Source organism: Mobula birostris, chromosome 15 (assembly GCF_030028105.1).
Source record: "Mobula birostris isolate sMobBir1 chromosome 15, sMobBir1.hap1, whole genome shotgun sequence".
In the NCBI taxonomy this organism is placed as follows: domain Eukaryota; kingdom Metazoa; phylum Chordata; class Chondrichthyes; order Myliobatiformes; family Myliobatidae; genus Mobula; species Mobula birostris.
In genome coordinates, this window is record NC_092384.1 from 61,332,891 (window position 1) to 61,454,786 (window position 121,896).

The 121,896-nt window shown below is 40.4% G+C and overlaps 1 protein-coding gene across 1 annotated transcript; it reads left to right on the forward strand.

Moving 5' to 3' along the window:
* The first annotated feature begins 61,125 nt into the window (after positions 1-61,125).
* LOC140210316 (hepatocyte nuclear factor 4-beta-like) lies at positions 61,126-120,480 on the forward strand. Its single transcript, XM_072279189.1, has 10 exons — positions 61,126-61,240; positions 82,584-82,758; positions 93,559-93,653; positions 101,523-101,629; positions 104,614-104,769; positions 107,915-108,002; positions 111,325-111,477; positions 112,691-112,927; positions 117,846-117,968; positions 118,261-120,480. Exons 1-10 carry the CDS (start codon positions 61,126-61,128, stop codon positions 118,398-118,400), a joined length of 1,389 nt encoding a protein of 462 aa, XP_072135290.1. The 3' UTR covers positions 118,401-120,480.
* Positions 120,481-121,896: the final 1,416 nt, after the last annotated feature.

The window sequence follows — 121,896 nt, forward strand, 5'->3', positions numbered from 1 at the left end:
CTATCGTGCTCTGGAGTTAAACCACTCATGTATGCAGTGATGGCTGGCTCCGGACTGAATCCCTGTGCTCAGCTGGGATTCCTGCAGCAACATTCGGTGTGCAGAGGCTGACCAGAAGAACTGGCGTTGGGCGGGTGGAACAGGGTCAGCACTAAATTAGACCACAAGGCCATAAGACACAGAAGCAGAATTAGGCCATTTGACCCATCAAGTCTGCTCTGCCATTCAATCATGGCTGATCCTTTTTCCTCTCCTCAGCCCCATTCTTCGGCCTTCTCCCCATAACCTTTGATGCTCTGCCTTAAATACACCCAACGACCTGCGACCTGTCCTCCAGAGCTGCCTATGGTAACAAACTCCATAAATTCACCACCCTCTGTCTGAAGAAATTTCTCTGCATCTCTGTTTTAAATGGATGCCCCATTATGCCGAGGCCATGCCTTCATGTCCTAGACTCCACCCCCCCATCCCCACCATGGAAAACATCGTTTCCACATTCACTCTGTCAAAACGTTTCAATGAGATCCCCCTCATCCTTCTAAATTCCAGCAAGTACTGACTTAGAACTATCAAACGTCCCTCATACGATAACCCTTTCATTCCTGGAATCATCCTTGTGAATTGTGGGTCACTTGAGTAGTGTGTGTCCTTGTTGTCTCTCATTATTTTTTGGACCTAACGAAAGCTGCTCTCTTACCTTCTTCTAGCCCAGAGACTTCTCTGAGGTATTAAGCCTAATGGCCAGCCACAGCCATATTAATTAGCAAGAAGAAATAGTGAGAGACACTGTAGGATCTGGGCAGTGATCAACACATGCAACAACCATTGCCCTCTTCAACAACGTTGGATGTGGTGTTAATGTTTGTCCGGATACCAGGCAAAGTCAAAGTTCAAAAAGTTCAAAGTCTATTAACAAAGTATGTATAGTACATAAAACCTTGTAATTCATCTCCTTACAGGCAGCCACAAAACAAAGAAACCCAGTAGAACCCATTTTAGAAAAAGACTGTCAAACATCCAATGTGCAGACCAAAAAACAAATTGTGCAAACAATAAAACTAAGCAAATAACATTTAGAACTGAAGTTCATGGAAGTGGGTCCACAGAACACAAAGCCAGTCACAGCCGATCCAGGAGCCCATATTTGCAGGCCGCAGCCTCAGTTCAGCACAGAGACAAGTAAACCTCGTGGAACAGTGAGATGAACACTAGCCCATCCCTCGCCTCCAGCCCCGACACCCTGACCTTTCAATCCAGCCCAGCGCTTAAACTGGCCAAACAGCAGGTTGTTCCTCACTCTCGGACCTGGGCCCTACCAGTTTTATACACTCATAGGCCCTGGTCCCACTACCTTGATTTGGCCCATACATGAGCTTTCCAGTTTGGCCTGGCGCTTAAATCGGTCAAACCTCAGCTTATTCCTTGCTCTCAGATTCAAACAGCTCTTCTTCAAAAAGTAGTATCATGGTATCTTCTACACTTACTGTTGAGAATAGGTGGGCCTCTGTTTAATCTATCAGCTCATGGCTAATTGATATTTTATAATTTTAACACAAAATACAGTACTTTGTGTTAAAACGATCTAATATCAATTAGCCATGAGCTGTAGTTTGTGGCCCAGTTGCATTACAGGAATTTCATCACAAAAATCTAAGCTAATAAATCTGTGCAAGCTCCTAAGGAAGTAGAGATGCTGCCATGCTTTCTTTGTAATTGAACTTACATGCTGGGCCCAGTGCAGGTTCTCCGAAATAATAGCACCGAGGACTTTAAAGTTGCTGACCCTCTCCACCTTCAACCCTCTGGTTCATGGACCTCTGGTTGCATCCTTGTGAAGTCAATAATCAGCTCCTAATACAGGGTTTCTACCCAAAATGTCAATTTACACCTTTTGCCTTTATAGATACTGCTTGGCCTGCTTAGTGTACTGTTTATGCTCTAGGTTATAGTAAGTCTGTTCTCTTTTGTCTTCAGCATGGACAAATTGTCCTGTACCAGCTGCTTACAAAAGTAATTGAAAACATGTTTTAAACAACAGCTACGGGTTGCTAGGCTCTTGCTGGGAAAAGAATATATGACTGGCTGGTTTTGAACTCAAAATGTTGGAGGCAGGTTGGTGAGGGAGTCATGGGTTCACATCATAACAGAAAGGTAGCAGATGGGAAGGTTGTATGCCGGGCTTGCTGTAGAGCTGGAGACATGGGTGATGTTGTATTATAAAATGTTCACATTTCTGATTTGATTAGAGTTGAATAATGTTCTATAAAACATGGAGTTCTTCCTCACTGCACTGGATGACAGATTTGCCCACACAATGAGATCTACAGGAAGATGTTTCCTGCTTGGCTTTGCTGCCTGCCGCACCTCCTGCAGTGCCCTTAGGTCAGCTGCAGGGTCATCAGCCAGGGGCCACCATTCATTGATGGTTTGCTCCCTTAGCTCTGGTACATCTCCTGGTGAAGGAGCAGAGGTAGGGACATCTCCCTGTAGGGTTACCAACTTTCTCACTCCCAAATAAGGGACAAAAGTACGGGATGTCCCAGCTAATACGGGACAATTGGCAACCCTATCTCCCTGCCACCTCCTGCAGCTTCCAATGGGGTTAGTTGGTCCCCAATTTCAGTCCATCCTCTATAGCCACAGCCTCGCTCCAGTCACTGCCATATCACGGAGTAACCTTGTCATCAGTGAACCAATGGAGTGCCACTGTCCCACCTCTACAGGGTAGATGATGGTCTTCCAGCCAGCATCCTTACACTCAGCTGCCAGGTTTGAGTACTTCAGCCTCGTCTGCACATGGGCAGCCTCCACTCCTTCCACCCATGGGGTGGTTAACTCAGTGAGGAGGACTGCCTTGGTGGCCGTGGAACACAGTACTATGTCTGGACTGAGAGATGTGCTGGTGATTTCTGTGGGGATCTGTCGCTATCTGCCAAGATCTGCCCTCATGTTCCACTCCTTGCCTGTGGAGAGGAGCCCTGAAGGAGCTCTTGGGCGGATGCATTCAGCACTCTTACCAAATAGGATGAGTTGTTGTTCCACTGGGGAACGGCCGCTTCTCGCATTCTACCCACAGGTCTTGAGGATCTCCGCCAGCTTCTTGAGTACCTGGTCACGTTACCATCTGTAGTGCCCCTGGGACAGTGCTGTCTTGCATCCTGCCAGGATGTATTAGAGATTGGCACCGGTGGTTTCACACAGGGGTCAACTATCCTCACTGGTGAAGATTTCAGGGGCAGGGCAAGGTGTCATAGGTTGCCCTGATGAGGAAGCTGAGTCTGGCTTGTGGGACCTTCTGCAGGTCAGACCATCTGAATGACCTGTTGATGAAGCCCACCCATGTTGTCCAGCTTCCCTCATGGCCCTGTGCCACTATCTTCACCCTGTAGCGCTCCTGCTCTGTCTTTATCACCTCCTCCACTACCATGGCTTTCCTCTCTTTGTCTGAAGCCTTGGACCAGAAATATGCTGCCTTCCCTCAGCCAAGTCCTGTGTGTGCAGCCTGGACTCTGCCGACAATCCCTTGGTCCTACAGCCTAGTCAACTTCAGCTTGAGTTCTCCATTTTTGGCTGGTATAGATTGGGGCATTGGCACTCCTCACCAGTGGGCCAGTGGACTCCCTCAGCTCAACAACCAGCTGGGTTTTCTCATGATTGTACCTTAAGCTGATGGATCTCAGTGGCAGTGGCAACATGTTCTTTCCAAAGAGGCCAGTGTCCGAGAAACACTGAGGCAGCCATGGCCATTTCCAGATTGACAAAGCCCCAGTCATTAATCGAATTTGATGAAGTGGCTATCTGGAGAACTGGCAGCACATGTTAGGGTCATGACAGTTCACACAGACTGATCATGAACAGGAGCACTGCCTGTATTTCCTGGAGAGTGACCGGTGATTGGCAATGAGTCACAGTTCTCTTGGGCATCCACAACAGATACCCACTACTGTGCCACTTAGAGTCAAAAAGGAACATACACCAGGTAGCTAATATCTATCAAACGCTTTGTAAATTTGTATTTGCAGCTAGTTCAGAACAATTTGTCAACCCTGAACTGCAATTTCCATGCATATAGTAACTTTAACGTACCAAAAAATTCATTGGAGTGTTAGCAAACCAAAAGTTGATGTCAAGTTACCCATGGAGAAATAAAGGCAGGTGACCAAAAGTAGAATTTAAGGAGTGTCTTAAAGGAGAAGAAAAATGAGAAGATTCAGGAGAAGGCAGTCAGATCTTAGCAATATAAAAAAAACGGAAATGCTGGAAATATTTCGCAAGTCAGGTAGCACGGTGTGTTACAATGTAAGTGTGATAAATAAATCTGAATCTAAAACCTATGCAAAAAGTTAGTAATTTTTTTCTGATCAATGATCCTCATTAGTTCTAAGTGATCAGCTAAGTTCCAAGCTAATTCCTGTACTTGAACACCATTTCAGATGTGCTGCTGCTGTGCTCGATGGTGTCACAGCTGTTTTGCTGAAGAACAATGTACCGACTAACTGTTCTGCTGACACACCAGGGCAAATACTCTGGAGGGGCACAGAGGAGCTTCACACAGTGTTGCTTGTGATGGAGTGTCTCACTTATGAGGAAGGACTGTATGGGCTGGGTTTGTTTCTGCTGGATTGCAGAAGGCTGAGGCAGAATCTGATAAAGGAGAAAAGGAATTATGAGGGTCATAGAGAGGGTAAACAATAACTAGAGGCAAACAAGTGGGAATCTGCAGACGCTGGAATCTGAGCAACACACACAAAATGCTGGAGGAACTCAGCAGGCCAGGCAGCGCCTGTGGAAAAGAGTACAGTCAACATTTCGGGCCGAAACCCTTCAGACTAGAGACGTACGTTCCATGTGAGAGGTAAGAGTACAGAGAGGATATAAGAAAGAACTTTTTTGCCCTAAAGCTTGTTTGGAATGCACTACATGAAGGAGTGGTGGAGACAGGTGCTCCTACAACATTTAAGAAGTGTCTGGTTGAATATTTGATTCACTAAAGCATGGGAGGCTAGATACCAGGTGCTGGTAATGGAATTATTATAGATGGGTCAGCACGGATGGGTGGGCTGAATGGCTTAATACTGTGTTGTCTGATTCTATAACTAGAATCGCTTTACTGAATGATGACGCCTACTCAAACCCCTGAATGGCCAACTGCTTCTCCTTATTTATTTGTTTATTTACAGATACAGTGTGAGGTAGGCCCTTCCGGCCTTTCCAGCCAAGTTGCCCCAGCAACCCCTGACATACCTGATTAATTATCCCTAATCACGGAACAATTTACAATGACCAATTAACCTACTTGGTACTTCTTTGGACTGTGGGAGGAAACTGGAGCACCATACATTCCATGGGGAGTGGTAGAGAGACTCCTAACAGGACGGCACTGGAATTGAACCCCAGGCTCCTGAATGCCCCGAGCTGCAATAGCACCTTGCTAACCACTACCCTGCCTCTGGTTGGTTAATTTATTGCAATAGGTCAGGATATTATAAGTCAGTCTATCCGAACCAGAAAACTTGGATCAAAAGTTCCGTGTGTGCTGCACTCATCACGTGAGACAGAGCTTTCGCCACCGGTAACCACCAGGAACTCAAGAAATACAGCTACAATCAACACACAGTCACCAAGGCAACGAAACAACAGTAGAGGGACAAGATCCAGCAAAACTCTCCACCAACAACACATGCAGCTTATGGCAAGGTCTGCACACCATCGCGGACTTCAAAGCTAATCGCAGTGGTGCTGCCAACATCACTGCCTCTCTTCCAGGTGAGCTAAGTCCTTTTTTACGCTGGATTCGATGTCACCAAAACTGAGCCCCCGAGGACAGCCGCTGAAGCAACCAACATCTTGGTCATCTCTGAGGATGAAGTACGCAGGTGTTCCCAACGAGTGAACAGCCACAAGGTTGTGGCACCAGACGGCATCCCAGAGCAGGCATTCAGGATGTGCGCAGCACAACTGGCTGGTGCGTTTGCAGACATTTTTAATCTCTCCCTCTCCCAGTGTAGAGTGTCCTCCTGCTTCAAGACATCCACCATTGTCCCTGTATCTAAAAAGACCAAGGTAACATGTCTGAATGACTGGTGTCCTATTGCACTCACCTCAATAATAAGCAAATGCTTTGAGAGGCTGGTCAAGGAGTACTGCATAAAAAGGGCCCCAAAGAATCATCGGGGACCTAAGTCTCCCCGACCACAAACTGTTCCAGCTGTTACCATCCAGGAAATGATATTGCAACACAAAAGCCAGGATCAACAGGCTCCGGGACAACTTCTTCCACCAGGCCATCAGACTGATTAATTCATGCTGACACAATTGTATTTCTAAGCTATATTGACTCTTCTGTTGTTTATCTTACAGTACGTACTATTTATTACAAATTACTATAATTTGTACATTGCACATTGAGACGTAACGTGAAGACTTTAACTCCTACATATGTGAAAGGTGCAAGAAATAAAGTCAATTCAATTCATTTCAGTTCCTTATTTGCTACATGACTTATCTGGTTAAAGCTCAGCTTATCTGAAAGCCTTTAAAAAACTCAATATACATCAGCTGGGCCACCTTATCAATTCAATTTCCAGCCACTTCAAAACATGGAGTCAAGATGTGGGAGCATGCATATGCTTTGTTGAGATTTTCTGATTGTCCCTTCACTGTTTTAGAGATTATACAGAAAGTTTCTACTGATCCATTCTTGCATGGACTCAATGCCGACATCACACGTAGATGCATTTTTATTTCCATGGAAAGGCGTTTTGATATTGACATTAGTGAGACAATTTTAACCACTTTAATTGCACATTGTATTATATATCTGTCCAGACATTTGAAAGTTCTGTCTTACACTGAGGCTTTATATGAATTTTCCCCTTGGGTTCCTTTAGATTTTGTTCTAATCTGTTCTAAATGATACCACAGAACAAAACAATTTTACTGTTGTTATCACCATTATCCATTACCACTACCTGCATTCTAAGATCACTGAGGACAGACAAAGAATTCAGTAAAGGAAATATGAATATACTGCTCCTTTTACCAAGTCTAAAGTTGAAATGCATGGTGAAGAAAGAAATTAACTGCTATATTTTTGGAAGAAATTTTCTTTTGCAGTTTGAATTTACTGTTCTAATAGTTTATTGACCCAAAACATCAATTCTATTTGCGTAAGGTTCTCTGGCCTTCTGAATATGTGCAGTATTTTTTTGTTTTGAATTTACTATTGCTGGTAACTACACCAACAGCAAACATGTGTTTATTGTTTGGTTTGCAGCTCCGAGACACTTGGCCTTTCCTTGGATAATCCCCAAGGCTCTAATATTTATGTTTGTGATGTGATTCCAGGACAATGCACAAAAATCCAGCTGAGACTGAAGAGATGTCTTGGACAAATTTGGCTTTGCTTTTGTGACTTCATTGCCCCTTCTTGACCTATTGATGTCCCATATTTCCTGAGATATTATTCTTACAATTGTTCCTGAATTGGGCATTAAACAAGTATCAAAGAACTCATCTTTCAAAAAGAATCATTGCTGATAAACAAAACAAAAGGAGTTAGATTTGAATGCTTTTAATAATATAGTATTGTGTTCTCATTTAATGCTTTAAATTCTTGAAAAATGTCATTGAACACTTGTTATGTGCCTGTTGCGAAAGGTTCTGGGACTTCCTCAAAGAAACTTTCTGGTGATGCAAGGAGTCATTTGTTTTGAGACGCAGCCTGCTGTCTGGATCTAATACTCGGTCTGGCAGTTCTTAGGCATCCAATCAATTTTCATCAATCTTAATGTCGAGGTGACTCTATTTTGGTTTTAGTTCTTGGCTTAAATTGCTTGAGTATATTTGCTTCCACATAAATCACCTTCCCATTGTGGATATGAAATGAGTAGAGTGAATGCGTCCTCCCAACTAACCATTCATTATTCACTGAACCTCTTGTCACCCGCATGAACACCCCTTTGGGCAATTAGTCTCACTTGCTTTCCACTCTGTCACAGACATTCCCTTCATCTTCTCCTTTCTGCCTCCACTTCGCCCTCTCCCAAACATTTGTGCATCTTAAAACCCACACTTCTCCAAATTTCTCCAGTTCTGATGGAAATTCATTATTTTTTTGTTTCTTGTTTCTTGCCAGATATTGCCACTGTCATTCCCAGTGATCTCACATTTTGTATAATAAAATGGATATCTAGCATATCTTACTAGCAGAACCCAGAGACAAACAGCTGGGCTGCTAGTACTGAGACATATCATTCACTTTGTTTTGATTTCTGACATTGTCCATTGGCATCTTTCTTTGTGATGCCAAAAAATGAGGAAATAAGATTTTTGTAGGTTGGGAAAAAAACCCGAGCTACAGAAACCTAAATTCAACAGAATCATCAATGGAACAAAATAGCACCCAGTATATGAAAAAAAAACTACAAATGCTGGAAATGAGGAATAAAAATGTTGGAAAACAGAGAAATAAGATAATCTAGATAGTAGAGAATGTGGGTGAAGGTGATGTGTGAATAAAGGCATTTTTCTGATAGGGACGATAAATGGGAGTTATGATTAAGTGCTTTTCTTTCTCAATTCTCATGAAGAGTCCAGACCTGAAGTGTTAATTCTTTCTCTTTCCTCAGATGCTGACTAACGTGTGCAGCATTTTCCGTTTGAAGAAAACATTAATCTGGATCCCACACTTTGAAGAAAACAATCTATACAAATCTTGTCATTTCACAAATATACAATTTGCAAACAAGATTCAGAGCTTCAAAAGAATTAATTTGTTTTTCAATATGTGTGCCAGCAATGAAAACAATTGTTTGTTTCATAATTTACTGCTGTTACAATAAGTCTGATTTATTTGCCCTTTTAGTGAATAATGTTGTACATAGGCAAACAAGAATGGCAGGATATTTACTGACTCTCTGCCTGGAGTCATAGAGTCATAGAACACTGAAGCACAGAAAAAGGCCCTTTGGCCCATCTAGTCTGTGCTGAACTATCAATCTGCCTAGTCCCATCAACCTGCACCTGGACCATAGCCCTCCATTCTCCTCCCGTCACTGTCCCTATCCAAATTTCTTTTAAATTTTGAGATCAAACCCACATCCACCTCTTCCACTGGCAGCTCATTCCAGTCTCTTTCAGTTAGTCTGCATTAATCAGTGGGAGTACAGCAAGACAGCGTCCAAAATATTTGGGGTTGGAGCATCTGCTTGCATTTTACAGAATCAGGTTCATTATCACTCTCTTGTGGTACAGTGCAAATGTCTAAGGCACATCTCTATAGATGGGGTGTCTAAGACTTCTGCACAGTACTGTAGTAATTTTATGTATTACACTGTACTACTACCGCAAAAAACCCCACAAATTTCATGATGTGAGTGATGATAAACCTGATTGTGATATAGGTCTCTATTGTAACTGAAAGTGGAAAGGAAGCAGGGAGAGGGGGATCATGGTTGGGAAAAGGGGAAGGGAGAAGGGAGGAAGCAGGAAGCACCAGAGAGCCATTCTGTAATTATCAATAAATCAATTGTTTACAATCAAGTAACCTTGCCTGGTGTCAGAGCTGGGTGTGTCTGCACCCACACCACCCGCCCCTGGCACTCTTTCTCTGCCACCTGTCACATAACCCTCCCCTGGAGCTCCATCCTCACCATTCCTAACATCCTTTGCTCCTGCCAGATTTACAAACTTGCTCTCTGCTTCGCATTGACAAATACCGTATTTTGCAAAAGTCTTAGGTATCCTAGCTATATATATGCACCTAAGGCATTTGCACAGTTCTGCATATAACAAGAAATATGTTGTTTTGCAGCAGTAGTAGAGTTAAAATACTAAATTTCTAAATATTAGGAAGTAGTACAAAGAAACCCACAAAGTTAATCCATAATTTTGCTGAAGAATAAAAAAAACAAATCTGCAATATGGGAAGTTGTTGCATAACTCTTACATTTTTGACAGTTTCTATATCATTGCTAAATTTGCGGTTTGTGTTTTTTAATTTGCTAACACAAATTACATAGGTTATGAAAATTTGACCAAATGAAAGTGCTTGTTACATTTGGAAAGACTTTATTCACTCATAAAGCACAGTAGTCCAGATGATTTAGATTTACTCCAGAATCGGAAAAACATCAGATTCAATTTATTTTGACTGTCTTATATAACATGAAATTTGTTGTTTTGCTGCAGAAGTTCAGTGAAAAGACATAAAAATACTATAAATTACAAAATAAATAACGCAATAAATGAAATTAAAAGGAATAATGAAGTATTCTTCATGGGTTCATGGACCATTCAAAAATCTAATGATGGAGAGGAAGGAGCTGTCTTGAATTATTGAGTTTGAGTCTTCGGTCTCCTGTACCTCCTCTTTGAATGTAGAAAACTGTAGGACGTGCCCTGGATGGTGAGGACCCTCAATGATGGATGCTGCACTCTTGAGGTACTGCCTCTTGTAGATGGTTTTGATGGTGGGAAGCTCTGCAACGCTCTGCAGCCTCTTGCAATTGTGTGCACTGGAATTACCACATCAGATTGTGTTGCAACCACTCAGAAAGCGCTCCATCTGTAGAAATTTACAGGAGTCTGCTATGTTTTGTGGCTTCAAAATATTAAACTAATTCAAAGAAAGTTATGAGAGTCCAAAATGTAGGTCCAACTTTGAGTTTATTTTAGGTGAGGTGCACACGTGGTATTGTGATGGCATATGTAATTAACGTATCTTTACATATAACCTGTAATTAATTATTTAAACGAGCAAGAATGCTTAATCAACCAATATAGGCGCAAGATTACTCAACTATTACTTAAATATTACATACACAATATCCTTAGCAACCTACCAAACGTCCTCAAGATCTTAACAACGCAGAGCCATTCGCATGTCTTCTTCATTATTGAATTTATGTGTTGAGCCCAAGACAGATCGTCTGTAATGTTGAAATCAAGGAACTTAGAGCTGTTCAACCTTTCCACTGCTGACACCTCAATGAGGACTGGTTTGTCTTCTTAAGTCCTCATTCAATTCCTCCGTCCTGCTGATGCTGAGTGCGAGGTTTTTGTTGCAACACCACTCAACCAGCTGATCTATCTTGCTCTTGTATGCCTCCTTTTCACCATCTGAGATCTTACCAACAACAGTGGTGTTGTCTGCTAATTTATAAATGGTGATTGAGCTATATTTGGCTACACAGTCATGAGTGTTGAGAGTACAGCAGTGAGAGTAGGGGAACAATTTAATGTAATTTAGCTTGACCTTTTATGTTCTGTTTCTGGCAAAGATTGTACGCATTTTATAATAAAAATCAATGTTAAAAGTTTTGCCATACACGGAAACAATGTAAATGTAAAAATGATAGCAGGAAGCAGTAGTGAACTCAAAACAATATATCTCAGTTAGGTAATTTAGGATTTTTGCAAGCCACTAACGTGTTAAACTATTAATGAGGCATGCAGTTTCAAAGAACAGAATGTAAGTATTTTTAATTACTGAAAACCTTTTTAGAGTATGCATCATTTATATCAAAATGGGGTAGGAGTGGGCCTGTTTCTTCAATTTTAACCCTTTTGTTCCTTTCTTATGCTCTGTGGTGTCTAATTTGCATCAGCCAACATTCCACATATGAGGCCAGTAACAGGGCAACTCAATCCAGTGTGAATCGGGAGGAAGGTTGCATGGGCTTCAAGCAGCAGGGAATCTTCAGTCATTGCCAGTTCCAGTTCATCTGCCATGAACACTTGAATATTTGACTTCAACTCAAAGGAATTAAGAACAGCGTTCTTATTTGGGCTGTAATTAATGAACTGTCACAAACCTTGCAATTCTTCGTAATATTTAGAAACCTGATCATATGACAATTCCATAACCTTATTTATCAAATACATGAAAGTATAAGGCACTAGGATTTTTTGATTTTTACTCTACTATTGGCATATTAACACTGTCATGGGGTAGTACACTCATCTCTGGATCAAAAGATTTAGGTTCTACCAGGTCCATTCAATGTATATAAACATTGAGTAAACAGCACTAAAAGTTCAGGAACATTTCACCATGTTATACATCTGTGCCCCAGGCAATTTTATTCCTTTGTGGTCATACAGCCACTAGGGAGAACTAATTCGCAGTATCAAAATATCTCCTAGGGTCTCTTAAAGCCTCTTTCAGCATACCATATTTTTTCCTATTTAATCTGGATGAAAACTTACATAATATAATGCAGCAAAGTGTTTGGCTGCTTCATGTCGACTCTACCACCAAGAAAGAACACCAATGCCTTTACTTACTCAGATGGCTAAGGAAATTTGGCCTGTCCCTGATGACTCTTACCAATTTTTATGAGTGCGCTTAAGAAAGCATCCCATCTGGAAGAATTGCAGCTTGGTAGAGCAACTGCTCTGCCCAAGCCAGGAAGAAATTGTAGAGTTGGGAACACAGCCCAGTCCATCACTCAAAACAACCTCCCCTCCATTGACCCTGCCTACAATTCCTCCTGCATATGAAAACCAGATAATATATTCAAGTACCTTTCCCACCCTAGCTGTTCTCTCTTCTCCCCTTTCTCATCAGGCAGAAAGCACAAAAGTCTGAGAGCTTGAGCCACCAGAGGGTCTCTTGTGTACTATAAGATGAACTGAACTCTTGATTTCCAAATAAATGTGAGATCAGAGATAATCCTTCTCTTGATTTCTACCTCACCCTGGGCCTTGTGGGAAAAGGTTATGGGGAGAAGGCAGGAGAATGGGGTTGAGAGAGAAAATGAATCAGCCATGATGAAATGGCAGAGCTGACTCCTTGGGCCAAATGGCCTAATTCTGCTCCTATCTCTTATGGTTTTAAGGTCTTATGGTCTTGCACTTTTACACCTTATGTGTCACTATGCAATGCACTTTCTCTGCAACACAGCTCTATATTCTGCTTTCAGTTTTCTTTTCTGCTGGATCAATGTAATGATCTATGGCATGCTGTCTGGAGGGCATAGAAAACAAAAGGTTTCTCATCTGAGTTCAGTACATATGAAAATAATAAACCAACACCAAATGCCACAACAGCATCTGTTAAGGCTGGAGTATCCTCAGTAGATGGTATCTCTATGTGAGGTGTGTTCTGCTTCATTTTCAGTAACAGGAAAGGAAACTCACTGATTCTGGCAAATCCCACATACTCTTGATCAAGATTTGTTCAGACAAGACCAGGAAGTGAGAGAAGATATCAGTACCAGTAAAGCACATCCATAGGGAATGAATGCATGATCTTGCACTCATTTCCTTTTGGAATGGAGACTTACTTGAGTGCATAAAATAATGAGTGTTCTAGATAAAGTGAAAAGAAAAGGTCTGTTAAAAACCAAGTGGCAGATCATTAAACGAATTGGTAACAGTAATAATAGGAGGTGAAGACAGAATTTTGTTTTGAATAGAGGGTGGTAGGAGTGTGTACTACTGCCTGAAAAAGCTATAGAAGCAGGGACCAATCAAAGTTCAAAGTAAGTTTATTATTAAAGTACATATACGCCACCATATACAACCTTGAGTATCATTTTCTAGAGGCATGCTCAATAAATCCACAATAATAACCATAAAAGAATTAATGAAAGACCACACAAACTTGGATGCTCAACCAGTGTGCAAACGACAACAAACTGCAAATACAAAAAGAAATAAATAATAATAACAATAAATATTGAGAACATGAGATGAAGAGTCCTTGAAAGTAAGTCCATAGGCTGTGGGAATACTTCAGTGACGGGGCAAGTGGGGCCTTTGGTTCAAGAGCCTGATGGTTGAGGGGTAATAACTATTCCTGAACCTGGTGGTGTGAGCCCTGAGGCTCCTAGACCTGATGGCACTAGCAAGAAGTGAGCATGATCTGGGTGGTGGGGTCCCTGATTACCGATACTGCCTTCTTTCGACAAAGCTTAGAGTAGATGTGTTCAATGATGGAGAAGGTTTTACCCATGATGGACCGGGCCACATCCACTATTTTTTGTGGGATTTTCCAATCAAGGGCATTGGTGTTCCCATACTAGGCTATGATGCAGCCAGTCAATATACTCTCCACCATGCATCTATAGAAGTTTGACAAAGTTTCAGATATCACGCCAAATCTTTGCAAACTCCTAAGGAAGTAGAGGTGTTGCCGTGCTTTCTTTGTAATTGCACTTACGTACTGGGCCAGGACAGTTCTTCTGAAATTATAACGCTGCAGAATTTAAAACTGTTCCACCTCTGATTCTTTGATGAGACTGGTTCATGCATCTCTGCTTTCCTCCTCTTGAAATCAATAATCAGCTCTCGAATTTGTTGACATTGAATAAGAGGTTGTTGTAGCACCATTCAACCAAATTTTCAAATCTTCTTCTATATGCTGATTCATTACCACCTTTGATTTGGCCTATGACAATAGTGTCATTAGCAAACTTGACTATGGCATTGGAGCTGTGCTTAGCCACACAGTCATAGGTGTAAAGTGAGTAGAGTAGGGGAATAAGCACAAGCCTTGTGGTGCACTGGTGCTGATGAAGATTGTGAAGGAGACGTTGTTGCCAATCCAAACTGACTGGGGTCTTCAAGTGAGGAAATTGAGGATCTAATTTCACAAGGAGGTATAGAGGCTAGGCCCTTGAAGCTTATTGATTAGTTTTTAAGGGATGATGGTATTGAAAGCTGAGTTGTAGTCAATAAAGAGCATCTTGATGTATGCACCTTTGCTGTCCAGATATTCCAGGGTTGAGTGAAGAGCTAATGAAATAGCATCTGCTGTGGTCCTATTGCTCTGGTCAACTCTGATCCAAGTTGCTTCTCAGGCAGGAGTTGATGTGCTTCATCACAGTGGATGTAAGTGCCACTGGATGATAGTCATTGAGGCAGGTTACCCTGTTCTTCTCAATAAATGAAGTCTGCTTAAGCAGATTGGTACTTCAGTCTGCCGAGGTGGGAGGTTAAAGATCTTCGTCAACACTCTAGCCAGTTGATCCACATAGGTCTTTAGGATTTCGCCAGGTACCCCATCTGGAACAATTGCTTTTTGTGGGTTCACCCCCTTGAAGGCTGCTCGCACATTGGCCTTAGAGACAAAAATCAAAGGATCATCGGGAGCTGTGAGAGTTTGTGATTGTTCCTCCATGTTTTGTTGGTCAATCTGAGTATAGAAGTCATTCAGCTCATCTGGAAGTGAAGCCCTGTTGTCACCTAAAAATCACTTGATTTTTATTTTATAAGAGGTGATAGCATTCAAGCCCTGCCACAACTGTTGAGCATCCTTCATTGATTCAAGTTTGAATTGCCACTTTGCCCGATAGCTTTCTGGAGATCGTACCTGGACCTCGTGTAAATTTCTTGGTCACTGGACTTGAATACCTCTGACCTGGACATCAGCAGATTGTGGATCTGATGGTTTATCCAGGGCTTCTGATTGTGAAAGACTGAATGATTTTATTGGGATGCATTAACCTACAACTGTTTTAATAAAGTTTGTGACAACTGTGGTGTATTCATTCAGTTAATACATGTAAAGCATATTTGAATGTGCTTTGGAAGATCTAAGACCTACAGGGGTATAGAACTAGGGCTGGAAGGTAAGCATTAATTTGGTTTACCATTTCTTGACTGATACAGTCACAAAGGGCCAAGTGACGACCTCTTTTGTAATAGAACTTCTATGATTCTTCAAAAAAAAATGATAGCACATTTCAATAGAAGGATAGGGAGGTCACAATACTTGGAAGGTTCAAGTCTACTTAGATGAGTTAGATAAAGGAATGTCTGAATGCCAATCCATTAATCATCACTAATCTATAGGGCAGTAATGATTCTTGCTCTCCTTTGAGACTTAGTGTAGCTAAAGCTAGCATGTTGAGGAACTGGAAAAATGCCGGCAAATGCTGCCTCTGCAACAATTCTACAAATTCATCAGAAGATAAAACAAACCATTGTCTGTGTCTTCTCCCAGGCCAAAGCCTCCCGCATTGAGGCCCTTGTTGCATATAGTTGGCAACATTTGGTAAGTCACACCATTTGCAAGCTTGACACTAGGTTCTCTAAGTGCTGGAATGTTCCTGAAGCAAGAAGGTTGAGGGTGAAGTTGACCTTTCTTGCCCTGTGTACATGAGTGAACTTGAACTTAAGATTTCATGTTGTCCCCATTTTTATTCCTGTTGATGCATATTCTGAGCAGGTACGATCCTAGTGATATTGAAAGATGCAGCATAGAAACAAGCCCTTTGGCCAAATGAGTCCATGCTGTCTAACAAAGTTCAAAGTACATTTATTATCAAAGTATGTATACATTATATGACCTTGAGACTTGTCTCCTTACACACAGCAACAAAGATACCTAAAAAAAAATTAAAAAAAGACTTTCAAAGAAATAATAAAAAATAATGTGAGCAAACAAAAAAAAAGTAGGCAAACAACATTCGGAATGAATGTGAGTTTGCAGACACAAAGCGAGGCATCACTGCAGCCAGAATGGGCCATGCTCTCAGTTCAGCACAGGGCAGTGCTGAGTAAATGTCACGGAGCAGCAAGCAGAACAGGCCCGGCCCTTACCTTTGGTCCTGACACCCTGACCTTTTCAATCCGACCTGGTAATTAAATCATCCAAACCTCGGATCTTTCCTCTCTCTTGGGGAGCAGGCTTCGGCTTCACTACGACTCTGTCTCACCTCCACTCTACACTAATCCATTTTATTCACCTCACAACACATTCCCTCAGAGAACCATAGAACCATAGAACATTACAGCACAGAAACAGGCCTTTTGGCCCTTCTTGGCTGTGCCGAACCATTTTTCTGCCAACTCCCACTGACCTGCACCTGGACCATATCCTTCCATACACCCCTCATCCATGTACCTGTCCAAGTTTTTCTTAAATGTTAAAAGTGAGCCCGCATTTACCACTTCATCTGGCAGCTCATTCCACACTCCCACCACTCTCAGTGTGAAGAAGCCCCCCCGCAATGTTCCCTTTAAACTTTTCCCCCTTCATCCTTAAGCCATGTCCTCTGTTTTTTTTTCTGTGAAGTTTTTTCTGTGTGTTTTTAAAGTGTAAATAAAAATAGTTTTCTCTGAAGTGTGAGTGGATAAGCTGTTGGGTGCTATGCTCTTGTATGACTCCTGAAAGATAATCCTTTTGGCATAATCCTTTGGCAATTTGGGGACATCTGTTGTTCACTCACGCTTTCTAGTGCAACAAGCAAAAAGTGGATGTAGTAAACTAATTTTGTTTGCAGTAGAATATCTGAGGCTATAAAGAATATACCTCAATTTGAGCAGATAGCAGAGTACTCCGTTAGTAAGAAAAGCGGTGAATAGCAGGTTTCAGATCGGGTGTGGTTGGCCCTTTAGATCACAGAATATAGAACATTACAGCACAACACAGGCCCTTCAGCTCACGATGTTGTGCCAGCCTTATAACGTACTCGAAGATCGATTTAACTCTTCTCTCATAGATAGCCGTGCACTATTCTGATTTGATGGAGGCAGACGTAAGAGCACGGAGGAACATCTGGTGAAACTTCTGAAATGCCTGTTTCACTGCCGCTGCTACTGTGTGATCCAAAATCCCTGGAGGGGAAGGCCCCGAGTCCTCAACTTTGCTTGTTGCTCGGCGGCCGGGGCAGGGTCGAAGCGCTCGGCAGAGATGGTGCTCGGTGTTGGAGGGCTGGTCGGAGGCTCGACGTTTTTGGACGAACTCAGAGTCGGCTGTGGTCAGGAGCTTCTAATCTAATCTAATCTAATCTAATTTTTCTATCATTCTTGTGGCTATCTAAACAGTTCTTAAACATTCCTAATGCATCTAGCTTTACCACCACCCCTGACTGGATGACAATAAATTCGAACTTGAACTTGAGTTCATAAGACATGCTCTCTAATCCAGGCAACATCCTGGTAAAGCTCCTCTGCACCCTCCTTCAAGCTTCCATATCTTTCCTATAATGAGGTAACAAAAACCAAACACACTAAGTAACTCTTTGAGAAGCAGAATGAGTAAAAGTTCATTCTACTGTGGCTGAACAGCCATTGTTTTCAGTCCAATGTGTTCAAAACTTTCACGGGTGATAAATTTTGAGCATTTCAGTACAGTTGACATCATCTGGATGGATTAGAACAATTTTATTGCCAGCATATGAACAGACTAGAACTGATTATAGTTCAGAGCCAAACACAAAACACAGGACAATATCGTAACAGACAACACAATAGCAACAAACAAATTATATGATAATAATGTAAACAGCCATGAGCAATCAACAATTTGCATAATGGTCACATGTGCAAACGTCAATAATTAAACTTAAATAAATGTGAACATATGAACAGGTTAAATAATTATCAACAGAACAAGGAGAGCAGAAAAGACCATTTAATGGATGCTGTGTAGGGACATGTAAGGTATTACGCCTGAGTGAGTTTTATTGAGAAGATGGATAGCTACAGGAAAGAAGCTTAGACGATAACATGTACTCCCGATAGTGATGGACTTGTAGCATCTCCCTAATGGCAATTTGGCGAATAGGTGACTGCTAGGGAGGGTGGAGTCAGCAGTAACTTTCCCAGCAACCCACACAAAATGCTGGTGGAACGCAGCAGGCCAGGCAGCATCTATAGGAAGAAGTATAGTCGACGTTTCGGGCCGAGACCCTTCGTCAGGACTTTCTGAAAGAAGAGATAGTAAGAGATTTGAAAGTGGGAGGGGGAGGGGGAGATCTGAAATGATAGGAGAAGACAGAAGGGGGAGGGATGGAGCCAAGAGCTGGAAAGTTGATTGGCAAAAGGGATACAAGGCTGGAGAAGGGACAGGATCATGGGACGGAAGGCCTAGGGAGAAAGAAAAGGGGAGGGGAGCGCCAGAGGAAGATGAAGAGCAGGCAAGGAGATATTGTGAGAGGGACAGAGGGAGAGAAAAAAGGAAAAAGTAATAAATAAACAAACAAACAAATAAATAAGAGGTGGGGTAAGAAGGGGAGAAGGGCCATTAATGGAAGTTAGAAAAATCAATGTTCATGCCATCAGGTTAGAGGTTACCCAGACGGAATATAAGGTGTTGTTCCTCCAACCTGAGTGTGGCTTCATCTTGACAGTAGAGGAGGCCATGGATAGACATATCAGAATGGGAATGGGACATGGGATTAAAATGTGTGGCCACTGGGAGATCCTGCTTTCTCTGGCAGACAGAGCGTAGGTGTTCAGTGAAACGGTCTCCCAGTCTGTGTCGGGTCTCACCAATATGTAGAAGGCCGCACCGGGAGCACGGACACAGTATATCATACCAGCTGACTTACAGGTGAGGTGTTGCCTCACCTGGAAGGACTGTCTGGGGCCCTGAATGGTGGTGAGGGAGGAAGTGTAAGGGCATATGTAGCACTTTTTCCGCTTACAAGGATAAGTGCTGGGAGGGAAATCGGTGGGAAGGGAAGACAAATGGACAAGGGAGTCGTGTAGGGAGTGATCCCTGCGGAAAGCAGAAAGGGGGGAGGGAAAGATGTACACTTCAGAAACTGTCTTCCCCTATCATTTCGGAACTCCTTCTTACCCCATCATTCATTCATTCATTCATTCATTCATTTATTCATTCCTTTTTGTTCTCTCTCTGTCCCTCTCACAATAACTCCTTGCCTGCTCTCCATCTTCCTCTGGTGCTCCACTCCCCCTTTCTTTCTCCTACCAGCATTTGGTGTGTGTCGCTTGGATTTCCAGCATCCGCAGATTTCCTCATGTTTGAGTAACTTTCCCAGCTCTTTTCTTTGCTCTGGCAATGAACAGGTCTCTTAATGTCGGCAGGTGGCAGCCAATGATTTTCTCTACTGAGTGGACTACTCACTGCAACCTAGACTCAGAGAGGGAGGAGGTGATGGGAAACCAAATGGCGATAGAGGTGGTCACAGCACTCAGTGATGGCTGAGTAAAAATTCATCAGGATACGCCCTGAGATTTTAAGTTTCCTAACCTGGTATAGGAAGAATAAACTCTGCTGGGCTTTCTGAGTGATGAGCATACCATGCTTGTCCTACTTCAAAGTATTGGTAATGGTAGTCCCCAGAAATTTGAATGACTCGACCATAGACACAGCCTGACTATTAATTTTCAAAGGTGGGCACATAAGGGTTGTTGGCGGAAGTCAATATTCATTTCCACTGTCTTGATAGCATTAAGCTTCAAGTTGTTACAAGCACACCATGCTGCAAGATGGTCTACCTCTCTTTGATAGCACATAATTATTAGAGATGAGACCAACTACAGTTGTGTCATCTGCGAACTTTAGGATTTTAATGCATTCGCTTATGGAGGTACTGTCATATCTAGAAAACGCAGCCCTGGGGAGACCCTGTGCTTTATGACATTGGACTGGATCATAGAGATTGATCTGGTAAAACATCTGCAGTGAAAACAAAAGTCTGATTAAAAAATGAAGATACAATATTAGTAGTGGAATTGAAGAAACCGATGAATGTGCATGAAATGGCTTCACTATTGCAATTTCCAACATCACTGGACTTTTTAATTTGGCATTCAACAAACTAATTTCTGCACCCCAGACTGCTTTCACAGGTAAAGAAAGCTCATCTTGTTATTATCACACTGCTGTTTGTGGGAGCCTATTCTATGTAAAATAATAGTGTCGCGATGTGTGCTAGCTATATTGAAACCCAACTGCAGAGGAAAGACTGACTCTGACGTAGGGGTGGCGAAGAGAGGCTATTCATAATAATTTCAAAAGGGCATCAGTGACTCTGCTGAGTGACAGCATGAGAAGGAACATTCACAAAACTAGGACCCTGCAATTAGCGCTAACCAGGCATCTACTCAAATAATAAAAGTAACACAGAATCACCGAGCTATCAAAAAAAACTTAATCAAACTTAAATAGAAGGCAGCGGGAGACTGTATTACAAAGAGCAAGTCGCTCGAGAAAAACACAAGGAAACCTAAATGATTAATGATGGTCATTAACTAACAATTAACCATTTCAGCTGCCCTAAAAACCTTGGTGCCCCATGCTCTCCAGCGCCCTCACAGACCTGAAGAACTTATCACTAAGAGTCACACTTCCGATATTTCTACAGCAGTTTAACTGGAAAAGCAATCTGTTGATTGCAGAGTGTTTTGAAACGTACTGAAATTGTGGAAGGTCCTAAATAAATGCACATATTTTTCTTTATTACTGTGACATAATCCACATCTTGACTTACTCAAGAGTCATACTACACAGAAATAGTCCTATCAGTTCACTAAGCCAATGCTGACAATCAAGTACCCATTTATACCCATCCTAAACTTGATCCCCATTTTGTGTTCTTATCCACTCACTCTATATTTTAGGACTCACCCACACACTAGTGACAACTTACAATAGCTAATTAAACTAGTCATTTTAGTACTATTTGTATATATTGTTTACAAATGTTATTACAATATTGTCTTTTATATGCTACTCTACCCAAAGCCTAATGAAATTAGAGCCTTCTATAAATTTTGGAGTTGGTTAGTATTAAATACTTGATTTTAAAAAAGCATTATTGTGCAAATTTAACTTCAGACTTTCAAAAATTCCATTCTATCATGCAAACTGCAAAACTTACGTTAACACAGAATTTCCTGTATTTTTTATGATTGTTACCATGATTTCATTTCAAGTATAAAGAAAGTTCTGGAACGTGGAAAAAATCTGGGAATGTGCGGTCCCTGCTGAACAGAAACTCCCAGCTGGCTGAGAGTGGGTGAGAGAAGTTCATCCTAGCCCTGGCAGGGTCAAGTACTGTACACACAATGCCATCATCATCACTATGTGCTCTCTGTTAGGACACAGGCAGTCACAGTGTTTGACCATGATTGTTCTTGGCAATTTTTTCTACAGAAGTTGTTTGCCATTGCCTTCTTCTGGTCAATGTCATCACAAGATGGATGACCACAGCCATTCACACAATGTACCAGACCCTTTCATGGCCCTTACCAAACCTACAAAGCAAGTTTGCTGACAAGATGAGCTTTATCAGTTTTCAAAAGTCCAGATCAGGAAGGCAACCTGACCCTCAGATACAAGTATAATCAAAATAAGGTGCAGAAGCCTGAAGTCCCACACCATCAGATTCAGCAACAGCTAATTTCCTACAGCTATCAGGTTCTTGAACTAACCTGTACAACCCTAAAAGTACCTCAGCAAGGGAACACTATGGACCATCCCTCGCACTACTATGGGCACGTCTATGAAATTTTTTGCACTAATGTCTTGATTTGCAGTTTTTTCCTTTGCCTTCTTGTATAATTTATTTCTTATGTTTTGCCTGAACTTACATGGCTGTGATACTGTTGCAAGCAAGATTTTTATTGTACCTGTCCCTTGCTATTCCTAGGCACAGGATAATAAACTATTGACATATCATCATATTCAGATTTACCTTTGGTAAACTGAACAGTCTAACACGGTCAGGTGAAACCAGGTTTATGAAAAGTTTTGAAAAAGTGGCAAGGTAAAAAGAAAAGCTTGAGATTGAGAAAAGGTGGTTAAATCTATTGACTGCATGAGTGGTGAACAGTAAATAAGGAACAGGGAGAAACCTTGTGTTAAAAAAAGTGCTAGGATTATGAAGCAGGAGGATTTAAATAGACAGAAATCACAAGGAAATTTGAAAATGAAGTTCTTGAAATTAACATATGCAAGGACAAGGATTATTGGAGTGTGGAGTAGAGTGAGTGAGGTCATGGAGTGAAATATTTTGGACAAACTAAAACTCATATGGTGTTACTGGAATGAAAATACTTAAGGAGACTGGAACTACAAGGAAAGCTAACAGAAGGGGATGGACATAATGGGAAAGATGATTTCTGTTCAGTTCAGTCCTTAAAATAAAGTCTGTAGGATCTCATACAACTGCCGAATTTTAACATTAGCATTTTATTTAAAAAGAAACAGATTGGATGCTCCAAAGACAATATGACAATGCTCAATCCAATTAACAGAAGAATAATTCTTTTACTTATTACAGTTAATCACTTATCAGTTCTTTAAAGCCTAATGTAACTGCCTTTGACATTTGTAACTTTTCCTTAGATACCTTGCTCTGTGATCAGTTCACAAAACCTCAGGAGAAAAGGTAAACAACTATTACCACACTAATCAATGACATAATGCTAAGGCTTTGTAAGGCAATGGTCAAACTGCACTTGGAGTTTTGTGAGCAGCTTTGGGCCCCTTATCTAAGAAAGGATGTGCTGGTGTTGGAGAGGGTCCAGAGGAGGTTCACAAGAATGAACATGGGAATAAAAGAGTTAACGTATGATTGCTCTGGCCTGTACTCACTGGAGTTTAGAAGAATGAGGGGGATCTCATTCAAACCTAGCAAATACTGAAAAGCCTAGATTGGTCGTGGAGTGGATGTTTCCTATAGTGGGGGAGTCTAGGACCAGAGGGCTCAGGTCTAAATAGAAGGATATCCCCTTAGAACAGAAATGAGGAAGAATTTGTTTAGCCAGAGGGTATGAAATCTGTAGAATTTATTGCCACAGACAATAAGTCACTGGGTATATTTAAAGCAGAGGTTGGTATGTTCTTGATTAGTAAGGGTGTCAAATGTTACATGGAGGAGACAAGAGAATAAGTTTGAGAGAGATCATAAATTAGCCATGATGGAATAGTGGAGAATACTCGATGGGCCAAATTGCCTAATTCTGCTCCTATGTCTAATGAACTTATAATCCTTCAACATTAAAATGGTTGCCATAATTAATATTTTCACGAATGCCCAGTTTGGATTTCACTTGGAATATCATCCCCAAACCTCAATAGACCCCTGGCCCAATCATGGAGTAAAGAGCTGAATTTCAGAGGTGAAGTGTACATGATTGCTCTTGGCATCAAGATTTTATTTGTCCAAGTATGGCATCAAGAAGTTCTGGCAAAACTGGTCAGTGGACAGTAAAGAAAAAACTCTCCAGTGGTTGGAGACATATCTCAGATTGTAGGAGATCAAAAAGCCAAACCCCAGGATATAAATGCAATGAATACCAGAATATATACTTACTCCTTGCAATATATCACCACTTTAATTTGTTGAAAATTACTTCAGACAGACAGTTGAATTTACTATTGTTGGGCTGGTCTATGTCCAAATTAATTTCAATTACCACACCAAATTAAACCCTAATAAAAATCCACAGAGCTTACAAGCTGCCATACATCACCCTGCAGACACGGATATATTTCCCTCTCAACAATACATTTACTTATTAGCATTGACTTGGCTTTGTGCTTCTGTGTGAGACATTTTCCTGTCCTCATCTGTGGCCTGAAAGCACTTTGGCACAGACCTATTCTTGCCTCTTCCGTCCTTCTCCCAACCCTAACTGGCAAATTTTGTTTTTATTATAGTGAGCTCTGTGAATCTTTGTTTCGTGAAGTGCCCTACCTATAAAGTTTAAACAGGGCAATGACCATAAAATGAATTCTTTGTGTATAAGATGCAATCAAAGAAATATATTCATAATTGTTTTATATATACTGGTAACTAAATACAGGCTATATAAAATAATAGCAATATAACTCTATTTATCAGTATGCGGTATAAATTGATCGTTTATGTAACAATTAGTAATAACAGTTGTGGTAAAGTCATTTTCACCATAAAGACTAACAAAATGCGATGTTACATTTCCAAGATACATAAGAGGAAAAGTACAACTTTAAGTGCTAAGAGAGTTAGTAATAGAAATAAATCACTATCTCATTAACTTAATGACAGTACTTCTTGGCAATGATAACAGAAACATAGTACAATCAGAACAAAAACATGCAGGAGTAGATGAATCATAGAAGTAAGAAAGGGGGATCTGGTGCAAGATATCAGTCACTGGAACCTACAACTATGAGGATAATTGAGATACAAGTCGATGCATACTTCGCTTGCCACAGGCTTTTAAGACTTTGAGTTGGGTTAATGATCTCATTTCAGTTTGGCCAGACAAAGATGAACTGGAAAATATTTTCTTTTATTGAACTTTAGAGGTCACCATATTGCCTGAACCTTAATAGAGTGTGAAGAATTTAAGTACAATTTCCTATAGGAACCGAACCACTCATGGGTCCACTAGTGTCAGGCTTCTACAAAGTGCCCGCCTCATATTAATGTCAAGCCCCTCAGTTTTAATAGGACATGAATCATAGGGAAAAGCTGAATAGGTTAGGATTTTATTCCCTAGGGCATAAGAGAATGAGGGGAGATTTGACAGAGGTATACAAAATTGTGAGGGGTTTAAATAGGGTAAATGCAAGCAGGCTTTTTTCCACTGAAGTTGGATGAGACTAGAACTAGAGGTCGTGTGTTAAGGGTCAAAGGTGAAATCTTTAAGGGGAACGTGAGGGGGATCTTCTTCATTCAGAGAGTGGTGAGAGTGTGGAACGAGCTGCCAGTGGAAGTGATGGAGGTGGATTCAATTTCAACATTGAAGAGATATTTGGATAGGTACATGGTTTAGGCGCAGATTGACGGCACAGGCAAAGTAAGAGTTTTCCCGGACTAGATGGGCAGAAGGACAGTTTTAGTGCTGCAGTGTTCTATTACTCTATGATTCATTAGTGTGACCTTGCTGTATAAATGCCTTGACAATAGGGTTTGGGTTGGAAAATGCCTTGACAATAGGGTTTGGGCTAGAACAATCTTTGCTCGCAAAACAGCTAACAAATCCAGAAAAGTATGAACTGATTCTTTGTGGAAGGTCAAATGCAAAGGTAGAATACAGGATTAATGCCAGGATTCTTGGCAGTGTGGAGGAACAGAGGAATATTGGGGTCCGCATCCATAGTTCCCTCACAGTGCTAAGTAAGTTAATAGGATTTTTAAGAAAGTGTATGGTGTGTTGGCCTTTGTTAATTGGAGGATTGAGTTTAAGATCCTCAAGGTACTGTTGCAGCTCTCTAAAGCCCAGGTTAGGCCACACAGTGCATTGCGTTCAGTTTTGGTCGCCTCATTATAGGCGATATAGAAGCTTTAGAGAGGGTGCAGAGGAAATTTATCAGCATGCTGCTTGGACTGGAAGGCATGACTTTTCAAGACAGGTTGAGCAAGCTAGGGCTTTTCTCTTTGGTGCAAAGGAGGATAAGAGTTGACTTGATTGAGGTGTACAAGATAATAAAAGGTGTAGTTAGAGTGGACGGCCAGCAACTTACTATAAATTACAAGAAGAAATATATATATTATTAAATAAGTAGTGCAAAAATAGTGCAGTAGTGTTCATGGGTTCTTTGTCCATTCAGAAACCTGATGGCGAAGGGGAAGAAGCTGTCTCTCAGATGCTGAGTGTGTGTCTTCAGGCTCCTGTACCTCCTCATTGATGGCAGTAATGAGAAGAGGGCACGTCTTGGATCATGGGGGTTCTTAATAATGGACGCCACCTTCTTGAGCCATTACCTTTTGAAGATGTCCTTGATGGTGGGGAAGCTACTGCCCATGATGAAACTGGATGAGCTTATAATTTTCTGAAGCTTTTCCGATTCTGTGCATTGATTCTGTGTACCCCATGGGAATGCAACCAGTTAGAATGGTCTCCATGCTACATCTGTAGAAATGTGCTAGAGTCCTTAGTGACATACCAAATCTCCTTCAGCTCCGAATGAAATATCACTGCAGGTGTTCCATTTTCATAATTTCATCAATATGTTGGGCCCAAGATAAACCTTCAGAGATGTTGACGCCCAGTAACTTGAAGATGCTCACCCTTTACGTTGCTGACCCTTTGATGAGAACTGGTATGTGCTCTCCTGGCATCCCCTTCCTGAAGTCTATAATCAATTCCTTTTGGTTCTACAAACATCTGGTTCTGTGAAAGTTTGGTTCTGAAATGCAGACTTATGACATATCAGTGAGGAGGAGGTTATGCAACCCTTTGCTGCAGCAAACAACCTGGGATGAAATACTTCAGAATAGACAGGTGGTCAGTTATAGAAGGGTATGACTGTGTGATGCACGCCCCAGAATCCAGAAAGTGGTGTTATATGACACATGGTTCCTGCACTTGTCCAATGGATGTAATGTTCTTGCAGAGCATGGGAACCAATGTGAGGACTGAGGGGAGAACAAACAATCTGACTACAATATGGTGCTTCAGGATGCTATTTGTGTCAAGAGAGTCAAAAGGAAGGTGATTGTATAAGGAGATAGTATTGCCAGGGAATTGCATGAGGTATTGGAGCAGAATTAGGCTATTTAGCCCACTAAGTCTGATCTGCAATTCATTCATGGCTCATTTATTTTTCTTTTCTCAACCCCGTTCTACTGCCTTCTCACCAGTACTCTGAAGCCTACTTATCAAACAAGAAACTATCACTTTACACCTTAAATACAGTGCCAGGCATTGTAACCAAATCCAATGTATAATTGCCAGACATCTTCCTGGAGCTGGAGAGGAACGTGGAGTGGGTGAGGGAGTATCCAGTGGCCATGATCCACGTAGGCACCAAGAGCATAGGTAAGATTTTTCTGCTGTATGTGTTTGAGTAGCCAGATACCACCACCAAGTTAATCATTTCTAGATTATTACCTGAGTCAAGTACAAACTGATACAGTTTTATTGAGATCAGGCAGATGAATGTGTTGCATAAAGTCTGATGTGTGAGAAGTGGGTTTCTAGTCATGAGTCACCAGAATCTGTACCAGGGAAAGAGAAAGCTGTTGTTCTAGATCAGACTACACAGAGGCCAAGCTGGCTAAATAACATCTATTGAAAGAGAAACACTTAATGTTCTAGATCTGGGACCCTTCGTCAGAACCAGAACTCTGAGACAAAATTCTGTGGAATCAATTACCTAGGGAGGTAGATGGGATTTTAAACAAAAGATGATAGGGAGGAGTCCAGTGCAGAGAAATTTGAAACACTAAAAAGTAAAAAAAAGGAGGCATAAACATGAGAAAATCTACAGATGCTGGAAATCCAAGCAACGCACACAAAGTGCTGGAGGACCTCAGCAGGTCAGGCAACATCTATGGAAAAGGAATAAACAGTCGACATTTCAGTTCCTGAAGAAGGGTCTTGGCCTGAATGGTTGACCGTTTACTCTTTTCCACAGGTGCGGCCTGACCTACTGAGTTCCTCCAGCATTTTGTGTGTGTAGCTTGAGTGGATAGAGGACAGCCAAATTATGCCAGGAAGGGAAAAGGTTTACAAACAAAATATTCCACTAACATAAAGTGGTAGGAAGATTACTAGGGCCTCAATACAAATCAATATGCACAGTACCACTGTGGAGATATGGCTGCAGGATGTGAGCTCAACACCTGAGGGTGTTCAATATTTAGAATGGAGAAAAACAAAGGAAAAATGAGGTGAATGGTTTTATTAGTAAATCAAAAGTAACAAGAAAGATATTGATTCAAAAATTCAAAAGTCGTGTTGGTCATGCTAAAAAACACCAAGGGGCAGAAAAACATTATCTATAACGGGCACCCGACCTTCTTTATGCCATGGACACCTACCATTAATCGAGGGGTCTGTGGACCCTAGGTTGGGAACCCTGTTCTGTAGGATTCCAAACAGCACTGGCAATACAGGGGAAGACATCAAACAGGAAATTATAAATGTTTGTAATAAAGGTCCAAAAGTCCAGATCATGCGTGACTTCAATCTATTTATAGAATTTATAGAATTAACAATAATATTTGGAGCGTGAACCTTTGGAGTGTGTACGGAATGGCATTTTGGACTGTCCTTGGAGGAATCAATTTGCAAACAGGCTATCCTAAATTGAGTACTATGCAACAAGAAAGGGTTATTTAATATTCTTCTCTGTAGGATATTTAAAGGAAGATAACAAAGTTCTGTTTTAAAATAGATAGTTCAATTTAAAACTAGTAGTAGGTAAGTGTAGATGGCACATGAGGAGTGAGTTGACTATGATAGATGAGAAAGACATGACAGTGGATAAGCAATTGCTAATATTTAATAAGCGCTAATGCAGGAACTACAAATTATATATTCCCTTCAGGATCAAAAACACAAAATTAAAAGTTACCAAGTCATAGCTCACAAAAAGAAGCTATTAATAGTATTGCATCCGAGGTGCTCGAGGAATATAAAGAATGTAAAAAGAATCTTAAGAAAGAAATTAGAAAAGTTAAAAGAAGATATGAGGTTGCTTTGGCAAGTAAGGAGAAAATAGATCCCAAGGGTTTCTATCATTATATTGATAGCAAAAGGATAGTGAGGGATAAAATTGGTCCCTTAGAGAATCAGATTGGACAGCTATGTGTGGAGCCAAAAGAGATGGGGGAGATTCTGAACAATTTCTTTTCTTCGGTATTCACTAAGGAGAAGGATATTGAATTGTGTAAGATAAGGGAAACAGGTAGGGGAGTTATGGAAACTATGATGATTAAAGAAGAGGAAGTACTGGAGCTTCTAAAGAATATAAAAGTGGATAAGTCTCCGGGTCCTGACAGGATATTCCCTAGGACCTTGAGGGAAGTTAGTGTGGAAATGGCAGGGGCTCTGACAGAAATATTTCAAATGTCATTAGAAACGGGGATGGTGCCGGAGGATTGGCATATTGCTCATGTTGTTCCATTATTTTAAAAGGGTTCTAAGAGTAAACCTAGCAATTATCGGCCTGTGAGTTTTACGTCAGTGGTGGGTAAATTGATGGAAAGTATTCTTAGAGATGGTATAGAAAATTATCTGGATAGACAGGGTATGATTAGGAACAGTCAACATGGACTTGTGCATGGAAGGTCATGTTTGACAAATCTTATTGAATTTTTTGAAGAGGTTACTAGGAAGGTTGACGAGGGTAAAGTGGTGGATGTTGTCTACGTGGACTTCATTAAGGCCTTTGACAAGGTCCCACACAGAAGGTTGGTTAGGAAGGTTCTATCATTAGGTTTTAATATTGAAGTAGTCAAATGGATTCAGCAGTGGCCGGATGGGAGACGCCAGAGAGTGGTAGTGGATAACTGTTTGTCAGATTGGAGGCCGGTGACTAGTGGTGTGCCTCAGGGATCTGTACTGGGTCCAATGTTATTTGTCATATACGTTAATGATCTGGATGATGGAGTGGTAAATTGGATGAGTAAGTATGCAGATGATACTAAGATAGGTGGAGTTGTGGATAAAGAAGTAGGTTTTCAAAGCTTGCAGAGAGATTTAGGCCAGTTAGAAGAGTGGGCTGAAAGATGGCAGATGGAGTTTAATGTTGATAAATGTGAGGTGCTACATTTTGGTAGGACTAATCAAAATAGGACATACATGGTAAATGGTAGGGTGTTGAAGAATGCAGTAGAACAGAGGGATCTAGGAATAATGGTGCATAGTTCCCTGAAGGTGGAATCTCATGTGGATAGGGTGGTGAAGAAAGCTTTTGGTATGCTGGCCTTTATAAATCAGAGCATTGAGTATAGGAGTTGGGATGTAATGTTGAAATTGTACAAGGCATTGGTGAGGCCAGATTTGGAGTATTGTGTACAGTTTTGGTCACCAAATTATAGGAAAGATGTCAACAAAATAGTGAGAGTACAGTGAAGATTTGCTAGCATGTTATCTGGGTTTCATCACCTAAGTTACAGATAAAGGTTGAACAAGTTGGGTCTTTATTCTTTGGAATGTAGAAGGTTGAGGAGGGACTTGATAGAGGTATTTAAAATTATGAGGGGGATAGATAGAGTTGACGTGGATAGGCTTTTTCCATTGAGAGTGGGGGAGATTCAAACAAGAGGACATGAGTTGAGAGTTAAAGGGCAGAAGTTTAGAGGTAACATGAGGGGGAACTTCTTTACTCAGGGAGTGGTAGCTGTGTGGAATGAGCTTCCAGCAGAAGTGGTTGAGGCAGGTTCAATGTTGTTGTCGTTTAAAGTTAAATTGGACAGCTATATGGACAGGAAAGGAATGGAGGGTTCTGGGCTGAGTGCAGGTTGGTCGGACTAGGTGAGAGTAAGAGTTCGGCACGGACTAGAAGGGCCGAGGTGGCCTGTTTCCGTGCTGTAATTGTTATATGGTTTATATGGTAAAAGAAAGAAATAAAGTAGATAAGCATTAACAAGAAATTACTGCAGAAGAAATTATTGGGATTGACTGAAGCTAAATCCCAGGGTTTAGTTATTTTCATCCTTAAGTCCTAATAGATGTAACTATGGATTAACACACACAAAATACTGGAGGAACTCAGCTGGCCAGACAGGCATCTATGAAGAAGAGTAAATAGTTGATGCTTTGGGCCGAGTCCCTTCATCAAGACTGAAAAGAAAGATGAGATGTCAGAGGAAGAAGGGGGGGAGTGAGAGGGAAGGAAGAAGTACAGGGTGGCAGTTGATAGGTGAAACCAGGAGAGGGGGAATGGGCGATGTAAAGAGTTGGGAAGTTGATTGATGAAAGGGACAAAGGGCTGGAAAAGGGGGAATCGGATAGGAGAGGACAAAAGACCATGGAAGAATGAGAAAGGGAGCAGAACCAGAGGGAGGTGATGGGCAGGTAAGGAGAGAAGGTGAGAGAGGAAAACAGGAATGAGGAATGGTGAAGGAGAGATGGGGGGAGGGGGGAAATTACCAGAAATTTGAGAAATTGATGTTCATCCTACCAGGTGGAGGCTACGGAGACGGAATATAAGGTGTTTCTCCTCCAACCTGAGTGTGGCCTCATCGCGGCAGTAGATGAGGCCATGGACTGACATGTCAGATTGTTGAAACATTTCTTTGCCTTCCTCACTGACTTCCTTCAGCTGGGACTAAAGGATCTGTTTGGAGACTCATCAATTGGTATCTGGATGACATAACCTATTCATCGGTATTGCTTTATCATGGTGGAAATACTGTTTATATCTATGGATCAGTGGATGTATTAATGGTTAAAATTCTAGCTTGTGGATTCTTTCACATTGTACAATGGCAAATATAAGCCCACAATTAAAAAACAGGAAGTAGAGAGTCAACAGGACACTAAAGAATAGCTGGCCTGACATCAGTAAAATAAAGAATGTGGTAACAGGAGACATGGAAGATTAAGCGACACACATAAAAAATGCTGGTGAATGCAGCATCTCTAGGAAGAGGTACAGTCAACGTTTCGGGCCGAGACCCTTTGTCAGGACAGTTATTCACAATGTACTGTATATTAATGATTTGGACGAGAGAACTAAATGTGACGTATTTAAGCTTGTTTTACACCAGCCTACCGGCGGGGGCCAACCTGAGCAATATCTCCACCACGATAAAGCAAGACCAATTCCAATTAATAGGGCATGTCACCCAGGTGCCTAACTCATGTCTGTCCAAACAGATCTTTTACTCCCAGTGAGGAAGGCAAGGAAATGTTTCAACAATAACATCAAAATCAGCCTGAAGATATTCAACATTACATCTAAACACTGGGTAGATATTGCACTCATTAGATGCACCTAGAGGAAATCTGTTCAAGAGGGAGCCGTGCTACCTAGAACGACTTCTGTTGTGCCATCAAGAGGAGAGGCTGAACAACCAAAAGACCTAACCACTAACGACATCCACCACTTACTTGTGACCACACTACATCAGAATATGTGGATTCCAATCTGGCCTCTACAGTCACCTAAGGACCACCAATAGACAACCCCTTAGGAGAACATCATACTGTACCTGACTTCAGTGATTGTACTGCTACTGTCGCGTGAAACTGGGTGGGATTGTGAGATGAGGGGGGATGCAGAGAGGATTGAAGGTGATTTAGACAAGTTGAGTGAGTATGCAAATACTTGAGAGGTGGATATATGTGAAGTTATCCACCTTGGTAAGTAAAGCAGAAAGATGGTATTATTTAAGTGGTGATGGATTGGGAAAGTTTGCTCCTTGAACACTAGTCTCTGAAAGCAAACATGGAGGTTCAGCTAACATATAAGAAGGAAATCGTATATTGGCATTTATTGCAAGAGTTTTCAAGACACTATCAAAGATGTCTCATATAATTATACAGCCACTGAGTGACAGTGTACCTGGAGTACTGAGTGTAGCTTTTCCACTTACCTAAGAACGAATATACTTGCCATTGAAGAAGTTAGAGGTGAAGGTGTAACCGACCAATTCCCGGGATTGCTGTATGAGGAGAAATCAAGTTTACTAGGATTATATTTACTAGGGTTTAGGAGAATGTGAGGTGACCTTATTAAATTGTACACATTTCTGACAGGGCTTTGCAGGCTGAATACTGGGAAAATGCTTTCCTGGCTGAGAAGTATAGAATGCAAGTCTATAGTCTCAGAATATGGGGTAAGTAATTTAGCGCAGAAAAACGAGAAATTTCTTCACCTAGAGCATCATGAAACTATGAAGTTCTTCACTGGAGGACATGGAGGCCAAGGTATCGAATGTATTTAAGAAGATGATACCTTTCTGGACACAAATAGTATCAACAGATGAAGCAAGAGGTTAAGAATATAGCAATGGATGGAGAATTAGAAACAATTACAGTGAATGGCAGAGCAGACAGGAGAATCAAATACTCCTATTTTTCTATTTTTTAAATATTTCTGTGAAGCAGAAAGTTGTTTTGTGGAATATGTCCAGGAGGATTGGCAAAACTCCTGACTAGTTATTTGCTCAGCTGTGCATTTTTGCCTTGTGGAACCGACTAAAGTTCATGGAGGCGTTCATCAAATGAGGAAGCCATTACTTCCAGAACTAGGCCCCATTTCTTGGACACAGCTGGAACTAGGGTCGACCTGAACTAGGTTCTTAAGCGGAGGCAGGTTTCTTGTGGCTTCAGCCTGTGGTGGGCTGGCGCCACTGATATACAACAGCAGAAATTAGATTCTGTTCCTTTTACCAAGCTGGAATTCCAGAGGTGCATTCAGGTTATTGTGCTTATTCACAGACAATGCAAGTAGCATTCCATGAATATCTTGCCTGTGGTAAATGTGGCCCCTTCCTGTATGGGAAAATTATGTTATACTTTGCCATTTCCCAACAATTCTCAGAAGTTTACCATGTACTGTATGTGTGATTTGACAGGAAAAGGAAGATTGATTTGGAACATTTGATATGTTATTCTAATTTCTTAAGAATAAAGGAATATTGAATATAAATATGGTCTCTCTCTCCCTCTGTCTGTCAGGACTAAGATCTACAGACCAGGAGAAGTTAAATTGTGGGATTAAATCATCTTTTTAAATTCCATCTGATCTCCTCAGATCCACCAGAAACTGAGAGCTCAGACAAGCAGCAGTTATATTGTCTCCTGTGTCTGGAGTAGCACACTGCCTTGTTCCATCCTGCCTCAAGGAAAACAAAGAATAGGCAGGCAGGCAGGCATTAAATACTGGAGATTAAAGAAGATTTGCCATAGTTTGCCTCCTTTCTTCAAACACAAGACTGGAAGGTTTTGTGCCAAAAGATAAAAGAAAGATATAGAGCTAGGTCTTCTGCTCTATTAAAAAGTGATGGACAGTACTGGCACCACACAAAATGCTGGAGGAACTCAGCAGGCCCAGATTCATCTATGGAAAGGAGTACAGTTGACATTTCAGGCCAAGACCCTTCGGCAGGACCGTCCTTCTTCTCCATTCTATCCAATTGTGCTGTCATTTTTGTAGAGCTTGGGACCTGCACCCAAATTTCCTCTGTACCCTTAAGAGTCCCCATATACTTTCTTCCTGCATTTGACTTTCCAAAATACATCACCTCACATGTGTAAATTGAAGTCCATTTGCCATTTCTTCGAATTTGCAATGGATCTAAATCCTCCTGTACGCTTTGACAAACTTCCTCACTAACTACAACTTCACCAATTTTCATGATAGCTACAAACCTACTAATCAGGTCTCCTATACATTAGCTCAAAGGGTCTTTGATTCTTTCTGTCAGTTTTGTCATTTTCAGATTTGTTGTCTGAAATAAATAATTTTATTAATGGATTTTAATAAATGTTTTTTTTTCTCAGAGTCCTAGAGTAGTCATAGAGCACTACAGCACAGAAACAGGTCCTTCAACCCATTTAGTCTGTGCTGAACTATTAATCTGCCTAATCCTAATGACTGCACCTGGACCAGAGCCCTCCATACCCTTCACATCCATGTACCTATTGAAATTTCTCTTAAGAGCTGAAATCAAATCCACATCCATCACTTCCACTGGCAACTCATTCTGCACTCTCACCACCATCCGAGTGAAGAAATCCTAGGTGACCAGAACTGGACACAATCCTCCAAATTAGTGTAACCGGGTGACCGTCAGATCTTATTCAGTGTTGTTAAAAGAGTACTTAGGCATCCATCCGGGTAATGCTAGAATACGCAAACAACAGGAATTCTGCAGATGCTGGAAATTCAAGCAACACACATCAAAGTTGTTGGTGAACCCAGCAGGCCAGGCAGCACCTCTAGGAAGAGGTACAGTCGACATTTCGGGCCTGACGAAGGGTCTCGGCCTGAAACGTCGACTGTACCTCTTCCTAGAGATGCTGCCTGGCCTGCTGCATTCACCAGCAACTTTGATGTGTGTTGCTAATGCTAGAATAGTTGTCTGTGCCTTTAAGGGAGACAGTGATGTCATTACGCATGCGCGGGATAGTGGGGAGACCATTTTGTTTCTGCTGAAGACGCTGGTGGGGCGTTGAAATTGAGTTCATCCCGGAGACTGGGCATGGTGAGGAAAGGTGAGCATTAATTGACAATATCCATGTGAATTCATTTTTGCTTGTTGGCGGATCGAGAATATCGGTAATTTGACATGTTTTACAATGGATGCTTTAGATTTCCACTAGTGAAGAAATCCACACTGGGTAGCGTGGCTTGGGCAAAGTTCTTCACCATCGAAGTAGGTCAGTCTTCCTGTAATTTAACAACCAGCTATACCTTGTAAAAGTTGTGCCAAAGTGTACCTTTTGTCTAACTTTATTGTATCGGGACTGATTGTGCATGTAACCGCGTAGCGTGAATGTTTAGTCTCTGTTCGGAATTTCAGCATGTCTGTACGTCTTAGATGAGATGTACTCGCTTACATTTTTCGCTGTTATGTATAAGATGCAGGGTGGGTGGGATTCTAATGTTGTTTGTATTGTGTTCCTCCAGAATTGCCACTACCGTATTAGTACCGTATTGGTTCTGGTATTTTTATACTGCAAACGCAATTCTGTTCATACACGAGGGTGTGGATCGAAAGTCAAACTGAGATTGTAATGGCAAGAGCTGGTTGTAAATTCGTTCGTTTTGTTTCGCGACCCTCGTCTGGCATTTAAACATCTAAAACAGATAAAGGAATTAAAACCCGAAAAAGTATTTGTTGTCTTGTGTGTGTACTTTTCCCCAGGCTACATTAGTCCTCACCAACATCTTGTACAACTTCACGAAGGGCAATGTGCCAGAAGCTCTCTTTCCGATGCTATCTACTAGTGATGCCACTTTCAAGGAAAGTGTACTTGTTAGGGTTTGATGTATTGATATGGAATGATGGATTAATAGTTGCATATGATAAGATGGAGAAATGAATATATCACTCCATGGTGTCAGGACTGTAGGGTAGTCACATAAAGTTAGGCGAAGCTCCAGTGTGGTTCAAGGGTAAAATGACATGACCATCACAGCTTCATTGCTGACATAATGCCAGTTGGACCACAGAATCGTAGAATGACAAAGCACAGAAGCATACCATTTGATCATAGGACATAGAAACTGAATAGGTCCATTCTTTCCATTGAGTCTGCTCCACCATTCAATCATTTTAATTCCCAACCTCATTCTCCTGCCTTCTCCACATAACCTTTGATAACCTTTCCTATTGAAGAACCTATCAATCTCTGCTTTAATTGACTTGGAATTGGACTTGGACCCAATGACTTGGGTTTCAAAGCTGTTAGTGGCAATGAATTTCACAGATTCCAAGTAGTGTCGCGTTGGACAGAGGAAATGGATGAGGTCCTCCGTGACTGCTTTGAATCGGTGGACTGGTTATTATTCAAGGACTCGGCAGCTAACCTCGATGAGTATGCCTCAGCTGTCACGGACTTTATTTGGAAATGCACGGAGGACTGTGTGTCTCGCAAGACAATCCGGGTATTCCCCAACCGGAAACCTTGGATGAATTATGAAGTCAAGTCCCGTCTAAAGGCTAGAGCTGCGGCTTTTAGGTCCAGGGACACCAGTCGATACACAGAATCCAGGCGTGAACTCCAGAAAGCCATTAAGGGCGCCAAGAGGCAATATGGAGCCAAGTTGGAAGCCCAGGCTAACCAAAGGGATGCCAGTAGACTATGGCAGGGTCTAAATGAGATCACTGGGTACAAAGAAAAGGCTGGGAATATCAATAACTGTGGCGTTTCTCTTCCTGATGAACTTAACGTATTCTACGTAAGATTCGAACAGAAGAGGAGCGTCCCGCTCCCTCCGGATGAACCGGACCTGGTGGCATCGAGATTCATCGTCACCGAGGAGGACATTAGAAGGGCCTTCCTGAAGATAAATCCAAGGAAGATGACGGGCCCAGATGGCGTCTCGGGACGGGTTCTCCGGGCCTGTGCACGCGAGCTAGCTGGAGTGTTTGCTGACATTGTCAACTGCTCCTTGCTTCAGTCTAAGATCCCCTCGTGTTTTAAGAAGGCAATGATAATCCCAGTGTCAAAGAAGAGCAAGGCGGCATGCCTGAATGACCATCAACCTGTGGCTCTGACATCAATTGCTATGAAGTGCTTCGAGAGATTAGTTATGGCACACAACAACCACAGCCTACCAGTCAACCTCGACGCTTTGCAATGCGCCTACTGAAGCAACAGGTCAACGGCAGATGCCATCTCCCGGGCCCAACATTCCTCCTTAGAACACCTGGAAAATAAAGACGCATATGTAAGGCTCCTTTTCATTGACTACAGCTCTGTCTTTAATACCATCATTCCAAATAAACTGATTCTTAAGCTCTGGAACCTAGGCCTTAGCACTCAGATCTGCAGCTGGATCTTCAACCTCCTCACAGACAGGACCCAGGCTGTATAAATAGGGGACAAACTCTCCTCTACAATCACTCTGAGCACTGGTGCCCCACAAGGCTGTGTACTCAGCCCCCTGCTGTACTCACGGTACACCCATGATTGTGTAGCCAAGTTTCCATCGAGCTCAATATATAAGTTCACTGATGACACAACAACTGTAGGCCGTGTCTCGGGTAATGATGAGTTTGAGTACAGAGAGGAAATTAAGAACCTGGTGGCATGGTGTGAAGACAATAACCTATCCCTCAACGTCAGCAAGACGAAGGAATTGGTTGTTGACTTCAGAAGGAGTAGCGGACCGCATGACCCAATTTACATCGGTGGTGCGCAAGTAGAACAGGTCAAAAGGTTTAAGTTCCTCGGGGTCAATATCACAAATGACCTGACTTGCTCCAACCAAGCAGAATTCACTGCCAAGAAGGCCCAACAGTGCCTTTACTTCCTGAGAAAACTAAAGAAATTTGGCCTGTCCCCTAAAACCCTCACTAATTTTTATAGGTGCACTGTAGAAAGCATTCTTCTAGGGTGCATCACAACCTGGTATGGAAGTTATCCTGTCCAACACTGAAAGAAGCTGTAGAAGATCGTGAACACGGCGCAGAACATCACACAAACCAATCTTCCGTCTGTGGACTCACTTTACACCACACGCTGTCAGAGCAGTGCTGCCAGGATAATCAAGGACACGACCCACCCAGCCAAAACACTTTTCGTCCCTCTTCCCTCCAGGAGAAGGCTCAGGAGCTTGAAGACTCATATGGCCAGATTTGGGAACAGCTTCTTTCCAACTGTGATAAGACTGCTGAACGGATCCTGACCCGGATCTGGGCCGTACCCTCCAAATATCCGGACCTGCATCTCGGTTTTTTTGCATTACCCTACTTTCCATTTTTCTATTTTCTATTTATGATTTATAATTTAAGTTTTTAATATTTACTAATTTTTACTATTTTTAATATTTAATATTTGTAATCCAGGGAGTGGGAAGTGTAGAATCAAATATCGCTGTGATGATTGTACGTTCTAGTATCAATTGTTTGGTGACAATAAGGTATAAAGTAAGTAAGTAAGATTCACCATCATCCGACTAAAGAAATTCCTCCTCAGATCTGTTTTAAAGGAATGTCCTTCAATACTGAGCTGTGCCCTTAGTTCCTAGACTCTCCAATTATTGGAAACATCCTCTCAGAGTCCACTCTGTCTAAGTCCTTCAATGTTCAAAAGGTTTCGATGAGAGCCCCTCCCATTCTTCTAGACTCCAGCGATCAAACAGCTATCAAACCTTCCTCATATATTAACCCTTTCATTCCTGGGGTCGTCCTCCAGACCCTCTCCAAATCCTGCACCTCCTTTCTTAGATAATGGGCCCAGTTAGATTTGGCTCATCAGATCTGTGCCAACCATCAAGGGCACATTTACAGTATATTAAACATGGCGTTCCAGAGCATGGAAACAGACCCTGTGCCCTACTGAATCCATGCGAATCATTATGCAACTACTCCTGGAATAATTCCATTTCATTATCTCCACATTGCATGCAACTCTCTTCAAATTCTACCAACTCAGCCACACACTAGTGATAAGTTACAGCAGCCAAGTAACCTACCAAGAGGCGTCTCTTTGGAATGAGGGTGGAAATCGGAGCATCCAAGTAAAACCACTGCATACTATTCTTAAACAGAGTATTGAGGAAGAAAAATATTTAATGAGTCATTAACTTGAGCAGACATAATCAGAACATTAATATCAGTAGAAATTGAGTTCTTACACTAAATTTTATTGTACAAATTTTGTATTGCTACATTATTATCAGCAGCAATGCTTTTGAATACTGATTACTTCTTTCCTTCTAAAGCAGTGCTGACTTATAATTAATGTGTAACTGATTTTTGTTCACAGCGTAAGCAAAGATAAACATTTTTAATCTTGTTTTATCTATGCAGGTGACTCACCATTATCTGATACTGAAAATCAATACCAGTGCCAGCAGTTTGTTGACCTTTCTTCCAAATACAGTACATTATGGCATTGTTTTTCTGAAATTTCTGACAACATTTCATCAGTAATCAAACCACTCCTTCCCTAAAAACATGGGATTCATTTTCTTGGCTTTATTTTTAGAACCTCTAGCTGTTATAAGGGGAGAGAAATGGGATGCATTTCTTAAGGATGTCTAATCAGTTTCCTGGCACTCACTTCTCTCAGGAATCCAATCACGTAACCCCCCGTCATCATCTCAATTTTAATATAAACAGAAATTATTGGAAATGGCCATCAGGTCATGAAAGGTCTACAGAAAAGAGAGTTAGCGTTTCAGATCAATAAACTTTCATAACATAATGGCAACGTGCAACAAAAATCTGGCTGTCTATGTTGACAATCTGGAGAAAGGAGTTCAGAACTCATCGTAGTGGCTGTGAAATTTAAATTCAGTTAATAATCTGTTTTTTTAAGACATCTAGTCTTAATGATGCCAATCACAAAATCTTCTGTATTGTTGCAAACAATAAGCTATCACTCAGGAAACCTAGTCTGCCTTATAAGTGACACTGCACCTTCGTTTGTGTGGCTGATTCCGCAAAGACATCTGTTCAAGGGTAGTTAGGGATGAGCAATAAACGCAGGCCCTGATAATGGTGTGTAGATCCTGAGAAATAAGAACAAAATAGCTGTAAGGTAGAAACATAGAAACATAGAAAACCTACAGCACAATACCGGCCCTTTGGCCCACAAAGCTGTGCCAAACATGTCCTTACCTTAGAACTACCTAGGTTTACCCATAGCCCTCCATTTTTCTAAGCTCGATGTATCCATCCAGGAGTCTCTTAAAAGACCCCGTCATTTGGAAAAATCACCCTGATAATTCAGGGCTAAACCATTTTGAGTCTATTTAAGTTATTAAAGTCTTCTGACAGGTATAAACTGGAGTCACTGCTGGGTGTCATCAGCAAGCTCTTGCTCAACCCTTGGGCTCCATGTGGGAGCCTACAACTGAGAGCAGCTGGGCAGTTACTACAGGAGCAGATTATTCTGAGCTTGTGTATTTATGCAATTCTGAAGGTTACCGGGCTCCAGCAGACAAATAGCAATGTGTGGAAATGCTGGAAAAACCTAACAGAATTTGTTCCAAAGTGTACCTGTCATTGACCTACAGATTCAGTTCAAGGTGAGGTTCCTCTAATAAGCAGCGCACTTTCAATATTGTAGTTGATCAGGAGCACTTATCTGTACCCTTCTTATTGCATAACAGGCTGTGGCTTGTAATCAGAGAATGATCCTTTTGGGACTGACATTACAGTCAGGAGAGAACAGAGTTCAAGGCGACAGTTTCCTTGGGTTATGACCCTTACCAATTTGTCAGTCCTGAATTTAGGCAGTTGGGTTTGAGTAAAAGGTCAAATATTTAGAACATATGGATAGTTTTAAAATGAACTCAAAGGACTAATAATTGATCTGGCCTTATGAAAGTAAAAGTTGCAATGCTTGCACTGATATGGGCCACAGTATTTTTATTTTATTTAGGGATACAGCATGATAACCGGCTATTCCTGTCCAATGAGCTTGCGCAGTCTTATTATACCCATGTGACCAATTAACCCACTAACCGGAGTGTCTTTGATTCCAGAATACCTAGACGATTGCCAGAGAGAACATACAAACTCCTTCAACTGACAGCTTGGGAACTGAGCCTGGGTCGCGAGCAATGTTCCCCCTAAGATGTGCATGTGCATGCTTGCATATATCTTTTGCGACTAATGCACAAAGGAATTAAAACTGCGTACATAAGGTTGTCACCCTCTATTTCATTGGCATGTTAAGTATATTTCACAAACATACACAATCACATTTCCTTTTGCAGTTTCTGACGGGGACAATGTTGACAGCATGGTGATTGCGATGACTTGTCTACAGATTTCAGAATTGATTTATTTATACCGTTTTCATTGAAGAAATTATTCAATGCACACGTGTCACTGGGCAAAAAATTGTACAGCACAAGATTTTTGCCCAAATTGGTCATTACAAATTAGAGGGAATATTGGTTACTAGCACTATGCTAACCACTACACCACTGTGCCACCCCTAAATCAATGGTGATTCTGCAATCTTTATCTTGGATATTAAGTAGTCAGTTTTTAATGTTCAATTCCATAGGCAAAATGCTAGACAGTGTTGGATGCAAGCAAATAAACATTATGGAAGAAACTCAGTTGATCACTTAATATAACCTCACTAGATATTTTCATTAGCTGAATGGAGCATCCTGGAATCAATCATGCTGCACAAAATAGGAAACAAAAGAAAATCTGCTGATGCTGGAAATCCAATCAACACACACAAAATGCTGGAGGAACTCAGCAGGCTAGGCAGCATCTATAGGACTGCTTTATCAGGTTTCAATTTGAATACATTGAAGCAAGATGATCAGAATTAAACAACTTTGTCTCTTTGCAATTGCGACAACTTTGTTGGAATGCTCTTTAATGGTGAGGGATTATCATTTCACTTGTTACCATGGACCAAACACGGCTCAATACTGCCAAAAGCCGAAGCCTCCAATCTATCAACTCCATGCAATGGCTGAAACACAAGAAAAGAAAACTATATCTCAGAAAGATCTCTGGATTGCTTCATTTGACACTGCTTAAAGCAAATACCATTTTCATATTTGGTCATTGTTTATTTTCCAGTGAATAAGTAGCATTGGCATTGTGGCCAAATGGTCTGCTTCTGTACTGTAAAACTCAACGACACTATCTCAGTTACTTATTATGTCAAAGACGTTAGGCCAGCTAATCCTCTCTCCCTCTGCAATTCATAGTTCAATTCATATTTCTTAGAACAAGCATATTTTTAGAACAAGGATTGTTTACAAGGATGTTGCCTGGATTGGGGAGCATGCCTTATGAGAACAGTTTGAGTGAACTCAGCCTTCTTTCCCCTGGAGGGATGGAGGATGAGAGGTGACCTGATAGAGGTGTACAAGATAATGAGAGGCATTGATTGTGTGGATAGTCAGAGGCTTTTCCCCAGGGCTGAAATGGCTAGCATGAGAGGGTATAGTTTTAAGATGCTTGGAAACAGGTACAGAGGAGATGTCGGGGTAAGTTTTTTACGCAAAGAGAGGTGAGTGCATGGAATGGGCTGCCAGTGGCAGTGGTGGAGGCAGAAACGATAGGGAGCTGAGAAAAATAGAGGGCTATGGGTAAAGCCTAGGTAGTTCTAAGGTAGGGACATGTTCAGAACAGCTTTGTGGGCCAAAGGGCCTATATTGTACTGTAGGTTTTCTATTTTCTATGTTTCTATATGTTAGTAAGAAAATTTAGGGCAGATTTTAACTTCAGGCTATTTGTGTTTAATTGTAAAAGATAGGAATTGGACAACTTAATGACAGGCAAAGAATCTGCTGCCTTTCAACCTGAATGGTGGAAAAGGAAAGTCAATCCTAAGATTGAAAGCCTCCACTACTCTTGTGTGGTGAGGTGAGACCATGTGGATGAACTGATAAGTGGGGTTTGGATACGAGGGCTTAATTTTTGGTTTGGTGTTGTTGTTCACTTTAATTGTTTGCATGATTTTATGTTTTTTTTCTCTTGTGTATCGCTTTGGTATTTATATTTATTGAGTTTTTAAAATATTGTTGCATTCTTTACCTTCTTATTTTTTTGTGCTGTAACAATTATTGTGTTCCCTTTTACACTTGGGTACAGGAAATGACACATGACAGTCTTGACAATTAGGACAAGAATTTAAGGTATGAACAATAATCTGACCTGCCATACTTCAGTCAGTTTCCATAGCAGTGGACATAGCAGTTCCATAGCATCGGTGGTGCCAGCGAACAACGTGACCAACGTTGATGTCCTGCTGACAGCTCAGCAGTTTGGTCAGAGCAATTGATGCAGACTGGGGTACTTTGGTGAAGAATAGCCCTGCAGCCCGCATTGGCTAGTTGCACAGTGCTGAGTAAATCTAAATTTAAATAAGCCTGAGACCGTAACACCATAAGACAGAGGAGCAGAATTAGGCCATTCAGCCCATGGGGTCCACTCCACGATTTCATCATGACTGATCCCACATCCCATTCTATCCCATACATCTGCCCTCTCACCATATCCCTTGTTGCCCCAACTAATGAAGAATCTGTTAATGTCTGCTTTTAGCATACCCATGGACTTGGCCTCCACCACAGTCTGTGGCAGAGCATTCCACAGAATCACTCCTCTCTGACTAAAACAATTCCTCCTTACCTCTGTCCTAAAATGTCGGCCCCCCCCCAAACTTTGAGGCTGTTCCCTCTAGTTCTGGATATCCCTATCTGAGGAAACATCCTCCCACATCCACTTTATCTAGTCCTTTCAACTTTTGGTGGGTTTCAATGAAATCCCCACACGTTCTTCTAAATTCCGGTGAGTACAGACCCAAAGCTGCCAAATGCTCCTCATATGTTAACGCCTTTGTTCCCTGAATCACCCTTGGGGACCTTCCCCAATGACAATATATCCTTTCTAAGATAAGGGGCCCAAAACTGTTGACAATACTCCAAGTGCGGCCTGACTAGTGTCTTCTAAAGCTTCAGCATTATCTCCTTATTTTTATGTTTTATTCCTCCTGAAATAAATGCCAACATTGCATTTACCTTCTTTACCACAGACTTAAACTGTGAATTAACCTTCTGGGAGTCTTGCATGAGGACTTCTAAGTCCCTTTGCACCTCTGATATTTGAATTTTCTTCTCATTTAGATAATAGTCTGCACTATTGTCCCTTTTACCGAAATGCATTATCATACATTTCCCAATACTGTATTCCATCTGCCACTTTTTTTTGTCCATTCTTCCGATTTGTCTAAATCCTGCTGCAACTGCATTGTTTCCTTAGTACTACCTACCCCTCCACCTACCTTCGCATCATCCGTAAACTTTGCCACAAAGCCATCAATTCCACTATCTAAATCATTAACAAACAATGTGAAAAGTAGCGATCCCAATCCTGACACCTGAGGAACACCACTGGTCACTGGTAGCCAACCAGAAAAGGCCCCTTTATTCCCACTCATTGCCACCTACCTATGTGCCTGCTGGTTTGACGTCTAATATTCTATGTGCTGTTTGTTCACTTTTTGCTGTTTGTGCAATTTGTTCTTTTTTTTGCTCATTGGGTGTTTCATGGCATTTCTTTGTTTTGTAGCTGCCTGCGGGAAGATGAATCTCAGAGATGTATTCTGTATACATACATCGATAATAAATATACTTTGAATCGTTTGAATCTTTGAAAGCAAGGGTTCTTATCTTAAAGTTGGGCTGTTATCAAATTAGGGAAATTCAGTGACTTGCCTAAATTCAGTCGTGGTCGATGGATATGCATTCAAGCGGTGCAGTTCAAAGTTCAAAGTACATTTATTATCAAAGTATGCATGTAGTATACAACCCTGAGATTCATCTTCCTGCAGACATGCACAAAACAAAGAAAAACCACGGAACCCATTTAAAGAAAATTATCAAACCCTCAACGTGCAAAAAAAGAACAAATTGCACGGACGGCAAAAAAAGCGAGTGAAAAATGCAGAATACAAAACACCAAATCGTAAAGATATGAAAAGAGTCCAGACATATTCAGTTCAGCTCGGTTCAGTTTCTCGCTACCTGCAGGCTTTGGTACTTCTTGGCTATCATGACCTTTTGGCGCATGGCCAAGTGGTTAAGGCGTCAGTCTGGTGATCTGAAGGTCGCTATTTCAAGCCTCACCTGAGGCAGTGTGTTGTATCCTTGAGCAAGGCACTTAACCACACATCGCTCTGTGACAACACCGTTGCCAAGCTATATTGGCCCTAGTGCCCTTTCCTTGGACAACATTGGTGGCATGGAGAGGGGAGACTTGCAGCATGGGCAACTGCCACTCTTCCATACAACCCTGCCCAGGCCTGTGCCCTAGAAACCTTCAAAGGCATAAATCCATGGTCTCACAAGACTAACGGATGCCTATTTTATTCATGACCTTTTGAACTCAATTGGTTTAGATATTAGCCATTCCTGAGGACAATGAGACAAAGTTGGCATTAACTGTTCATTGTACATAGCATTTCTCTTCTGTAGCTTCTTAATTCATCTGCTTTGTTAAAGTATGCCACTTAGTCACTAGACTTAAGTAATAATTAATGAAAGAAGATACCTTAAACCTCCATGAGTATTAATACCCTTATCAGGGAATTGCAGGAAGAAATAGGACGGAAGACTGGGTTATTGATCTGAAAGTAGGCATTCTAAATTGGGAAACAATAGCCAGGATAGCATTTCTTTGTTATTATAGTTGTCTCAATATGGCACCTCCAAAGGAAAGAACTCTTCAATATTGTATGCTTGGAGGAGCTGAACAGGTTAATATTTGGTTCAGAACTGAAGTTATACAGGGTACAATGGCAGTTTTGAGTTGTGTGATGTGTGCACTAAATATTTCCCAGAACTCTAGAGCAACTGAAGTTCTGATACAGAATTTCAACCTGAAACATACACCTGTATCTGGAAGGTCCAACTGCTGGTGAGTTAGTGCCCTGACAAAAACTACACCATGGCAAAAAGAGCACTCAAAGCTACTCTGCTTAAAGGTTATTGAAAATCACAAGTCAGGGGATGGATACAAGAAAATCTGCAATTTGCTGAATATCCTTTGGAGTGCAGTTAAGTCAATCATCAAGAAATGGAAAGAATATAGCACAGCTGTAAATCTGCCTAGAGCGGGCTGTCCTCAAAAACTGAGTGACTGTGCAAGAAGGGGACTAGTGAGGGAGGCCTCCAAGAGACTTATGACAACTCTGGAGGGGTTACAAGCTTCAGTAGCTGAGATGGGAGAGATTGCACAACAACTGTTACCCAGTCACAGTTTTATGAGAGAGTGGCAAAGAGGAAACCACTGTTGAAAAATCTCACATGATATCTCAGCTAGAGTCTGCCAGAAGGCACATGGGAGACACTGAAGTCAGCTGGATGAACGTTCGATGGTTTGATGAAATGAAAATTGAGCTTTTTGGCCATCAGACTAAATGTTATCTTTAGCAGAAGCCAATCATTGCACATCATCAAAAACACAGCACCCTTTCCGTGAAGCATGGTGGTCACTGCATCATGCTGTGGGGATGCTTCACTGCAGCAGGCTCTGGAAGCTTGTGAATGTAGAGGGTAAAATGAATGCAGCAAAATACAGGGAAATACTGGTGGAAAACTGATGCAGTCTGCAAGAGTACTGCAACTTGAGATAAGATTTGTTTTCCAGCAAGACAATGGCACCAAGCATAAAGCCAAAACTATACAGGATTAGCTTAAGAACAAAAATGTTAATATCATTGAGTGGTCAAGTCAGAGTGGAGACCTCAATACAATTGAGAATTTGTGGCTGGACTTGAAAAGAGCTGTTTACTCATGATCCCCATGCAATCTGACGGAGCTTGAGCAGTTTTGTAAAGACAAATGGTGAAATATTGCAGTGTCCAGATGTGCAAAGCTGATAGAGACCTATCCACACAGACTCAAGGCTGTAATTGCTGCCAAAGGTGCACCTACTAAATACTGACTTGAAGAGGGTGAATACTTCCGTAATCAATTATTTTGTGTTTTACTTTGTAGAGATCTGTTTTCACTTTGACATGAAAGTGCCTTTTTCTGTTGATCAGTGTCAAAAAAGCCACATTAACTCCACAGTGATTCAATGTTGTAAAACAATAAAACATGAAAATTTCCAAGAGGGGGGTGAGTACTTTTTATAGACACTGCAATTGTTGCAAACAAGACCCTTGAATGTGTGTTTATCTTTGGGTGGCTTAAAATGTTTTCAGTAGGATTAAATTTTATGATCCTCACTTCCTTTATCCCTGAGTATGTTAACTGACAATTTGGTAGCTAAAAGTACTATGAGAATTTGGGCACAATTCCGAAAATACCTTGGCTTTTGGCTTATTGAGATTTTCTCTTTCAAGTCCCATTTTTCTAATTATTTTTTAAAAATCTTCTATGATAGATGTGACTTTTAAAGAATGGGATAGATTAGGTATTAAATGCTTCCAAGACTTGTTTGTGGAGGAAAAGCTCCCTTCGTCTGAGCAACTGTCAGCTAAATATAGCTTACCCAAAACTCACTTCTTTCAATAACTACAAATAAGAGACTTTTTATGTACAAATATGTACATTTCTTAAAAGTTCTGATAAGAATCTACTAGATGCAATTTTTAATTTGAAACCTTTTGATAATGGCTCTATATCTACAAATGTAATATTTACAATATGTTGCTGGGAATGAGAAGGGTACCTTTAGATAAAATTAAAAATCTTTGGGAACAAGACTTTCAGACTTCAATTTCTGAGGAATCTTGGAAAGAAATTTTTTAGTTGGTTAACACTTCATCGTTATGCGTTCACCACTCTCTCCTGCAATTTAAAGTGGTCCATAAGGCCCACATGACCAAGGATAAGTTGTCTCGCTTTCATTTGGATATATCTCCAAATGTAATAATGGAGAAACTTCACTCATTCGTATGTTTTGGACATGTCCGAGTCTTATAAATATTGGAAAGAAGTAGTTCAAACCTTCTCAGTACTTCTTAAAGTAAATTTTAAGGCTAATCCTTAGACAGCTTTATTTGGTATTGTTGGAGGAAAGGATATTATTTTGGAGAAATCTGATTTGCACATTTTGGCTTTTATTTCTCTTATAGCTAGGAGGGCGCTCTTGCTTAAATGGAAAGATGCGGTCCTGCCCACTCACGTTCAATGGCTGCATGATGTGATGTCATGTTTAAATTTAGAGAAGATTCGGTGCTCAATTTCTGAATCTAATCAAGACTTTCAAACATTGTGGGGACCTTTTTTGAACTATTTTCAAAACCTTTGATTTGCCATTAAAGCACAAATGATGGCTAATAATATACTTTTTTTTTCTTTTTTCTTCTTTACTAATCAGCTTCGGTCTTGGTAGTGGGTTAGATTTTTTCCATAAAAAAAATTTACTATATTTCAATATTATGAATTCATCAATTTGTATGAATATAGAGTAAGGAGTTTGTATGTGCCATTCAGTATAATGTATTTGATATATTTCTTTTTTCTTGAACTCTGTATTCTCCTATGTAGAAAACTAATAAAAATATTGAAAAAAGATTGAATTTTAGCAATTGCTAGGAAAGGACTAACTCCAGAACTTGAAACATACTTCTATAGAAAGAAGTGTGAACTCTGCCACATTACAGTATATTATTCTTCATACATGAGGGTTATGTAGAAGAAAGTACAGTGGATTCTGGGTCATTAGGCCATTCATTAATCAGGACAGCCACTTATTTGTGCCAATTCTCAAAGAACAAAAAGTAATTGAGAACATAGCCAGGATTCCCCTCGTTTGCTTTGGACACTCTGCCGCTTAATTGGGACAGGAGACTGTTGTGAAGTCATTTAATCAGTCACATGCACTTGTGTGGCTGTAAGACACTACACCGTGCTTCAACCAAACAGTGTGTGTTTGTGCTCAAAAAGCAGTGATTTTTGTCATTGATAGTTGGCAAAAAATACACAATAAGACAATTCAGAACTGTTCTGCTTACTCCAACGTCAAGCATTCAGGCTTGGAGATGCCAGAAACGGCCGGGAGTGAAATGAAATGATTTCACTACTTCAACAAGTTAGGAATTAGGAAGAATTTGAAATTATTGACAATCAACTTGAATGTACCATGAAAACGAAGATTTGGAGGATGCAATCATCAAAAGCATTTGATGAAGGCAGTCCATTATCTGCACCAGGTAGTTAAGTAGTAGTTTGTCTTATTTGAACTTTATAATCTAAAATTGGAGCAGCCACTTAATTGGGCCAATATGTACTGGCCTCAATATATTCTAATTAACTTGAATTCACTGTTTTCAATAGGTGCTAAACCAATAGGCACGAGTAGGGGGGCACAGTAGCATTGTAGTTAGCATAAGGTTTACAGCGCTACCATTCACTGATTGGGGTTCAATTCCTGCTGCTGCTTGTAAGGAGTTTGTATATTCTCCCTGTGACCGCTCAAGTTTTGTCCCACATTCCAAAGATGTATGGGTTAAATTTAGCGAAGTGTGGGCTTCTATGTTTGTGGCAGAAGCATGGAAACTCTCATGGGCTGCCACCAGTGAATCCTCAGACTGTGTCGGGCGTTGATGCAGAAAGACTAATTTCATTCTATGCTTCAACGTTTCAATATACATATGACAAATAAATCTAATCTTCCTTTCTTCTTCTTTTTAAATTATACTATCCTTTTAAAATCCCATGGATCGTATTGTGCTAACAGAGCACTTACAAGACTCATACTACAAGTTTGCTGCCTTCATCAGGATCTCAAGGTTATACTGCTAAATTAAGTTTATCTTCAAGTTGATGAGTATCATATTGTCACTATAAAACTCAAAAGGCTCTTGTGCAAAGATAATAACATATACTGCAATTGACTTTGTGATAAGATTTGTGCAATCTTTTCAACAGAGTTTTACTTTGCTCTGATGCATCTTGAATTGGTCAATTAGCAATGGCACATTAGGGAAAAATAGCATTTACTTTTTTAATAAGAACATGGAGTACATTATTTATTCAGTGTAAGGTACTGCATCCTTTAATTAAAACAAATTTTTAAAATTAAAATCAAAACTGTATAAGCTAAGGTAGGATTTAATTTGTGAATGTGGGAGAGGGAAGATCATACTCAATTAACATATAGACATCTGCTAATGAATTCTGTGTGGATCAGTGAAAGGAGTTAGACAATGAATGATAACTTGGAAGAATGAAGCACATATATTCAAGTAGGGTAATTATTTGCAGTGTATTATTCAATTGTTCATGTTTCAAGGGTGATTTTAACTAGTGTTAAATTGAGAGGTGGGAAATGAAAATGGAAGTTAAATGGGAAATGTTTCTTTAAAATATTTCTCTTCACACATTAAACCTACGTCATCACGTTCTAGATTCTCCTACCCATGGAAAAAAATTACACTGGACATCAAAGATTTTGCTTCGAGAATACTTTTGGGTGTATCTTCTGGATTTTGAGCTGCTGATCATGAAAGTCACCATGAAATTTCCCTATCATGCACCATTTAAAAAAATACCACCTATATTTGTTATTCAAGTCAGAATAACTGATGCCAAGATTAAGGAAGTAATTTTTGTTGGTCCACAAATCAAACAGGTATCAGTGATAGGCCATTTAAAGAACTTCTTGTGGGACCGGAGAAAATTGTATGGGCAGCATTCAAGGATGTTGTTGAAAATGTTCTTGACAACTACAGAGCGCCAAACTACGTGCTGCTGGTTGACAACATGCTTCAAGCATGCAAAACCATGAAGTGCAACATGTCACTAAAGATTCATTTTCTGCATTCCCAATTAGACTTCTTCCCTGCAAATCTTGGCACTGTCAGGGACAAGCATGGTGAAAGGTTTCACCAGGACATTGTGGTCATGGAGAAACGGTATCAGGGCAACTGGAATCTATCAATACTGGCTGATTATTGTTGGATACTTAAGCTAGAAGCCTCAGACACTGAGTACAAATGAAAATCATCAACAAAGCTTTTTTAGCTTAGTTGAACTATTGCAAAATGTCAGCACCATTATGTGATCAAACATATTATATTCAATAAAAGTTAATTTCTTGTTTCTCTGAATTCCTATGGGATACAAGTAGTCTGAAATTATATTTGTGTTCAGCTTCAAGTGGTCTATCATAAACAAAAAAATATTCAGAGGAAACAACACTTTTGAAAAAAATTGTTATCCAGTTTTATTATCTACCCAACCTTTGTCCCTCATAATTTTATAAATCTCATTCTCCTGTGTCATAGTGAGAACAATCACAGCCTATCCAATCTCTCACTCCTTGTGACTAAATAATCCATTCCAGGCAACATCCTGGTGAACCTTGTGCTCTCCAGAATCATTTTCTCTCATGCGATCACATATTGTCTATAGTGAAGTGACAAGAATTGACAATAATATCGCAAATGTGGCCTAACCGATAAATTGTACAGCTCCAAGACGATGCCTAAACTCTTGTACCCTGTACCCCTGGCTTTGAAGCTATCTTTGCAAACTGTAGACCCTTCAGAGCTTGTCCAATGTTTCCGCAGCCTAGGGACCAAAATAATGTAATTGGAAACAAACAAGAGAAAATGCGCAGATGCTGGAAATCAAAGCAATACACAATCAAAATGGTGGAAAAACACAGCAGGCCGGGCAGCATCTATGGAAGAGAGTAAACAGTGGACGTTTCAGATCAAGACCCTTCTTCAGGAATCATTTGGAATCCTATTTGGATTTTCAGCTATGGGCAGCATACTCAATAGGGATCTTGTCTTCCAAGAGATTAAACTATCAACTAGGCTGTTCCTTGAGCAACATTTTGTGTCAACTAGTTTTGTGCTAATCAGCACATGGGGCATATTTGTCCAGGGAAAAAGAAGTCTTAAAATGTATCTAGTATTTGTGTTAGGCATAAGTACAAATGCCACAATCAATTTAGAGTTCCAGGTAAAATAAATTATTATTTGGCTTGACTTACAAGAGCGCTGTGTCAGACTATGCATTCGATTTAGGGTAGTAAATGTACCCAGATTATAAGGGGTGTAAAATTGGCAGATTATTAATAAGATAAGCTTTGTTTCATGTGAAGTGAAACATGCAGTGAAATGTGTCATTTTGCATCAACTACCTACACAGTCTGAACCTGCAAATGTCGTCACGCTTCCAATATAGTAAGTCCACAACTCAATATCCCTAACAGTAACCATAGAATGTGGGAGATCACTGTCTTGATTAGTCTTCAGGAAGTGATGGTGAGGTGGGGAGGGGGGGAGGGAACATCGACTCAGACCATGAGAGGCCTGCGTTGGATATTCTCATACCTTACAAGGCACAGATTGGAAGTCTGTGTGGGTCGCCACTCCTCGCACAGACACTAGAGCAATGTGTGGTTAAGTGCCTTGCTCAAGGACACAAATGCGCTGCCACAACTGAGGCTCGAACTAGTGACCTTCAGATCACTAGACGAACGCCTTAACCACTTGGCCACGTGCCCAACACAGTGATGGTGATCCACCTTTAATAACCTTTGTTGTCTTTCCAGATAAAATGTTCTCACACAGCTGTTGATGAACTTACCAAGTCTAGATCCAGCAATGATGAACCAACAGCAGCATATTTCCAAGCGTATAATTTATTAGGGAACATGGTAAATTTCTTGCGCATCTCCTGTTCTTGTTCTTTCCTGGTAATGTAGGTTTGGTAGATGTTATTAGATTATCCTCAGTGGTGAATTATTGCTTTACCCTGAAAAGGGCAGAGTTCCCTGAATCTTATTGGAACTGCATCCACACAACAAGGAGAAAGCATTCCATTGCATTCTCCAACTTGTGCCTTATTGATGATAGAGAGCACAATGAGGTACACTTATCAGGACATGCAGCCTCCTGCTGCAATTACAAAGAACCCAATGGCTATATATCATTAGGAATCTGAGGAGACTTGGTATGTCTTGAAAGACTCCACCAAATTTCTACAGATGTGCGATAGAGAGCATTCGGACTGGTTGCATCACTGTCTGTTACAGCGGAGCCACTGCACAGGATCGAAAAGTGCTGCAGAGGGTTGCAAACTCAGCCAACTGCATCATGGGCACTTAGACTCCCCAGCTTTGAGGACATTCGAACCTCAATTAAACAGCATCCATCATGAAGAGCCATCACTAACCAGGACATGCCCTCTTCACATTACTACCATCAGAGAGAAGTCACAGGAGCCTAAAGATACATATTCAATGTTTTAGGAACATCTTCCTCTCCTTCACCATTAGATTTCTGAACGGCCCATAAACACTACCTTACTATTTTTAATCTATCTATCTAGTAATTTTTATGTATTGCACTGTATTGCTACCAGAAAAAAAAACTAATTTTAAAGAGTCATACCACACTACAGGACAGAAACAGGCCTTTCAGCCCGTCCAGTCTGTGTCAAACTATTAACCTGCTTTGTCCCGTCGACCTGCACCCAGACCTCATTTGTTTCTTCCTGCCTATAGCTGCTAAGTATCTCCTTCGTCTCCTTAACTAGGGCCTCCATATCTCTTAAAAACCAAGTTTCCCTACACCTTTCATCCTTGCCTTTTATTCTTTTAGGAACGTGCAAACTCTGCCCTCTCAAAATTTCACTTTTGAAGGCCTGCCACATAACAAGTGCACCTTTGCCTGAAAACAACCTTTCCCAATCCACTCTTACCGGATCTGATGCCATCAAAATTGGCCTTTTTTTGTCCAATTTACAATCTTAATTCAAATAGTAGAACTATTTTTGAAAGATATTAACATGAACTTTGACCTGGATAAATGCAGAACATTAAACGTAAAGAAAGATGCAATAGTTAATAGAATACAAAACATAGCAGCAGGATACAACACAACTGATGGGTGAATGTGAAACATATAAGTATCTGGGATATCAACAAGGAAAGAAAATATATCATAGTGCGATAAAGGGAAAACTTTTGACAGAATTTACCTTGAGGCTTAAAAAAACCTGCCAAACAGAGCACAACAGAAAAAATATAACTAAGGCAATAAACACTTTCACTATACTAATATTAATGTATTCTTTTGGCAAAATATCTCAGTCCAAAACTGATCTGGAAAATTTACGAAGCAAAATAAGAAATGAAATGACAAATTTCAGAAAACATTATGTACATGCACATTCGCTCAGATTAACACTACCTAGGACAGAAGGGAGAAGAGGAATAACAGACATTAAAAATCTACACAACAGTCAGATAAATCTTCTAAGGATATACTTTCATTAACAAAAACAGGAATCAGCACCCCATAGAAGCATATGCGATTTCAATATGAAGTACACACCACTAAACTTAAATGAGACCACAACCCAGAAAAATGAAGATATTATCACTATTGAAGAAGAAGTTAACCAAGAGCATGACCCTCCATAGAAGACATCCCCACGATTTGAGCAGACTAGATGTCAACAATGAAGCGTTGAAAACCTGGCTCAGAGTTGGAGACCTCTTCCCAGAAACAGAGGGATTCCTTGTGGCAATATAGGACTAGGTGGTTAACACAAAAAATTAACAGAAGTACATAATAAAAGATCAACATATTCAAGATGACAAATATAGAAAATGCTGAAAAAGATCTAGAAACAATCAAACACATTACAGGATCCTGTAGCAGTTTGACTTTGTCTGATTACTTACACAGGTACGATCAAGTGGCAAACATCTTTCATCAAAATTTTGCTTTAAAGTACAAACTCATAAATGAAATCAAACCTTACCATAAATACAAGCCTGATACAGTTTTAGAATCAATATACCACCGATTATATTACGACCAATCCTTTATTACGGATAGGACAATCCACAATAACCATCTGGATATGGTAATACAGGATAAACAAGCAAGAACTACTCATTTAGTAGATATAGCCATTCCAAACAAACATAATTTACAGAAATCAATAAGTGAAAAACACCAGAAATATGCTGAATTAAAAGAGGAAATTGAAAGTCTTTGGAACATCGTCTCAATATAATATCTGCAATAGGTATCATCCCAAAGGCCCTACACAATTGCATTAAACAATTAGGGCTAGTAATATCTATGTGAATCTCCAGAAAGCCACAATACTAAACACCACTAGAATAGTTTGAAAGTTCCTAGTAATTGAGAAATGGTATGCTTGGCTATCCCAGTACCTTAGGTTTTACCAGCTTGAGCTGAGAATAAATAAAAATAGTAATAATAGTAACAATAATGGTCATTATTGTCATCATCCCATTTTTATCCCTCTGTTCCACTCATATAGCCTCAGTTGGCAAGCTCTGCAGTCTGAGGACAGCCACCGACCAGTAATGCCATCCCTCCCTCTTTAATCCTCCCATTCTATCATGTCTAAAACAATGGAGTTCTGGAACACTGAGCTGCCAGTCCTGTCCCTCCTGCAACCAAGTCTCATTAATGGCAACAATGTGCTGATCCATGCCCTAAGCTCATACTCTTTCCTTTCAATATTCCTTGCATTGAAATGTACACAATTCAGAACATTAGTACCACTCTGTTCAAAGTTTCAATTCCTGCCATATGCTTAACACCTTTCCTGCAAACCACTCCACTATCCGCTCTGGTGCTCTGGTACCCATTCCCATTAACTGCAACTCTAGTTTAATCTACTCTCTCCCCACTGGCCACCATTGCAGCATTAGAAAATCTTCCTGCAAGAATATTAGTCCCCCTCCTGTACAGGTGCAAACCATTCCGTCTATACAGGACCCACTTTTCCTGGAAAAGTGTCCAATGATCTAAAAATCTGAAGCCCTCCCTCTTGCACCATCGCCTCAGACAGATGTTAAAACTATATTATATTTCTAGCTCTGACCACACCAGCATGTGGCACAGATAGCATTCTTGAGATCAGAACACTAGAGGTCCTGTCCTTTAACTTAGCACCTAACTCATTGAACTCACTTTGCAGGATCTCATCTCATCTCCCTTCCTACCCATGTCATTGGTACCAACATGAACCACGACCACTGGTTACTTCCCCTCCTGCATAAGAATGCTGTGGACTCGGTTCGAGATGTCCCTGATCCTGCCACCTGGAAGACAATACATCTTCTGGGAATCTTGTTCTCATCCACATGAGCTCCTGTCTGTTTCCCTAACCACTACAGCTCACCTTGTCTCCCCTATCCCTTCTGAGCCACAGAGCCAAGCTCAATGCCAGAGACCTGACTACTGTGGCTTTTCTGTGCTAGTTCATTCCTCCCTCGCCCAACAATATCCAAAGTATAACAGTATACTTGTTATAGAGAGGGACCTTGTATGTAACTTTCTCCCTGTACATCCTGCTGATTAACCCCTTAATCTCACAAATGATCCAGAATTCCTCCAGCTCCAGCTCCAATTCTTTAACAGGGACTGTAAGAAGTTGCAGCGGGAGGCACTTCTTACAGGTGTAGTCATCAGAGACACTGGAGTTCTCCCTGCCTTCCCACATCCTGTAAGGGGAGCATTCCACAATCCAGCCTAGCATCCCCACTGCTCTAACTATGCAGTGACAAGTGGGGTACCGCAAGGCTCAGTGCTGGGACCCCAGTTGTTTACAATATATATTAATGACTTAGATGAGGGAATTAAATGCAGCATCTCCAAGTTTGCGGATGACACGAAGCTGGGCGGCAGTGTTAGCTGTGAGGAGGATGCTAAGAGGATGCAGGGTGACTTGGAAAGGTTAGGTGGGTGGGCAAATTCATGGCAGATGCAATTTAATATGGATAAATGTGAGGTTATCCACTTTGGTAGCAAAAACAGGAAAACAGATTATTATCTGAATGGTGGCCGATTAGGAAAAGGGGAGGTGCAACGAGACCTGGGTGTCATTATACACCAGTCATTGAAAGTGGGCATGCAGGTACAGCAGGCAGCGAAAAAGGCGAATGGTATGCTGGCATTCATAGCAAGAGGATTCGAGTACAGGAGCAGGGAGGTGCTACTGCAGTTGTACAAGGCCTTGGTGAGACCACACCTGGAGTATTGTGTGCAGTTTTGGTTCCCTAATCTGAGGAAAGACATTCTTGCCATAGAGGGAGTACAAAGAAGGTTCACCAGATTGATTCCTGGGGATGGCAGGACTTTCATATGATGAGAGACTGGATCGACTAGGCTTATATTCATTGGAATTTAGAAGATTGAGGGGGGATTTTATTGAAGCGTATAAAATCCTAAAGGGATTGGACAGGCTTGATGCAGGAAGATTGTTCCTGATGTTGGAGAAGTCCAGAATGAGGGGTCACAGTTTGAGGATAAAGGGGAAGCCTTTTAGGACCGAGATTAGGAAAAACTTCTTCACACAGAGAGTGGTGAATCTGTGGAATTCTCTGCCACAGGAAACAGTTGAGGCCAGTTCATTGGCTATATTTAAGAGGGAGTTAGATATGGCCCTTGTGGCTAAAGGGATCAGGGGGTATGGAGAGAAGGCAGGTACAGGATTCTGAGTTGGATGATCAGCCATGATCATACTGGCTCGAAGGGCTGAATGGCCTACTCCTGCACCTATTTTCTATGTTTCTATGTTTCTATAAGAAAGAAAGAAAGAAAACATCATACGAAAAGGAAGTCTACCTACAGGCTCCGCCTCTCCTTGCGGAAACCTCTGTAAGCCAAAGCCTGAACTCCCCACTCCAACAATGACCCACTCCCACAATGGATGCTCCATTTAAACCTAACTTATTTTTATTGGACTTTGCCAACTGCATAATTACAGCACTCCAACATCTCCTAATGATGTACTGTACGGAACATCCCTCCTGCCTCAGCTGTCTCTCTTCTTTTCGAATTTCTCTCTCATTATGCACACTTCCACAGGCGCACAGAACCTGATTCTTATTCTAATAACAATGTATGTGGGGATAGCTCTGTTGGATTTCTGTGGATGTACACAGTTATCGGTGGTTGTGGCACTAGTGGTCCTTTACTTTTCACCATTCTTCCCCATGTGCCTCTTCTTTCTTCTCAAACTTTGTTTACTAGTGGCGATATTGACTGAGAGCAAAAAATTAGATATTTGAACAGATAACCACAAATCCAAATATCTGCTCAGGAGTGAGCTTCAAGGCTCCCTGGGAATCAGCTGAACAGAGAAAATCTAATTTGGATGCAGTAGTTGTTTCGCTGATGGCATTACCATTGCAGCATTGCTGTTGGTGTTGGGCAACTTTGCAGATCTTCTGGATTTCCAACAGGTGGAGTAAATCATGTTGTTAGGGACAAAATGTGTTGCCCTGGAACCAGACTACATAGAATTTAAGTGATGTGGAAAACTGAGACTAAGTGAACGGACCTTGATTTGTAAACACAAGAGATTCTGCAGATGCTGGAATTCCAGAGCAACTTATATAAAATTCTGGAGGACCTCAGCAGATCAGAGAGGAATAAACAGTCGATATTTCAGGCCAAGACCCTTCATCAGGACTGGAAAGGAAGGGGGAAGATGCCAGAATAAGAAGGTGAGGGAAAGGGAAGGAGGACAAGCTAGAAGGTGATGGATGAAGCCAGTTGGCGGGGGAAGTAAAGCTGGGAGTTGATAGGCAGGAAGGGTAAAGGGCTGGAGAAAAGGAATCTGGTAGGAGAGGAGAGCACCATGGGAGAAAAGGGAGGAGGAGGGGCACCGGGGTAGGTGATAGGCAGGTGAGGAGAAGAGGTAAGAGGCCAGAGTGGGGAATTGAAGAAGAGGGAAGGAGGAAGGGGAAAAATACCAGACACGGGAGAAATCGAATTTCAGACCATCAGGTTGGAGGCTACCTAGATGGGATATGAGGTGTTGCTCCTCCAGCCTAACAGTGGTCTCATTGTGGCAAAGGAAGAGGCCATGAACCAACATGTTAGAACTGGGATAGGGATAGGAATTACAGTAATTGATTTGTGCCAAAGAGCTAAAGATAATTTGAATGATGCACTGTCTGAAGTCACACTTCAGATATGTAGTGAAGGAACAGAATCCTTTTCACATTGTAAAGCTGAGGAATCTGAGGAAAATAGCACCAGTGAACAACACAACCAACAGTGACATCCTTCAGACAGTTCACAAAACTACTTCTTTGACTTCCTCTTTCAAATATGACTCTACTACAAAGCTGCGTATGATTGGAACCTATGATTTACATTTTGATGGTGTGTTCATCAAGGCAATTGAGTGATCTGGTACTTTGCTGTCTCCAAGGGTATTCGATAAGGTTTGGAGTGGAGCATGCAGCCTGGAGGCTAAGAAGCCCAGAGACGGGGTGCGAGCCCATGATCAATTCTATTTCTTCCCGATTAAAGCATTAAGCAAGTTTGAAATTAATGAAGACTAGAGCGGAAGGGGAACGGTTGTTCAGTGCTGCCTGCCTGCATTTAACCAGTCTCCCTCTCGCTTGCTGCTGCCAAAAGAAGGTGCCTGCATGTGACCACTCTTTCTCTCATTTGCTGCTGATGGAGGAAGGGGCCTGGTCTCCCTCTCCCTCTCGCTTACCGCTGCTGCAGGATGGCACCAGAGTCTTAGGTTTTGGGCAAAGTTTAATCAACACAGTTTGTGGACTGGACACTGTAGTTCATGTTATACGTGTTTCTGGTTTCTGGTTACTCCATTCTATTGGTATTTTGTTTGATTTTGATATTGGTGGATTGGCTCTCCGCCCTGCAGTCAATGAATGACACAATGCTAAATTGAAATGAACTGAACTAAACTAAATTGAATCTTCCTTACTCTGTTGTTTGATGTTTTATATTATGTGTGTTTTCTCACTTGTTTTCTTCGCTGTTTGCATGATTTAGAACATAAGAAAACATAAGAATCTAAAAATAGGTAGAGGAGTAGGCGATCCTCCACCATTCGATAAGATCATGGCTGATCTGGCCATGGACTCAATTCCACCTCATCTCATTTGTTCTTTTTTTTGTGCTTGTGGGTGTTTGATGTTTTATTTGAATGGGGTCTATGGTGTTTTTTTCTGTTTCGGAGCTGTCAGTGGGAAGACAAACCTAACGGTTGTATATTGCATACATACCTTGATAATAAACGTACTTTGAACCTTGGACTTCCTAAACCACTTATTAAACAGTATGTTTGATTGATTCGCGGGCTGACTTTTATTTTGCACAGGCTCAAAGCTTTACTATACTTTGATTTGCACCTAGCCTTCACTATGTAGATAATCCTGTCCTGTCAAACATTTCAGATAAGTGTAGCTCCTCTTAAAATACGTAAACACTTGTCAACAGTCCTTTCCCAAAATGTTACTCATCATTTAGGAATAAACTGCCTGAAAGGCTCCACAGAAACCAATAAGGCATTGCACCTTTTTATAATGTGTACACAGTAGCACAGATAAGCAAACTGCATGAGAACAGATGTTGGTTATTCAGATACATTCAAGGCCTTATCAGTGTCATATGCTGTGCTATGAGAAAGACAGCATTAGGAGTGCTGATGCAGAACCAGGATCCTGGCTTCCAGATCTTCTGTGATTGACTTTAATGGGGAATATTCTGCAGGAGTGGATAGGTAAAACTTTAGTCAGAACGTAGATTATTATTGGGAGCTGTAACAGTGGTCCACAACTTTATTGTCTGCTCATAATAATGAAGCTTTGTGAGCCAATAATGGATATGGATATGCCTGATTACACAGAAACCCTAGATTCGTCATATAGCATGCTTGAGTTCGACAGCCTGAGAGTACTGCCATCAAATAATGGTGAGTTTTATTGGGTAAGTGAATTTCTTTAAAATGAAAATTCTGGTGATACTTCAAAAATTGCATTTTAAGGAGAATGATTTCTTACCCTAACCCTAACCCTAATTATTTCTTTATCAATCATAACACATTAGGATTAACGAAAATCATTTGAAAATATAGCTGCTTAATGAAAACTAGATTACTAAGAATTCTAATTTTTTACAATCCAAACTGGAAAAATTTGAAGCATGTTATTCTAACAACTCACGTACACCATGAATGATATCCTTTAATTTGCTCCTTGATAAGCTGTAACTTTTCCAGGTCACCGAGTTTTACATGAGTATGAGGTTGCTGAGTGTCCTGGAAAGATTTTACATATACTTAAAATGTTTCATTTCTGTTTTTCATAAATCTGGAGAAACAATTAAAATATGAGTCTTTTGAATAAAGTATTAAATGATATAGGAATTTGCAGATTGGATTTAAAGGCCAATGGTATATAGGTCACCGGAAGATTATTTGCTTTGTAGTTAAAATTTAACCAAGTAGCCTGTAGTATCAGAGCTTGAAAACAGTTGTAAGTGTATTTAATATACTAAGGCCACACAACAATATCTGTAACTGGAAAATCATTATAATAGAAGTCTGCATCCCTCAACTGATTATTTCCTTCGCACTGTAAAATTGAAGAATTAAAAAATAAGGAAAAAATTTCCTTTGCAGCACACACAGCAGGTCAGTCAGTATTTATGGAAATGAATAAACAATCAACATTTCGGGCCGAGATCCTTTTTCAGGAAGTTTCTTTGGTCTCGGCACTAATCGTCGGGCGGTTTATTCATTTCCATGGATGCTGCCTGACCTGCTGAGCTCCTCCTGCATTTTGTTTGTGTTGCTTTGGAATCCCAGTGTCTGCAGAGTTTGTCCTGTTTAAAGATTTTTCGAATTTCCAGCAGGATGCACCTAACTAACGTGTAGCTAATGAGCTGTAACGTAGGAAATACAGTAATACAACCAAATTGCACACAGCAAATCCCCACATCAGCAATGTGATAATGACAAAATATTCTCTTAGCCATGTATTTAAACGCTAATTAATGATTCTGTTCTTTCTTAATAAACACTGTCTGCACCTTTCACCTCCACAACTACTGAGACTGCACTTCCAATCAGTAAGATCATTATTGACATAATTTTGACCATTTTCCTGCCTAATCCCTATAATTATTGACCTCAAATCCTCTACCAATTTCTCATTTCAACAAAAGTCACTGAATGAGAATCTGCATCTCTGTCAGGTAAGGAATTCTAAAGGTTCACTGCCCTTTTGAGGGAAGAATTTTGTGTGTTACATCTTTTTCTGAAACAAAGTGGTTGGGGATTAATGGGGGGGAAATTTACCTCGGGTTATCTACCCAATCAAGTCCAAAGAAATTTTATTAACATTGTCTCTTGTTCTTCTAAACATCAATGTGAAAAATACAACCTGCTGAAACATTCCTCAAAAGACTTTCCTTTCATCACTAAATCTGCCAGCTGAACCTTCTCTGAACTTCCTCCAACAGAACAATATGCCTTAAAATGAGGCTTTGAAATCCAGGTGTTTGACTTAAATGGCCTATATTTTTAGCAGATTTTGTTAAACGTAATTCTGAATTAAATGTTAATTTGCTGCACATTTTCACAGGAATCTTAAATTTCAGCCCCACTCTAATATAATTTCTTTCCTCGAACAACTAGCTGAAGTCCCAACCATTATCATAAAAGGATACAATCCCTGTATTAAATACACATTATAATTTTTATTCAATCAAATCATCTTATTCTTTATGACTTTCTGCCTTTATCTACAAAATACTTACAAAAAATTCTTTTAAAAATCCATTTTAATTCTGAGGATAAAAAACAATTGAACTAGCAATGTATGTGTTACTATAGAAAGTAGGTGAGCCATTCACCAGCAGAAGGTAATAGACTATTAGATTCCTGCTGGTCACAAGTTGTTGACCTGGCAGGGTGAAGTTTCCAGTTGTCACTCACTGAAGTGAGGCCCATATGAAATATGTGTCTCATTTGTATTTTTCATGTTAATAGCACACAGGAGAAGGATTAGGCAACCTGATCCACTTTGCAATAATATCATTGCTGATTTCCCGCAAACACCGACCCCTACCACTACCCCTGCCCAAGCCTTCTTAGAGCTGTCATGTTAAGGGCCATGAATAATCCTTGGATATAGTAAACTTGAAAATTTAATCAAGCAAGAATAAGTGGATCTGTTTCTGGCACAATATTGCTTTTACAGTAAATATACTAGATTTTTTTGATAGAATTAAAGTTGAGCTTATTTGTTTGCTGGATTTATGACCCATAGTGGCAATGTAGTTCCCAGGCAATTTAGAGTCTCGCCTGTGTTTGCTTTCCTATGCAACTTCAAGTTTGTTATGATATATTAAAATGCTCTCTATAATGCTAGTTACAGCCAGAGGGGCAATGATTGCATAATTCATCTGTTACTGAATTTTGAACATCTCACTGTTGTATGTGGCTGTGACTGATTTGTGTCATAAGAACATAAGAAATAGGGGCAGCAGTAGGTTATCTGGCCCGTAGAGCCTGCTCTGCCATTCAATAAGATAGTGGCTGATCTGGCCGTGGACTCCCACCTGCCTTTTCCCCTTAACCTTTAATTTCCCTGCTATGTAAAAATCTATCCAACCTTGTCTTAAGTATATTTACTGAGGTAGCCTCCACTGCTTTATTGGGCAGGGAATTCCACAGATTCACCACTCTCTGGGAAAAGCAGTTCCTCCTCATTTCCGTCCTAAATCTGCTCCCCCAAATCTTGAGGCTATGTCCTAGCTCTAGTCTCACCTACCAGTGGAAACAACTTTCCTGCCTTTATCTTATCTACCCCTTTCGTAATTTTATATGTTTCTATCAGAATCTCCTCTTGTTCTTCTGAATTCCAGCGAGTACAGTCCTAGGTGATTCAATCTCTCCTCACAGTCTAACCTTCAGTAGGTTTCAGCCCGAAATGTTGACTGTACTCTTTTCCATAGATGCTGCTTGGCCTGCTGAGATCCTCCATCGTTTTGTGTGTGTTGCTCAGATTTCCAGCAGCTGCAGATTTTCTCTTGTTTGTGCTTGCCAGGCAACAGAGTAGGCATGGATGAGTTAGACCAAATGGCCTATTTCCACGCTGCATAACAATGACTGAAAAACCCATCTGTCTTGTACAGGGATTCCAAATCTGGGATCCATGGATTCCTTGCTTAATGGTATTGGTCTATGGCACTAAAAATAACCACTGGAGACTCCTGGTCTAGCAGGAAGGCAAGGATTCTGAAAAAAAAAATCTAATTCCCTGAGCCCATGAATTTAAAACTAAGTGAATGCAGTGTCTTTGGATTTCTTTTCACCAACGTGAGGGTTGGTCGCTGGAACATAAATGTCAGTAAGGAGAGAGTTCCTAAATGATTGTAGGTAGTTTTATGTGAATTCAAATAAGCCCTACTGGAGGATCTAATCTATTCAAAGATTGAAAGGATTTTTTTTTTGATGACCCACTTAGCCAGGAAACTGAAGATGTCACAGCTGAGATATGAAAAATCTCCTCAGCTTTCAAGTACCTTTCCAGATGTATGAAGGAGGCAGGTTTTGAAGTTGAGAACTACACTATGCATGTACTTAGCCTGCCAATCTAACTGGGCAACAGCAGTGGAGATGAGGACAAGGTGAAACAAGACCTGAACACAGAGTGTGGCCTGTTGATATTCAATGGCGATATTTTCTGCCTTTCCAATGCATAAACCCAAAAATTACATTCATCAGCAATAAATATAATGTCAACATTTCTTCATGAATTATCATTTAGGGATCACTATTTCGAATTATTGCAGTGATTACTGACACTACAACATCAGCCAGTGTGCTGGAGACGGGAGGGGATATTCAATGGGGCTCTGAACAAACAATGGAATTTATCCCTGTTACTAACAACTATGGGCAATTTTTAATATTCACAAAGCTTGCAGATAGAAATATAAAACAGATATATTATGGCTTGGCATAAGGAAAATACTTTACCTGTGTAGAATTTACTGCATTTACAAAATTACCCATACGAAATTTCAGAAAGCGTAAATGTGCTTTGTATTTCTTCCTGTTGAGGCTAACTTGTGGGCAGAATGTATCTGCATCTCCAAGTGTACATCACATGAACAAACACAGACAGATGGCAGTTGTATTAATTACATACTTAATTTTCAGGCAGATTAATCAGGTACCACTCTGGAAGAACATCATCTTGTTAAGTCAGTCACACGTACCTTTATAATAGTTCAGTATATGCACTTGTGATGTACTATCATAGTTAATCACTTATATCTCACTTAACTACACTGAATGGAAAGCACAATACTGGAGCTATTGAGAAGCAACAGAAGAAAGACAACAAAGATTCCTAAGAATTTTAATTTCTGCTTAATGAGAGACTTAATAATTTGCTGGGGAAAAGTATTTTCCCTTTAGTACAAAGTCTAGCAGGATCTGGTTTCATTCTAAAGAACCTGTTGCATACAGAGAGTAGTGTTCCTGATCCAGTAACACAAGAAAGTCTGCAGGTGCTGAAGTTCAAAGTAGCACACACAAAATTCTGGAGGAACTGAGCAGATCAGGCAGCATCTATGGAAATGAATAGCTAGTCGATGTTTCTATTAATTTCCATTGATGCTGCCTGAACTGCTGAGTTCATCCAGCACTTTGTGTGTGGCTTGCTTCCCGAACCATTGCCCTTTTGGGCAAATGTAGAAGGTTACACCAGATAGTTCAAAAAGAACAGGAGAATACCCATCTGATTATTTATCAATCAGTCTTTTACATATGTTGATTTATTTCATTGTTATTATAAGTAGTACTCATGCCACTAAAGTGTGAGGTAATGACATGCCCTTGACATGCTGTAGCTATAAGGTTACGGTAAAGAAGTGACTCATTTTTCAACATTTTTCACAGTCTAAAAACCACCATTAGGTAGGATAACAGAATATTCCTGACTTGTCTGGATAGGAGCAGCTCCAACAATATTTGGGTAACTCAGCACCATCTATGACAAGCAATCTCTTCACAAAATATATCACCCCAAGGATTCATAGCACTGGAGGATCTCAGTAGGTCAGGCAGCATCTATGGAAGGAAGCATTCTGTCAGTGCTTTGGGTTGAGACCCTTCATCTAGACAAATGAAACATTTCAACCTGAAACATCAACTCTCCACTTCCCTTCATAGATGTTGCCTGACCCGTTGAGTTCTTCCAGTATTTTGTGTGTTGCTCCAGATTCCAGAATCACGTGTCACTTGTGTCACCCTAAACATTCATTCCTTCTACTGCCAGCACACACAATGGCTACAGTGAGTACTAGTTAAAAAACGCACTACAATACTCACTTTGTATATTCTGACAGTACCTTACACACCCAGCAAGCGACAAAGACCTGGGAATGATACCACTTATGGCTTCCTTCCAAGCTGCACATCACACTGATTTAGAATCATGGGCAGAATTATCTCCTGCTGAAACACGGACCTAGACCCGCTGCAATAGTTCTACAGTGGATGCAATCTCACTGGCTCTCCACTTGGCCTTCAGTCGCCTGGACAACAGCAATACCCACATCAGGCTGCTGCATATTGACTACAGCTCAACTTTCAACACAATCATACCCTCAGTTCTAATCAACAAGCTCCAAAACCCCACCCTCTTTACTTCCCTCTGCAACTGGATTCTTGAGTTCCTCACCAGGAAACCACAGTCAGTGCAGAGCAGAAAAAACATCTCCTCCTTGCTTACTATCAACATTGGAGCACATTCAACACTGCTTAATCGCTCCACATCCATAACTGTCTGGATAGCCACAGCTCAAACACCATCTATAAATTTACCAATGACACAATTACTTACAAGGGTGATGCCTAGATTGCAGAGCATGCCCTATGAGAATAGAATGAGTGAACTTTGCCTTTTCTCCTTAGAGCAATGGAGGATGAGAGGTGACCTGATAGAGGTGTATAAGATGATGAGATAACCAGAGGCTTTTTCCCAGGGCTGAAGTGGCAAACATCAGGAGGCATAGTTTTGAAGTGCTTAGAAGTAGGTACAGAGGGAATGTCAGAGGTAAGTTTTTCACACAGAGAGTGGTGGGTGTGTAGAATGCACTGCCAGTGATGGTGGTAGAGGAGAATATGATAGGGTCTTTTAAGAGACCCTTAGATAGGTACGTGGAGCCTAAAAAAGTAGAGAGCTATGCAATGGGGAAATTCTAGGCAGTTTCTAGAGTAGATTACCTGGTCAGCACAACGTCTTGGGTTGGAGGACCTGTAATGTGCTGTAGATTTCTACGAGGGGTGATTGATAAGTCCGTGGCCTAAGGTAGAAGGAGTCAATTTTAGAAAACCTAGCACATTTATTTATCAACATAGTCCCCTCCTACAAACTTAGTCCAGTGGTCGTGGAGCATACGGATCCCTTCTTTGTAGAAGTGGTCCACAGCAGGGTGATTGATAAATTCGTGGCCTAGGGTAGAAGGAGATGAGTTATACAGCTCTCATTACATGCACATGCAGTTCAACTCTTTGAGTGAAAATGCAGAAAGTTTGAAGTTAACTCATCGCCTTCTACTTCAGGCCACGAACTTATCAATCACTCCTGCTGTAGACCACTTCTGGAGATCCAAGACGTTGACTTCTACAGAGAAGGGATCTGTATGCTCCACAACCGCCGGACTAAGTGTGTAAATGTAGGAAAAATAATTGTACTAGTTTTTCTAAAATTGACTCCTTCTACCTTAGGCCACGAACTTATCAATCACCCCTCGCATGTTCTATATGCTATTGTTGGCAGAATTTCAAATAGTGTCAAGGAGAGGTACAAGAACGAGATAGATCAGCTTTTTGAATGGTGTTGAACCACCAACCATGCACTCAACATCAGTAAGACCAAGGAATTGATTGTGGACTCCAGGAAGGTAAAGTTAAGGGAACACACACCGGTCCTCACCAAGGGATCAGAAGTGAAAAGCATGAGCAGTTTCAAGTTCCTGGGTGCCAACATCTGTGAAGATCTATTCTGGGGTCCACATATTGTTGCATTTACAAAGCAGGCTGACAGAAGCTATATTTCGTTAGGAGTTTGAGAAGACTTGGTATGTCACTAAAGACTTCTACAAATTTCTACAGATGTACAGTGGAGAGCATTCTGACTTGTTACATCACTGTCCGGAATGGAGGGCCCACTGCCCAGGATCAGAAAAAGCTGCAGAAAGTTGTAAACTCAGCCGGTTCCAAAATAGGCACTAGCCTCCCCAGCATCGAGGACACCTTCAGAATGTGAAGCCGCAAATAAATGGCATTCATCACTAATGACCCCCATCACCCAGGGCATGCTATCCTTTCCCTACTGTCATCCAGGAAGAGGTACAGAAGCTTGAGAACACACGCTCAACATTTCAGGAACACTTTCTTCCCTTCCACCATCAGATTTCTGAATGGATAATGAACCCCCGAACACTACCTCACTTTTTATTTGCTCTCTTTTTTACACTACTGTTTAATTTAATTTTTATATATACTTTCTGTTGTAAATTATAGTTTATTATTATTGTGTATTGAAAAGTACTCCTGCCGCAAAACAACAAATTGTGATATTGAGCCTGATTCTAATTCTGAGGTATATTGCCAAGCATTTTTTCTAAATCACAGAACCTCTATTTTTTGGGACATATTCATCAAAAAGTAGTCAGTGGTTTAAGAAGATCATTCATCACTACATTCTGAAAGGCATTTAAGGATGTGCAATAAGTGCTGAAATTATCGGCAACACAGCTATTCTGAAAAAATGCAGTTTGTGGAAGCTTGCTGTTTGTAAATTGATTAGTATGTTTCCTACACTAAATTATTGACTAGATCAATGCTTCATTGACTACAAATGGCTTGGCAACAGTTTGTGGCCATAAAAAAGCACTTTATGAATACAAGACAAATACATGCAATTGCTTTATGAATATAACTTCTCCTTTCTCCCAATAATTTATCGAATCTTCTTTATAATCTCAGTCCCTTCATGATGACACCATTTAAGGGCATTAGTCTATTTTTCTTTTCCCCTCTACTTATTCATATAATTATTATATATTATAATAATAATATAGAATTAAATTACATAATTATCTGTACATTTGAAAACTGTTTTAATGAAAAACTACTTATATACTGTCTCAAGATTGTGAAATTATAGCCATGAACTTCATCCAAATGAAGTCCTTGGCCATCTTTCCTTGCAAAATTGAGTTAGATATGGCCCTTGTGGCTACGGGGGTCGGGGGTATGGAGGGAAGGCTGGGGCGGTGTTCTGAGTTGGATGATCAGCCATGATCATAATAAATGGCGGTGCAGGCTCGAAGGGCTGAATGGCCTACTCCTGCACCTATTTTCTATGTTTCTAAAACTGCATGCCAAACTTTAGATGTTCTTAAATTTGATCATGCAAATTTATGTGTTTGAGTATGATAAGGAATAAGTATAATAAAAGAGCGCATGTGAGAAACAAGAAAACTGTTTGTAACTGGTTCTATATGTGAAAAAAGTAAAAGTGAGCTGAAGTTAATGTGGCTCCCTTATAGACTGAGGAGAAATACCGTGGCACCGCCATGGCAGCGTAGAGGTTAGCGTAACGCTGTGACAGCTCGGGGCGTTCCAGAGTTCAAACTTGGCGCCCTCCTGTAAGGATTCTGAATATCCTCCCCGTGGGTGCTCCAGTTTCCTCACACAGTCCAAAGATGTACTGGGTAGATCAAATGGTCATTGTAAATTGTCCTGTGATTAGGTTACGGTTAATCGGGTTTGTTGGGGGTTGCTAGAGCAGCCTGGCTCAACGGGCCAGACGGGCCGACGCTGTGCTGTATCACTAAATAAATTATGTTGGGGAATAAGGAAATTAAAAAGATGGAAGAAGGCACACAAAATCTCCCAGAGATAATGGAAAAGGGCAAGTAAAAAGTGAATAAGGAGTGCAAGCAAACTATTATTAATAAACAAAAACACATTGTGTCCCAGGGTTTTGGTGATCTTTCAAAATCATACAGACTGTAGAACAATTCCTACAAATACAACCCCAATAATAGATAAACAAAACAAGAGAGAGAAAATGGGGAACCGTAGAGCAGTTAGCCTGACATTAGTAGCAGGGAGAATGTTAGAATCTATAATTAAAAAAATGGAAATAATAGGAATGGGTGGACTTATGAAAGGAAAATAATGCTTAACAAATCTGTTGGACTCTTTTGTGTTTGTAACTAGCAGATTTTACTTGGGTGAACGAGTTGATGCAAAGTATTTGGAATTTGATAAGGGGGCCACAGTAGCAATAGCATATAACAATATAACATAGCATCATTTAAATATCATACAATATTATTCTTCATATGAATTGAAGATTGGTTAACAGACAGAAGATGAAAGCAGGAATAAGTAGTTATTTTTAGGTTGTTGAGATGTGCCACAAGATTCAATGCCAGGTCTTCAGCTTCACATATTCCACATCAATTTTCAGGTCATAAGATACTGAAACTTGCTGGGGATTTAAACTAAATGGCTTCAAAGGCCATGAGCAAGATACAGAGAAGTCCTAGAGGTAAGTATGGGAGTAAGTTAATGGGAGAGAGCAGAGAGAAAATACTGAAAAAAAATGAAGATATTCACCTTAAAGCAAAAATTAAAAGGCATGTGCTTTTTTAATGGATGAGGGACTGAAAGGCTTACAGCAAAAGGAAGTGTTAGGTCTTTATTGCAAGAATATCTGAGAAAAAGAGGAGAGATGCAACTGGAAAATTGCCTTCCCACCTAACAAAAGGTATATTCATAACAGAGTACAGCAATGAATCAGATGTTCAAAACCTGTGATAGGAGGTTGGTAGAAATGGGAGACATTGAGCTAACAGTACTTCCTTGAACTTAGAAGAATGAGAATTGATCTCATTAAATCCTACAAAAATTTTTATGGGGGTTGAAAGGGGAAGGAAAAATTGATGATTTCCCCAACCTGCCATGTCAGGAACCCCAGGGTTGCAATTATAAAATAAAAGATCAGCCACCCAAGCAGAGAAGAAAAAAAACTTTTTCATCCTGAGAGCAATGAATTTTTTGCACTGGCTTAGAAGGTTGAAAGGTTCAGTTCCTCAGTACATACATGACAGGAAAGACAGATTTGAAATTTTGAAGAGAATCAGGGGAGCTGGAATATATACGGACAGTTCATGCTGAGGTAAAAGGGCAGTCAGGATCATACTGAATGACAGAGCAGACATAAAGAGTCGACAACAAACAACAGGAATTCTGCAGATGCTGGAAATTCAAGCAACACACATAAAAGTTGCTGGTGAATGCAGCAGGCCAGGCAGCATCTCTAGGAAGAGGTGCAGTCGACGTTTCAGGCCAAGACTTACCATGAAATCTGCTATCAGTCTAAAGTTTTGTTGTTTGATAATCTAATCATATGATGTGGTTTGAATGTTTTTGTTTTGTGAAGTCTATTGTCTTTTATTTCTCAGACTAAAGCGAGCATTGATTGATTTATGTGCATTGTGGTAGAAAAATGCTTAATTTTGTTTGCAGTGTAGTGAACTGCTGATCCAAGTATGACACGTGCTGGCTGACTAGTTAAATGTTTATCAGGTTTAAGGAGAACTACTCACGCAAATCCAATCTGTGAACGTTATCTAAGCTCTTGAAGATCCAAATTGAATTGCATATGTTTCTTATTAAATGGATGAAAACAATTTCCACTATTTGTTAAAATAAAGGCTCTCTTTGGGGTTCTTTTGCAAAATCTGAAGAGTGACACAACTATTAGAGCTAATGCCTCATGGCTCCATTTATCTAGGTACAGTTTTGATCTCTGCAGATGTCCGTATATATACTTATCCTGTGACTGTGTAGGGGTCATCCAGGTGCACTGGCTTTCTCGCACATTCCCAGAACATGGGGGCTAGTTGGGTTAATTAACCACTGTAGGTTGCCACTAGTGGGAGGGGGGGGAGGGAATTGATGGGAATAAGAGTATTAGTAAGATTAGTATAAATATGTAAGCTTGATGTTCAGAACAAGCCCAACAGGCCAAAGGGCATGTTTCTCTGCTGTGCCTCGACATGACCGTGTGGATAGAAAAGAGTTAGCAAGAGTTACAGGTTACCTTTAAAGTAAGTGACCATTGAATGATATGTTAAACAATGATTTCAAAGAAATAGCCTTAGAAAAAAACGTGCACCTTTGCTTTTGAATCAGAAAGTTGAATCAAACTAGGGTCTCATTTTTCACTTGGTCGAGAAGATTGATACCCCAGTAAAGTAACAAGCGCATAGTGAACCATCTGGGATAGAAATTCTCTGACATAATGAGGTGTTTTGGTGTGCAATATGAATGAGTTTTATCTAAAATCCAGTCAGGGTATTTTGCCTATGCAATGAGCACATCCATACAGTGGGCATGGGTCCTCTAAACCAACTATTCGTTTGTATAATGAGGCTTCTGCATCAAACAACGTGCAAGTTATATTTTGATACCTTTTGTTGAAAGTCCCTGTGTATACATGAGGCTCACAAATAACATGTCCTATAATGGCGGTGCAGCAGTGAGTTTACCTGGAGAGTAGCCCAGAGGCCTGAATTAGCAATTCAGAGATCTGGGTTCAAGTCCCACCAAGAAAGCTGCGGAATTTGAATTCAATTAATTATCTGAAATTCCTGATGAAGAATATAAAAATCGTAAAAACCTATCCAGCTCATTGATGCCTTTCCATGGAGGAAACCTGTTATCCTGATCTAGTTTGGCTTGTATGAAATTGCACACCTGTCCCGTCGCCTAACAGTTGTAGGTGGCTCACCATCACTGACTCAAAGAGGAATTAATAATAGGTGTTGTTAAAGTTTACCAGTGGTGCCAGGTTTTGAGAGTCAAATAACTAACACTGAACCAAACCTTAATCTCTTGGCGTTACTTAATGGGATGTGTCCTTAACTGGTTTATTAATATGGAAGTTGAGGTATCTTCTTACTCTCACCTCCCCCTATTCTCCATGTTTACAGGGCTCCTTACCCTGTGTCTGACTGGCTCCTCTGCCTTCCTGAACACCAGTCCAATACCCCACCTGCTGACCAGCCAACTCTTAATCCCATATCCAACCTCTGAATCCCACCAGAATTCAGTCACTGACTCATCTGATCATCTCCCTACTTTTGACACTGGAATCGGATTTTTATAGTCACCTGTGCAAAGATACCGTGAAAACCTTGTGTTGCATACTGGTCATACAGACTAGGTATTTACAAAGTACATTGAGGTAGAACAAGATTAAACCATAACTATGCAGAATAAAGTATAACAGCCACAGAGATGGTGCAGTGCAGACTAACAATAAGGTGCAAAATCATAACGAGGCAGATTGTGAGGTCAAGAGTCCAACTTATCGTACTAGGAAACTCTTTAATAGTCCCATATCAGTGGTGTAGAAACCTGGTGGTACATGCTTTCAGGCTTTTGTATCTTCTGCCTGGTGGGAGAGGGGAAGAGAGAGAACATCCAGAGTGAATGGGGTGTTTGCTTATTCTGGCTGCTTTACTGAAGAAACGAGAAATATAGACAGAATTCATAGAGGGGAGGCTGGTTTCTCCACATCCACTTTTGTCTGTCCACCTGATCTGATTTCCAATGTTATCTCTTCCTTCCTCAAACACGTGGAGATAAGGCTTTTGTTTGCACTGTCTGTGCAAAGTCTACTTTATGAGAAGAGTGGTCTGGGGCTCAGGTCTGACAGAATTGCGGCAGCATGATAGTGTAGCAATTAGTGTAACACCATTACAGCACCAGAGACCTGGGTTCAATTCTGCTGTTGTCTGCAGGGTGTTTGTACATTCTCCCCATGACTGTCTAGGTTTCCTCTGGGTGCTCCCCTTTTCTCCCATATTCAAAAGGCATTAAGGTTAGCAGATTGCTTGGTCACATGGGTGTAATCAGGTGGTGTAGGTTCAGGGGATGGGAGGGCTTGTTACCATGGTGCATCTCTAAACAAGATATTGTTGCAACGAGAACAGGTGAACCCAAATGCAGGACACTGGCATGGCGACAGAGTAGGATGCAAACGAGGGCATGAGTGTGGCTGGAACATGACACAGAGCATTGCTGGAGTTGAACGGCAAGCAGAAAGGCAGGCAGCAGGCAACCCTTATGTTGACATGAAGCGTTACTGAGCTGAACGGCAATGGAAAGGCAAATGGCAGGCAATATTTATCTTGACACGGAGAGACAGAGTTACAGAGTAAACCTTGGTACGGAAGTAAAACTTAGAATACGCAATCCTTAGCGGCCGGGAACATGAATTACCACACTGGCTAAAACAGCGATCTGGCCATCAGTGGACGCAAAGCCAGGGCTTTTGTGCTGTAGGTTTTAGATGAAAATCAGGTGCCGCAATCAAGGAGCCCAGGAGAACATGGGGAAAAGAGAATTAGAAGTATATGAGGAATTAACGGTCGGGACCGTGACAGATATATAAAATAAACTCTCTGCTGGGAACCTCAATTCAAGCTGCAGTCTTCTTCAGTGCCATGCCACTGCGATGCAACATGAGAGATGCTTCAGGATTAGATTATGAGAACACTCAGCCCTCTTTTATTGTCATTTAGAAATGCATACATGCATTAAGAAATGATACAACGTTTCTCCGGAGTGATATCACAGAAGACAGGACAAACCAAAGTCTAACACTGACAGAACCACATAATTATAACATATAGTTACAGCAGTGCAAAACAATACCATAATTTGATGAAGAACCGACCATGGGCACAGTAAAAATAGTCTCAAAGTCCCTGAGTCAATCGACTCCTAAGTCCCCGATAGCTGGCGGCAAAAGGGAGAAACTTCCTGCCATAAACCTCCAGGCACTGTCAACTTGCTGATGCCTTGGAAGCAGTCGACCACAGCCGACACTGAGTCCATCCGTCCGAAAATTTCGTGCTTCCGACAAGCCCCTCCAATACAGCCTCCCGAGCGCCATCCTCTGCCGAGTGCCTTTGACCTCGGCCGCTGAAACACGCAAAGCCAAGGATTTCGGGGCTTCTGCTCTGGAAATTCCAGTTACCACACTGTAGCAGCAGCAGCAAAGCAGACATTTCAGAAGTTTTCCAGATGTTCCTCTGTACTCTCACGTGCGTCTCCATCAAATCAGAATTGTGCACGGTCCCCTACTTGACAGATTACAGATATCATTCATTCACCGGAGAGGCCGTGCGCGCTGCCATCTTCTTCTCCTCCTAGGATCTCTAGTTTATTGTCTAATGAATGAGAAATCTGCATATCCAGATGGAATAAATGATGCTAGCCCTACTTTTGACAAAGGAGAATGAACTTCAGGCAAGCTGACCAACAATTCGCCTTCAGTAACATCACTAACACAAATCAGCAGACAATGAAGTACAGCTGTATTTCTCTTTACAGGAAAAAAAAACAGTTGGCATACTGCAGAAAAGTTTTAATTGACCATGAACTGGCTTTAGGTTATATTCAGGATGTATAAGATATATATTTAAACTTAAGTTTATTTTTAAATGAATCTGTTTTTGATCGAGAAAAAAAAACTTTGCAAAATAATGCCATAGCTCTTTTGTATTGATCTGAATCATAGGCACAGAAAGACAACAATAATTAAGAGTGATTTCCAAAGATATTGGCCAGTTAACTTGGTTTGATGTATTTTCAATCTCAAAGAGACAAAGATTCAAAGAATCATAGTACATTTAATATCAAAGTCTGCATGTAGTATACAACTCTGAGATTTTTCATCCCGCAGACAGCTATGAAACCAAAAAAAAAACACCATGGAACCCTTTCAAAGAAAACATCAAATATGCAATGTGCAAAAAAAAGGACAAATCACACAAATGGCAAAAAACGAGTGAAAAACACAGAACATAAAACATCAAACCACAGGGTCATTGGACAGTCTCAGAATGCCCAGTTTAGTTCAATTCAGTTCAATTTAGTACTGTGTCGTCTGTTGACTGCAGGCCACAAAGCAGGTCTAGCCAGTCAAATGCACAAAATAACAATTAAAAAAACTGAACTCATGACTAGTTAATGAGCCGTAACCAAATTTTACATTAGCCGTAGTTTCTGTACTTTTAAGTTTGATTTAAATTTGACAAAGTAAAACAAAAAAAAACACAGTGACAATGGAAATCATCATGATCTGCAGGTTCCTCCACACAATACAATTGATTTAATGGAACATATGGACTCAAACATGCTTTTGACTAGATTTTAGATTCAGTTGACTTTCTACCTTCTTTGAGATGGTTGTAGACAATATCTGCTACTTTGGAAAATGTTTTACAGTTTTTGGAAAATTTTCCACAACAAGATATTAAATAACATTCCCATTGGGAATATCTTGACAGTTGTTCTTAAGCATGAAATAATACTGACATTGAATCATCATCTGTAACTATTTAGGCTGTGTGTTTCTAATAAAACACTAACTTGATTTAAGTGGGAAATTTACCAGCATTATCATTTTTATGCTTGAAACCAGCTTTATATTTTGACCAAGGCTCATTAAGTACCAGCCCCAGGGATGAGCATGAAGATAAGCACGAATTCATTTTGTGCTGCTTGATCATGGCCCCTCTTCTTGTCTGTGACTGTTTGACTATTGAGTTCATTCTGTTAGCTTTACTCTTTGGTGCTTTTTTACTATTTGGGCATAATGTCAGGTCTATGAATGCTCCTAGTCTTTGTCAGCTTCAGAAAACATTATGCCAATAGAATTAGAAGAGAGGTGGGAACAAGCTCATATGGAGCACTGACGCTGGCATTGTCAAATTGGGTTAAGTGGGCTGTTTCTGTATCATACATATGTCATTTTTGTTACCTTAAATAACTTTGGACATTCCTATTAATCTTTGACACATGTGTCAATGCAAAATAGATCTTATTCATTTATAGCCACACTTATATATACACACTTATATATACACATATAACTTCTGTTTTGAGAGACAAATCATAAATACTAAAAGATTCTGTAGATACTGGAAATCCGGAGTAACACACACAAAATGATGGATGAATTCATCAGGTTAAGTAGCATCTATGGTGAGGAATAAAGAGCCGACATCATCAGCCTTCATCAGCATTCCTCACCATAGATTCTGCCTGACCTGGTGAATTCCTCCAGCATTTTCGGTATGTTATTCTGCTTTGAGAGGACCATTTACAGATTAATTTTAAGTTTTTTTAAACACAGTTTGCATTTTAGGTCATATTATTCATTAAAGTAATTGTTGTTAAGTTCCAATAAATGAATATCTGTGTGGTAACTAAGTATTATGAGTGAATATATTTGTATTTTTATCGACAAGAAATGTTGAAAACATGCCAAAATTAATTACAAATGAACAGGTCAAAAATCAAAACAAATCAATATGTATTTGACCTACAAATATGAAAAGTAATGCCATATTTAATCAGTGGAATGGCTGAGGGAACCAAGTACCTAATCAAGCAAGCTATTGGCTGCTGTCATCACAAAGTAGAAAAGGATATGGTGTGTACCATTAACGATACCTTCAACACCTCCTGGCCAGTAGCTACTTGCTCAACCATGTAGACACAATGCAGCTCGCTGAAGATACATTCTGCATCAAAGCTTCACATTAAATATTCCCAGTGCTTAACAAGCTGAACTAATTTCTCTAGATTTAGAAACATAGAAAACCTACAGCACAATATTCCCTTTGCCAATCACCTGGAGCTCTTGGCTCCATCCCTCCCCCTCCTGTCTTCTCCTATCATTTTGGATCTCCCCTCCCCCTCCCGCTTTCAAATCTCTTACTAACTCTTCCTTCAGTTAGTCCTGATGAAGGCTCTCGGCCTGAAACGTCGACTGTACCTCTTCCTAGAGATACTGCCTGGCCTGCTGCGTTCACCAGCAACTTTGATGTGTGTAGCACAAATACAGGCCCTTTTGGCCCACAATTCTGTGCTGAGCATGTACTTACTTTAGAAATTACCTAGGGTTACCCATAGCCCTCTATTTCTCTCAGCTCCATATACCCATCCAGGAGTCTCTTAAAAGACCCTATTGTATCTGCCTCCACCACTGTTGCTGGCAGCTCTTTCAAAACACTCACCACTCTCTGTGTAAAAAAAACTTACCCCTGACATCTCCTCTGTACCTACTTCTAAGCACCTTTTAACTGTGCCCTCTCACGTTACCCATGTCAGCCCTGGGAAAAAGTCTCTGACTATCCACATGATCAATGCCTCTCATCATCTTATACAGCTCTAGCTGGTCACCTCTCATCTTCTCCCGCTCCAAGGAGAAAATGCCGAGTTCACCTAACCTATTCTCATAAGGCATGCTCCTCAATCCAGACAACATCCTTGTAAATCTCCTCTGCACCCATCTATAGTTTCCTATAGTGAGGTGACCAGAACTGAACACAGTACTCTAAGTGGGGTCCGACTAGGGTCCAATAAAGCTGTTTACCACTCGGCTCTTGAACTCAGTCCCATGGTTGATGAAAGCCAATGCACCGTATGCCTTCTTAACCACACAGTCAACCTGCGTAGCAACTTTGAGCGTCCTATGGACTCAGACCCCAAGATCACTCTGATTCTCCACATTGCCAAGAGTCTTACCATTAATACCATATTCTGCCATCATGTTTGACCTACCAAAATAAACCACCCCAGTTATCTGGGTTGAACTCCATCTGACACTTCTCTGCCCAGTTTTACATCCTATTGATGTCCCGCTGTATCCTCTGACAGACCTCCACACTATCCACAACACCTACAACCTTTCTGTCATCATAAAATTTACTAACCCATCCCTCCACTTCCTCAATCAGGTCATTTATAAAAATCACGAAGAGAAGGGGACCCAGAACAGATCCCTGAGGCACAGCACTGGTCACTGGCCTCCATGTTGAATATGACCTGTCTACAACCATTCTTTGCCTTCTGTGGGCAAGCCAATTCTGGATCCACAAAGCAATGTTCCCCTGGATCCCATGGCTCCTTAGTTTCTCAATAAGTCTGGCAGGGGATACCTGATCAATTCCTTGCTGAAATCCATATACACTACATCTACGGCTCTACCTTCATCAATGTGTTTAATCACATCCTCAAAAAATTCAGTCAGGCTCTTATGGCACAACCTGCCTTTGACAAAGCTATGCTGACTATTCCTAATCACAGTTTGCCTCTCCAAATGATCATAAATCCTGCCTCTCAGGATGTTTTCCATTAAGTTCCCAACCACTGAAGTAAGAACATTTCCAAGTAGATTTTTAGTCCTAATTTTTTGGAGCTAATTAAGGTATGTAATTGGATTTCACTTGAAAAACAAATCTTGATTATGAGAAATACATGATCTACATTTAGTATGCATGGTGTAAGCTGACTCTCACATCAAATAATCATTCGAATAATTGGCTTCTCAGTTAGTTTATATTTCCAGTTTTGGAATGCTGCCATAACCCATTAAAAAGGCACAAATGACCATAAGACTTGACATTAATTATCTCCACTCAACAAAGCTAACAGTATGAACTTAATTACCTCAAATATTAACATATAAGTTGTGGAAACTATGATTAAACACTACAGTGCTCAGTTCAGACATATGTGTGATTATGAACAGAAACATCTCTTGACTATACATTATAATCTGGTTTATTATTTTCCTTATATAATACCTACATAGGTACCACAGATTGGAAAGTTCTGCAACAAAAGATGACCATTTGACACATTACATCCATGCAGGCTGAAAAGAACGTTTGAAATAACTCCACCTAGCTTATAGAAATTTATCACGTTTCTCAGTCATTTTTCTGCAAAGCGTATCTTGTAAAACTGCTGCTGGTATTAGATATGTACTTAATTCAACAATAAAAATGAGTGGAACTGGATCAGAAAATGGAAACAACAACACACACAAAATGCTGGAAGATCTCGGCAGGTCAGGCAGCATCTATGTAAATAAATAAACAGTTGATGTTTCGGGCTGAGATTCTTTGTCAGGACAGGAAAAGAGGGAGGAAGAAGCCAGAATTAAAAGATGAGGGGAGGGAGGGAGAGGAAGGAGGATAACTAGAATGTGATTTGTGAAGCCAGGTGCGTGGGAAATGTATAGGGTTGCAGATGATGGAATCTGATAGGAGAGGATAGTGGACCATAGGGGAAAGCGAAGAAAGAGGGGACACAGGGTGAGGTGATCGGCAGGTGAAAAGAGGTAACAAAGAGGCCAAAGTTGGGAATAGAATAAGAGGGGAGGGGGATGGAATTTTTTTTACCAGAAGAAGGGATCGATATTTATGCCATCAGCTTGGAGGCTACCTAGATGGAATATGAGGTGTTAACCCTTCTCTCGGAGGGACCTCATCATGGCACAAGAGGGGGCCATGTTGAAATGGGAATGGGGAAATTAAACTGTTTAGCCACTGGGATGTTCCAGTTTTGGCAGATGGAGAGGAGATGCTCGACAAAGCAGTCCCCAAGTTGGGTCCCCCCAAAAGGAAACAAAATGTTAGAAAATAAGTGAGATATGAACAAAGAAGATGTACATGTGTAAAAATATGAAGGATAATGCGATTATCTAAATTGTTAAAGTCATTAATGGGGAATCTACTAGCATGGTTAACAGTACAGTTCTCAGCTACATGCATTTGTCTAATGTCCTGCACCAGCGAAGATGCTATATTTCAGATGAGGTATTAAATTGAAGCACTCTCGACCATCACAACCCATGCTGAAGCGGGAAGGATTCCTAGGATCCTGTCCAATATTAAGCTCTCATTTGACAGGAAGCAATAGGAATCAGGTTATTATTACATTCTTGAATTTTATTTGGAACCATGCAAATTCACTGCTAAACGTGAGGACATTTAATATATTTGCTTAAAGTCAAAGCAATCAAGGGTGACACTTCAGACCTCAGACCTCCTGCAAACAGTGGGCAAGGCTCCTCGTTTGGCAGTTACTGAGAAACAGCTTTTCCCATTTGAGAAATAAAAATTTGGCCAGAATTTATGAATGAAAGAATAATGGAGGGAAGGGTTAGATTGATCTTGGAGCAGATGAGAAGGTCAGCACGACATCGTCGGCCAAAGGGCCTGCTCTGTACTATGTTACAATTTGCTAGAACATGTGCACATATCTACATTGGATGTTAGTCATTACTCGCCTGAGTAACATAAACTGTGGGATTATGATGTGACATGAAAGACCATCTGCATTGTGGCTTTGCCAATGTCATTCTAATGATGAATTCCTCATGGGTGCAGTGACAAAGTCCAAATGTGCAGCATTTCCTCATTGTTTATGCCTGGAAGTCAGCTCATTGAACCCGTGCACCTTTAGACGTGGTGCAGTAACAGTGAACTGATTCTTTTCAATAGAGAGGAATAGCTTTATGTAACAAAGGTCAGTATTAAGACAAATATATTCCTTTAAATTAGTTAAGCTTACCTAATGTTTTAAAAATATTTGATGGAGTTTTGATATGCTTTAATTTCCTTTTTTAATAATTTTAATACTATAATTTTATTTCTTTAAATTTTAATAGTTTTAGTTGAATATTTTTGAGTGTTTCCTTATCTGAGCCATTCAGAAATATTTAGGGCTAGTTTGCAGGTTTTGTAGTCAGTTAAGCCGAGAGAAATCGTTCTCAAATCTCTTCTCAGAGTAACACATACAAAATGTTGCAGGAACTCAGCAGATCATATGACATCTATGGAGAGGAATAAGCAATGTTTTGGGCCGAGACCCTTCCTCAGGACTGATGGTAGTCCAATTTTTGTTCTCTTCTGGGATATAGGTATCATTGGTAAGACCAGCATTGATTCCCAACCCCAGACAGGAACGATAAGCTAAACAAACAAAAAACAGTAAATACTGAAAATACTCAGCAGGTTGGGCTGTGGGAAGAGAAGTAACTAGGATTTCAGGTCATCTTCTTGAACCACTGCTGCCCTTGTGATGTTGAATATGTAGTAAAACTGAATGGCTTTTACCTCTAACCCTGGACACCTTCTCACTGCAGTAGCTATGGAATATTGCTGAAGCCCACTGAGCCAAAGCCTGACCGCTCTAACACTGGCCCACATTTAGATACTGGCGACTAGACAAATATTGGGGAATATAGACTTTAGTATGGGGAAGGTCCTAGGGCTATTCATGTGAACTCTTTGGATGTTGAAAATTTGCTGTCTGTATTGTAACTATGACTTTTGTCTCTTAGAGACCGTTCCCACAAATGTCAGTACCATCAACGTGTTGATGGACCATGGTGTTACAGCCCTGTGCTCAATCTGTGGTGACCGTGCAACAGGAAAACACTACGGTGCTGCCAGTTGTGATGGATGCAAAGGTTTCTTCAGGAGAAGCGTTCGGAAAAATCATGTCTATTCATGCAGGTAGGCTTCATGTTGGGCTTTGAACAACTAGAGGCATGTCTAAAATCAACAATGCCTTAGCTTTACCATAAAACCAAAAAACATAGGAGCAGAATTTGGCCATTCGGGCCATTGAGTCTGCTCCACCATTCGAACATGGCTAATTTATTTTCCTACTCAACTACATTCTCTTTGAAAGTGGGAGGGGGAGATCAAAAATGATAGGAGAAGACAGGAGGGGGAGGGATGGAGCCAAGAGCTGGACAGGTGATTGGCAAAAGAGATATACCTCCCCCTCCCACTTTCAAATCTCTCACTAGCTCTTCTTTCAGTTAGTCCTAACGAAGGGTCTCGGCCCGAAACGTCGACTGCACCTCTTCCTAGAGATGCTGCCTGGCCTGCTGCGTTCACCAGTAACTTTGATGTGTGTTGCATCTATTTTCTTTCCTTGGCCCAATGAGATTTCAGCTAGTGCATTATTGAATTGAATTGAATTGACTTTTTTTTTCCTTACATCCTCCACATACATGAGGAGTAAAAATCTTTATGTTACATCTCCATCTAAATGTGCAATTTATAATAATTTATAATAAATAGAACAGTCAATATAATAGAGTACACTCAAATCAGCGTGAGTTCATTAGTCTGATGGCCTGGTGGAAGATGTACATTAGTACTATTGTTAATCAGTTATCTCATTTCAAACTAGTCACGAGTCAAACTCAGTTCAAACTTGTCAAACTGGTCGCTCTGGCTCAGCTCCTCACCAGGCCTTTCTATGCCGGGAAACTAGGAGCACACAGTTCATATTAACACAGTGTTGACTTGGTTCTTCTTTCTCAAAGATTTGCCTTCTGTTAGGTTCCTATCACCAGAGTGGGCATTACATATGGTGAACCTCGCCACCCATCAAACAGACAAGCAAGTTCACTAAACTCTAACCTTGTTTACTTCTTAACATGCAGTTTTTATACAATAGGGCCAGACTGTACTAAAATAGCTTCATAATCTGAACATGTGATAATAAATAGTTGTGATTCAGATGGATGAAGTCACTATTGCTGGAATTATCAGTTAGAGGCGCCACAAAGAGTCATCAGTCTTGTTTGTTCCTGTACAACAGTGGATTCAGGTTATAAAATAATAAATGTGTTTGATAATATTTGACAACTATCCTTTCAACATAAAAAGAAGCTTAGCTGTGTAATGCATGGATCTATTTTTTTAGAGCAATGACTCCCCTTAGCACTACGCATACACTGATAACTTACCTATGCGTGTTGATCGGTTCTCAACGCATGCATATCTCTCTCTCTCTCCAATGTGAATACACCAGAGAATGCCATCTTCCATGTGTGTGCTTTCATTTTAATTGATATGTAGTTGCACAGACGCAAAAAATACTGGTGATGAGTACGAACCTGAATGTCAACAAATATCACCAATGGCAGACGGGAAGAGAGAAAGACAGCAAGAAGAAAGAGTTAATCAGTGTGGAGAAGGCCATGACAGATGTGAAGAAAGAGATGTGTGACAGTGCACAGTGAAAGATGCACAACTCGCCAAGTTAAAGTGAAAATAACATGATGATGGCCTTACTTGGGAAAGTTGATAAATTTGATTTTGCTAATAAATACTGGGAATCATATATCAAGAAGGCTGAACTGTGTTGTAACGTGAACAATGTGGATAAGGGGAAGTAAGTATCCACACTTCTTAGCTTAATGGGTGCTAAAACATACAGGCTCTTACACAACGTAGTAATTCCTGGAAAGCCAGCAAGCAAGATGTTCAACAAAATTCTTCCCATTTTACAAAATTATTTAAACCCTAAACCACTGGCAGTAGCTGAGCAATTTAGATGTAATAAAAAGAAGCAGTCAAAGGATGAAAGCATTTCTGAATACATTGCAGAACTTTGCAAACTTTCTCAATACTGTGACTTCAGAGATGAACATTGATGCATTAAAGGACAGGCTTGTGTGTGGCATGCATAGTCAAAGCAATCAAAAGAGGCTACTATCAGAAAGAGACCATACTTTAGAATGGGCATTGATCTTTGCAATATCATTGGAGACAGCAGCAAAGGATGCAGCAGAACTATAGAAAAAATGTTTAGAACATGAAATGCATAAACTCTTTCTGAATGGTACGAAAATCCAAAAGTGTTATCAACGTGGCAAATCCTCCCATGATGCAAATAACTGTTGGCTCAAAAAAAAAGTTTGCAGAAAGTGTCGCAGACAAGGTCACATAGAGAGAGTATGCAAATCAGATAAAAAGTGCAAACAAAGAGAGAAACCTTAGAGTTTTGCTTTAAACACAAAACCAAACAAATGCATAAAGTGACTCAATGTGCAACTGAAACAGACAACACAGAGTCTGACAAAGGTAAGCTGTCATGCCTAGAACCATATAGTATTACTGGAGCAATCACAAAATCATATGGATCACAACAGATGTGTCTGCTGTAAAACTGAAAATGGAGCTGGCTACAGGGTCAGCTTTGTCTATAATTGCAGAAGCTGACTACAACAGACTGTTTTTTAAGCTCCCATTAGAAAAGACTTCAGTGATGCTAAAGATCTACACAGCTGAAAAAGTGTCTCCCAAATACAAACTGAAAGTAAATGTGATGTGCAGAGGCAAAACACAGTTGTTAGAGCCTTATGTATTGAAAAGTGGAGGGCCAGCACCTTTTCAGATGTGAATGGTTGAGAAAAATCCAACTAGACTGGCACACAATCAAACCTCTCAATGTGTCATCAGCAGGCAACTGCAACCCGAATGGTAGCACTAACCAGAGACTGGCGCAACTGCTTAATGCTATTGAGAAGGTGTTTGAGAAAAGTATTGGCAAACTCAAAGGCATGAAGGCCAGAATTGAACTAAATGAAGCAGCAACACAAAGATTCCATGAAGAGCGCCCAGTGCATTATGCATTACGTCCTAAAGTGGATGCTGAACTTCAGAGCTTGGAGACATCTGGCATTCTCTCCAAGGCTGAGTGGTGCGATTGGGCCACATCCGTTGTCCTGGTGATAAAGAAAGGGAAGTCCGGAGCTGTTTGCATATGTGGGGATTTCAAAGTGAGCATCAATCTTATGCTATGTACTATGCAGTAACCCTTGCCATGAATAGAAGATATTTTTGTGTCCTTGGCAGACAGGGAGAGGTTTTCAAAGATTGCCTTTTCACAAGTCTGTCTGCAAATTGAGATTGAGATTGAGGAGGAGGAAATTGAAATTGAGATGGACAAAGGAGAGGCAGTGGATGTCATTTACTTGAATTTTCAGAAGACATTTGATAAGGTGCCACACATGAGTCTGCTTAACAGAATAAAATTCTATGGCGTTACAGGAAAGATACTGGCATGGATAGAGGAATGGTTGACAGGCAGAAGGCAGTGAGTGGGAATAAAGGAGGCCTTTTCTGGTTGGCTGTCAGTGCATTTTGGTAAAAGGAACAATAGTGCAGACTATTATCAAAATGGGGAGAAGGCTCAAATGTCAGAGGTGTAAAGGGACTTAGCAGTCTCCATGCAAGACTCCCAAAAGGTTAATTTACAGGTTGAGTCTGTGGTAAAGAAGGTAAATGCAATGTTGGCATTTATTTCAAAGGGAATAGTATATAAAAGCAAGGAGGTTATGCTGAGGCTTTATAAGACTCTAGTCAGGCTGTAATTGGAGTATTGTCAACAGTTTTGGGCCCCATATGTCAGAAAGGATATGTTTTCATTGGAGGGAATGCAGAGGAGGTTCATGAGGATGATTCCAGGAATGAAGGGGTTAACATATGAGGCGCATTTGGCAACTTTGGGCCTGTACTCACTGGAATTTAGATGAATATGGAGAGGGATCTCATTGAAACATATCAAATGTTGAAAGGAATAGATAAGGTGGATGTGGAGAGGATGTTTCCTGTGGTGGGGGTATCTAGAAGTGGAGGGCACAGCCTTAAATTTGATGGGCGACCTTTTAGAACAGAGGTAAGGAGGAATTTTTTTAGCCACAGAATGATGAATCCGTGGAATGCTCTGCTACAAACTGTAATAGAGGCCAAATCCATGTGTATATTTAAGGCGGAAACTGATAGTTTCTTGTTTGGTCTGGGCATCAAGGGATATGGCGAGGAGGCAGGTGTATGGGGTTGAGTGGGATCTGGCATCAGCCATGATGAAATGGCAGAGCAGATTTGATGGGCTGAATGGCCTAGATCTGTTCCTAAGTCTTATGGTCTTCTGGTCCCCGTATGGCATTGGAGCCATTTTACAACACACTAGGAAAGATGGATCTGAACATCCAATTGCATTTACTTCAAGATTACTGACAATCACAGAACGCAACAATGCACAGATCGGCTGAGAGGCCCTTAGTCTCATGTGGGGAATAAAGCATTTCTGCCATTTCCTCTACAGACAAAAGGTTACGCTAGCGAGAGATCATCCCCCGTGTCCATTTTCAGTTCCAGGAAGGAAATCCCAGTGATTACTGCTACCTGTTTGGCACTTTGGGCAATTTCCTCAGAGCCTACTCGTATGACATAGAGTTCAAGGATACCAAACAACACAGCAATGTGAACAACTTGTTACGTCTTCCGCTATTGTCAACTGAAGAAGAAAAGTCTTCAAACTGTGAACCAACAGAAGTGTTCCACACAGCATTGGTGGACCAGTTACTGGTTAGAAATTCTGAAATACAAAGAGATACAAGGAATGATCTGACATTGTCAAAGGTCTATCACATCACCATGCAAGGATGGCCATCTCGTGGTAATCCATTGTTTCCAGAGTTCTCAGTGAGACGAGACCACTTGTCCATATTTCAAAAGACCCTGATTTGTGAATCTCTGTTGTGGTTGCCTCTAGACTGCACACCAGAGTGTTAGAGAATCGGCATGAAGGACACCTGGGGACAGTCAAGATGAAGAGTCTCACCCGGAGCTACGTGTGGTGGCCAGGAGTAGATAGACAGATCGAAGGCATGACCAAAAGCTCTTTGGGATGCCAAGAAGTTCAAAATGCACCCCCACAGGCATCTTTACACCTGTGGGAGTAATTGTTGACACCATGGCAAAGAGTGCATATTGACTTTGCTGGGCCATTCATGGACTCCATGTTTCTGATTGCCGTGGATGCTCATTTGAAGTGGTTGGAGGTCATAAGTGAAGTCAACCACCTCCAAAAAGGCTGTTTCTGCCCTAAGGACTTTCTCCTCCAGAAATAGCTTACCCGAACAAATTGTGAGTGACAACAGACCACAATACACCTTTGAAGAGTTCAAAGTATTCATGGGAAAAAAAGGCATCAAACATTTCAAATCAGCTCTTCACCACTCTGCAATGAATGGGTTAGCTGAAAGGTTTATCCAAACTTTCAAGAAGTCCAATAAAGCTGTGGAGAAGTAGGACATTTCTCTACAGCACAAGGTGGACAATTTCTTTTTGTGCATCAGAACTCTGTTCATGTGATGACAAATCAAACACCTGCAACGCTGTTCATGGCAGGAATCTGAGCTTTTGCATAGACCTCCTGAAATCAGATCTCGGAGGAAAGTGCAGAATAAACAGTTCAGCCATTTTACAAGTGAATCAGCAAGGAGCTTCAAGGTCAGACAGGAAGTCCTAGTGTGTGATTACTGAGAAGACAAGTCGACACCCAGTAGGATAGCTATGAGAACTGGACCACTGATGTATACAGTGGATGTTGGAGACCAGACATGGAGATGTCATGTGGGCCAGATACTGGATGCTCAGTCTAAGAATACAGCTGAACCAACTGCATCCAACAAGACAGACACATTACAGCCACCTGACATTATCTCCCAGTGATGATTATGTCACTAACAGCAACATGACACATGCATCAGAGAAAGGTGTCTTTGTCGAGATACCTTCCAAACCGGATGCCACTCCACAGATCCAGAGGCTCTATCCTGAAAGAGACAGAGCGCCACCCAAAAGACTGAATCGTTAGAACAGTGAAGTTAGTTAGGGACTGTTATTTGAAAGCATGTTTACCTGAATATGTAAACAACATGAATTCTGCAGATGCGGGAAATTCAAGCAACACACATCAAAGTTGCTGGTGAACGCAGCAGGCCAGGCAGCATCTCTAGGAAGCGGTACAGTCGACGTTTCAGGCCGAGACCCTTCATCAGGACTAACTGAAGGAAGAGTTAGTAAGAGATTTGAAAGTGGGAGGGAGAGGGGGAGATCCAAAATGATAGGAGAAGACAGGAAAGGGAGGGATGGAGCCAAGAGCTGGACACGTGATTGGCAAAGGGGATATGTCCTCCTGTCCCATGATCTTCTCATATCCCGTTTGCCAATCACCTGTCCAGCTCTTGGCTCCATCCCTCCCCCTCCTGTCTTCTCCTATCATTTTGGATCTCCCCTCCCACTTTCAAATCTCTTACTAGCTCTTCCTTCAGTTAGTCCTGACGAAGGGTCTCAGCCTGAAATGTCGACTGTACCTCTTCCTAGAGATGCTGCCTGGCCTGCTGCGTTCACCAGCAACTTTGATGTGTGTTGCTTTACTTGAATATGGTTTGTTAAAGAGAAATTGAATGTCTTGTTACATATACAGTTTTATGTCACATTAATCTAAAGGGTAAGGAAGTGTAACGTATGGATTTATTTCAGTTAGAACAATTACTCCTCTTAGCATTACGTATGGACTGATAACATACCTGTGCCATCTCCCACGTGCGTGCTTTTATTTTAATTGATATATAGTTGCACAGACACAATAAGATGCATGTTAAAGTTGTACCCTGAAAGGAAGCATCATCATTGCTCAAAAATAAAAAGGGTTGTGGCCTTGATGTAATTTATTATAGTGAAAACTCCAAACCATAGACTGCAGGTGGAACAGCAGCCCGTTTTAATCTACAAGACAATTTTCAAATCTTAATATGAAAAACGATGCTGCAACGGATAGATATTTTTGTCAATTGGATGGGGAGTCTTGAGTGAGTATGCACACCAAGAATGTACTGGTCTGGAGTTCAGGAAATAGTATTCTTGTAAACTATTTTGAAAATCATTTGTATTCATCAGTATTGGAGATATTACCTTGAAGAATGACACAAGAGATTGCAGATGCTGAAGGCTGCAACAAAGAACAGTCTGCTTGGTCAAGCGGCAATCTGTGGATGGAAAGAAATTATCAACTTATGGGGTCTAAACCCCTGCATCAGGACTGAGGTTGGAGAAGCGAGCAAGGAGGAGTGATGAGAATGATAACCGAGGTGATTGTTGGACTGAGGAAGGATGTAAGGTGATAGGCAGATTGTGCCAGCTAAAGGAGTGGAGCGAGGCAGAGGCAGGTGAATAAGAGACAGTAAGCAACATACATTGCTGGAGGAACTCAGTAGGTCAAGCAGCATCTATGGAATTGAATAAACAGTTGATGTCTCAGGATGAGTCCCTTCTTTAGGACCGGAAGGAAGAGGGAAGATGCCAGAATAAAATGTGGGAGGAGGGGAAGAGCTGGACGCAGACAGAGATAAACAAAATGGAGATGGAGCGAAGGAGGGGAGTGTGAAGATTGGAACCAGCTGCTGGACAGAGGTAAGCAAGAACACAAAGGGCTGCTAGCAAAGGAGATGAGAATAGGAACTATTAGGGGAGAAGTACATTTTTGTTTTCCCTTGAATAAATACTCATTTTTCTGAATTTGGGATGGCAATTAGAACTAAAAAAATCTACTTCCACCCTTTCTCATTTGTATGCATGATGCATGGCCAATATTAAAAGCATAAGTATCTACTGAAAACACTATCAATCAATGAGGCAGAAATGAATGGACCTTCTGCTCTGATTATTTGCGCAGTAGTTTAGGAAGAAAACTGTGCTTTCCTGAAGAGTAGATAAAATTACAATAAGGTGAAGTTAGTTGCATACAAATTATGTGCAAAAGTTGAATTTCAGTGACATAAATAAATCAACCTACAGACTTAGTTGACAGAAATCACCCAATTATCCCCACTCTACCTAAGAATAGCTTCAATATTATATGCAGTTTGCAAGAACGATTTGGGAATGAAGCTGACAAACTTAAAGCATAAATAAAAATGCACCCAAAGCAATATAATAAGACAACTAGGTGGGCTGATATTACATATCTAAGAAAAGTTACAGCCCATAATAAAATATAATGTGCTCTTATAAGATGAGTTATGGACTGTGGACTTTCTCAGACATGTTTTTTATATTCTGTTTTTATCACCTGTTCCTTTTCCATTTTGTTGTGCAAGAGGAGGGTGTTTGAGGGTTGATGTTCTATTGTGCTGTTAGTTTCTTGTGTGGGGGAAAGGTTGTTTTTGGGGAGCTGATGTTCTCGTGCCATTTTGTGTGGGGGTATGGGGGTTTTGGGGGTTGATGATTCGGATGCCGTTCTTCTGTGAGTGTGTGTGTGTGTGTGTGGGGAGGGGGGGGGGGGAAGCTGATTTTGATGTTCCTCCCAGAACGCCTTTCATGTTCTTTCTTTATTTTGTGACTATCTGGAGAAGACAAATTTCAGAGTTGTATACTGATACATGCTTTGATATTAAATGAATCTTTAAACCTTTTTTGAACCTTTTATTTCTATTAGTGAAGAATGCTTGCTTCATATGGATTCACAGAGATGTTCTGATAGCCTTGAACTTGATTGTAGGAACTTAATAATATTACCTTGAACATTTAATAAAATATATTTCAATGCTTAATAAATGAAAACAAGTGGGGTATGTTTTTAATCTGTATTCACTTTCTCAAACTGGACCTTGAACTATGGACAAGTGTAAAATGAATTATAGTGAATAGTTTGCTGCTTTATGAGTTCCTTGTATATGCTTTCATTTCCTCTGGATATTTAATAACCATTCAGTCAATAATCAGTCTAAAATATTGCTTCCAGCAATCTGACAGGTTAATCATACATTAAAGGTACTAAAGAGATTAATAGAAATTGTGACAGCTTTTATTTTACATATACTTCTGGTGCAAAAGATTTTTAAAGTCCTATTTAAAGAAAAGAAGATTTTTTTCCCTGTGTCCTGATCAGAATTCATCCCTTTATAAACATTATTGGAATATGATTACCTGGCTCTGGGACCTTGCCATCTTTCCATACATTGTAGCAGCAAATAGATTTAATAGGCTATGAATTACTCAGCAAGCCAGGCTTGGAATCAGAATCAGGTTTATTATCACTGACGTGTGCCGTAAAACTTGCTGACATAAAAAATTACTAAGTTGGGAAAAATAAAATAGATAGATAAATAAATATTGCGAAAGAGGAATGTGAGGTAGTGCTCATGGACTGCTGAGGAATCTGATGGTCGGTGGGAAGAAGCATTGAGTGTCACACTTCAGGCTCCTCTACCTCTTCCTTGATAGTAGCAATGACATTAAGGCATACTCTGGATGGTGAAGGACCATAATGACGGACACAGCCTTCTTAAGTTTTTGAGGTCTTTTGAAGGTGTCCTTGATGGTGGGAAGACTTGATTCTGTGATGAAACTGGCTGAGTCTGCAATCATCTACAGCTTTCCTCTGTGCTTTGGAGCCTCCATACCAGGCAATGATGCAACCAATCAGAATGTTCTCTAGGGTACATCTGTAGAAATGTATTAGAGTCTTTGGTGACAGACCAGATCTCCTCAAACCCATAATGAAGTACAGCCATTACTGTGCCTTCTTCATGAGGAGTTTGAGACTTGTCGCCTCATCTGTTGGAAGAGAAGCAAAGTTGACTTCCAGATGGAAAACTCATTCTGACAATGAGTCCTCAGTCTGAAATGTTAACTCTTTTCCTCTTCCTACAGACAAGGCCTAACTGTTCAGTACTTGCCGCATTTCCTGCTTTTATTTTCAATTTCCAGCGTTTACTGCTTCTTGCTTTACATTTAATAGGCTCTGTAGTACATTGAATGAAGATCTTGTATCGTGTTGGATAAATGCAAGTTTGTTTGTTTAAGATTCTTTGTTCCTAAATGAGTAAAAATCTCATGTTTTGCTCTGTCTGAGAAATCTGCATTGTAAACACTAATGACAAAATTAGCCCTTATAACATTTCAGTCCAGTGGAAGCCTGACATGGGTTTTGGTGGTGAGATTTATCATGGAACGATAAATGAGCAGCTACATGACTACAACATGAAGACATAATATTGAATTAGGATAAGGCCATTCAGGAATCACTCAGTCATATACTACTTTAAGCCTCCATATGAAACATTTATGTTCCCTCAGTAAGTCCATTTCTTAAACAGATATAAGTTTTCATAATTACTTTAGGAGTCAGCTGATCTTCAGTAGGCAATCTCAAAAGTGATTACCCTATGCACACAAATGAAGGTGAATTGCCTATATGATTTCTTAAAGACAATATATGAATAGTTTGAATCTTTGGTCTCAATGATTCAGGAACAGCTTCTTCCCTTCTGTCAATTAATTTCTGAATGGTCATTGAACCCATGAACACTACCTCACAACTTTTTTTATTTCTATTTTTTTGCACTACTTAGTTAATTTAACTATTATATATATATACACACATACACACTGTAATTCACAGTTTTTTCTCTATATTATCATGTATTTCATTGTACTGCTGCTGCTAAGTTAACAAATTCTATACCGTATGCCGGCTATATTTAACCTGATTCTGATTCTTTATTTAAATTACTTCATATAGTGTATAAGGCCAATTGGTAAGATGAGGTGACATTTTTAAAAACTCTGCTTTTTCTCTTGTAGAAAATAATAAAGAGCTAACAATTGAAAAGCCATTTTAGTGGACAAAGTAATCAACAATATCTTCCCTACCTACAGGTTTAGCAGGCAGTGTGTGGTCGACAAGGATAAAAGAAACCAATGTAGATACTGCCGACTGAAAAAGTGCTTCAGGGCTGGGATGAGAAAGGAAGGTAAAGGACAATTTGTTGCATTCTCCAGTCACATCTGCATTTAATTGATGCCTTCTCCTTGATATATTAGCAGTGGTCACCTTGTAGCCAGACTATTACATACAACACCACTCAGGAGTGATTAATATTACCATAGCAGACTTCCTTCCAATAATGCTTTTAGACAGGAGGGTTGTTTTATATCTGTTCCCGGCATATAAATTCCCACCTAGACCATTCTTGCAAAGAGTTGGATATCTCTATAAATCCTTTATTCTATCAAAACTATATTAAGTTCCTATTTAGATCTTCAATTTAGACCATTATAGCTTTGTCACTCCTTCGTTTCACATGTATCTTGTCAAAAATTGAAGTTAAAAATGATTAACTTGGTCACGCCCACCTACTAACTTGCCTAGCTAAATAAATGTTGTGCATAATAGATTAGTTAATGAATACATTCTGCGCTAAAGTAAATTGCCATCATCTTTCTGATATTCACAACATACAGAAACAAGTAAGTGTAACGAATTCAAATCAATCTTCACCCGTCATCTTTTAGAATGCCCAGATATTCCATCTGCAATTCCACTACATTGCATTGATTTACATGGCAGTGTGGTTGCATTGGCCACAATGACTTGATGCAGACCAACTTGTTGTATTGGGATGAAAAAACAAGGTTATGGGGCTAATTTAAGCAATTCTTCTTTTTAAAAAAAGTCAACATGGTTATGATGAATCAAATGACCTCCTTTTGAGTTAGAAAAGTACAACACAGTCCAGACCCTTTAGCCCGTAATGTATTGCCAAACCTTTAACCTATTCCAAGATTAGCCCAACTCTTCCCTCCCACATTTCCCTCCGTTTTCCTTTCATCCACATGCCTATCAAGGTCTCTTAAACGTTCACAATGTATTTGCTTCTACTGCAATCCTGGCAGGATGTTCCATGCACCTACAGCTCTGTGCAAAAGGAACCTGCCTCTGCCTATACTGTACTTTCTCCCAGCACCTTAAATTGCCCCCTTGTATTAGCCATTTCTGCCCTGGAAAAATGTCCCTGACTGTCCAGTTGATCTATGCCTCACTATCTTGTACAACTCTATCAAGTCACCTCTCATCCTCCTCTCCAAAGAGAAAAGCCCTAGCTCATTCACCCTATCCTCATAAAACATAATCTCTAATCCAGATAGCATCCTGGTAAATCTCCTCTGCAGCCACTCTAAAACTGCCATATCCTTCCTATAATGAGGTGACCTGAACTAGACACAATATTCCAAGTGTAGCCTTAATGCTAGAAACCTAGATTTTTGAATGTTTTGATGGCTGACTAAACTGGGATTATATCTTAAATAGATGCCAAAAGATTTTTTCCTATTTTTTTGGTAGGACTAGGTTTGATGACTGATGGCTCATTACTGACTACAAATACTGTGCTGCAATGTACAATACAAAGACTTGGCTGATCAGCAAATTATACAAGTATATAATGTATGTTTTATCACTTGCTATTCCTTCTCGTTCTAATTGCTGGGCATAGCTTTAAGGTGAGAGTGAAAGAGTTTAAAGATTTATGTAGCATTTTATTTATTTATTTATTATTGAGGTACAGCGTGTAATAGGCCCTTCTGGCTCTCCAAGCCATGCCGCCCAGCAATTCCCTGATTTAATCCTAGCTGAATCACAGTTTACAATGACCAACTAACCTACCAACCAATACATCTTTGGACTGTGGGAGGAAACCAGAGCACCTGGAGGAAACCCATGCAGTCACCGGGAGAACGTACAAACTCCTTACAGGCAGCGGAGGGAATTTGAACCAGAGTCACTGGTACTGCAAAGCGTTGTGCAATCCACTATGCCACTGTGTTGCTCTCGTTACACTGTGAATATTAGGTGCCTGGAATGCCCTGCCAGGGGATGTGGTGGAAGCAGATTATCATCATGATCATTATATACAAAATGCGCTAATACCTGCTTGCATTAAAACTGCAGCCCAATACAAGTGTCAAAACCATTTCATAGCTATTTTCAGTAAGATGATTTGAGTGGCTGATACTGCAGGGGCCAAACAACATGGCGCAAAATTGGTGTTGCATATAACAATCAAGTCCATATTGCTTCGTGACATATTACATTGTATGTTCAATGGTTCCAATTAATATCAGAGAATGTATACAATATACAACCTGAAATTCTTGCTCCTCGCAGACATCCACGAAACAGACAAAAACTCCAAAGAATGAATGACAGGGAAACATCAGAGCCTCAAAGCCCCCCTCCCCCTCCCCCTCCCATGTACAAGTAGCAGCAAAGCATCAACCCTCCCCCATGTGCCTCAGCAAAAGCACAGCCCACCACCACCCAGCATGTGAGCAATAGCAAAATGATCAGAGTCCATCAAAAAAAACACTAGCTAGTCAAATAATTTGTTGGTTACATTTGAAGTTACTTTACAATTGCATTGGTTAGTTAGATAATTTCTTCACACTGGTGAGTATATTGAATGGGCTACCAAACGAAGTAGAAGAGGTAGGTACAATTATGATATTTAAAAGGTATTTGGACAGTTACAGGATAGGGAAGTTTTAAAGGGATATAGACTAGCTCAATGAGCCATCTTGGTTGGCATGGATGAGTTTGGGCTGAAGGGCCTTTTTCTGTGCTTCATGGCGTGCCATTGAGACCCACACTTACATTGATGGTTTTGCATCTCCTGTTTTAAGAATATAACAAATATAACCATAAGATGGCTCTTTAAGCCTGCAATGCTATTTAACAGGATCACGGCTGATTTTTCATATGTGTATCATTTTTCAGTGCTATTTTTATACACCCTGATTCACTAATACCCAGAACTCCAGCAATCTCTGTTTTGAATAAACATAAATGACTGAGCTTTCACAACCTCTAGAGAATCCCTAAGGTTCACCGCCTTTGAATGAGTAGACTACATTACTAATATACCTGCAACCCATTGAGGTGAAGTTTGTGTTGCAAAACTGCTTTACAATTCCTCTGCTTTTTATTTTCAGTGAGAATTTTTTTTTCCCTTAAAGCAGTTCAAGCACCTACATTCCTTTTTAAATATAGCCAGAAAGACTGGTTTTGATAAACTAAGCAGTATTTAGAAGAATGTTTCACTCTCTTATTCCTTAATTTGCCTGGAATCATAATTCTGTTCTAGTATACCATTACAGCAATCCCTAAATATCTCAAGAAGGTTCTGCAATGGCACCTGCTTCTCGGGAGACATCATGATGTAAAATCATAGCATCAGTTAAAATTAGTTTTTCTACTCATTTCACTAAGCTAATACATTTATTTCTCCCAGTACTGCATGAAAAAAATGAATCATAAACATGTGAGAATCTGCAGATGCTGGAAATCCAAGGCAGCACACACAAAATGCTGGAGGAACTCAGCAGGCCAGGGAAAGGAATGTTTCAGGCTGAGACCCTTCATCAGGACTATCATTCCGATGAAGGTTCTTGGTTTGAAATGTTGACTGTTTATTCCTTTCCATAGATGCTGCCTGGCCTGCTGAGTTCCTCCAGCATTTTGTGTGAAAACTGAATAACAGCTTTTATGTTTTCATTTCTGCGATGGGATTTATCCCATGATAAATTGCTCTATTTCATAGCAGCTAGCATCAACTTGTTACATTGTTCTGAACCTAATATGTGTAATGAAAGTTTGCCAGCTGTGTATTTTACTCTCCTCTAGTTCCTCCTTTCATTTGTAACCTTCTTTGATCTTTCACCCTATTCTTTTCCTGCCCCTCAATTTTTCTGAAAGATCCAAAAACAGGCATTTGGCTCCTTATTAGTATTTTCAGAAGGCCTAACATCTGTTGCAGACAGTCTTGTCTGACATTCTAAAATTGCCTTATCCACTTTCAGATCAGTCGTTTTTCAGGAACCTGGGGTGAGGCCTGGTCCGACCTTTCAACCAGGGCATCCATTTTATGGGCCTGTTACATCAACTCAGTATCTTTAAGCTCAACTCATGTTGGTTTTCATTTTGCTGAACACAAATACATGTCATTAAGTCTGATGTACTTGGGGAGTCACCGGGGAAATAATCCTTTTTAACGCTTATGAACAGAAAAAGATAATAGTCTATTATCTTTAATGTGGTGAAATATTAGATAGATAGTCTGGGATTCCAAGTTGTCTCAGTCTATTGGTTCATCTGAGTTTATGATGTTCTTATGCAGAAAGCCATACACACTTGCAATTTATGTATATCACTATGTTGCATTTATTTTATAACACTGCAATTAATTGCATTTAAAGCTGTGAAACCATAGTATAAATAAACATACACAACATTTAATTTGTTTAAAATTTATTTTGAGGCAAATTCATTTTTATCCATTCTTTTGTTGTGGTGAGTGCTTGAAGGATTTGGTGCTATATTCAGCACCACATTTTACCTCAAACGACCATCAGATGGTTATCTCTTTTTGTAAGAACATATGAAACAGGAGCAGGAGGAGATCACACAGTTTCTGCACATTGATGCTAAGAAATTCATCCTCAGGATCAGATAGTGGTGTTAGAGGGATGTTTTACAGATTGGAAGTCTATGAGACCAGTAGAATACCACAGGGATTAGTGTTAGGACACATATATATATATATATATATTTATTAATAACTTTCTGAAGATAAATGGGATTAGCAAGTTTGTGGATGGCAAACAAGTAGGTGGCACTCTAGATAAGGAGGGAGGTTGTCTAAGGCTACAGGAGGCTTTACATCAGATAGAAAGTTGGAGAGAGTGCATGTAGAAGGAATTTAATCCCCATTAGTGCAAGGTGGTGCATTTTGGGAAGTTAAGACCAGGTGGGGCATGTACAGTAAATGGCAGGATCTAAGGAATGTTGAAGAGTAGAGGTATATTAGGGTTTAAGTCCTTAATTCCCTGAAAGTGGCAACACAAGTAGCTATAGTGGGGAAGCTGGCTCTCAGAATTCTTGCATTCATAGGTGGGGTATAGAATATAAATGTTGGGACTTTGCCAAACACTAGTTAAGTTGCACTTGGTGTATTGTGTGAAATTCTATTCACCATACTGGAGACAATACAAAAGAGATTCACCAGGATGTTGCTTGGATTTTTTGGGGAACGATTAGATAGGCTGGACTCATTAGGCTGGGTGATGATCTGACAAGTGTATAAAATTAATAAAAGACATCGACAGAGTAGAAAGTCTGAATCATTTTTCCCATAATAGAGTTAAGAAGAATAAGTATTAAAGGGGATATGAGGGCAACATTTATATACATATGCATACATATATATACACACACACACACACACACACATATACAGAAACATATTATTATATATACACACACACATACACATACATAAACACACACAGGGAGCTGTTGATATCTGGAACTTGCTGCAAGAGGAGATGTTGGACTGAGATACAATCATCTTGTTTAATATATCACAAGCAGAGCACAATGTGTTGTGATTATTCAGAATACTTAGTGTTCCTGATTGAGGATGAATTTCTTAGACTCGATTATCTGCTTTCATTGGTTTAGCTAAATATTCTGCTTTAAAGCAGCACACTAGTGAAGCAGTTAGTGCAACATTTTGCATCACCACTGTCTGTAAGGTGTTTGTACGTTCTCCCAATGACTGCATGGGTTTCCATCAGGTGCTCTGGTTTCCTCCCACAGTCCAAGGACATATGTGGGTTAGGGTTAAGGTTAGTAAGTCGATGGAGAAGCATGGTGATACTTATGGGCTGTCCCCAGCACTTCCAGGGACTGTTTTGGTCATTGACGCAAATAAAGCATTTCACTGTATGTTTAGATGTTTTGATGTACCTGTGACAAAAAAAGTTAATCTTTAATTACTTTAGCTAAGTAAATAGAATTACATACAGGTGGGGCTAGCAGATGATAGAGTCCTGCCACCTACTGGTAAATTGATATCCAATATTAGTTGGCTTCATCTTGGGTACTAGCCTACAAAGTACTCAGAACATCTTCAAGGAGCGGTGTCTCAGAAAGCAAGCATCCATTATTAAGGACCCCCAGCACCCAAGACATGCCCTTTTCTCATTGTTACCATCAAGTAGGAGAGACAGAAGCCTGAAGGCACACATTTAGTGATTCAGGAACAGCTTCTTCCCCTCTGACATCCGATTCCTAAATGGACATTGAACCTGTGAACACCACCTCACTTTTTAAATATATATTATTTCTGTTTTTGCATGATTTTTAATCTATTCAATATACATATACTGTAATCGATTTACTTATTTATTTATTTTTCTTCTCGTTTATGTATTGCATTGAACAGCTGCTGCTAAGTTAACAAATTTCATGACACATGCCAGTGATAATAAACCTTATTCCAGCTTCTTCAGATTTTCTCATGTTTGTCAAAAATTAAGACTTGATTTTTTTTTCTGTTTTTATATTTTTGGTTTGTTCAGAGGCATTTTATTTTTCTCAGGTGTCTGAATTCACCAGGTGCAGTACCAACCTGGCATCGATATCTAGATACACGGGGCCAACTGATGTGACCTTTAGTACCTGGGATTGAACTGTCTAGAAGAGCAGGCCGCAAGTGCCAACTGTGCCCCTGACATCTTTTTCTGATTGATTTTTATGAATTTAGCATCTATAAGAACACAAAATAATTTTAAAAGATCTTTAAATTCCTCAAGTGTGGGCACGTGGCCAAGTGGTTAAGGCATTCGACTAGCGATCTGAAGGTTGTGAGTTCGAGCCCCAGCTGAGGCAACGTGTTGTGTCCTTGAGCAAGGCACTTAATCACACATTGCTCTGCAACGACACTGGTGCCAAGCTGTATGGGTCCTAATGCCCTTCCCTTGGACAAGATTGGTGTCATGGAGAGGGGAGGCTTGCAGCATGGGCAACTGCTTGTCTTCCATACAACCTTGCCCAGGCCTGTGCCCTGGAGAGTGAAGACTTTCCAGGCGCAGATCCATGGACTCGCAAAACTAACGGATGCCTTATTGATAAATTCCTCAATATCCAGGGAATGTATGACAAACAGCAAGATAAAATAATAATAAAGAAAGATCAGTAACCACATAGCTGCTGCTACCTTTTACTCAGGGCTCTAGGGACTGTGGATCAGACATGACCATGATCAAGCCCAATATCCTTGCCTGGCCAAATTAGATATTAGGCATTTTTCATTATTAAAAATCTTTGCTGGTTTCTATAAATAAACAGCAATTAAATGGTAATAACAATGAACAATATGTAAACCTTTACAGCTGTCCATTCCCACTGATAAGTTTTACTAATTCATTTTCTCTGATTGAATCACTGGTACATTACTGACAAGCATATTGCATTTCATGCTCATTAACTCTATTTATAGATACATTATTACAGTGAATGATTAGTATTATAAGGCATATCATCAACACAGATTATTGTACAACACAAGAAAGTAAAGAATTTTCTTAAGAGGACTTAAAGGTTGTTTTCAGATTCAGATTTATTTATCATGTGTACAATGGAATGTGTCGATTATGTTAACGGCCAACATATCCAAGGATGTGCTGGGAAAGTTTTTGATAAATGTTGAAAAATTCAAATCCTAAATAGTCAGAATATGCAAGGGCCAATTTCAGAAATGACACCTTCAGTGCCTCACGAAGGGTCTCTTGGACATGACATGTGATCTTTGTAATTTTCCATCCATTACCTCAGAGAAAGAAGAGTTGACAGATGATGTCAAATCATGTCTCAGTGAAAGGAACTATCAAAATGCATGCACTTCTGTCTTGACTCTTCCTAACTCAGAGACACATATGGTTATATAGAATCCACCTTATTTTTGCACCAGGAATTATAACATTGAATTTGATATTTTTCAAAGCTGTACAAAATGAACGGGACAGGATCAGCATTCGCAGAACAAGCTATGAAGATGTTGGCTCTCTCTCTATCACTATACTAGTACAAGCAGAAGCAATGTCTTGTCAGGTAATTTTAAGAAATATTATGATGCTCAAAGTCATTTAATGCCATATTCCAGTTTATTTACCTATGCAAAATATAATTGTTTTCCCATATCAATATGTTGAGAAATGTCTTAAGAATGTAGCGCCAAATTAATTTGTAAATAGTATCTTACCTCAGAATTTGGAACTTCTGGGTATAATTTCTACTCTGGACACTTAGGTGCAAATTTTCAGGCTGAAACTTCAGTGCAGCACCTTAAACAACTAGTGAATATAAAGATAACTTGGTCAATTCGTATTATCAATCAACATATAAATTTAAAATAATCCTAACTCTGGGAGTTTTCCATGTGCAAATTGGTTAAACCTTTCCTATATCTCAACAGTGACCACACTTCAAAAGTATTTAATTGGCAATAAAACGTTTTAGCAAATCTCAAGTCAAGAAAAGCAAACTTCTTTTGTTATACTGGAATTTGAAAATAGTGTAAAACTTAACTCTGTCCACCAGAAACATTGTACGTACAGTTTTAAAAATAGATTTTTACAATGATTCAGTAGCTCTATGATCATAAATAATAAAATAACTTCTTTGCCACTGACTGCATTTATATTCCATATGGTGACATTTGACGTCTCATCTTTGAATTGTCAGTCCACTCTCTGGGTTACATAATGATCACATCACTACTATATTTCATTCCATTTTAGAAAGGCAAACCTTGCCCGCAGATGGTCATTTAGTTCTCAGTGTCAACTGGGATGTAATGATTAAATTCTTTACAAATTTGGCTAGATAACCTGCAATAAGAGTCACAAAATACAATCCTGTTCAAACCAGCTGGAACAGCAGTTAACTACAATTCAGAAAAAAACGTTTTGTCACTGGCAATGAAATAAGCTCTGAATGTCCTTTGGAACTTGTATATTTTTTAAGTGCCAATGTTACATAGATCACAGGCTTAGCAGAATTAAGACCAAATGCTGAATTGAAGAAACCTTGTTGTTTTCATGATAGTGGTAGGTTCAGTTCATCAATCTCACTGAACGGCAACAATTCTTTTGCCAACAAGAGAAAATAATGTCTTGTGATTAGCATGCCAGTGCTTTTAGTTAGGTTTATGTATAAACCGTCATCTTAGCAAATTAAACATGAAAAGTAGTTTTAATTTAATAAGAGATTTTATCACAGTATAGACAGTATCTTACATTTTAGATGGTGGCATTCCCGCATTCTTTTCAAGCAGGTATGTGCCAGTAGCTTCTCCTTTGGCTTATTATTCATAAAGAGGAGCTTTCTATTATTTACAAATGACATATTATAAAGATACTTTCCCTGGAGAGGAGACCCGTCTTTCCTTTTGATTGATTGACGGATTTTTTATAGGTATATGAAAATATACTTTCATCTAAAGCATGGCAATCTTCTGATCTGTTTCTACCTCGTTATCACCTGTTAGTTTCTTTGAACCTCTCATTCTTCCCGCCTTTGGTCTCTCTTCTTAGGCACAGTTATTGATGGAATATAAGACAGCAGTGAAGAAATCCATGCTACAACTCATAAGCAACACACACAAAATGCTGAAGGAACAGGCAGCACCTATGGAAAAAAGCACGGCTGAAGTTTCGGGTCGAAACCCTTTGGCAGGACTGGAGAAAAAAAGTTGAGGATTAGGTTTGCAAGGCGAGGGAGGGGAGAGAGAAACACCGGGAGATAGGTGAAACTTGGAGGGAAGGGATGAAGCAAAGAGCTAGGATGTTTATTGGTGAAAGAAACAGAAGACATGGAAGAAATTAAAAAGGGGAGGGGACGGTGTAGAGCACCAGAGGGAGGCGATTGGCAGGCAAGGAGATAACATGAGAGGGGGAAAAGGGGATTGGAGATGGTGAAGGGGGGGAAGCATTACTGGAAGTTTGAGAAATCAATGTTCATGCCATCAGGTTGGAGGCTACCATTCAACACTGCCCTCAACCGCATCTCTTCCATTTCACGCATACCATCAACGATGCCCTCAACCACATCTCTTCCACTTCACGCACATCATCAGGTCCTCTCCCCCCACCTTTCAAACCTACTCCTCAGCTTTTTCTCTCTGGTTCTGCCAAAGGGCTTCGGCCCGAAATGTCGACTGTGCCTTTTTCCATCAATGCTGCCTGGCCTGCTGAGCTCCTCCAGCATTTTGTGTGTGTTGCTCAGATTTCCAGCATCTGCAGATTTTGTCTTGTTTTTGATTTGACTGCAACTCATAAGGACACCCTGTCATCCTGTATTTCATTGGTAATATGGGTGGTTGTCTACTGTCCTAGAACTGGGAGAAATGGAAAACTCCATTGCATCTCAATTTTACAAGATTGTACATCTGCATAATTAGTCTGTTTCAGTTGGAAGACCTCTTTGACATAAAAGCACTTGATGAAAAAATTCCAGTACTAACCAGGTGTGGTTAATATCTGCTCTGGTCAGAAGATAAAGCCTGTAATGCCCCCTATAGGAATTGTATAGTAAAGAATTTCTATTAATAAAATGAATTGCTTTAAGGGATACTAACTTCAAAATTCTTTGTTTTCACAAATACGTTGAAACTTATTATTGCATTATTTATGTGAATTTTTTGGCATGGTCATGTGACTAAAATAGTTATATACCTTTCTCAACTCAGTGGGTTCCTGAATACTATTCCTTTTGAAGAACAGTTAAGTCTGTGTGTTTGCTAGTAAATTATTTTAATATTAAAATCATTTCTGTGCTATTTAAAAGTCCTGGTAATATGACATAATTGACTCTTATATGTGGAGAAATACAAATAGCGAGGAATGTTTTAGAATACTAGCAGCTGGATTCATAGGCAACTAACAGATTAAGAAATGTTGAACTCACTCAGGATGTGAAATTGTTATATCACTTTCCCATATGATATCATAAAGAAATATATAGGAATTAATCAAATTGCAATGTTGTGGCTCATATATCATTTTACATAAGTTAGTGGCTTTCTCTGTTGGTAGATTTCTGCCTTAAATCCTGTGCATCCTGCTGATATTGCAATGAAGAAAATAGCAACCATCAGTGATGTCAGTGAGTCCATGAAACAACAGTTACTCGTGCTGGTGGAATGGGCTAAATGTATCCCTGCATTCTGCGAATTGCTACTGGATGACCAGGTATGAAATGTACAGGTAATGGGTCACATAAAAAAATTCACATTCATTGACACAATAGTTTTTGTGTTACCCTGTAGTAGGTTGGGTAGACAGCATATCAGCCCAGGTTGTTTGTGGTATTTGCAGTATCTGGTACAGTCCATTCAACACAAATGTAAGAAAATATTCTTCAGCAGTCAAATAATGCAAAATATTTTGTAGATCACATTACGCAGTGTTTTGAAATGTTTCATGCACGTGTAGGTTGTGCATTGGTAGGTCTGCCTTAAAATTCTCAACAGGTGATCACAAGGTAGGTGTATGTGTGTGTATATATATATGGACCAGTATTTACAAAGGGCTATAGAGAAAGTGAGCTAGCAAAACAGTAGCAGTCAGAGTTAATATATGTTGTCATCTGACGTCTGTAAATAGAGACACAATACAAAATCAGATTTTATTATTATATCTATGTAAAATATTGCTCAGGGCATGAATAGTCAATTCCAAATTTAGAGGGGATAAAAGGTTTCTGAAAGGGTGTAGAAAAAGTTTACTAGATTGCTTTCAGAGAAGACGGATTTCAACTGCAAGGTGAGACTGGAAAACCTAAGCATTTCTCTGTGGAGGAAGGATGTTTGGGAGAAGATTTGGCAGAGGTTTACCAGATCAAAAACACAAGACAGACTGAAAATGCTGGAACTCCAGAGTTACATATACAAAATGCTGGAATAATTAAACCACCTATGGAAATTAATAAAGGGTCAACGTTTTGGGCCAAGACCCTTCTTCAGGACTGATCATAACTGGTTTAGGCAGGGTCGATGAGGAAAGCTGTTCCTGTTGGTGGATGATGGAAAATGGATGAAGGGGCATACATTTCAAATATTGGTCAAAAAGGTACAAGAGGAAACATGTAGAAAACTTAAACATGGTAGTTTTGATCTGGAATTCACTGCCTGGAGAGGTGGTGGAAAATGGAATTGAACATGACAATAATTTGCAGGGGATGAAGTCAGAAATAACAGTTACAAGATTACTCTGCTAGGAGCTGGTAGAGACACAGGGGGCTGAATTCCTTTGAGCCATTGCACTTTTAACAGTCTCTGATTATCTATCAGAGCACGATAATATAGTGGTTGGCGTAAAGCATTGCAGAGCTAGCTGGAAGATTGGGTTACAACTCCTGCTGCTGTCTGTAAGGAACTTGTATGTTCTCCCCATGATCGCTCCTGTTCCCTCACACATTCTAAATGACATTCTGTGTGGGTTAGGTTTAGTAAGTTTTAGCCCTGCTATGTTAGTGATGGAAATGTGGCCATACTTGTGCACTGTCCCCAGTACATCCTCGGACTGTGTTGGTTGTTGAGGCATGCAAACTGTATATTTCAATGTACTTGTGACAAATTAAGCTAATTTTTTAAATCAATTAAGTGTTCAGAAACATAAAGTACTAAATAATGGTTATCATGAACAAAGCAATCAAAGGACCAAATACAAACGGATGGAAGCTATGTTTCAGCTTGATAGAATCTGTCACGCTCCTTCTAGATAAATGAGTCCCATTCACTCCCCAAACTTACCTTGTACTGATCCTGTGGCCACTCTAACATTTCATGACAAAATAGTTGTCAAAAGCCTTGAGGACCTAGTTCCACAGTCATCTTGCATGTGGGATGAACCGTGAGGGTGGAACCAGAAGATGTCCTGAGACCCCAATCTCAATACCATCCTGACAATCTTTGACAGCTCATAAGATCAAAAGCCTAGTTTACTGTTTTCAAATTTTGTTGTCAACTTTAGGCATTCAAATAATAAAATATTGCAAAAAAAAGTCAACTGTAAAGAAAAGAAGACATACTTAATTAAGACATGAATGCACAAAAAAATAAATAAAATGCTTAGCCAAGTTTGAAGCCCAGCAACCCCTTTCAATGAGACCTTTATAAATCTGAAGGGCTGAAGTAAAGTCCATTACTTCTCTGAGCTTACAGGTTACAGAGTTGCAATCCTGGTTTCCTCGATTTAGATTTAGTGTTGAGCCCAGACTCCAGAGGTGTCAGACACCCCCGGTCTGACCTCCAATGCATTCCAACTTGGTGTTGCATTACAGACACATGGGCCTCGATTAAATTGCTGATACTCACAAGGCAGCATACTAAAGGTACTATGAGAAAATAACACTTGCCATATATACATAGAACATACTGATGAAACGCTGACAGGGTCCGAGGAGCACTGAGGGCACCCCGCAGACGTCGCCACACTTCCATCACCAACATAGCACGCCTGCCCACAACGCACTATCAGTCAGTCATGGCTTGGCTTTGCAAACGAAGGTTTAGGAAGGGGACTGCCCATATCTGTTGCAGGCTCGCTGGTGGCTGACGAGGCCGATAGGGGACGGGCAGGTCCGGCCACAGCGGCTGCAAGGGAAATTCTGTTCTGGGTTTGGTGCTGCTGTGTCACGGTTCTTCCTCCTCCTTTTGTCCTCAATGCCAGCCCTGCATGCGTTCTCGAAGGAGGAGACAGACTGGTGAATGGTGTGTCACCAGGCTTCGCGATCGGAGGCTAGATTAGACCACTGGCGATGGTCAAAGTGACAGGCACCAAGGGATTTCTTCAGAGAGACCTTGTGCCTCTTCTTCGGTGCCCCTCTGTCACAGTGGCCAGTAGAGAGTTTGCCATACAGCACAGTCTTGGGCAGGCGATGATCCAACGCATTAACACTAACCCTAAATATGTCTTTGGAATGTGGGAAGAAACCAGAGCACCTGGAAGAAACCCACTCTGTTGAGAAAGATAATCAATCAGCCATGATGGAATGGTGGAGCAGACTTGATGGGCTGATTGGTCTAATTTTGCTTCCATATCTCATGGTCTAATGATTGCTGAGATCCCCTTGATAACTGAGATGAGAAAGAATTTCTTCAGCCAGAGGGTAGTTTATCTATAGAGGCCAAGCTATTGGGTGCACTTAAGGTAGAGATAAATGGAGAAGATGGGAGAATGGCATTGAAAAAGAAATTCAGCCATGATTGAATGGTGGAGCATACTCAATAGGCTGAATGGTCTAATCCTTTCCTTATATCTTATGGTCTTAATGACTTACCAGCTAAAGGGTCTACCAGTAAATTTTTGATCTTGTATTTTTCTCTTTTTTGAGGTTGCACTGCTCAGAGCTCATGCAGGGGAGCATTTGCTGCTGGGATTGGCCAGACGTTCAATTCCCTACAAGGATGTTCTCTTACTAGGTATGAATTGATGACTTGGTCTTATGCCACCATTCTATTAATTGCTTGTTTTCATAGTGGGCAAGATTACTTAATGGTTTCTTAAAAACATTATGGCTAGACCTCACAACATGTTCTAGATAATATGCATCCCATAGATAACACAATGCTCATTTAAATAACACTGAACTAGTAATGCTTCAAATGCTGGACGTAGCCATATTAAGTTATAGCAATTAGCATCTGTTGCAATTTAACTACACAGTCATAGAGCACTACAGCACAGAAAAAGGGCCTTCAACCTATCTAGTACATGTTGAGCTATCATTCTGCCTAATCACATCAACCCACTCCTGAACCGTAGCCCTCCATTCCTTTCTTATCCATGTACTTATCCAAACTTTGTTTAGATGTTGCAATCGACTCTACACCCATCACCGCTGCTGGTAGCTCGTTCCATACTCTTACCACCCTCTAAGTGCAGAAGCTCCCCGTCAGGTTCCCACTAAAGTTTTCACTTTTCTCCCTTAATCTATGATTGTGGCCCACCTTTAAATTGAAATATCCCGAAAAGGCTAACTTTTGCCATGATTTATTGTAGCAATGTTTACGTGAATAGCCTCAGTAATTTCCATTCGCAAAAGAATGGCTAATAGGAAAAACGTTGTTTGACACTCTGTGACACCGCACAGTATGCAGTGCAGCTCAAACGGATGGTGTAGAATAAAAGCATGTGCTCAAGAGAAAACGTAATTCCTTCTTGTACATCTAAACATAGCTTGAATCACCGCCCATCCAATTCTCTTTTCAGCTCTGGTCTAACATTGAAGAAATTCTTTGTTACAGGTGGGTTAGCTGACAGCCTGAAACTTCTAAAATGTTAGCTCTTTACTCACTGTAGTTGAATGGCAGATCAGTGTTCGTGATGTATTTGTGTTTCATTTCAATTCAACAGTGAGTTGTAATGAGTTTTGTTACTTGCAACTAGAGGAAAGCAGGCAAGAAATGTAAACATTGTTTGCAGACTGTTACCATGAAGCCTTTGAAATAGATCCACAGCCAAGCACATTTATGGATTAGGCATTTTGAAGACTTTTGCTTACCTTTGAGAGGCATGTTATGTCCTGTGGAGGTTTGGTGAGAGTGATCAAAAAGCAACAATATAATCCACATCAACACACAAAACACTGTGGGAACTCAGCAGATTAGGCAGTGTATCTACTTCTTTTACCTATCTTTTAAATCAGTCACTCAATATTGGCAGATCTCCGAGTGCTTATCCGGATGATTGAAGTGGCATCGTTTGGTGGTCAGGTGTTCTCAATCAATAGAGCATCTCTCCAAATTACAGAGTACATGAATAATGAACTCTTACCAAATCCAACCTGGACTAGGGACTCAGACAAAATGCTGGAGAAACTCAGCAGGTCAGGTGTATATTCATTTATTCTATGGACTGGAAAGGAAGAGGGAAGGCACCAGAATAAAAACTGCTGGGGAAAGGGAAGGAGGATAGCGAGAAGGTGATAGGTGAAGCCATAGGTGGGAAAGGCACAGGGCCAGAAGGGAAGGAATCTGATGGGAGAGGAGAGTGGATCATGGGAGAAGGGGAAGGAGGAGGGGAACCAGAGGAAGTGGTAGGCAGGTGAGGAAAGGTAAGAGGCCAGAGTAGGGAATAGAAGAAGGGCTGGGGGGGGGGGGAAGGGAAAAAATACCAGAAGGAGAAATTGATATTCAGGCCATCAGTTTGGAGGCTACTGAAATAGAATATGAGGTGTTGCTCCTCCGCCCAAAGGAAGACCTCATCATGGAACAAAAGGAGGCCATAAATGCACATCTCCAAACAGGAGTGGGAATTGGATTTAAAATGTTGGCTACTGGTAAGTTCTGCTTTTGGTGGATGGAGTGGAGGTGGTCACCATTTACATTGGGTCTCACCAATGTTGAGGAGGCCGCATTGGGTGCAATGGATACAATAGATAACCCCAGAGGATCTGCAGATGTGTTGCCTCACATGAAAGGACAATCTGGGGCCCTGAATAGAGCTGAGGGAGGAGGTGAATGGGCAGCTGTAGCATTTTTGTTGTTTGTAGGGATTAAATGCCGGGAGGGAGAGTAGTGAGAGTGGGCGGATAGAATAGAGAATCATGGAAGGAGCAATCCCTGTAGAAAGTGTAGGTGGAGTGAATGCGGGTGTCTGGGAAATGGAGGAGATGTGAGTGAGCACAGAATCAATAGTGGAGGAAGAGAAACCCCACTCTTTGAAGGAGGAGGACATCTCTGATGTCCTGAAAAGGAAGGCCTCATCCTGGGAACAGATGTGGTGGAGACAAAGGAACTAAGAAAAGAGAATAACATTTTTACAGGAGACATGGTGGGAAGAGGTAAAGTCAAGACAGCCATGGGAATCAGTAGTTTTATAAACGATGTTTCTTGACAGTTTATCTCCAGAGGCAGAGCCAGAGAGATTAAGAGAGGGGAGGGAGGTGTCAGAAATACAGCGTGAATTTAAGAGCAGGGTGGGGGTTGGAGCCAAAGTTGACGAAATTGATGAGCATAGCATAGGTGAATGAGCAGCGACAATGTAGCCGTCAATGTAGCAGAAGGAAAGTTGGGGAGCATCATCGGGGAAGGCTTGGAACATGGACTGTTCTACGTAGTCAATAAAAAGTCAGGCATTGCTAGGGCCCAAGCATCCGGAGAGATTGGGAGGAGCTGAAGAAGAAATTGATCGTGAGGATCAGTTCTGTCAGACAGAGAAAGATGTTGGTGGAGGAGAACTGGTTGGTTTTTTATTGAAAAAGAAGATGACAGCTTTAAGGCCTTCCTGATGGCAGATAGACGTGTATAGGGACTGGACATCCACAGTGAAAATGAAACGGTCAGGGCCAGGAAATTGGAAGTTAGATTAAGAGCATGAGAAGTGGCTGTTTTTTGTGTACTCTTCTGGCTGTATGCATTGAAAATGGAGGATTTCTATGATTCTATGTTTCTATGATTAATGCTTTAACTACTTTCAATAAACTTGATTTCAAAAATGTAGTTGAATACACACCTATAAAAATGTAGGTTAAGGAGAGATTATGAAGTGTCTCCTGGCTTCATAACAATGATTTACAAATGCTGATCTAAAACCTGGACTATTTGTATGCATTTCCATTCATGTTTAATAACACATCCCAACATTTCCAGACCAATGGAAATATCATAAAGCTCCATGATAAATTGAGGATCTGGTTAGAATGTTTAATGTTTGAATGTTTGTCATTTTTGGAAGATGCTCAGTGCATCAGTTTTGTAAAGTATGAGTACAACACTAACAGAACACATCCTCCATCAACAGGAAATGATTTCATCATTCCCAGGCACTGCCCGGAGTTAGAGATTATGCGGGTAGTCAACAGGATCCTTGATGAGCTGGTGAAACCATTGCTGGACCTCCAGATTGACGAGAATGAATTCGCTTGCCTTAAAGCTGTGGTGTTCTTTGATCCAGGTAAGTACATTGTTGATTGAAGTATCAACATTGCTCAATTTTTTGAGTCTGAGATGTCCAACGTTAGTTCCAAATTTCCAAGAGACACTGAGAAAGATCTTAGGGGTAAGAACAGCAGTTTTTTTTTGCACACACAAGAATTAATCCAAGTTGATACTTGAGAAGGTCTCAGAAGGCAGATTGTGCATTGCAAAAATGCTGATAACTATGTACAGTGCACCTACCTGGGTTTCTGCTTTCTAGAAGTACATAGTAACAAAGATGGTCAGTTATCTGAGGCAATTTATGATAAGTAAGAGAATACATTTTAGAAGATATTATTTGTAAAGGTTCTTACACTACAATAATTATTTTATTACCTTTTTACGTGTGCTATTTAATGAGCTGATTTATGCAATGTATTCACATAATGGCATACATGGCATTTATTGGATTCTAAGAAAGTCTTAAGAGAAATTTCTAAAAATAATAATTTTGCATGTAACCGAGAATAAAATCCATCTAGTAAGACAAGTCAAATCAAAATCACGATACCAAAGCTCCAGCAATAATGGTACAAGCATTGAAAACACAGCTCTAACCTGGTGATCATATTATGGAGGGATGGTCCTTTAACCATCTTTGATTGTTATCATCACTTTGCCTAATCAAACTCAGCATGTGCACATTCAGGCCAACATCTTGTATATAATGAGGAAAACCAAGGATCCTTATAACTGTGCACCTGGATAAGATCTGTAACACTTTGCTGCGGGCTTCCAATGCAAAGCTGTATACGTCACGGCTTGATAAATTTTGCTTGCCCTATATCTGGGCGATTTGTAGTTCCTAAAGCTGGAAAATGGACAGAGAGAATTTGGAAAGAGCAACAAACTAATTTTCTGCTACAATTCAACTATGGATGGAGGAATTCAATCGTTCTACTTGATTTTACTTCAATACACCTCAATGGTCATAATATCTGACCATCTCCTATGAATTTAAATCAGATAATCAATTTGACTCTTTAAGGTAAAATTGTTATCATTTCTGGCAAGTAGAGATACAAACCATGATCTCATATTGTGGTTGGACTGGATTATTCTCATTTTAAATAACAATAATCTGTATTATAATCTGTATTTGTGCATTTTAAGTTCTGTCAAGTGGAACATATATGTTCAATGCCTTACATATTGCAAAGAAATGTTAACTCATCACTTCTCTCCCATAGATTGCAGAGGTGTAAGTGATTCAGCAAAAATCAAAAATATGAGATTCCAAGTGCACGTCAAACTGGAGGACTACATCAATGATCGCCAGTACGACTCCCGTGGACGATTTGGTGATATTCTGTTGCTTCTTCCACCTCTGCAGAGCATCACATGGCAGATGATCGAGCAGGTTCAGTTTGCTCGACTCTTCGGAGTGGCGAAAATTGATAGCCTTTTGCAGGAAATGCTCTTGGGAGGTGAGAAACTGATCTTTTGCTGCATAATTTTAGACAGATGAGTTACCTTGTGACTCGATGATTGCAGCCCACAATTACATAATTAGTTCACATTGAAAAGTCAATTCAATTAGTTATTTTAGAAGTCCCCAATACTAAACGTTGTATGAAAGGTATGAACAACAGTTGTTGCAAGAGTAATAAAATGCATGGAAAGAGATTCATAAAATATACTGTTGGCACCAGATGGTTTGATAGCATAGACATCATCACCATGTGCACTGTCATAGGACGTAGGCGATCATGATCTATCCATGACCATGATTGTTCTTGGCAAAGTTTTCTGCGGAAGTCGTTTTCCATTGCCTCCTTCTGAGCAGTGTCTTTACAAGATGGGTGACCCCAGCCATTATCAATACTCTTCAGAGGTTGTCTGCCTGGCTTTAGTGGTTGCATAACCAGGACTTGTGACATGCACCAGCTGCTCAAGCGACCTTCCACCACCAGCTCCCGGGCTTCATGTGACCCTGACTGGGGGGGGGGGGGGCTACACCTTGCCCAAGGGTGACCTGCAGGCTAGTGGAGGGAAGGAGCACCTTACACTTCCACTGTTAGAAACCTATCTCAACCCCACACACCCAAGATAGCCTAAGTAGAGCTCCAATTGAAGACATTGGTTTAAATCTGGATCAAGGAAACCTTAGCCTACCATTAAGGATTTTAAAGAGTAGAGAGCTGTGGAAGTAAAAATATTTACCACATTCTGTTAAATTTAACCCATATCTTCAGTATTTGTTGTGCAAGGCAATTAACAGAAAGTATTATCTTGGAAGAATGTCTGTTGGATACAATTTAAAAGATTTTCTGCAAGTTTATTGAAAAATTTACCTTAATGAAGATATTTAATGAGTGAAACTTAATGAGGACTTAGGCATGGAAAGTGCAGGGCATGCAGGATCTGATCAAAAAGGAACAGTTAACAATTCTGGTCTGGGATCCTATATGAGAAATAAGCAAGAAAACAAATTTGTTTTCAATTGCGGAGAAAGTTAGCAGGGATGGCTTGAACAACGGGAATTTCTCTGAAGGGTGTGGCCAAATAACAATAACGCAGTTAAGATCAGATAATATGCAATGTTTTCCTAATTGTAAGACTGTGGGACATGGTTAGCAGTCCAGACTATACTAATAGAGAAGGAAAAAAAAAGAAAACAAGTCAATTGACAACAGGCAGGAACAAAGAGGCAGACTGGCAGATGCTGTGGTATTGGGGAGGGAGCAAGTGGCTGGGAGGCAGACATGTTGGAATGCAGTTTTATGAAGAATTATGTTACATGGTACTGACTAAGAAACAATTAGATCTGCACTGATCCTGACAGAATCTAATTTGGCAGTCAAACAGGCTTCTGTTTATGTGGCTTCCTCTGAAGTTACTTCCTGGGTGGGGGTGGGGGAGGGGGAAAGCAATTCAAAATAACAGAATATTCTGCTTGTTTATTTACAGAGACCGCTACCAACATATTAATTGAAAATGAGTTCTCTGAAATTCACCTGGAATTTCAGTAGAGATGGCTGGCTGTTAGCTATAATTGCACAAACAGCAAACAGTGCTTGGACATTGAACCAGCAAAGCTAAGGGGGGCCCAGTGAGGTATCATTGGAAGATCTGGGCCAGAGTTTTCAGGAAATTCAAAAAGCAATTTAAAACCAGCTTTTAAAGTGTGATATAATGTGGAAAATGCCAAAGCCAAATTGTGTATTGCAAGCTCCCAAAAAGCAGCAATGCAATAATGACTAGATAATCTGTTTTAGTGAATTTGATGGATGGGAAAATGCTGGCCAGGAACAATTTTGCTGTTCTTCAAAATAGTACCAAGGGATCCTTTACGTCTACTTATGACAGAGATGGAGCCCTAGCCTAATGTCTCAACCAAGGGACCTCTGACCTATAAATTACATTCCAAACTGGATCCAGCAACAAATGTTTGTAATGGGTCCATCCAAGCAGAGGTTAGAGGTCTGCTTTTTGTTCAGTAGGGTGCTGGCACCAAAACAAGAGCACTGTGTGGGTGGACTCTTTCTGAAATCCATTGGTGGGGTGCCAAATACTTACAGCTTTTCCAGTTCTTAACCTGTGCCAAGTAGACTAGTCCCATTAAAATAAAGTGGAGAAAGCAGCTGCCAAGTGGAATGGAAATAAAGTGATATTTCATTTAATTAAGCTTGTGGAACATCTTTCAAGTAGGTAAGGGCTTTAACATTTTTCAGCAGTAAAGCGTTTTTGAATGGTCATGCTGTCAAAGGCATTCTGAAGGGTTCAACAACCGTGACAACTTTGACAACTGTTGGGCCTCGAGGCCAGGCCTCACCAGTTGTCAGAGCTATCCTTTGAGTGCACTGTGCCCTGTTGATGAGCTGCATGCTTTTTCTTCCAATTTGATTCCGGCTCTCAGCAGAAAACTACACTGGGAGGAAACAGAGTCCTTCAAGATTAGGAGGTCGACAATCTCAAGCCAACAGAAGATCTGTCCCAATGTCTTTCATTATTTTTAGTTCTGTGAAGATTCCAGTGAGATTCATCTTAAAATGAAATTATAAGTATAAAGCAAAGCAGCTGAAAGAAAATCAAAGTACATATATGCCACCATATGCAACCCTGAGATTCATTTACTTGCAGGTATTCACAGTAAATACAAAGAAACACAATAGAATCAATGAAAACTGCACACGATATAGACAAGGAATCAATATGCAAAAGCCAACAAACTGCAAATAAAAACATTCAAAAACAAAATAATAATAATAATAATAAATAAGCAATAAATAGAGAGCATGTGATGAAGAGTCCTTGAAAGCGAGTCCACAGGTTATGGGAACAGTTCAGTGTTAGAGTGAGTGAAGTTGAATGGGGTTATCCCCACTGGTTCAAGAGCCTGATGGTTGAAGGGTAATAACTGTTTCTGAACCTGGCTCTTAACCTCTTTCCTGATGGCAGCAGTGAGAAGAGAGCATGGATTGGATGCTAGGGATCCTTGACAATGGATGCTGCTTTCTTGCAACATCGCACCTTGTAGATGTTTTTAATGGTAGGAAGGGCTTTACCCATGATGAACTGGGTCACATCCACTACTTTTTGTGGGATTTTCCATTCAAGGGCATTGGTGTTCCCACATCAGGCAGTGATATAATCTAAAATTTAAAATAAAAACTAAAACTAAAATTACTTAAATAAAAGACTACTGGAAACACTCAGCTGGCCAAGCAGCACCTGTAGAGAGAGAGAAAGAATAGTTTATTGCTTCAGCTTGAAAACATTTAGGCATCTTCCATTTAACTCTCAATAGGTCTCTGACATGCTGAGCATTTCCAGCATCCTCTGTTAGAATACAGAATATATTTATTGGATTAATTTCTGTATGTTGGGGATAAAAGTTTTCAAAAATAATAATTTAATCAAATTCATTTGATTCCAAGTAAAAGTAGATTTATCAGTTCATCTACAATGAAATTTATCAGAATTTTCATCTCCTGAATTTTCTATTCACAGTTGTTAAGTCGAGTCCGAATCTGCGTGTCCTCATGGACCCCTGCACACTAAGCTTTCCTGTTGGAAGCTGCCTCTCTAAGATCCTCCAAGGTCATGCACATTGTCTGAATAATACTACCTATCCACCGTAACCTCTGTTATCCTCTCATTCTGTTTACCTTCTGTTTTACTGAACATGAGAGGCTTCTCCAAGGAATCCTGTCTTCTCATGATGTGGCCAAAATATCTGAGCTTTTGTCTGATAATCAAGCCTCCTAGTGAGCAGTCTGGCTGTATTTCTTCAAGTACTGACTTACTGGATCTCATTGCTGTCCAACGAACTCTTAACCCTTTCCTCCAGCCTCCAAGTTCAAAGGCGTCAATTCCTTTGTGTTCAGTCTTATTAACAGTCCAGCTCTCACCGCCATACATCACAAATAGAAATATCATAGACTTCACTGTAAGGATCTTCGCAGACAATGTTATATTCCACTGGAGAAGGAAATGGCAACCCACTCCAGTAATTTGCCAAGAAAACCTTATTGATAAAAGTAACCAGAAATTGATAGCAATGTCAATAATTAATACATCATTACATCAAGAAACAAAATTATCAAAGACAAGATGTGCATATACGTAAATTAACAGGTGTTCTATGTCCATTAGGACAGAGAAATCCGTTTCCTTTTCATTTATACCCAGTATATCTGATATGGCAGGAGTACTATTAGTCCAAATGTAATTGTGCTGACATTACGATTTATTCTTGCAAAGAACATAAAAAACAGGAGCAGACCAATCTTCTGCCTCAGCACTATTTTCAATACTATCCTCATTATACCTGATTTCTCTAAACATCTAGGGATCTATTAATGTCTTTTTCTGAATTAACATAATAACTGAAGTTCTTTACCCCAAATAACTGTGGAAACTCAAAGGTTCACAACCACACTTTCTTCTGAATTCGGAACAGCCTAACCCCAACTCTCAAACTGATTAATCAAGTGCCTTTCTATCATATATTGAAATTAGTCCAATCTGTTGTGACATGACAGTTTGGGTAATTATACCTAATACAGATTAATGAAGTATGATGAAACATACTGTATGTATGAGCATCCAAAGCTTGTATCAGTAATAGGAACCATAAAACTGCTTAAATGCTCTAAAACCTCATCTCATTCATGTGCCCTTCCAGAAAGGAATGTGAAATCCTCTCCTAAACTATGTTAGGTTCCAGATTTATCGATGTGGTTAACACTTAAATAGCATGCAAGTTTCTCAGTTCAAGGGGCAATTAGGAATAGTCTTATTGATGTTGTTCATATCCCATTAATTAATATAAACAGAACTGATTGCATTTATGATCAGAAATGCATCTTTCTAACCTCTCTAACATTTATCTCACCACAGGGTCTACAACAGAAGTACAGCAGTACTCACATTCTGCACATTCCAACATTGTCCACAGCCATTTACTTCCCCACGCAGTGATGTCAACTGGTATGTCAGCAGCCATTCATCAAGTTCAACTCTGTAAGTTTGCCAACCAGCGTCTGACTGAACTTGTGTAAATAAAGATTTCGAAGCAATAATGCTGTATCCAAACATCTTTCCTATATCGGGCTATAATTCTGTAGTTTAATTTAATTGTTCAAATATTATTAATATTTTAAACAGATTGTATTAGGTAGTCAGTAGCAATTATACACTTTTCAATATCTGAACACTTTCTTAGATAAACTTGTTATAGCTTTTAGTTGAATTACTCTTCAGCTACCATAGTGAGGAAATACTGACACGAGATCATGTCCTTGTTTTTTTGCAGCATCTCCAGAAACTCCACTTCCATCTCCGTCGTCTGGCTCTGGAAATGAGGAAATCAAAATGCGTCCTGTCAACCATATCCAAGCTCATTCTTTACCTATGCTGCCTCAAACTCTCATTCCCAAACAAGAGATACTGTAAGAAAACACGAATTGGGTGAAATTCAAACACAACTTGCCTTATTTTACTGCAGGCACTTCTACATAACATGACTGCCATTTAATACGCACTGAACTGTCACATGCTGGGATTGCATAAACATGATCAAGCATCGAGTTTTGCCACCTCTTTACACATTAGTAGCATACATAGAAATCAAACATATAGTACTGTGTAAAAATCATAGGCACATTTATACAGCTAGGGTGCCTAAAACTTCTGCACAGAGAGCGAGCTTGTAACTCTATTGGTAGAAAAGGATGTTGAGAATGGTGAGGATGGAATACTATAGGAGAGGTGTGGGACAGGTAGCAGAGGAGTACCAGGGGCAGGGATTGGCTAGCGTGCAGACACACCTAACCCTGAGGCACCGGGCAAGGTCATTTGATTCCAAACATTTTGTCTATTGATCATTACAGGATGTATCTCTAGTGCTTCCCGCTCTCTCCCCTTTCCCTTTTCTCAAACATGATTCCCCTCTCTCTGCTGCCTTCCCACTTCCAGTCCACAATAGAGACTCATATCAGAATCAGGTTTATCATCACTCACAGAATGTTATGAAATTTGATTTCTTTTGTGGCACCAGTACAGTGCAATACATAAAATTAATATGTACTGTACAAAAGTCTTAGGCACCCTTATGCATACGTGCCCCAAGAATTTTGCATGGTACTGTATACAAATAAAATTTTCACATTTATATAGTACTTACCTTAAGTTTTCATGTGTTTGTGGCACAGACAGCTTGGAGATAAGACTCTTATGTATTTTCAAAGATCACAGAGCTACAGAGGGAATTAACACATCAAGGCACAAGAGACTAGATATTGGAAACTGGAGCACAGAAAATGCTGGATGAACCCAGCGAATCATGAAGGATAGTTAATGTTTCAAGTTGAGATTCTGCATCAAACCCTGATGCCAGATCTCAACTGCAGATGTTGACTATAATTTGCTGCTTGACCTTCTGACTTCGTCTAGCTGTTCCTTACTGGATAAGTGAGTGTAGCCCCCCTGGCCACCCTCAGGGTCGCTCGGCTCGCTGTCGTCTAGGGAAACGGCCCTTGGCCCCGCCAAACTGGGTAATAGTTTGTGTGGATGCTGTGTGATGTACCCCACCCCACCCAAATAACAGACAATACACCAGATACGATTAAATGATTTACAGTTTATAGATATTACTGGAACTATATAATTAATAGAGAATAAAATATGAAAGGAAAATAAAAGGCGCCACACTTATCAAAGTTCAATCTCTTTGTGCACAAACAGTTGAAGCTCAGGACCCTTCTTCTTCACCCTGCGACCCCTCGGACCACCTCGACCGGCCGCCTGGGACCAACAACGGTGGTCGACCAGATGCTCCACACAAGTCCGTCTCCGTCTCCTCTCCTTGCCGAAAGCCCTCCTCGGGGTCCGACCCGGTTAGCAGACATCACAGCACCTGGTTCATCCTCTGTCCCTCTCTCCCATCTTCTCGCCAAAAACCCCGTGCACACAATATCTTCAGACACACCAAAAGCATAACAACTATCACAATTGGTTCATTCGTCCTCATATCAATAGATAATACAAAACAAACTGCTAGCGGGAAGGACTTTCTCAGCATTTAACATAACAAAGAAGCATTCCCAAGTATAACATAACAAAGAAGCTGTTTTAAATTTAACATACAAAAAATCCCATACATGAGTTATATTTGTAACTCTTATATACTCCAGTTTTGTCATGGAGCTATTTTTCAATCTTATTGCTTGAATGTAGCCATGCTCCATATCTGCAGCCAGAATTTTGTACAAGTGTTCTCTTTCTGGCTTTGGTGAAATGCTCTCTCAAAGCTGTGAGTAGATTTTCAGAGGCTGAAGAAATCATTTCATTTTCCAGCGCAATTGTTTCAGCATTTAAACCAATTAACCTCACAGTGATCACCTTGTAGTTTCTCATTTTTTAAAACTATATTTTTAACTGTGTCACATTAAAAATGAAAAGCTTTTCATTTGCTGATTCTTAAGCATGTGTGCAAACATGAATAATATTAAGTAACTTGAAAATTAAATTTGATTTTAGAGGAAAGTGAATTGTATGTTTTGTGTTGCTTTAGACCTTAATTGGATATTCTGACTTACATAAAACAAGAGCATTTTCCAGTGAGATTAGCCAGGAAGTATAATGTGATAAAGGCAGAATAATACATAAGGGTATCTTATCTAGTCTATTTTCCACTTTGCACTTCTAGAGTAAATTTGAGGCCATTTGGCTATTTATTAAAAATAAAAAAAGATTTATAGAGAAAAGGTTCTTTGTTTCATGTTGCTGCATTCACTGTTTTTAAGCAGCTATTCAATATTTGATTAAGAATATAGCTGAGGGGATACTAGATCATTTGCCAGTCCCATTTACCCTCCAGAAAATATTACAGCGTTCTGTTAATCACAATGAAAACAAATGCATTTTGGACACAAATCACATGAAAAAATCCAGCTCAGCAGGCAACCTCATTGCTCTGGGGTCTTTGAATGACTCAGCTTCTCAAGACAGTTAGCACATTTGTACATGATAACAGTATGAAGCATTTTCTTGCTTCATTCGTCAGTAATACCTATGGAAAACAAGAAAAAAAACAAACGGGAGAGGAGTCAGGGGTAACAAGTACAGGGAAGGATACTTGGTAGTGTGGAGGAGCAGAGGGATCTGGGGGCCATGTTCACAGATCCCTGAAAGTTGCCTCACAGGTGGATAGGGTAGTTAAGAAAGCTTATGGGGTGTTAGCTTTCATAAGTCGAGGGATAGAGTTTAAGAGCCGCAATGTAATGATGCAGCTCTATAAAACTCTGGTTAGGCCACACTTGGAGTACTGTGTCCAGTTCTGGTCGCCTCACTATACGAAGGATGTGGAAGCACTGGAAAGGGTACAGAGGAGATTTACCAGGATGCTGCCTGGTTTAGAGAGTATGCATTATGATCAGAGATTAAGGGAGCTAGGGCTTTACTCTTTGGAGAGGAGGAGGATGAGAGGAGACATGATAGAGGTGTACAAGATAATAAGTGGAATAGATAGAGTGGATAGCCAGCGCCTCTTCCCCAGGGCACCACTGCTCAATACAAGAGGACATGGCTTTAAGGTAAGGGGTGGGAAGTCTAAGGGGGATATTAGAGGAAGGTTTTTTACTCAGAGAGTGGTTGGTGCGTGGAATGCACTGCCTGAGTCAGTGGTGGAGGCAGATACACTAGTGAAGTTTAAGAGACTACTAGACAGGTATATGGAGGAATTTAAGGTGGGGACTTACATGGGAGGCAGGGTTTGAGAGTCGGCACAACATTGTGGGCCGAAGGGCTGGTACTGTGCTGTACTTTTCTATGTTCTATGTTCTATGAAGGAAAAGAATACAAAAAAGAATAGGAAGATGGGGAAAAACAGCTAGAGCAGGGGTTCCTAACATGGGGTCCACAGACCCCTTACTTAATGGGATTGGTCCAT

Excerpts from the sequence above, each read along its gene's own strand:
- LOC140210316 (XM_072279189.1), top strand. The coding sequence starts at position 61,126 with ATGAAGCTTTGTGAGCCAATAATGGATATGGATATGCCTGATTACACA. Across the intron at positions 61,241-82,583 it reads AGTACTGCCATCAAATAATG|AGACCGTTCCCACAAATGTC; the intron begins GTGAGTTTTATT and ends TTTGTCTCTTAG. Across the intron at positions 82,759-93,558 it reads AATCATGTCTATTCATGCAG|GTTTAGCAGGCAGTGTGTGG; the intron begins GTAGGCTTCATG and ends CCCTACCTACAG.